The sequence below is a fragment of the Hippopotamus amphibius genome, chromosome 4 (genome assembly GCF_030028045.1).
Source record: "Hippopotamus amphibius kiboko isolate mHipAmp2 chromosome 4, mHipAmp2.hap2, whole genome shotgun sequence".
Taxonomy (NCBI): domain Eukaryota; kingdom Metazoa; phylum Chordata; class Mammalia; order Artiodactyla; family Hippopotamidae; genus Hippopotamus; species Hippopotamus amphibius.
In genome coordinates, this window is record NC_080189.1 from 28,086,577 (window position 1) to 28,230,755 (window position 144,179).

The following is a 144,179-nucleotide window of genomic DNA, read 5'->3' on the forward strand; positions in this document are numbered from 1 at the left end:
TTTAATTCTTAACACACAATAGCTATAGTTAAAAAAAATCCAAGATATAAGTAATATTTATGGATGGCCTAAACGGCCTTAACCAAATGTGCAATATTTATTATATTTTAAATGGTAACATAAGTACTGCAAGACTTTCATTAAAATGTCATTGAGACAGTGTTTATAGGAAAGCAATTTCAGCCAAATCTCTAAAATCAGACAATCAACAACCGATTATGAAGTCATCTAAGGATTTTCAGTAAACAATTAATTATGGCATTTGAATCCCTCAGCAACACCCTGGAGTAAGAATTATCACCCTTATCTTCCAAATGAAGAAATAAGCATCAGAAAAAAATTAAATGACTTGCCCACCATCCCCATATTGGAAAACCCAGCTTTAGCTAATTCTGACACTCTAGCTCTGCCCAATGCCCTCTCTTGGATGAGTCACTACTTCATAGAGATGAAAATATGAAACAAACACAGGACATTTGCTTGAGAGGGAGCCTGACTATTTTAATTATGTTGTACAGTATGTAGATGAATGACTTTCTGTTTGTATAATTAACCATCCTGCTTGGCTCTTAGAATCAACCTCACTTGAAAAAAAAGAATTAAAACTCAGTCTAAATATCTTCAAAGATAGGAATTAAAACTCAGTCTAAATGTTCATTTACCTAGACCCCAGTGTAGTCCTCTTGCCCCTAAACAATCTTCCTGTTTTTGGTTTAAATAAGTTTTACAGAATAGTGACTTCTTCTATTAATTTTTTTCACTCAACTATTTTTTTTAATAAATTTATTTATTTATTTATTGGCTGCATTAGGTCCCCCTTGCTGCACATGGGCTTTCTCTAGCTGTGGCTAGCGGGCGCTACTCTTCATTGCGGAGGCCTTTGTTGCGGAGCACGGGGCTCCAGTCACACGGGCCCCAGTAGCTGCAGCACACAGGCTCAACAGTTGTGGCTCACAGGCTCCAGGGCTCAGGCTCAATAGCTGTGGCGCTTGGGCCCAGTTGTTGCGCAGCATGTGGGATATTCCCGGAGCAGGGATCAAACCCGTGTCCCCTACGTTGGCAGGAGGATTCTTAACCACGGCGCCACCTAGGAAGTCCCTCACTCAACTACTTTTGTGTGTGTGCATTTACTCCAAATGATTAGAGGTGTTAGCATGGCAGTTCTGTTTTATGTTTTGACTTAGTTTACTAAGTCTTGATCAAGAAAATAGAAACTGTATTCAAATTTACTAACTTTGCACATCATGGGACCTAAGAAGTTAGAATAAGTCCTTTAAACTAAGAGACTCACACTTTACCTAAAGTAGAAGTAATTTCAATTAGTTGTGGAGGTCTTTCATCTCCTGGTTAATGTATGCGACCTTCTAACTTTGCCAACAGTGATTAATTGAAGTTATTTATTGAAGCCCTGTTATATGACTTTCTCAGAAAAATGCAGTGGAGAGTGGGTGAGGTCTGGGCTCATCACTACCGAGCCTACACGTCTTTGTGGTACAAAGCACGATGAGAGAACAGGACAAAGTGCACTAGCTTGAGTCTAGCCTCAGCCCCAAATCTGACAGGAGCTGAATAGTCACTAATATTTTAGCTTTGCCTCTTTTTTTCCCCTCTCTCTCCCTTCCTTCCTTCTCTCTCAGACATTCTACACATATTCACACATTTAATATTGATAACAACCCTATGAAGTAGGTACAAGTATTGTCCCTACTTTACAGGCGCCACTCAACTTCTTTGTATCTCAGGCCAAGCAAATTTCAGTTGAATCTCTTGGATTTAGATTTCAGAACCATATCTAATTCATTGTCAAGGTTCTAGAGTGCCTTCGTGCAGCAGGTCAGAAGAAGAAAATAAACCAGTTGCACTGAGGCCTGGTGGGTTCTTCAGTTCAAGAGATCAGTTTCATCAAAAGGCCGGCCTGGGTGATGTATGAAATATTTCTGGCCATCTTCAAAGATTTAGAATAAAATTTTTAAATCTGAGGAAGAAACCTCTAGAAAGTGCCCAAAGAAGTGTAGCTGGAACCAAAGTCCCAAACAAGAGGTTTGGCTGAAGCTAGACTGTGTCCGGGAGCCCTCTGTCTCCTTAGCATTGGTGTCTGCAGTCAAGTGCAGCCCTGGCAGCAGCTGGAGCACAGCACAGGGTCCTACAAGAAGGAACAGAGACTGCTCCACACCTCAACCCTGCCCCTTCCATATTCCTACCAGTGGCACAACTGGGGAGTCTCCATTATTTTTGTCATATTTTTGCCAAAATGGCTGGTACCTTAAATGCCTCCCTCTTCACTCAGAAACAGTTCTGTGGATTCTACTCTAGTGCTTGCTGGTCTCTCCAGACTCTTGCTATAACTCGCCGCTTCTTGTTGCTTGAACTGTTCTGATGTCTTCAGTTTTCCTCTCTGCCCTCGCTTTCACTTCCCTGCTTAGAGCATTCTGATGGACCCCAGAGTATCCTGACTACTTTGGTTTGGATTTTGGTGTCTCCTCTGTACTAGCATAAGACATCTCTTGTCTTACTTGGGTTGGATAATCTCTACAACCCAAGTAAGGCTCCCCACCCTACCTGCAAATCTGCCATCTACTTGTTTGCAATTAATTAAAATCTGCTCCATGATTCTGATCTTACCTGGTCCACAACTTCGGTTGAAATTTACTTGTCTCTTGCTCTGCTTCCTTAGCTAATTTACTTCTATTTAGATTTTCATGAAATAATGGTTTCATAGGCTTCCCCAGGGTCTTCATTGATTGTCTAAGTAAGGATTGCAGACATTGCAGAGAGCTATCAAGGAGTCACTGGGGCATCTCAGACCATAATGCAAGTGCCGACTACTTGATTTATTGATTCAAACTATTTCTTTTTTAACTTTTTCTTCCTCATTCAACTATTTTCAATGAAGCATTTATTACATGCCAAGCGCAGACATGGAGGATAACACACAGACCAGGCTCTATTCTTTTTTTTTTTTTTTTTTGGTTGTGCCATGTGGCATGTGGGGTAAGTAACCCCTGCTTTGGGAGCACAGAGTCTTAACCACTGGACCACCAGGGAAGTCCCCAGGCTCCGTTCTTATGAGGTTTGCATTCTAATAGAAGGAAACAGACAATAAGCAAAATAATAATAATAATTTCTGAGTGATAAATGCTGACAATCTGTTTGAGCTGCTATAAGAAAATGCCACAGATATGGTAGCTCATAAATGACACAAATCTACTTCTCACAGTTCTGCAGGCTAGGAGGCCTACGATCAAGGTGGCAGTGTGGTCAGGTGCAGGCCCTCTTCTAGGTTTCCGACTTCTCAGCGTCCTCACAGGGTGGAAGGAGGCTGGCAAGTTCTTCAGGCCGCTTTTATGAAGGCACCCATCCTTCATGATCTAAACACCTCCCAGAGGCTCCACATCCTGATATCATCACAGCAGGCATCAAGAGTTCAACATTTGAATATTGAGGGACACAAATAGCAAATGCTGTTACAGAATTTAAAGAGAATGGTAAAGAGCAGTTAGAATTGAAAAGGCAATTCTTGTCCATTCTAAAGTGTGTAATATATAATGCTGACTCCTACAGAGATTATACCAGCTAACACATCCTCCAAAAATTAGTGCTTATTTCCCCATACCCAAACTAACACTGTATTATACTTTGTATAGCCTTTGCCAATCTGAGTAATGTAAAAATGGTATCTCATTATTTAATAATAATTGATTTTATTTTGAGACATTGGGCCATGCATAATTTCTTTGCCATAATTTTGGTCCATGTCCTTTTCCCATGTTAGGCTTGGATTGTTTTGAATTGATTTGCTTAAGAACTCTTTATATATCAGGGGAAATATTATTTTGACATGTGTTCCAAATATGTTTTTCCAATTCGTGTTTTGACTTGTCTGTGATATTTTTTCCATACAAAGCCAGTTTCTTTTTGTTAACGTTTGTTTCTAAATATTTGGAGAATAAGTGGGACTTAAGTTGAGTTCTCCAGTAGCAGAATCTGAGATGAGGTTTCATGTGCAAGTGATTTACTAAGGAAGTTTTTTATCAGGAAAAATACTCTTAGAGAATGAAAGCCACAGAAGAAAGGGGATGAAGCTAAGAAAGGGTGCAGTTTCATGGAAAGCCCTTTGGAAGGCAGCATTAGCCTGATCATATCCGGGATCCAATTAAGGGCTGCAGGAAGCAAAACCACACTGAATGGAGGGAGGGAGGAGGGGAAGTACAATGACTCTAGGGGAGGGGAAACACAACAGACAATAAAAGGGCCTTGGGGAATCTGCGTGGACACTGCCAGCGTCTGCTAACGTTGTGTGGGTCAAGAGTCAATGAAAGGAAAGAATAGAGAAGTTCAAATCCAGCATTTGATTCCAATGTGGAAATTTCTTATTATTTACTTATGATTAATCATTAAACGAGGTAACAGAAGGAATCCACTCAGTCAGGACAATTTAGTCCACCCTGACCTAGTCACTAACGATTATTCATGTATAATTTGTTTTCTCCTCTCCTTCACTTCTTCCTGGATTTCCACATTTAGGCCTGATGGTGACAAAGGTATTAAGAAAGTTAGTTCTCAGAAAGTTGAAGGCCAAGTAAGTAACTTTATTTTTTTTATAGATACATACACATATATATTCATTTATTTATTTATTTTGCTCTTTTAATTTCCTTTTTTTTTAAAGTGGGGGTATAGTTGTTTTACAATATTGTGTTAGTTTCTACTGCACAGTGAAGTGGAGTTCTCTGTGCTATACAGCAGGTTCTTATTAGTTATCTATTTTATACATATTAGTGTATTTATGTCAATCCCAATCTCCCAACTCATCTTACCTCCCCAAAGGCAAGAGTTTGTGATATTTGTTTTGTTTTGGCCATGAGGTATTTGGAATCTTAGTCAGATTCCCTGACCTGGGATTGAACCTATGCCCCCTGCAGTGGAGTCAACCACTGGACTGACAGGGAGGTCCCAAGTAAGTAACTTTAGATGTAGATCTTGGGAGTTAATGAAAAGAGGTAATGGACTGAAAAGGGGATGTCTTGATTAAGGAACACAGAATTTAGTCTTGCACCATCACTCATAAATGACATCCTTGCTATATTTCTGGAGTAACTAGAAAATAGCCCCTGGTATGGATTTTCATTAGTATCACACATTATTTTATTTCTGGAGGATGCATAGGCTCCACTAAGGAAATGTCTTTCTTAATCCTCTTGTGGAGTAAAATTTAATATTGTGAGGTAAGTTTCAAGCTGAGAGCACTTGAAAGACTCTTACGACACTTTTAATGACAGACACTTGTCTAGCACAAAGCATTACCCAATTTTGGGCTGTCCTCTCCCAACTGTCACTTCCAGGTATGTCTATGTGTGTTTAGGCAGTTTAGTGGTTCCCTAGCGGTGGGGATGGGGGATTGGGGAAAATGGGCAGTGACTGCTAATGGGTTTGGAGTTTTTGGTGGTGTGATGAAAATTCTAAAATGTGATGGGGTGATGGATGCATAGCTCTGTGAATATACTAAAAATCATTAAATTGTACACTTTAAATTGATGAATTTTATAATATGAGAATTATATCTCCATTAAGCTCTTATAATTTAAAAAATCCTTTCTGGAGGGAAGCAACCCAAATTTTGACATTTAGAATTCCCACAGTCATAATCTAAATGGGAAAAGAATCTGAAAAAGAATAGATATATGCTATGTATAGCTGAATCATTTTGCTGTACACCTGAAACTAACACAACATTATAAATCAACTATACTCCAATGTGAAATAAAAATTAAAAAGAAAAATGAAAACAAAAAAAAGAATTCCCACAGACTGAGATCAACAAAATATGAACTCATTATCAAAGGTTGCCAGATACACAAATAAATAAACTACTATGACTGAGGTCAATAAGAATAAAAAAAAACAGATATAGAATCTCCTAGTAGATGCAAATATCAAATACAAAATATTAAATATGTATAAAATATTAAACATTTAAAAGATGAAATCATTAAAATGAATAAGCAAAAGACTACCAAATGGTAAACAGGATAAGCAGAAAAAAATGTCCACTTAGACCAAAACTATAGAACTCCAAAACCAGGCATGACATGTTAAAATGGGCCAGAGAGAAAAGACAGATTACTTACAAAGGGAAGCAATCAGATAAAAAGCAGTATTATCACCAAGACAACAGAAAACTATGATAAAAGATCTACAAAATGCTAAGGAAAAATAACTGTCAACCTATTATACCCATCAAAATTATCTTTCTATATTAAGAGTAAAATTAAGAAATTATTAGATTAAAAAATTGAGAGTTCTCCCCAAGCAGATTTTCACTAATGGAACTCTAAAAGATGATCTTCAGTAAGAAAGAAAATGGTCCTAGACAGAAGTTTAATACATAAAAATGCACAATGAGGGAACAAAGATAAATATGTAGGTAAATCTAAACAAACTAAAAATATATCTAGATACAATGAAAACAATAGTGATGTTTAATTTGGGAAATTAAAAAGACAAGAACTACAAGGCTAGGCAGAAATGAATTTAAATGGAAAGAAGGAGGGGGAAAAGAAAGGGAGGAAGAAAAGAAAGAAAGATGGAGAAGGAGGGAGGGAGGAAGAAAGGAGAGACAGGTATCCCCATGTTTTGGTTCTCACAGCTTCTAAGAACATTCTAGTTGTTTCTGTTGTTACTGCTTAAGATATGAAGCAGAACTCCAATTAGTGTTCTTTAAAAGATCACATTATTTTTTTCTTTTTTGTATTATTTATTTTATTTTTTTTTCACTAAGAATATACATCATAACCGATTGGGGAGCTTTTTCAAAATATACATGTTAGCTTCAGACTTCTGACTCCACAGTAGGTGGTAGCAGGAATATTTGTTTCGAGATGGCTCCCCAAATGATTTTAATATGCATCTCTGGCTAGGAATAACTGAATTATTATTTTTTTAACAAATATTTTTCAAGTGCCTCATGTGTGCCTACTCTGAGCTTGACCTAGGAATACAGTGGTGAACGAGATAGTCCCTACTATTTAGGAAGTTTGAGTGAGTAGAGGGAGAAAAATGAAATAAAAAGTGTCTATTGTGCAGGATACAGTAATGGTAGAGACTGCTTATTATTCTCTACTCTCCTGTTCTCTTTTCTATTAGTAATAAATTTTAACCTAGTCAAATCATTGCCAGAAATAAAGATCACATTTACCAGCCCCCCTTGCAACCAGCTGGGATCAAATGACCAAATTCTGCCAAAAGATGTAAGCTAATGCATCATGTGACAGTTTCTGGGAAATTCCTTAACATTCTTCAAAGGTGGTCAATGAAGGTGTTTCTTTAGTATCATTTTGATCTCATGGATTTAAATATATTTGATGCATTTTAATCCATTGTAGCTATTTCTTTAGGGAGTCTCACATTTTCCCATCTTTGGCAGTGACTGCTTTTGTTGGCTAGTGAGTACTTTTGATACAATCCTAGTGACCCCTGACAGCACCTTTACTTTATAGTATAACAAGATTTCAGACACATCTTGTACATTTCCTGTCTTAGACTTGGAATCAGAGAGTTTCCTAAGAGATCCTAGGTTCTTTTATGGGTAAATGATATTTGGATATTTAGAGTATGAGAGCTAAGGGTACATTTCTTGTAGATGGGTTAATTTAACAGTTTTTCCCATGGGGTCAAAAAAAGCACTGACTGTATGATACAAGAATCTATATACTTGTAGGTTATATTTCTCTACAAATTAGTAAAAAGAAATTTGGTGCAATGAACTATCAAAAACAAAAACTAAAAATGACAAAAAATTCTGTTTAAAATCACGTCAAAAAGAATAAAATACCTAGGAATAAACTTAACCAAGGAGATGAAAGACCTGTACTCTGAAAACTATAAAACATAGAAAATTATAAAACATGAAGGAAATTGAAGATGACACAAAGAAATGGAAAGGTATCCTATGCTCTTGGATTGGAAGATTAATATTGTTAAAATGGCCATACTACCCAAAGCAATCTATATATTTAATGTGATCCCCATCAAAATACCCATGACATTTTCACAAATAATCCTAAAATTCATGTGGAACAACAACTAACCCTGAATTACCAAAGCAATCTTGAGAAAAAAGCACTAAGCTGGAGGTATCATACTTCCAGACTTCAGACTATACTACAAAGCTGCAGTGACAAAAATGGCATGATACTGGTACAAAAATAGAATAGAGAACCCAGAAATAAGTACACGCACTTATGGTCAATTAGACTACGACACAGGAGGTAAGAATATAAAATGAAAAAAAGTCTCGTCAACAAATGGTGCTGGGAAAACTGGACATCCATATGTAAAACAATGAGATTAGAACATTTTCTCATACCACATACAAAAATATACTTATAATGGATTAAAGACCTAAATGTAAGACCTAAAACCATTGAACTCCTAGAAAAGAATATAGGCAGAATACATTCTGACATAAACTGTAGCAATATTATTCTGGATCTGTTTCCTCAGGCAAAAGAAATAAAAGCAAAAATTAACAAACTGGACCTAATTAAACTTAAAAGATCTTGTACAACAAATAAACCATTGACAAAATGAAAACACAACCTACAGCATGAGAGAAAATATTTGCGAAAGATATGACTAACAAGGGGTTAATATCCAAAATATATAAAAAGCTCACACAACTCAATATCAAGAAAACAAATAACTTGATCAAAAAATGGACAGAAGACCCGAATAGACATTTTTCCAAAGAAGATATACAGATGGCTAACAGGCACATGAAAAGATGCTCAGCATTGCTAATTATTAGGGGAATCCAAATCAAAACACCGAGATATCACCTCACACCTGTCAGAATAGCTATCATCAAAAAGTCTACAAATAACAAATGCTGGGTGAGGATGTGCAGAAAAGGGAACCCTTGTACACTGTTGGTGGGAATATAAATTGGTACAACCACTATGGAAAACAGTATTGAAGTTCCTCAAAATACTAAAAATAGAACTACCATGTGCTCTAGAAATCCCACTCCTGGGCATATGTCTGGAAAAACTGAAAACACTAATTTGAAAAGATACATGCACCCCAGTGTTCACAGCAGCACTATTTACCCTAGGCAAGGTATGGAAGCAAACCAAGTGCCCACCAACAAACAAATGGATAAAGAAGAAGTCATATATATATATATATATATATATATATATATATATATATATATATAACTCAGCCATAAAGAGGAATGAAATTCTGCCATTTGCAGGAATATGGATGGATTTAGAGAATATTATGCTTAATGAAATTTTACACAGAGAAAGACAAATACTGTATGATAGCATTTTTATGTGGAATCTAAAAAATAATATGAAGGAATATATATGCAAAACAGAAACAGACTCATGGATATAGAAAACAAACTAGTGGTTACCAAAGAGGAGAAGCAAGACAGGGGGGACAAATTAGGGGTATAGGATTAACAGATACAAACTACTATCTATAAAATGGATAAGCAACAAAGACATATTGTATCACACCGGGAATTATAGCCATTATCATGTAATAACTTTTAATGGAGCACAATTTGTAAAAATATTGAATCACTACACTGTACACCTAAAGCTAAAATAATATAATATTATAAATCAACTACACTTCAATTTTAAAAAAAGTAAGAAAGTCAAAGCCACAATGAGGTATCACCTCACACCGATCAGAATGGCCACCATCACAAAATCTGGAAACCACAAATGTTGGAGAGGGTGTGGAGAAAAGGGAACTCTCCTGCACTGTTGGTGGGACTGTAAGTTGGTACAGCCACTATGGAAAACAATTTGGAGGTTCCTTAAAAAACTACAAATAGAACTACCATATGATCCAGTAATCCCACTCCTGGGCATATACCCAAAGAAAACCATAATCCCTAAAGAAACTTGTACCATCATGTTTATTGCAGCACTATTTACAATAGCCAGGACATGGAAGCAACCTAACTGCCCATCAACAAACGAATGGATAAAGAAGATGTGGCATATATACACAATGGAATATTACTCAGCTATAAAAAGGAATGAGATGGAGCTATATGTAATGAGGTGGATAGAACTACAATCTGTCATACAGAGTGAAGTAAGTCAGAAAGAGAAGGACAAATATTGTATGCTAACTCACGTATACAGAATCTAAAAATGGTACTGATGAACTCAGTGACAAGAACAAGGACGCAGATACAGAGAATGGACTGGAGAACTCGAGGTATGGGAGGGGGAGGGGGGTGAAGGGGAAACTGAGACGAAGCGAGAGAGTAGCACAGACATATATATACTACCAACTGTAAAATAGTCAGTGGGAAGTTGTTGTATAACAAAGGGAGTCCAACTCGAGGATGGAAGATGCCTTAGAGGACTGGGGCGGGGAGGGTGGGGGGGGACTCGAGGGGGGGCGTCAAGGAAGGGAGGGAATACGGGGATATGTGTATGAAAACAGATGATTGAACTTGGTGTACCCCCCCAAAAAAAAATTAAAAAAAAAAAAAGTAAGAAATTTGGTGTAAATAAGTCTTCTGAATTCTGCTGAGATCTAATGAAAAGATAACTAGTTTAAACTTCAAAAGAAAAGGGTGCAGGGCCTGGATATTTCTTTATGTTATTAAGTCATTTCACTACTCTAAGTCATATATACTTTCATCTACTTCAAAATAGAGGTAATATCACCTATCAGTTATTATGGGGACCAATATGGAAAGTGCTTGATGATAATAAGTAACATTTGGTAGGGGATTTTTATGTGCCAAGTTTTATGCTAAGGATTTTATCTACTTGATATTATCAAATCTGTATAAAAGGAAAAAAGATACCAAAGTGATCTCCCTTTTGTAAAAGAGGACACTGAAGACTAAAGAGCCTGAACACCTTACTGTTCCTATAAAGGGAAGTTAGGACAATCTAAGAAGCTGTGGTCATTAAGCAGCTTAGGAAGTAGATTTCCTGTCCAGGAGCAGTGAGCCAAGTTAAACAGAGAATCTGTAGCTGGAACATCTGAAGACTGACTGAACAGAATCAGTAGTCATAGCCCAAATTAATAAAAAATGTGGGGTGGAAGGTGATCTCCATGTCCAACTCCATTATTTACAATAGCCAGAATATGGAAGCAACCTGTCCATCAACAGATGAATGGATAAAGAAGATGTGGCACATATATACAATGGATGATTACTCAGCAATAAAAAGGAATGAAATTGAGTTATTTGTAGTGAGGTGGATGGACCTAGAGTGTCACACAGAGTGAAGTAAGTCAGAAAGAGAAGACAAATACCGTATGCTAACACATATATATGGAATCTAAACAAATGGTATTGATGAACTCAGTGGTAGAGGAAGAATAAAGACGCAGAGGCAGAGAACAGATTTGAGGACATGAGGAGGTGGGGAAGGAGAAGCTGGAACAAAGTGAAAGAGTAGAATTGACATTTATATACTACCAGATGTAAAATAGATAGCTAGTGGGAAGCAACTGCCTAACACAGGGAGATCAACTTGAGGATTGCTGATGACCTAGTGGGGTGGGATAGGGAGGGTGGGAGGGAGGCTCAGGAGGGAGGCTCAAGAGGGAGGAAATATGGGGATATATGTATAAATACAGCTGATTCGCTTTGTTGCACAGCGGAAACTGGCACAACAGTGTAAAGCTATTATACTCCAATAAAGATCAAAAAATTAAATTAAGTTTAATTTTTAAAAAATGTGTTAAATCATGGTCAAAAGCTAAATGATTACATTGAATTTCACTGCAACAGCAGTTATGGTGAAGAGAAAACTTGGCAACTCAGATTCCAGACTGGGCTCTTCTGCAAACTGGCTTTTTGACTTTGCCAAGTGATTTATCCTCCTCAGGAATCAGCTCTTCACAGAGGAGTTAAACTATGTGATTTCAGAAGCTCATGTGCTAGGATAAGAATAGAACAATAACACTGGAGAATGACTTTGCAATAACTCACTCATTAATGTACAGAGTTAAAAAGAAAAACTGTAACAAACTTACAGCTTCCACTGATTCAGCTTTCTGAATCACTCATTTATTCATTCAAAATACTTATTGGGCACCTACTATGTGCCAGGCACTGTACCAAGTAGTGTCCTGGAAGTGAACAAAATGAAATCCTCATTTTCCTAGTTTACACTCTAGTACGAGAAGACAGAAAATAAGCAAATACATGGCCTGTACTATGTCAGATGGTGATAAATGCTGCAGACCAGAGAATAAACAAGGAAAGCTGATGGTGAGGGGAAGTATCCAGCCCTAGTGCCCTCCGTGCTCTTCCTTGAATACACCAGGCCCACTACCAAATGTGCACCTGCTGATTCATTTGCCTGAAATACCCTTCCCCAAATATCCCCATAGCGAACTCTCTATCATTCAAACATCTGCTCAAAGTTGCCCAACACATGGAAAATCCCACTCTCCCCTACTCTGGTCTCCCTATTTTTCCCCAGAATTGTAACATCTGTTGCAAATTGCTTATTTGTATGTTGGATGTCTGTGTCCCCCAGCAAGAACATGAGTTCTTAGAAGGCAAGGCTCTTTTTTGTTCAAGGATATATTTCAAAGCCTAGAACTGTGCCTGATAAGAAGTAATGCTTAATAAATTGATTAATGTACAAATTGATTAATAGGTGAATGAATGAATTAGGAAGATGACATGGAAAGTCTTCTCTGAAGAGGTGACTAGAAAAAGCTTGATATTTAAAACTCAAAATGTAAGAAAAATTGTTAATTAAATTTTGCTACATGCAGTTGATAGACTATTATATGGCCTTAGACTATTGGTGATTTCCTTTATTTTTTTCTATTTATAAATTTTCTGTAATGTGTTTATATCATAATTGCTTAGTAATCTGTCCTTAAGCAAACTACTAGCTGGAAAACCAGTCTTTGAAATCAATAAGTTAATATTTATGTGTATACCTGTATGTATCTACATTCATATGAAGACTAAAATATTTTAGTTCTAGGTTAAATACAACTTAAATATTCCAGTTAGGAAGAAGAGTGCATTGATTTTACTCCTGGATCTGGTTTCTTAGCCAAATTGGACCAAAGAAACCAATATCTTTCCTGTTTATGTTAAATGACACACATCTACTTATAATACTTCTCAGTGGATTTCATATGAGAAAAATATTGTCATAAGTTTCATCTCTTCCCTAAGTGACGACTCTGGAGGCCACACAATTCCCTTTAAACTCAGTTATCTCACAACTGAATGCTCTGATAACCTGCGGAGACCAGCAGACACAGTGTGATTAGTGAGCCAGAAAAGGAGGAAACCCCAGAGCAGCCATCAGCCGTCTTCATTTCTCTGCAATCAGCCCCTTCGAATCCCTGATAACAGTGACAGGAGAATCTCTCCGCCAGCACTGCTAGGTCTGTATCAGATGCTTTGCCTTTCACAGTAAATTCTCCATCCTCGGAGGCCTCTATGTGGTAACTTGCAGGGTTCAAGTGAAGGTAATCGGGCGTTTCCCACACCTTCCTTACACATCTCCCATTATTCCTGCAGAGGTGAAGGCTGCACACCTCAGCGGCTCTGGTCACGTTGATTATGTAGCTCCCTAAATCAGAGCTCACAAACTGCTTCACCTTTGAACAGTTGCCCTAGAAATGTAGAAACAAATGGGATTTAGTGTTTTTCCTGGTACTAGAGCATCTAGACCCACAAGGCAGCTCTTTGGACTTGATTGAAACATAATGGCTTGGTTCCAGCCCATGAACTCTTCGGCTGAGCTGCTGTAACGCACGGGACCCAGACCAGAAAAGATGAGAGGTGGTCGTGACAGGAGATGGAGAATATGTCACTGTAGGCTAACTGAACTTGCAAATGGGCCCCAGCCTCAGCACGTGCAACCTTGCCTTCTTCCAGTTTACATGCTTTTTTTCTTCCTTCTAGATCCCAAGTTGATGGGTGTGAAAAGAGAGGAACAGACTCCAATTTAGAAATCATGTCAGAGTTGCTGTCCTCTGGCCACCTTTCAGGTGTGTGTGCCTTTCAAGGTTGTGTTAGAATCTGAATCATCATATTCTACTAAACTATTTTTGACTATCAACCTGAGGCTTCTGGATTTCTTGCTAATTATGCTCAAATATCGACTGCCCAGGGATCTAGCCTGCACTATACAGTTCAAACAAAGGAAAGCCTGGAAGGCTGACCGAGTCATCTGTGTGTGCGTGTGTGTGTGTGTGTGTGTGTGTGTGTGTGTGTTCCTATTGTGTGTTCTAAACAGAGGGCACGTGTCTGTGCACCCAGCTTCCTGATGACACTCTTCTCCAGAGCCACATGGGCTGGAGGGGAAATATCACACCTGGAGAGTCAGTACTGATCCTCTCAGTGTCCACCTAATTCTCATATGTGGACAGAGGAAACTTCCAACTTTATATTGTCACAAATAGTTTCATGAACGATATCTTGGTAGCAACAAATTGATTCTGTGAAATTCGAAAAAAAAATCAAATCTCCATGAACCTGCAAAAAATTCAATTTAACAAAAAGTACTGAGGATACAAGTATTATAATTCAAGGTAAAATGCATTATACTATAGAGATATAAACAAACGACATCTGGAAATACAGAAGAGATTGTGTTTAATGTGGATTGGGGAAAATTAGGAAGACACCTGGAGTAGATAGTATTTGCGCTGGAAGTAATTTGAAGAGACATAAATCTTATTTTAAATGCTATTAATTTTCAGCTACTTTCTCCATAGAAGAAAAATAAGTTCAATGTGGATATTAAAAATTACCATCTGATTCCACTTCTCAAAATATGACACACCTTTTATATAATGGCTAAATGCAAGGGCTCAGAGTCATACCATCTGTGGTTAGTGCCAGCTCCACCACGAGTCAGACTATCTAGCTGTCACCCAAGTTAGATTTCCTCTCTTGTTTCCTCAGCTGTAAATGAGAATGCCTACCTCAAAAGGGTTATTATGATCAGGAAGTGAGCAAATCCAAAACAAAAAAGCACTTAGCATAATCCTAGCATGTAGTAAATATCCAACAATTGTCAGTATTACGATTAATATCTTAACAAAAGTGAATTTTTATTGAACTCCTGCTATGTATCAGGTGCTGATTTGGGAGAACTGGGAGCTCTGATTAGAGTGAGTTCTATAGGAAAATAGAGCAAATAATTTAAATAATAGTCACTACACCGCCAAGGTACCGTCTTACCTCAGATGAAGTCAGATTCATGCCTCCCCAAATAACAATGCCCGCAGCTTCCAAGGCAGCACTTTCTCCAATAGTATTGATTAGATCTTGCTAGAATAGAGTTCATTACACTGTATTCATTTGAATATAAAACAACACGCCAGGGATTAGGATTGGAGGCTAAATTCAATATAACAAATGAAACTATTCTCCAATTTCTTAGAGTAATGCAAATGTTAAATGAACTGTAGCTCAGAAATTACACTATAATCATATGAAAAAAAGCATATTTTAAAATATAAATATATATTTTTTAACATATCTTGCCAAACAGGATATTATTTTTAAGACAATTAGCCTGTAAATAGCCACAGAAAGTTGCTTAATTGAAGTCGACTAGGAGTATATACACACAAACCAGCTATAAGTATGAGCCAGAAACAGAATCCGAAAGTTTTCCTTCTCTAATGTAAGGAACACTTTGCATTCATCTTAGTCAAGTTCCCTTTCCAGTTTGCAACACTCTCCTGAAAACTTTGTCTCTGCAGTGACTTGGAAGGTTTCTTTTTTTGTTTGTTTTAATTTTTATTTTATATCAGAGGGGTTTGTGTCATTTGGATTCCAAGGTTAGGCAAAAGAACACAGAGTTAAGGACCCCGCAGGATCTGATTTGATCCAGCCCTTATATCATGTCCCTGAAATTATTTGTATTTCATTTTAAAGTACCTGACTTAATGCGCTTTATTTATAATTCATCCAGTCAGGGTAAGGCCGCCGGGATTTTTCTCAATATGGTTAACACAGACGAAAACAAAATTTCAGCAGGGAGAATTTTGGTTTTGTAATCCCAGAGGATTATTATTTGAGTGTTTAAAGTTTAACATGAATCTAGGTCATTTCAGAGGGAAATTAAAAGTTGAATGTGTGCAGTTGGTTTCCTAAATTAAGTTGCTGCAGTTGATTTTCTAAATAAGTTTATTAAATTATAATATATTCCCCCATTCTTTAGAATACTAAGCATGCACCTTTTACTCCAAGGATTAATTTCCATCAGTTACATACTGGAAAGTGTAATTGGGTGATCTGGTGGAAATTAAAAGCGGAACTTTAAACTGTATTTTGCCTTGGGCATTTTACATTAATATGAACATTTGAGAGAGAAATCTCCTTACCTGACACTATTTTTCTTTCTTTTATCTTTTGTTCATGCCATGTGACATGTGGGATCCTAGTTTCCTGACCAGGGAATGAACCTGCGCCCTCTGCAATGGAAGTGTGGCGTCTTAACCACTGGACCACCAGGGAAGTCCCATACCTGACACTTTTATAGTCCACTAAAATGAAAGGTTTTACAAACTCAGTTTTTAAAGGTTTTTTCCACCCGGGGAATTTTCTCATAATTTTGGTTCAAACCAATTTCTTTTCAGGCTCACATCTATTTCCATTTCCCAGGACCATGGTGCCTGCTGAGCAGGTCTGAGCTGACATGACAGGAGGGGAGAAGGGTTTGTGAGGCTCCAGTGAGATAGTGTACGTGAAGTGGTTTTGAGAATGATCCATGGTGTGAGGAATACCGGGAAGAGGAGGAGCCAGCCATGCAGAGCCCAGAACGATGCTGCTGGGTCCCGGTCCATTGCCTCTTCCGACAAAGCAGAAGGGAGCAGAGCCCCTCCCTCCACTCACCTTGAGACTTTCCTTAATAGAGTGATGTGACAGTCGCATCATGTGATCAGGGGGCAAAATCCCCTAATGGTCTTTCCTGAATTCCTGTTATGTGTATGTTACACCTTTCTTAGCTGTCTCACAGTTCTTGGATATTCTGTTCTGGGTTGTTTTGTTTGTTTGTTTGTTCGTTTTTCAGTCTTTGTTCTTTTTGTTTTTCAGTTTTGGAGGCTTCTATTGAGGTATCATCAAGGTCAGAGATTCTTTCATCAGCTGTGTCTAGTCTAATAATAAGGCCATCAAAGACATCCTTCATTTCTGTTACAGTGTTTTTGATCTCTAGCATTTCTTTTCGGTTCTTTCTCAGAACTTCCATCTCTCTGCTTACATTGTCCGTCTGTTCTTGCATTCATTCTACTTTATCTCTTAGAGCCCTTAGCAGATTAATCATAGTTGTTTTAAATTCCTGGTCCGATAATGCCAACATCCCAGCTATATCCGAGTCTAGTTCTGAGGTTTGTTCTGTCTCTGAAAGTTGTTTCTGCCTTTTAGTATGTCTTGTCATTTTTTCCTTGATAGCTAGGCATGCTTTAATTTTTCTCAGTAGCCAGATAGCTCACACTGGGTAAAAGGAACTGCTGTAAGTAGGTCTATAGTAATACGCTAGCAGGGTGTGGGGACAATGGACGAGTTCTACAGTCCTGTGACTAGGTCTCAGTCTCAGTGAGCATTTGCGTCTGGACTGTGAACTTCACAACTGCTTCTCAGTTGTTCCCCCACCCCCTTAGGTGGGTCAGGCTGCCTAGATGGGGCTGGAGATGGACGTTTCCCTTCTTTCAAGTGGAAAACTAGAGCCAGCTGGAGTTGAGTACTTCCTTTTCCTCAGGTCAGTGAGGATCGTGTAAAACCTCAGCAGGTTTGGCTGTGATTCAGCACCTTCTCCTGAGGGTGGACCTTGTTCAGAAGAACAGAGTGCTCTGGAATCCTCAAAATGGTTCCTTTTCTCCTCCATCTGCTAGATGCACAAGGGGCGGTTTTCTCCAATATTCACTGTGATGACCCGGTGAGCTCCTGGAGGTAAAACTCACAAAAGGGTGCTCCCCCAGCCCCCAGGACGGGGTCCCCATGGAGTTTTAATCTCTCAGACTTGTCTACGCTGAGCCACCAGCAGAGGTTTCTGACCTAGTAAGCTGTGATTCTCTATATTCACCTGTCTCTCTCTCCAGTTTCGAGGGCAGCAATTTTCCCCGTGTGTCCGCACTTCTCTTATTAATCCAAGAAGAGTTGACTTTTCAATTTGTTTAGCTTTTTACTTATTAGGACTGAGTGACAACTTCCAAGCTTCTCATATGCTCAACTGGATACTGGAAATCTCCCATGAATTCCTTTAGCTTAAGGCTTTGTCATCAGAGAGAGGAGGGAGACCCAGCATTTACACTTTGTATTTATATGTTATTGACCTATAAATATTCAGTAAGTAAGGAAACTACAGATGTTCGTGGTGAAAGCCACAGCTTCTGAGGTTGCTATCAGGAGGGCATGTTAGCTTGTTTCCAATGTGTCCTTCAGTCTCATTATCAAAGACAGTTTATTGGGACTGCTTCAAAGTGGCAAGTCTTTTAGCATGTGTTGACTGCAGGTAAGGAGTCATTAGCAGATATTTAGGCAAATTCCTCTACCAAATTAGCTCACTGTCCCCTAGTGGAGAGCAGGGTGCTGAATGAATCACAGAACAGCTATGTTTGGGGGACCAAAAAAAGCAAGGGCACTACTCAGTGAGGGAGGTCACAGGTAAGATGCCTCTAGGAGTAAACTGGGACCACCTGAGGGCATGGGCCACATGAGTGATGTCACATGAAAGGAGAAATAAAAGAATAGGATGTGATGTAATAGCAGCACAGCTTCCAGGTCCCAGCGTGGTGTACGGCTGCCTTGCCCTACCCATGATTCTCGGCTCAAATCAAGGTTTTGGAAGTTAAGAGTAGGGGCACGCAGGGGACTTGTTCTTTACACTTGGATTTCCCTCCCTGAAGCTTTACCACAGTGCGTGTAAGGAAGGAGCCCAGTGCGGGGAGCTGGGGCATCACTAATGAGCTCCCTTTGTGTGTTACCAAAGGGAATATTAATTAATTACGGGGAAAACATCTTTAAATCTACAGTCAAGAAAACCCCTTCATTATTTTTTTAAAGCACAGCATCAAGCAATATGTACATTGCATTTAAATATGTGGTGTAAGCAATCTACTGTGTGAAATGAGGCTTAACAGCCCCCATATAATTCCCCCAAGCTATGGCTACTGACTGCAATTTCATTCTTATGTATTCCTCTGTCAAGTTTAAGGCTCTGATTATTCTTAAAAAGTGATAGCTATACCACATATATTTCTGTCATGCTTTAAATTTTCCTTTTTGGGACTTCCTAGGTGGCGCAGTGGGTAAGAATCCCCTGCAATGCAGGGGACACAGGTTTGAGCCCTGCCCCAGGAAGATACCACACGCCGTGGAGCAATTAAGCCCGTGTGCCACAACTATTGAGCCCATGTGCTGCAACTACTGAAGCCCACGCGCCTAGAGCCCGTGCTGTGCAACAAGAAAGGCCACCGCAATGAGAAGTCTTCACACCACAACAAAGAGTAGCCCCCGCTCACCACAACTAGAGAAAGCCTGTGTGCAGCAATGAAGACCCAACACAGCCAATTAAATAAATAAATAAATAAATTTATAAAAAAAAAAGAATGTGACATACTGTTTTAAAAAAAAATTTTCCTTTTCATCTTCTCATTTGACTTTCATAATATTTCTGCTAAGTGGGTAAGGCAGGTAATACTGTGCTATTTTGTAGATTAAGACAATGAGCACTGAGGTCTGGAGAGGTTAAGAGAGTTGCTACTTATTGGTAAATTGCTTTTCTAATCCTAATTATATGTGTGTACATAAACACACGCACACACACACATCCTAAAATGCAGATATCTTTGGGAAGGCAGAAATGGAAGCCATTACTAGTATTTACAGTTTTGCGTAAGTGAATATCAGGTTTTTAAAAATTTGCAGGCAGGTTTTTATGGAGGATGGAGTAAAATGGTGGTATGATGGTTTAAAACATGTGGAAATGCCTTGCCATTCAGCAAGTTTACAGAATGACAGCATGGGACTAACAAGGGAAATTGTTTCCAGGTGAGACCCTAACTGTTGTTCCTTCTTCCCGTAGAGGGAACAGAAGTATTTCTGAGGCTGTAACTGTTCAAGAAGGCACTCACCCTTGGCTTGCAGAATATGCAGAATGTACCAGTAGTTTAAACTAATCTTTCGAAATAAACACTTTGTTCCTTAAAGTTTATTGTTTCTTCCAAAAGTAAATTTGTTATCACTAAAGAAAGGAACTTGTTTGAGCCAAATACAGGAAAGCAAAAGAAGCTTCATAGAAGAGGTGGTATTTAAATTTGAATTATAAAATCAAGTCTATTTTGTAAAAATGTAGACAACCTTTTTAAGTCTTCCAGATAGTGTTTCTTTCCCATCATTCTCAATCAGTTGTTGCTGATTTGTCTGGGTAGTATGAATATAGTTCACAAGAGAGAATCTTTTTCCTTCCCCATCTCATCAATGGTGTCAGAGGCACAGCATTTACCAAATCCTGATGTATTTGTGCCATTTCTCCCTCTGAGAAGCAAACTCTACTCTCTATCTGCTTCACAGATACCTCCTGGTCATGGTAGAGCCCTCACTGGGGTGTTTCCTGAGTCTTCTTCTTTGGATGCTTAAGACTCAGAACATCTTTATATTTTAATACGTGCTGGTGAGTTGAAACTTGTAATGGTGGAGAGAAAAGAAAGGTGATCAACCCCTAAGTGTACAGCAATATCTTAAAACATCACTGCATTACAAATGTGAATGTCTGAACAAGGCTGTAGTCTTCTCATCATAGAACGTTTATGCATAATTATCCAAGTCCAAAGATTAGAAGTAGCATCTTCTTTGAAATTTTTATCTCTAGAAGTTCCCATTGAAGTGACTAGCATAGCAAAGGAAAAATAAGGGAGAGAAAATTAGCTGAAAATGCATCTATCTTAAAAGTTACACTCACAGTTTGCATAAGGTCTGCGGCTGCATATTTGACAACTAAAACAAACAGAATAAAACTTCTATTTGTAAGTTTTAACCTAGGGTTACAATACCATCTACTGAATTGATTATTGAATTTAGAAATTCACACCACTCTTACCAATCTTCCATTAGTTGTGGTCACAGAGTCAAGAATAAACTAGATGGCTAAATCTATAGGGGTCACCTGCTTTTAGCAGATTTGTAACTCACTTATACCTTAAAATTTTTTTTTAAATTTTTAATTGTGGAGAAAAAAACATAAGATTTACTATCTTAATTATTTCTAAGTATACAATTCAGTAGTGTTAAGTATATTTATGTTGTTATGCCTCCCTTATACCTTTTATCAAAGCTGCTATTATGCATTAGAAAAAAAAACACTTTTATTCTTCTCTTGAGAGTTTTGATGGCAAGGCCAGAATCAGAAATACCTACAATTCCACTTTTACACATGTGAGCAAACTATCCTATTTCAAAAACTCCTCTCTGATTTTCTAACTTGTGCACCCCCAACCGTTTCAATAACCTTTGCACAAGGCCAGTTGTTAGGGTGCACAAAGTTGGGGAGCAGGAAGCTGTTGCTGACTTTGTAGTTTAACCCCTTCCCTCCTTACTTTGTTCCTTGAAAGAATAATAATAAATAAAATAATAAAAATTCAGTCTGTATAAATGAAGAGTCTAGGTGGATGACTACTCAAAGGAAGAATTATGCTCCTATCTAATGGACCACCAATTGGGAATTCTTCAGAGAACACAATTAGCAAAGAAATGTCTCTTAGAAATAAAAACAAATCTCCTTATCTTTGGCAAGGGTGCCTCACCTTAGAAAGAAAAACTAAAGGTTCATCTCTGTAGCCGAGCCTTGTGCAGACAAACACAGGCAGAGCATAATCACGGGAGGTCATGGTGGAGATCCTCATGGACTCACACACCCGAAATTGCGAGAAACGCAAAATGTTTCCGCTGTCTCCAAGAGATTTCCTGACGCCGATAGAAGGATATAAAGCAGCACTGCTGTTCCAGAGCCAGGAGAGCTCATTGTTCCTCAAAACTTCTCTTTCTGGGCATGACCCAGTATAGTTTGGGGCATAAACATTATAATTGTGGCAATCCGGATATAAATAGTAACCCCAAAGGCCCTTGGGTCTGCTCTTAATTCCCAGTTCGATGGTTTCCTTCATGAAAGCTTTTGCACTTTCTTCAAAAGTTGCTTTGGCTAGTCAATATCGGCAGCTGATATGTTCTCTTGCGTCTCAGAAATCAGCTTTCTTGACTTCTGTCTGTAGACATCTTTTGTGTTCCAGTTCCTGGCCCACTGGGGTCGCCAGTATTCCCAGTCTATAACAGCAAGTCCACTGAAGTCTTCAGAGGGGATGTAATAATTAATATCTTGGCCAGCTTTTTCCAGATGTACCTGCAAACTTATGTTCTGGGGGAGACCCCCGTTAATGGGAACTCCGTGGGGTGTATACCATGGGTAGTATCCCAATCTGTTGACATAAAATAGAGTGACATTTTGCCCCCTGGCCCTGGTCAGTGGACTTCCAATCACCTGAAACATTTTCAAATTTAGTCTTATATTATATTTTATCAAGCACTGATCCGTTGGAGCATTCCAGGCAGCTGTGAAAGGTTTCCTTTGATAGATTGGAAGTCGGGCAGGTTTTAGGGAAGGGATAGACTTCAGAATGAAAAGTATGAGCAGCCATGATGTGAGAGGTATTGGTTGAACAGCACAAACCCTTAGTTGTCCTTCAGATAAGGGTTTCATGATAAGATAGAAATCTTATCTTCTGCTTTAATGCACTCTGGAAGACCTGTGGAGAGATTTAATTTTCTGTTAGTGATAATTTTGAGGAAAAAGACTCAAATGGCTGGATATTATTATGATTGTTATATATTTATATCTTTAAGTTCATTTTATTTAAAGGCCTTAAAGAACCCTATAAATAAATTGAGACATAGGAGTGAGTGCAATGACCTAGCTTCTATTCAGGGGCAAGCAATGCAATTCAACAAACATTCATGCAGCATCAGGTGCTGTGTCCAGAATACACAATGAATAAGATGTGGTCCTTGCTCTCAAAAGATCTGATGATCAAATAAAGATGTAAAATAGTATTCACTACCAATTTGGAAAACTCATCAAATCCCAGGCCCTGAGCTTACCTCCTGAATAAATATTGCTCTCATTTAATCTTATGATACCTTTTTTAAAATTAATTTTTACTGGAGTATAGTTGCTTTACAATGTTGTGTTAGCTTCCACTGCATAGCAAAATGAATCAACCATAGATATACATATAGTCCCTCCCTTTTGGATTTCCCTCTGATTTAGGTCACTGCAGCGCATTAAGTAGAGTTCCCTGTGCTATACAGCTGCCCACCAGTTGTCTATTTTATACGTAGTATCAAGAGTGTATATGTGTCAATCCCAATCTCACAATTCCTCCCACCCCACACCTTTTGTAATACATTTTTATTATTTCATTCAATAAGCCAAATGTCTGGTTGCTTTCCTTGCACCTAGGGTGCTGGTATGTGACCATGGCCAGGACAATCAGATGCATCCTGATCTAGACTTTGAATTGAGATCTTGGGAATCAAAGTGGCTGTGTTACCAAGGGGAGCTAAATCGAAATCCATGTTGGATCTGTTTCTTTGACTTTAACCTTTGCTTTTCGTTGCTTTAATCATACAGGATGGCCTGCCTCAGGGAATCCTACCCACCTGTAAAATTAACACATCCCTTCCCCTGAGGCTAGTCATTCCAGGACAGGTTTTGCAAGACTTACAACCCTTTTTACTTTACTTCCCCGCTTCTCCCTCTCTGGAAAAAAAAAAAAAAAGACAGTGGCATCCAAACCCCGGTAAGATGGTTTTTTGGGAAACACTAGTCTGCCATCTTCAAGGTTTGCCAGCTTTCCGAATAAAGTCGTATTCCATGCCTCAACACCTCGTCTTCAATTTATCGGCCTGTCATGCGGCGAGCAGAACAAGCTTGGACTTGTTAACAGCCAAAAGGTGGTGGTGCCAGTGGCAACAGAAATTCCAGTGTCCAGGAGCAGCGATGCCTGTCCAGGCATCCACAGTCTGATATCCATGGTCTTAATGGGAAGCAGCAGCTCGTCCTCACAGGACTGCACTTTTCTGCTCAGGTCAGAGAGATTTTGTTTTGGTTGCTTACAGCCAGGAACTCTGATAGAGATGCTTTCCGTGGAATCTGCGGCTTGTGACGATTTCCTCCAGCAAAGCTGACCACTGTGGGCTGCGTGTTGTAGGTAACTATCACTGTAACCAAGAGGTGTCACCAGCCAGACCTTATAGCATTTCTCAGGCCTAGGACACTGAGGTAAACAAAAATTGTAAGTTATTCATATAACTTTATTCAAAGACATTAAGAAGTCCTAAGTTATACACAAAATATCAGTTTTGGATACATACAAAATATCAGAAAAGGCTATGGCGGTATGTATTTTTGTCATCCATTCACTAAATAAATATCTGTATTCTTCCACGATACAAAGATGAGGAAGATTAATCTATTTAGTAACATGAAATATACGGAAGGTATAAATAATGGTTTGAAGAGAACAGTATTTTCAAGGGAGTGTAATTTTATGAGTACAATAAGAATTGTGGTCCTCAAAACTACCCCTCACTTTTGAATTTTTTTATTGTATTCTGCCTCAGGGTAAGAAAAATGGATGTGCATAATGTGTTCATTAATAGGAAAAAATTATTTTCTTTGAATTTAAAATTCAGTTTATGGACTTCTTAGGTGGTGCAGTGGTTAAGAATCCACCTGCCAGTGCAGGGGACACAGGTTCAATCCCTGCTGCAGGAAGATCCCACATGCCACAGAGCAACTAAGCCCAAGCGCCACAACTATTGAGCCTATGTGCCGCAACTACTGAAGCCCACGTGCCTAGAGCCCGTGCTTTGCAACAAGAGAAGCCACGGCAATGAGGAGCCTGCGCACCACAACGAAGAGTAGCCCCCACTCGCCGCAGCTGGAGAAAGCCTGTGTGCAGCAATGAAGACCCAACACAACCAATAAATAGATAAATAAACTTATTTTAAAAATTCAATTTATGTTAGTGAAGGCTACATATATATAGAAAAAGTCTATTCTCCCAGAACACTTCTTGCTTTGGGTTTTATTCAAAACATAGCTTTCCACTGATTGTTGTTTCCCCTTCGGTCAGCCTCCTCAGCACGTCCGCCCTCATTTACTACAAAGTTCCAGGTGGTTCCTGTCTCCTATCCTGGAACACTGTTATTCTCTGTGTTCCAGTTAATGGAAGGTGCATGTTCCACCACAGGTGGCAGGCAGAGCTCCTGATAAGATGTGCGGGTGTGCAATGAATACGGGCAGAATAAATAAGGAAAATCCGGTTCCTGCATCTTCGGTGTGCTGTACGTCTTGGCTTTCTGCTTCCCATGCAGGCGGGTCATGGCACTGGTGCCCCCTCTATTCCTCTCCTAATTAAACATGGTTTTCTGGGAGGACAGTCCCTTACTCAGCACCTCCCAGTCAATTTTTTCTGTCCTCCACCTGATGGTGAAGAATGGTGAGAAAGGCGAGAGGCCCCCTTGGGGGAGGAGGCCCATCATGTACACATACAAGAGTCTGCAGAGAGGTCTCTATGCCCTACTTATTCCTATGACCCCTCTCACTCCTTCCTCACAAACGTTTACTTGCTTGTGATACATTAAAAAAAAAACAAACAAAAGCACCCCCCAGGATTTCAGAAGCTGATGGTACTTACAGCCAAGGCCATGTTGTTCTCCAATGAGACATAAACAATCTCACAGAATGCTAACCTCAAACAAGTTTACTCGCAGACCATAAGAAGATAAGGTAAACCAAGACCACTTCTTCATTGTGTCTAAGCAGAAATAAAACCAAGATCACTGTGCTACCCACAGAACACTAAATAATCCCTCTCTTGCTGAATGAATGACTTCCGTTCTTTACCCAACATAGAAATGCCCCTGACTGAATTCTGACCACATCCAACCTGGAGAAAATCCCTGTTTTCTCAGACACTCTGCCAAATCACCCAACTAAACCTAAATTCTGTAATAGGTTCTTTCCAACATCCTCTTACAGAGACACCTCACAGCTCCCCGTGGTGTGCGTCTCCCTTTGCTGCAACATGTCATTACCCAACTCATGGAACTGCAGGTGCAGATGTGTTTCCAGTGGTCTTTGAGGCATTGGCACCTGGGTAAGAGCAAAGGTATGGAGCACCTTCTACACATCAGGCTCCCATTCTAAGCACTAGGAATACAGTAGTGAGCAAAACAGACATAACCCCCTGCCCTCACAGAGCTTAAATCCTTGCAGGGGTGATAGACAATAAACAAGATGAGTAAATAAATATATAGTACATTGGAAAGTGGTAATAGCAAAGACAAGAATTAAGCAAGAATTCATTTGAGATGGGAAGACCTCAGCAATCTGAAAAGAAGTGATCTGAAAAGAAGATAAAGAGTTAAGGCTGGAGGATGTCTGGGGAAGCATGGGGGAAAGCAGGTGTAAAGGCCCTGAGGTAGGCACATGCTTGCCATGTTTAAGGAACTTTGAAGAGGCCAGTGACTAAATAAAAGGGACAAAGAGGTAAGAGAGAGGGTCTTGTGGGACCTTGCTGGGGCTCTGGCTTTCACTCTAAGTGAGATGGGAAGGAATTAGAGAGTTTGGAGAGAAGAATGACAGAGTCTGGCATCCTCAGGCTGCTGTGTTGAGGCAAGCCTGAAAGGGTAAGGGCACAAGAAAGAAGAAGCAGGAAGCCTGTAAGGAGCCTCTTGTCATCATCCAGGTCAGAGATGAGAAGGGCACGATCCAGTTATTTAGAAGAACTTTACAATATTTTTAACAATCACCAACACAGGAAAATAATGATTATAAATCTATAAATTAATCCTGCTAGTTTTGTTTTAATTTTGATGGCAACTCTAAACTTCTGTTATACACTCAGCATAGTTTTTTCTTTCATACAGTATGGTGATTCACACTAATCTTTACGATTAGAGGGAATACTCTGGAAAGGCTTATAAAAACATACACACTCATCTCTTAATATTAATGTATTAGTGGAAGCAATTAATTTTCCAAATCTACAACTCTTCTGTTTCTTTCTTTCATGATATTGATATTTGTTTTCAAAACCTTTAAGACTGCAAGTGTCTGCCCCTAAATCCATAAGGCTTTAGAAAGGCATCCTGAAGGCCATGATCCCCATTTTTATTGGAAATTTTAAAATGCAATGTTTTATTTTTAAACCTTTAAGGAAAGTACTGACCAAAGTGATATTTTGTTGCCAATAATAAATATACATGCATAAATATTTAGCAGAATGGAGGGTAGAGCAGAGCCACTGACTTCAACTCATGTCTGTAGAAATAATTGTCAACCTGCTTTCTCATAAAAGATAATTAGAGAAAAAGCCGATAATATGCTTCCATTTTTTTTCTCTGAAGGATGTTATTGCCTTAGTCTGCTAATCAATGTCTTATCGTGATGGTTCTTAAGTTCTTCTCTCATGAAATATTAATATTGTGAAAGCTGGCCCTAAGTGTTCCAGCAGAAGAAAAAATATATTTTAATGGATAGAGGTTTCTCAATTAAGTTTTCCCATACATTTTTCTTAAAAACTTGATGCCTACTGGTTTACAATATAATCTACTATATGATAATATCTCTTTAAGTTCCACAATTCATCATTAGGTACTGCATTTTATTATAACTCTTTCACGTCATAATCAAAGAACACGGGATGTCCCTCCATCTGAAAAAATTTTAGAATTACTGGACTATCTTGATTGTATAAAACTGCTTTCCTTCCAGTCTTGTTAAAAATGAGCTTAAGTTTTTTAAGTATATAAAAATGCCTATTTCACTTGTGCTAATGGGAAATTCATTCTTCAATGTGAAAGGCCACTTTTTTTATGAAGCATTTTACAACATGTAAGAGAATATAATTGTCTTTATATAAGTGTATACACTTAGTCTTTGTCAAAAAGTATTACTTTTCCCTTAGGACTTGAAATTTCTTACAGCCAAATCAACAGTTTTCTTGGGAAAGCACACAAAGTCTTAGGACCACATTTTGAATAAAATGTTCCCTCTGTCAAACTGTTTTTAGCTAAGCTCCTTAAAATAACATTAGGTTGATTTAAATCTTCAGCTTTCTACTTAAAGTTTTTGAACTGTAAAGCAATTTAGTGGCCTGTGAAATGTGACTTTCTTTTTCAATATCCATAGCCAAGATTATAACTTAAAACAACCCATTCCCCCACTGACCAGAAGAACTGGGATACCAGGCAGAGTAGGCAACAGAAACTAGGAATGGGAGGTTGAGGTTGAACTTCAGGCCTAAGGACTGCAATGATATTTAAATAGGAGAGTTCTCCAGATACCAGATCTGAATGTCAGGGTACAGACTGGAGTGGCAGGGCAGGCACTTGAGAGGACAAATTTTGTGGCCAGGTCGCCTTGTTTTGTTTTAGGTAAGCATGGCTTAATTTCAACGTCTGCCTCTGTCCTGACAGGAATGGCTTGGAATCTAGGGTTCCTGGCTCTGTTAACAGCCCCATTTCTCTGCACGAGCATACATAGTTTAGCAAGTAGGAAATCTGAGCAACGTGAATGTGTGAGCACTGGCTCCAAACTGTGTGTAATGGAGAAAGAATAAAGAATGATGGTGCATTCCCGGTGGAAACAGAGACTGGAAATTTCTATCTGAATTACAAATGCACAAAACATTTCACCTAGAAATTCTGCTTCTCTGTTACTCATTGCAGCATTACCTATCATTTCCAAGTTGGACACAAAAGTCCATCATTAGGAAACTGGTTAAATAAAGCATGGCTCTCCACACAATGGAATACTATGCAGCTGTAACCAAGAATGAGCTTGCCTCTCCACATCAGTTTGGATACTCACCAGATATCACAATTATTCTTTAAGGTATACATTTATGTGTATGTCTGTACATATACTGAAAAACTTTTAAAGTATATGCTGCCATTATTTTTCAAGCAAAGGATATATATATGTATATGTACATATGTGTGTATATGTAATGTGTGTGTCTAAATATGTGATTTGTACTAAGGAGTATCTCTGGAAGAATACTCGGGAATCGATTGCACTGCTTGCCTCCAGGAATAAGAACATGTAGTGGAATGACAGAAGTGGGCAGGGGTGGATGAGATTTTGGGGGGAGGCAACTTTTGAGATTTTATGCTATGTTGATGTAACAGCTCTTTAAAACCATTACTCAAATTAAAAAAAAAAAAAGCTAATAAAGTTCTTTGGAAAAAGAAAGAAGATACACATTGATTCTGACTATAAGGAATCAGGCATGTCTTCTTAAAAACTCTGAGTTGGTTTTATTACAAAGATATTTTTAATAGTTATTTGAGAAAATGGTATGCTTTTCTGCAATCTGGCAAGAAAAAGCTCCTTTGAGGAAATAAGACTTTGTTGTTGTTGTTGCTTTGCCGTCGAAGTAAACACCATCCGCCAGAGCTAAGTTATCACTCTATTCTGACACGTGGGTATTAAGAGCTAACTATAGGTTGTTTAATTATCTAACAGGTAAAGGAAATTAACAGTGGTTAACAGTTTAGGAGATGTTCAGTAGGAACACAGAAAATAGGCCTGAAGAAATTGATTAGTGTTATCACAAAAGGCAGTGCATGGTACCACTACATTATTTATTGCAAGTGGAAAAATATGCTGCAGACTGATAAGCCTTCTCTGATTGTAAACAATGCAAAGCTCTAGTTATAACAATAAAAGCATTTGGAGGGATTGGCTATGAAAAAGATGCTTTGGTTCTTTTTATTTCCTTGCCTATGCATTAATTTTGGTGATTTATCCAACTAATTTTAAATAGCTCAGGATGTTGGATTTTACCTATTCAACTTCAGATCATTTTTCTTATTTTTTTAAGCACTTCAATTCCATTGTATTTTATCCAATTGTACCTTTTTGACGAAAATTAACTTCTGACCTTCTTTTTAAAAAAATTCTTCAATTTTTATGGCATTATTTTTACTTTTTAAATCTTTCTCCCACCTCCCTGTCATAAATTCTTTCTCAGATCATATTTCTTTCTTTGAATTCTGCCCAACTACCCTGGTATGTTTATAACAAAAAATAAGGAAATCTCAGTGCAATGTAACAGAAGCCTGTATGGAGCAGAGGTTTACAATCTTGGACTCCAGGGCCAGTTACCATCATCAGCACACTGGAAAAAGTTTCATTGTCTCACCTATTCAATTTTTATTTGTATTGTTTTAATTTGCCTTTATAGCATATCACAATAATGTCTTTGGGGAAGGGTGGCAATAAGGGTATGATGATAAATAAGGATAGCATTTTATATATCCAAATATATCAATAGTACTAGCACCTATTTCCTGCCATGAGCTGAAGTCTCAGCTTTTGAAAATTATACCTGTGAACTAAATTCTAATTTTTAAATTTATGAATATAGGATGCAATCTTCCCTATCACCCTTCCTCCACACCCCTCTGCAACTTTATAGCCCTCTGGCTGACGTTTTCACACAGGACAGATTTTCTAACCAAGATGGCAATCCCTTGGAACTGGATTGCTCTCTGGACATCTCACCACTCCACTATTGCCTGGCTTCTTGGTACTCAGGTGGTTCATGCCTGAGTTTGCAGTGCCCTTTGGCATTGAAACTAATGTTTCCCACCTGAAATATTACTGTCAACCTTCAGTAAACTTGGCTATAAATTGTCAAACCCATTACAATTAAGCAATCTGAAAAGACTGTGGCACATAAAAAAGTAAGAACTGGCAAAATTATGTTTGCATGTATTTTTCTTCACTTTTCAGGTTTGGATCTTGTATGCTTAGCTACCTAGATATCTCATATCTCCTAAGGCACTAGGCTTCCACTTCAGGTACAACTGCTGGATGAATGATAAAGGTTTTTTTTTTTTTTTTATTTTTTAAAATTTATTTTATTGGAATATAATTGCTTTACACTCTTGTACCAGTTTTTGAGGTACACCAAGGTCAATCAGCTGTATTTATACACTTATCCCCATATTCCCTCCCTCCAGCGACTCCCCCCCACCCTCCCCGTCCCGGCCCTCTAAGGTATCGTCCATCATCGAGTTCATCTCCCTTTGTTATACAGCAACTTCCCACTGGCTATATATTTTACAGTTGGTAGTATATATATGTCTATGCTACTCTCTCACTTCGTCCCAGCTTCCCCTTCACCCCCCGCCCCCTCCCAAACCTCGAGTCCTCCAGTCCATTCTCTGCATCTGCACCCTTATTCTTGTCTTGTCACTGAGTTCATCAGTACCATTTTTTTTTTTTTTTTAGATTCCATATATATGAGTTAGCATACAATATTTGTCTTTCTCTTTCTGGCTTACTTCACTCTGTATGACAGACTCTAGGTTTATCCACCTCATTACATATAGCTCCAACTCATTCTTTTTTATAGCTGAGTAATATTCCATTGCGTATATATGCCACATCTTCTTTACCCATTCATTTGTTGATGGGCATTTAGGTTGCTTCCATGTCCTGGCTATTGTAAATAGTGCTGCAATAAATATTATGGTACGTGTTTCTTTTGGGATTATGGTTTTCTCTGGGTGTATGCCCAGTAGTGGGATTACTGGATCATATGGTAGTTCTATTTGTAGTTTTTTAAGGAACCTCCAAACTGTTTTCCATAGTGGCTGTACCAACTTACATTCTCACCAACAGTGCAGGAGAGTTCCCTTTTCTCCACACCCTCTCCAACATTTGTTTTTTCTAGATTTTGTGATGATGGCCATTCTGACAGGTGTGAGGTGATACCTCATTGTGGCTTTGACTTGCATTTCTCTGATGATTAGTGATGTTGAGCATCTTTTCATGTGTTTGTTGGCCATCTGTATGTCTTCTTTGCAGAAATGTCTATTTAGGTCTTCTGCCCATTTGGGGATTGGGTTATTTGCTTTTTTGGTGTTAAGCTGCATGAGCTGCTTGTATATTTTGGAGGTTAATCCTTTGTCTGTTGTTTCATTGGCAACTATTTTTTCCCATTCTGAGGGTTGCCTTCTTGTCTTGTTCATGGTTTCTTTCTCTGTGCAAGAGCTTTTAAGTTTCATTAGGTCCCATTTGTCTATTCTTGATTTTATTTCCATTATTCTAGGAGGTGGGTCAAAAAGGATCTTGCTTTGATGTACGTCATAGAGTGTTCTGCCTATATTTTCCTCTAGGAGTTTTATAGTGCCTGGCCTTACATTTAGGTCTTTAATCCATTTGGAGTTTATTTTTTTGTATGGTGTTAGGAAGTGTTCTCACTTCATCCTTTTACAATGATAAAGTTTTTGATGTTGCAACTGAATGTGCTGGTCAGTCTGATCTCCACAAGTTTTTAGGAACAAATAGTATATATTATCGTGTAACCAAGGAATTATGCTTTGTTTCTAGAAAAATTATAATAAACTGTTGAAACATCAAGTTAGCTGGTCATTAATGTGTATAAATTTTAAAAAGATCATTATAGAACTTGTTTTCTACTTTGGTTGGCCATTCACATGATATGCGTTTGGATATTAGCAAAGAAAGTTAAATTTCTGCTTACTTATAGTAACATACACTAACCATAAATGTGAAGTAAATGCTTTTTTATACATAAATTTTTAGTTTCTTAAGTATAAATTTATTTATTCAAGACCATTAATTGCATGCAGTCTAATTACACAAACCATATAATGAAAATATTTTGAAATAGATTTTAGTTTCCAAATATAACCTTGAGAGAATCTCCTAATATAATAAGGAAATTCGGAAATGTTCCAGTCATGGGTTCTGGGTTGGAATAAGGATACAAGGTTGTTCTGGAATGCCTATGACAAGGCAGCACAATTCCAGCCTAGGATAATAGCCAATTCTTGAGCCACCCGATATAGTATGTCTAAGAAATAGTGTTCCCTGACTAGTGGAATCTGTTTTTTTTTTTTCAAATATACTTGATAAGAGGGAATATGGGATGCATTCATTTGGATCTATTATGAACAATGCTTAGGTGAAAAGCTTCATTTTGTGAAAAATACAACGGGAGATTGTTACTGTTAGAAATTCACAGCATCTGCAATTCTATTATATGTGGAAAAACTCAAGGATGTGTTAAACTAAGGAGACTAGATTTCAACAAACAAGTAATTATAAAAAAAATATGATGATGTAAAAATAACTATAACTACTGAATTTGCTAAAGTTTTTCCCAAGAAAGAATCAGATTCCCATAGAAGTTTATTGCTAAGAAAATATGGAATATATTATGATTCTCAAAAACATTATAAAAGACATGAACCCTGAATCTCTGCACATGAATTTTTTATAACTTGTTATTTTTAAAAACTTTCTTAACTTCTCCATTTAACATCTTTTCAACTCTTTGCTCCCGACTCTACTTAAACATTAAGAATCTATGAATAGGGGCTTCCCTGGGAGCACAGTGGATAAGAATCCACCTGCCAATGCAGGGGATACGGGTTTGAGCCCTGGTCTGGGAAGATCCCACATCCTGAGGAGCAACTAAGCCTGTGCACCACAACTACTGAGCCTGTGCTCTAGAGCGTGCATGCCACAACTGCTGAGCCCATGTGCCACAACTACTGAAGCCCACACACTTAGAGCTCGTGCTCCACAACAAGAGAAGCCACCGCAGTGAGAAACCCAAGCACCACAACAAAGAGCAGCTCACCATAACTAGAGAAAGCCCACATGCAACAATGAAGACCCAATGCAGCCAAAAATTAAAGTAAATAATAAAAGAAATCTTGAAAAAAAAAAGAATCTATGAATAAATACCTCAACAAGAGACCTTCTTTCTGTCATCAAATTGAATTCTGATTTATAGACAAAGCTGAAATAAATCATGTGACTAAACTCTCAAGTATTTCTGCAATATCAGTATTGATTAGTAATGCAATTATCTCAATTAATAATGGTTCTAGATTAAAGTTAGTTGTTTTAACTGGCAATGAAGCAGTTAAAGATATCAAGGTTCATCGCCTAAGATATCTTACAAGCTGTCACACATAATTTTTCAAAATTTTCACATTATCTTTGATGTGGGTAGCCACTGAAGTAGATATTTCTTTTCTCCATTATTAGGAAATTTCTTCACTTTAAGATTTACTCTCATGGCCATCAACAGAGGAATGGATAAAGAAGATGTGGTAGATATATACAATGGAATATTACTCAGCCATTAAAAGGAATGAAATCGGGTCATTTGTAGAGACGTGGATGGACCTAGAGACTGTCATACAGAGTGAAGTAAGTCAGACAGAGAAAAACAAATATCGTATACAAATGCACATATGTGGAATCTGAAAAATAGTATAGATGATCTTATTTGCAAAGCAGAAATAGAGACACAGGCATAGAAAACAAATGTATGGATAGCAAGGGTCAAGGGGAGGTAGCATTAATTGGGAGATGGGGATTGACATATATACACTATTGATACATGTATAAAACAGATAGCTAATGAGAACCTACTATATATAGCACAGTGAACTCTACTCAGTGCTCTGCAGTGACCTACACAGGAAGGAAATCTAAAAAAGAGGGGATATGTGTATACATATAGCTGATTCACTTTGCTGTACAATAGAAACTAAAATAACATTGTGGAGCAACTATACTGCAATTAAAAAAAATTTACTCTCTCCAGTGGATTAAATGATTTAAGATTTATCTTTCTCATATTGTTTTGGTACTTGTTCTTTCTTTCATAGAAAATCTAAATTTATCTTTATGTATATGTATGTATGTATATATATATATTTATATCCTCTTCCAAATTACTGATTTTCTTATTTGAAGTGCCTGTTGATTTTCATCCTTAAATATTCACTCCCTTTATTAGCATTTGGAAAGAAAATTTAAAACCTATTTTTATGACCAAAAAAACCCCATTTCTGAACGAGTTTAAATTCCACATTTCCTAAAAACTGCAATGCTTATTCCAAATAATAGTCTTATAATACTATCCAATATACTAGTTGTGATAACTATGGACCATATCTTTTAAAATACACGTCACTAATTATTGTGCAAAAATAAAATCTTTATCAAATAAAGAAATGCATTTATATGCTACAGAAAACCATTTAGGTATATGAAGTTAGCTTGAGGGATTCTTCACAGCCATTGATTATAAAACAATGTTAAAATTGTGGCTCTTTCATAAAGCCATATGTTCTATGGCTTATCTACAGTTAGTTTACTAACCTGCTTCAAGGGATACATTCTGATACTACTGTAAGTTAAGTATTAGGTTATGATAACCCAACATACTGCAAAAAGCTGCTTTTCCCAGAAATTGTGCATGTAGAAGAGAAATGAAACAAGTCTTGAATAGTTATTAATGTGAGAATCATTCTCAAATACAAATTTATAATAAATAAAAAATGAACTGGAATTTAAGTTATATCTATCAACAACAAATGTATTTTTTACAATGTTAGGTTCATAAAAACAAGTTCATGTTTTGAAAGGTACTGAATTTGGCAAGCAAATAAAATTAGTTAGCCCAGAAAAGAAACTGGGGTATCCCAAGAAGTGAAATAAAACTAGTTTTCTTCTTACTCCCCTGAGAAAGCATGTTTCTAAAATTAGTCCTTAAAAATTTTCAAACAAAACAAAAAGTATATTTTACCTTTGCTTTTGTATCCTGTTGGTCCTTTAGTCACCGGACACACAGCAGAGGTTCAGTGGTAAAAGGATGCACTGTGGCTGTCAGAGAAACGTCATTACAGAGGTGACTCAATCCTCCAAGTTAAACTGGAGGCTGGCATTACATCTCTTTATAACCAAAGTCAGACTCTCTTAAAAGCACATTGATATAAGTGACCATTGCTTTCTGAAAATACCTGATTTAAATTCACTGACTTAAGAAGGAAAAAAGAGATCTTTGATTGAGACTTTAGTTGGAAAATGGAGAAGTAAAAATAACTGTACATTGGAAAGATTTCCTAGGATGTGCTATCCTTGATGATAATGGAATAGTTAACTCTTAGTGGGGTTGTAGCTATCATCCTGAGTAAATACGTTAGTTTACTAGAACCAGTGGTTCAAGATGATGAACTGAGAACATGTATTTACTGTGTCATCTGCAGTACATGTCCTTAGAAAAGGTACAATATAAAGCTGAAAATGAGAAGGGGTGACATGCCTCGAAGATCAAAAACAGAATTGAATCGGAAATTTTTTAACAGTAGAAATTTACTTTAGAGGTATGAACTGTCCCTTCCACTGGAGAGAGAAAACTTAGGTGCAGAGACAACAGATCCAAAAAACACAAGTGCATGGAGGACCAACTATCTGAGCAGCCAATTAAAATATTGCTTCCAGTATAGCAGAACCAGTCAGACCATTCAACCTCTCAGAGTATGGAGAACAAGTAAGAGAGCCATGTGACCCCAGGACATTTAAATATAGAGAAAGACCTTCCCAAGTAGGGTTCAGAGTTTGACTGTGGGACCAAATACAAGAGCAGAAGTAAACTGGACATAGTTGGATTTCCCCAGAGGGCATAAAGGGGATAAAAAAGGAAAGGCTGCTTAGTCCTTGAGGGAATCATACTCCTCTTCCAAGATAATTTTCTCCTTACTTTGATAATTGTGAGGGTTCCTACCAACTTGCCTGTTATCTGCTCACATGCTCCAGATGGAATCTTACTTGTCAACATGTCTCAGCCCCTTTCATAGTCTACAGCCCATTCTCCCGTTCAACATAAGGGTCCTGTTGAGTAAATATACCCAAACAAATGCAGGTGGTCAGCAGGGGTTGGGGGATTCCTATGACAGTTTGCAATCACTCTGTTCCTTCATAAATATAAATGGGTAGCCAAGGAACACATACACACAAAAGAAAAGAATTCTTTGGAATTAAAAATATTCTAGAAGAAAAAGTGGCTAAAGCCATGGTACAAAGCAAAAAAAAAAAAAAAAAAAAAGACAAAGGCTTAGACTACATGAAAGAAAAGCAACACTGAGTATAGATCTAGAAGAGTTAAGATTCATCTAATAGTAATTAATTAATTTCTTCATTTGGTTGTGCTGGGTCTTAGTTGAGGCAGGTGGGCTCCTTAGTTGCAGCATGCATGTAGGATCTAATTCCCTGATGAGGGGTAGAACCGGGCCCCCTGCATTTGGAGCACATAGTCTTAACCACTGCACCACCAGGGAAGTCCTAGTAATTTATTAAATGAAAAGACAATGAAAGAAAGAGAATCATTTGAAAAATAATGAAAGAACATCATCCCGAGCTGAAGACGAGAGTTTAAATTAGAAGAGAAAGCTAGAAGGCTTTGTAAAGGCTGTCTCTAATATATAAATAAACACAATGACATGAATCAACTAAGGACCAGAAGGTATGATTATGACATACTGCTACTGAGATGAAGCTATACATTCTTTCTGATTTAAAAATGAACGATGTGGAACAGTTACAAGACTGGAAAAAAAGCAGGTATCTCATCAAAAAGTTAGTGTCCAATAGAGGGTACTGTGATTTCTTTTTAACAATTAATGGGAGGTAAGAAACAACACTGCTCTAAATAACAGGCAAAGTACCAGTGTTCAGGTAATTCGGGAGTGAGATGGGCATTCCTAGGGTTTCTAACAGGTATTACCTATTATCTTAGAAAATATGTTTCATTTACTAGAGTGGTTTGGAGTATTTATAAGATATTTTGCTTACAGTTGTATCCTTTATTAATGTCTCTTGGAGAATTATCATAAACATAAGAATGGAGTTTAAATTTAGATATTTTATTTAAGAAAAGTAGAGATGTGTATGTCTGTCTTTGGATTAGACATAGTTGATGACTCTTTATGAGACAGTTAACTAAGCATTACGATCTGGAAACCCAAAGTTATGCAAGTCAAAATAAATAATAAAAATTCAATATTTTCCATAATTTGTTTTCAACTTGAAGATTTTTTTGAAAAAATTGGAGTCTGTTTTAGAAATGTGGCATCCTTTGGTTTTAGTTTCTTTTGCTTGCTGTTAAATTTAAGTGAAATAAAATTTAACTTTTTTTTTTTGGCCATGCCATGCAGTTTACAGGATTGTATTTCCCCAACCAGGGACTGGACCCAGGCTCTTGGCAGTGAAAGTGCCGAGTCCACTGGACCACTGGACCACCAGGGAATACCCAAAATTTAATATTTTTTTCTTTAGAAAAGTTAAATGATTATTTGTGAGTAATAGGATTGGGGAATTTCTTATTTTCTTCTATGTATTTTCCATATGTTTGCCCTTTTTCTTTCACCTACCTTAATTCTTCTTCTTAAGCCTTGACTATTTTGGAAGTTTAGTCTAAACAGTGGGGAGCAGTGATATGTATGCTATCTTTACGTATTCACTGATTAATGCGTAAAACTGGCTATATCTGTCACTCTCTTCATATCTTATTTTTTTATCTTCAAAATGGTGATAATATGTATCAATATTTGCCTCTGCCTGCCTTACTGGAATTCATTGCATATCAAAACTCATATAATAATCATTGAAAAACTTAGTGTAAGGGCAGAAGGAGCTATTTTTTTCACTTATCATGGCTTAGCACCAACTTTTTAGCAGTTGTTAAGACGTTTCTTGTTTGGGCACAGGAATCTAATTACTGTAATTGCAGCCTTGGTACAGCAGGATACCAACAAAATAGGGGAACTTACAAATAGCCCCCAATTTAGCTTATTATATTTCACTGCCTCTTTAACTTTTACTTCTTCTGAAAATGCATAAATGAAGAGACAAACAAATAAAGTTTGAATCTGAGTGTGATCTACCTATCAACGTTCTATATGCCTGGATAAAGTACAGATAAAAGTGCAATATTTGGAAAGTATCAGGCAGGCAAACATCTTTCCTAAACTATGGAGGGAAACAGTATTTGAGATAATAATTTCGTTTGAGTCTTTATGAAAGAAAATTATCTGGATTGTAACTAGGTCAGATCAAGTGGCCAAATGAATTGTTCAAAAGACTTGCCATGCATTAAGAACTAAAAGGAAATTAATTGCTTAGATACAGTAAGCATTCATAAACCAACAAGTATTACATCAAAGAATTGCCTATATAGATTCCATCTTATGGGACTTTAATAGGGCTTACCTTCTGACATTGGTGATTGCCAAATGAATTTCCAAGAGCCCTAGTGATACTTTGGATAAAATTGAATCCAATAGCATTCAGTATAGATTCTTCCTCACCCCATGACTTGGTAACCTGGGATCACTTATATCATTTAGAAATTTCCAGTCCCTGGAGGGGAAACAGGTATAACACATTTGTTGCCTTCTTTAGCTCCCATGTTATTGTCTATCCTGTCTCTCATATGAGCTTACTACAATTTTCCAAGTTTGCTATTAACAGCTGGATTCGCAAGACCATTGTAGCCACATCTAATAATAGATGCTCTATCCAATTTGAGTGTATATTTATTTTCTAAATAATGTAGTTACATCTTACTTTTTCCTTAAGAAATTTCTCAAATTATTTTTTCTTAAGTTACCTTCACTCAGGCTCTTAGTTCAAATAGAGTTAATTAATGACCTGGCTCCCCACTTCCCTCACTCCCGCTCCTGCGTCAGCCACACTGGCCTTCTTGAGGTCCTGGAACCCGCCAAACCTGCTCTTGCTCTTCCCTAATCCAAGTCTGTGCTTCTCAGACGTATCTGTGATCTGCTCCTCCTGTCTTCAGGTCCTCATTAGGGAGCCACATTTGACGACTCGAGATACAGTTTCCAGGGCTCTCCCACATTCCCTAACCCTGCTGTGTTATTCTCCACAGCACTTAGCACCAGGTGGTATAAATGTATTTGTTTATTTAGTATTGTTTATTCTCCCACAATAATTTAAGCTCTCCAAGGACAGAGGCTTCAGCACATCCGCATCCACATCCTTAGTGCCTCACATGAGGTAAGCACCCAATAAATAATCCTCTATCTAATGGCTCTATGGAACCAATGATTACTGTTTTTTGTTTGTTTGTTTGTTTGTTTTTTACTTTAAAGCCAACAAATATTTTAGAAGTAGACTAAAGTTAAAGAAAAAAATCAGCATTTTCTACCCTTTAGTATTTCAAGGAAAAACTGACGTTGTCATAGGGGGTAAACAGAATCAACAGAATCACAGATAAGGTCATGCTGAGAAAAACTGCTAATTTAAAGATAGCCATAGGAGCCTTATTCTTCCCTCTCAAGACATCTGAAGAACGTTGCTGGCAAGACTCTCCCCGCCAGCCATGATAGCAGTGACACGCAAACCCATCCTTCTTGTCCTTTACTGTCTTCAGTTTATTGGCTGGAGAAATGGTGACTCTCAGGCTCTTACTTAGCACATGCTTCTTACTTCTACTTTCAGGCACGTGCAGATAGGAAGATGATTCAGGTGTTTTTCGAACACATCTTCCATTATTGTTACATAGACTTCGACTGCAGAGTTTGGCTGCAGTTGTCACATTAACAGCATAATGGCCCAATGGCCCTTGAATAAATTTTTGCACAGACAGCCAGGTCTCCTGCAGGAAAAACAGATCTATTTAGATCACGTTCAAAATGTGATTCCCTTATCCAGGTGGTATTTATTAATACCTGACCTCTGTATTTGGTAAGGCTGAGGAGAAAGAGTGTTTCAGTGGATTAATCATTTAAATGATAGGCTAAGCATTTATAAAGTCCCATAAGTGAGGAACCATGCCTCTGGTTAGGAATACTCTAACAAACCAATTTCATACCATTTTCAGAGGAAGATGATTCCACATTTCCCCACTAGAAACTATCCTTAAAGAGATATTTGTAGTAATACCTTACAAAGAAAATCATTAACATTGGTTTTTTTTAAAAATTTTACTTTAATTGTAAAATAATTTCAACACTGATACTCCATATATGTTAAACCAGGTCAGATTTTTCTAAGACTGCCAAGTTATCCCATTCTTCTCCTTACCTCTGCAGAGATAACAGTTCTCCTGGAGTTGGTGGGGGAGGGGGCATATTTCTTTCATCCGTGTTTTTATAACTTTATTACATATAAATGTAATTTATGAACAATATATAGTGTTATTTTGTGTTTTTGAATTTTTATATAAATTTATATCATTTGGGATATTTTGTTTTCTACAACTTGCTTTTTAAACATTTTCAGGATTCTTTCCCGATGTTCATACATGTAGCTCTTTTTAAGAAAAAATTAGCTGTGGTTCAGTTTCATAGTATAAATACATCATAATTTATTTATCCATCAGTCGGGTTGTAGGAGGGAGTCCATAAAAGATCATTATTTACAACCAAATGCCTGAGTCACTTGTATAGCATATAGAAAGTAAGGTTGTCTTCCCACAAGTCTGCCATTAGGTATCATTGATGTGTCCACAACTTTGGGCTTTAACACCAGGACACATTTCCACCTGTCGATGATCACACTGTGTGGCTAGGATGGGCTAGCCTAATTGAAATGACATCACCAGCTAACCCAGAAGAATCTGGCTAGAATCTTGATCAATGCCTACATTAAGCAATTAAGGAAGGACCATGGGAAAATCCTAGTAGATTTATTAATAACATAAAGTGTGTTTTCTATTAACTTCACTTATGTTGATCAGTATTAATACTAATGCATAATTGAACCCAAATTAATTTAAAACAGTGGGATAGTTTCTCTGGGAGAAGAGGCCAGAATTGTGAACCCATCTAGTAAGGATTTAGGAGTTCAAATGGAAAGTCATAAGGCAGAATAAAGCTCCTAATGGCTGGCAATTGAAAAATAACAATATCACTTTGGGCAATAAGAAGTTCTGAAAATCCAGTGTGTAATATTTTTTTTCCAGGTACATTCAGTCTAGGCCAGCCTCATACTATGTTTAGGAATATATGCTGTTTTTACTCAGGGCAAAACTCTTTACCTGAGGTAACTGAGGAAGTTTCTAGGACAGATGGAAAAAAAGTTACAACAAGGAAATCATTGAAGAAAAAAAGAATGGAGGAAAAAGAAAAAGAAAGAAAGAAAGAAAGAAAGAAAGAAAGAAAGAAAGGAAGGAAGGAAGGAAGGAAGGAAGGAAGGAAGGAAGGAAGGAAGGAAGGAAGGAAGGAAGGAAGAAAGGAAGAAAGAAAGAAAGGAAGGAAGAAAAAGAGAGGAAGAGAGAAAGATTGGTTGGGGGAAGACCGTAATCAAAGAGAGAACACAGGTAAACTCAATCACATTCAACTTGGGCACCCCCTGTTCTGTCCCAGCCCTCTTCCTTAAAATTCCTTCTTCACTCATCTCCCAGGATGTCACACTCTCCTGGTTTTTTCCTGAATGCTCCTTCTTAATCTCCTTTACCAGTTCCTGCTCATCTTCCCTATCTCTTAATCCTGGAGTGCCCTAGGCTTAATTCTTGGACCCTTTCTCTTCTCCTGTTATCCTCTCTCTGGATAAACTCATCCCATCTCACTGCCTTAAATAGAACTCCCAAATGTGTATTTCCCAGACTTTATCCCTGACTCACTGTACACCCACCTGCCTATTTGACCTCTCCGCCTGGATGGCTCACAAACATTTCAACCTTAACCTACTCCAATCTCATCTCCTGATCCTCTTCCCAACCTGCAGCTGTGACCGTCTGCCCCATCTCAGCAAATGCCAGCTCCCTCTTTTCAATGCCTCAGGAGCAAAACCTTGGAGGTGCAAGTTTTATGGGCATTGGAGTGTCTCTAATCATATCTCAAGGGCCCCTCATGCAAGAAAGAGCCAGACCCTGCATGACAGCCACGTTGGAAGACCTTCAAGAGACAACAGTAATTATAAATGCCACCAAATAAATAAAAATTACCTTGGCCAGTTGCCTCCTCTCCACCCCAGTCTCCAACACTCACTCTTGAAGCGAATAAGCAAAGAAATTGATGGTACTCCTCTTCCTCATAACTGAGACCCAAGCTTGGGGTGTGGCAAGGAGAAGCAAGAAGTTTCTCCCTGGAGAATAACTACCACCACTTACATGGCACCTACCGTGTTCCGGGTACTCTTTTAGCTGCTTTACATGTAGGAATATTGTAATTCTCATAACAACCCGATGAGATAGATAATATTATCCTCCCCATTTTACAGATAAAGATATTATAGAGATTTGCTCAAGGTCAAATGGCTAATAGGTAACAAAAAGTGGACATTGGAACCCAAGCATTTTGACCCCAGGCCTCCAGCTCTTACCAGCCCCACCATGCTGACTTGTGCAATGCCAGATGACAAAGACATGACTGTTTTTATATTTTATGAGGCTGGATGTTTTATGACCTGAAAATTGAACTATTTGTTAATACCTAGAAGTGAGGAAAAGCTGTGGTTTCAGAATTTTCACTTAGGTAATGAGACAGGCCACCAAGGGAACATGTTTGAAGTCGGTTGTGGAAAAATAATAGAGTTATTCCATGTGAGCATTTGTATCAAGAGTAGAATGTTAATAAAAGTTTATATAAATATATTTTTCCTACCATGAGCATTTCTATCATAGATAATCAGAAGACAAAGAATCACTTTTGGAGAATCCATCCTCCGTGTGGTTGAAAAAATATTTACTTTTAAAATTTAGTATTCTTTTTCTTTGTCATATACCTGTTATAGCATTTAATCTACCAAAATTCTTGCAAAGCAGCTTTTATTTCAGTACTTTTTTTTTAGATGGAGAAACAGAGACTCAGATAGGTTAATTAAATGCCCAAGATCACACGCCTAGAATGTGCAATTTAATTCTCACTTAGGGTTGTCTGGAAAACTTGTTCTCCTTCCACACTACTAATCACCACAGTGGCTGGTACAGACTAAGTGCTGAATGTGAGTCCCTGTCCTCTTTGAGCTTTATTAAAGTCAAGTAAGCAGATAATTAGCAACTGTTTGTCCCTGGTGTGAAAAATTAAAACAAAAATCAATATCTAGAATATCTCCAAGATGCTGATGGAGACATCACTGCTTACCTTTGAATCAGAATATTCATATCCTCCCCACAATATTATTCCTGCCGCTCCCAACGCTGCGCTCTCACCAATTGTATGTACTAAGTCCTCCTGGAAAAGAAAAGCATCACAAGTAGTTTCTGCCAACCATATTTAGTCACTGACAATTCAATGATAAGGCTCAGTCCATCAACTGTGGTAAAGAACACAGTGATAATGTTATCCTTGTTTCTAAAACAAAGGACTATAGAGCAGAATTGGAAAGGGTAATTCTGACGGGGATACTTACCTGATAAATATTTATGATGTTCCAGGCAATATTCTAGACACCGGGAATATAAAAAGGAAATAGATTTCAGTTCCTGTTCTTGAGGGAGTGCTTTAGTGGGATGATGGAGACAGACATATATAATTACAGTGTAACAAATGAAATTGCATATTAGCACCCACAAGGCATATTTAGATTAGAGGAACTGCTTAATGCAGCATGGAAGAGTCTGGGAAGACTTCTTTCAAGAGGTGAAATTTTGGAGGGGTCTTTGGAAATAAGTTTAAATTGCTAAAATAGACTAGAGACAACAGAGTTTTATATTCAGTAGGAAGAAAAAATTACAGAGGTTCATACAGAGGAAAAAGCATGGTCCATCCAGAGAAGTGCCAGCAGCTCTTATGGTAAAAAGAACACGGGACGTGGGGAGAAGTAAAGGTATCTGAATCCTTGTATATAAGTAGAATCCAAATACAAGTGTCTTTTATGCTCTTTTATTTTATTACACTATTTTAAAGTATTAGGACTTAACTACAAGAATGTTTTAGGACTAGAAGGCCACACAATTACAACTCTGATAGGTATTTTTGGCTGTCACATAAAAATCATATTGGAGGGGAAAGTCAAGATGGCAGGCAAATACCCCAATTAGGAGATGATGGAAACTGTTCAGTGAGAAGTGACGAGGGCTCAACAAAGGCAAGGTCGGTCCTTGTAAAGCAGAGGGGACAGACTGAACAGTTATTTGGAAATTAAGATGGACAAGTTTAGTTACCTGCTGGATAATGGAAAGAGAAGGGAGGCATCCAAGTGGTTCTCAAGCTGGATTATCATTCACCAAGATAAGAAACAGGAGGTTACGTTCATGGTTATAGACCAAGAGCAAAGAAGCAGGAAATAGGGAGAGATGAAATACAGAGGGAATGATTGATGGGCAATCTGCATTCTTTCCTTCTCTGCAAGGTGTGGCGAATCAGACATCCAGTACAAAGGCAAAGTGATCAAAAGCCAGAATGAGAAAGTGGCCATGCTACAGCAAAGCTCCTCTGCGTTATATGAAGCCTCCAGTAACACTAGCTCTTGTGTTTCACAATTTGTCTAAGTAACGAAACAAGAAAGAAAACCATTCTTCCATTATACTAACTAGTATTGTGTTCCTTAAATGAAAATCAAGTCTCTCATTTAAATTGAGACACTGGGAAGAAAATATCCAGCAGAGCTGGTTTTAAGTGATATCATAATTATAACATGAAGAACATAATAAATGATGTTATGATAACATAATAAATGTCATTTACACAATATTTGAGAAAGATTCATGCTGTTTGTTGATATGTGAGACATGGAAGGCAATAGGATAGTATTGAAACACTTCAGTATACTATTACTCAGGTAATTCTATAGTTTTGGTTTTCTGAAGTAGAGTTCAGAGGCAATATTTAGCCCATAATTTACTTTGAAAATGAAATAATACCAAAAAATGGGAAAGACTTTCATTAAAATGTGGCTCATCTCATTCTCTCATTTTCTATCAAGACAAACTATCTGACTGCATGGACTTTCTACTCATTATTAATAATAACATTGTATCTGACACATTGTAGGCACTCAATAATTTTTGAAAGAATAAATATAACCTAGTTTTTTTCCAAAAAGGATTTGAAAAACTGACATAATTTGAGAGATATATTATTTGAGGAATAATTTACTGAGAAGACTTTGGTAGGTCTGACTGACATCATCAAATACCTGGAGACCTGACTTTTGAAATAAGGATTCGATTTACTCTATGTTGCACCAGAAGTTAGGATTAGAACTAGTAGTGGTATGAAGTTATCCAGAGGCCGAGTAGACTCAACATACTCTTTCCATGGATAATACTTTCCCCAAATGGCAGTTTTCCTTCTGGAATAGGGAGAGCCCCATCAAAAAGTGCTAAAGCAGCTAAGAAAATATCTTATGTTTGAGTGAGAGGCAGATTAGATACCTCTGAGATCCTCCAGCTTTTTATGATGGTGCTATGTTTCTTTTCCTTCTGAACATACTGAATGGACATTCCATTTTGAATTATACTGAGTAAGCTTGCAAGGATGGAAATGTCAATTCTGATCAATAATGTCTGTGTAAATTATCTTATTCTAAAATATTTGAGGAAGAATTGATACTGCATTTAAATGTCCTTATCTCAAACATAAGTGGTTTAAGAAGGTGAGCTGTGTGTTTTCTTTCCAACGGCCCTGCTTCTGTGTTGAGTACTAGACTTATCAGAATTGTGATCTCAAAGGTATGGATGGAGATTTAAGGGTTTCCTCATCTAGCCACTCATCCTTTGATTGAGTCGCTACAGTAATGTCCTATCTAAGTGACAATCTAGCTAAAGCTTGAACACTTCCAAGTGTTTACAAACTCATTATCTTCCAAACCAGTTCATTCCCACATCTTTGTGCTCCCTTCATTGTGTTAAGTCTAAGGACAATATTTATCTTTTATATAAACCACTTTTAGTGCCTTGACACTCACCACTAGGTCACACTGTAGAGTCTTAAAGATAAAATCAATAGATCTGTGCTATTTTTCAAGTAACCTAATCAATCAAAACATAAAAATGCAATATATTGAAAGCATAGTTAGTTAATAGTTTACCCAAGCTCTACTTTGTATATTTTTGATTTGGAAAATTGCTGCTACTCTTTCATATTAGAAGCTTCTTTAATATGAAACTTCTCCCTGTTTAAAATTAATCTATCTGTTACATGATTTAACTTAAGCTTAACAACTGTTCTGCAGGAAACACTTGTAAATGCTCAGCTGGTAGGAATCATCATCTAAAAACTCTAAACATCTAATTGTCAGTGACACTGTTTCAGAATTGGCTCAAGATTCGAAGGAGCACATAGCTTTAATAATAGAATAGTATTCTACTATTAAGGGGAAATAAGCATCCTAAAACACTTTCTTCCTAAACTTTATAGAGTCATTCTACTAAGTTTCCATATTTTAGGTGGGACTGTATTTTTTCCTTACCTGTGACAAAGCTTCAATACTACGCAAATAAAATGGTCTGGAAAAAATAAAAACTGATAAAACATAGTCATGTCTCGCCATTTCAGCAATTCTCATGCCTTCTCTAACTCTATAATGAACAAATTTCAAAGCATTTAAACTTGACCTCAATATTTTATCCAAATATATTGAAGTATAAAGTGCTCTGCTTTTTTCCCATAGCCACTGGAGCTGGTCATTGCGGAATATTTCACCACTCGGGCATTTACCTGTGTAGCTCTGTGGATTTCTCCTATAATCATAATTGTAGCAGTCTGGATAGAGATAAAAGCCCCATAAACATTTTGGTCTCATTTCTAAAGCCAGTGTGAGAGTAGCATTCATAATACTCCTCCCAGCAGTTTCAAATTCCTCTTGGGCAACTGTTCTCACTTTCATTTCTGACCAATCAGGATGGTGGTTTCTGGGAAAGGCTAAGGCGTAGTTTTTATATATTACTCTATTGCCCCATTTTCTGTCCCACTGTGGCTTCTAGCTTTCCCAGTCAATGACAACAAGACCTTCTAATCTCCACCAAGGGACCACTTTTGCAATGTCATCAGTGGTCTTCCTAAGGTGTTTGGAAAGGCTCATATTCTGTGGTATCCCTCTGTTAAAGGATTTTCCCTCTGGAGAGAAATAAGGATAATACCCTACTTCGTTTGGATAAAGTATGGCAATTGTTGATCCACTCTGAGTCTCTAAAGGATTTGATATAATATGAAATAATTGAAGATTCAGATCCATATTGAAGAAATGCTTACACTGCATTGTTGGGGCAGCCCAGAAAATGTTGAAAGGTCGTTTCTTGATCACGGGAGGCATTGCTGGCTTGAGGGCTGGATGGGTGAACACGACCAAGAGCAGCAGCACGCCTAACCATGCCACCCCTGGGTTACACATGGCTGGTAGGTTTCACATCACAGCAGTCTCCTTAAAATGAGAAGAGGAAAAAAATCAGACATGATGGAGTCAAATGTTCCTTTAGTTTTATATTACACAATGAATAGCAAATCAAGTAAAATCATGGTAGTGTTTACACTGCTCTTTGAGCGGTAGACAGAATTTTTTTAAGATTTGTGAGATTTATTGATATCTAGGTCTAATTTATACTTTTATCTTAACAGGGAAGAAAAATGAGATTTTTGTTTTTTTTTTTAAACTGGAAAAGTAAAAAAAAAAAATCCACTGAATAGAAACTAAAGTAAAAATTTTCACACAAATCTTTAGCTATGCAAACTCTATCTGCTAGCTGTTCTGGTTTTAATTTCCTATAATTCTGATCACATTAATCATTTGTCATTTTACCAAAAATTAAACAGAACAAAAAGAAATATAAAATGGTACTAACAGCAAGTAATACCTTGCTTGCTATTTGAAATGCACTGGCCTCAAAAGTGTATTTGTTCATTTGTTGGTTTGATTTTGAAAGACAGCAGTTATCCTTGGAATTAGTACAGGCTAAAATAGAAAACAGGGAGAAATGGCATTTACCTGCTGTTGATTATGGATTTTGGTGTTATCTTCTCTCAGGTACATAAATAAACCTAAAAACCAACTAATTGTTTAACTCCATGGTTTTCCCATGAATAAATTGGACTGTATTTTCACCAATCAATTCCTAAGTGAAACTTGGCTAAGTCCCTTCAAAATAGACAGTTGAGCCAAAAACTGCCAAAGAATCTTCCCAGACAAGGACTGTCTAATAATTATGCATTCCAGCGAATGAGATCTCACCATGAAAGCAGTATCGCTGAATTATGTATCAAAATTTTCTTATCATGCACATATTTTTTTAAATAAAGGAATCAAAAACTTATCTCTGATGTAATTAAACTCAGTGTCTTTTTAATTTTTATTTTTATAAATTTATTTATTTATTTAATTGTTATTTTATTGGCTGCGTTGGATCTTCGTTGCTGCATGCAGGCTTTCTCTAGTTGCGGCGAGTGGGGGCTGCTCATCATTGCAGTGCACAGGCTTCTCATTGCAGTGGCTTCTCTTGCTGCAGAGCACGGGCTCTAGGCTCGCGGGCTTCAGTAATTGCAGCGCAAAGGCTCAATAGTTGTGGCTTGTGGGTCTAGAGCGCAGGCTCAGTAGCTGTGGGATCTTCCCAGACCAGGGCTCGAACCTGTGTCCTCTGTATTGGCAGACAGATTCTTAACCACTGCACCACCAGGAAAGCCCCAAAACTCACTGTCTTTTTGAGTCAAACAGTTTTTCTGTAGCTCTTGCTGAATTTATCTAATATGTTAAATGCAGGAAAAGATACTGACCAAAGTCATATTTTAACTCTTGCAACATAGCACCCCAAGTTTGTAAAGAAGCTTGAGTGAGTCATAGGCTCTTTGTACATTGAATTTTTTAGTCATAGCTGTGAATGATAATTTATCTTTTTAAATAAAGTGGATATCACTGAAAAAATTGACTTTTTGAGGAATTTGTATCATGCCACTAGATGAATCTTTCAGTCACCAGAGAGACTCTACTCCCTTCACTCCTTTCCAACCATGAGATCTTAGGTTGACTCCCCTCTCAAAAAAATAACAGTAAACCTTCTTCTTACCTTTGTCATTCAGGAAAAATGAAAGCACATCCACTGTCCATAAATATTACTCTTTATCACCCTCTTCTCATCACTGCATGTGTGGTATGTATGGCATATATGGTTAGTTAAATGTCTTATTACATTAAATTTTTTAGAGACAAAAGTGCAAAAAACCCAAAATATTGTGCTTTAGTAAAATCCAGTTACAAGTTTCCTTTTCTAAAGTATTTTAATCATGTTTTCCATTTACATAAAAGTTACACCCTCTCTCTTTGTTACTAGCCTATGGAAAACTTATATAGCATTAGCTTGGTCACCAGTACACATTTTATAACACACTTCTTCTACAGTAATAAAAACTGCATTATGAATTGTATGAATTTGTAAATATAATTATTTTCCATGCTGTTTACTGAGATTTTATTCTATTTTCTAGTCATTTTTATTATTCAGAATACAAAACTAGATTTAAATTTTCTGACTCATAATATATATACATACATATCTACACACATATACGTACACTTGTTTTTTTACGCAACAAATCTTTATTGAGAGAGCCAGGTCTAGGGATGCAGCGGTAAAACCAATGTAATTCTACACATTGCAAAAAGTTATAGATACCCAAATGTAAGATGCAAAACTAGAAAACTCCCAGAAGATAACATAGGAGAAAATCCAAATGATCTTGAGCATGACAATGACTTTTTAGACACAACCCATGAAAGATAGATTTGATAAGCTGGACTTCAGGAAAATTAAAAACATCTGCTCTGTGAAAGACAGTATCAAGAAAATGAGAAGACAAGCCAAAGACTGGGACACAATATTTGCAACAGACATATGATAAAGGATTGTTATCTAAAATCTACCAAAAAAAAAAAAAAAAACCTCTTGAAACTCAACAATAAGAAAACAAACATCCCAATTAAAAAATGGGCAAAAGATCTGAACAGACACCTCCCCAAAGAAGATATACAGATGACAAGTAAGCATATAAAAAGATGCTCCACATTATATGTCATCAGGGAAATGCAAATGAAAACAACAGTGCGATACTATTCCACACAAGTCAGAATGGCCAAAATCTGGGACACTTATAACACCAAATGCTGGTGAGGCTGTAGAACAACAGGAATTCTCATTCACTGCTGATAGGAATGCAAAATGCAACAGCTACTTTGGGAGGTAGTTTAGCAGTTTCTTACAAAGCTAAATAAACTTTTACAACACAACGAAGAAATTGTGCTTCTTGGTATTTACCCAAGTTACTTAAAAACTTATGTCCACACAAAACCCCACAGAAGGATGTTTATAGCAGCTTTATTCATAATTGTGAAAAGCTGGACACCACCAAGCAGCCTTTCAATAGGTGAATGGATAATAAACTATGGTACATTCAGACAAAGACAGAGTATTCAGCCTTGAAAAGAAATGAGCTATCAAGCCATGAAAAGACATGGAGGAAACTTAAGTGCATATTACCAAGTGAAAGAAATCAGTATGAAAAGTATTCCAAGTATATGACATTCTGGAAAAGGCACCGGAGACGGTAAAAAGACAGCAGTTTCCGGGAGTCAGGGGGGAAGAAGGGATACGCAGACATAATGTAGAGGAATTTTAGGGCAGTGAAACTCTTTCATATGATACGATAGTCGTGGATTAGTGTCATTATGTATTTTTCAAAACCTGTAGAACATACAACATCAAGAGTTAGCTGTAATGTAAACTGTAGACGTTGGCTGATAAGGACATGTCACTCAGTTCATTGATTGTAGTGTACAATTCTGATGTGGGATATTGATAGTGGGGAAGGCTGTGCATGTGTGGAGATGGGGGTGTACGAAAACTCTGTACTTCCGGCTCAATTTTGCTGTGAACTTAAAACTTCTTTAAAAAATAAAATCTATTTAAACAGGAAAATGTTATTGACAAAAAACTGTGTTCGTGGGAGCTATATTTGCAATAGAGAAAAGCTGGAAACAACATACTTATGTGATCAATAAGGAGTTTGCTAAATATATTATGAAATACATCATGTAGTTCCATTAAATAGTATGAAACATTTTTCCCAGTTTCACATTGTCTTTTAACTTTTTCTCTTGTTTTGCCATGAAAGTCTTCGTAAGACAAAAGTAGGTTCTAAAGACTCAATTATAGATTGATACCTGTCAAGTAAACAATTCTTGCTTCTCCCTGAAGCAACTCCATCCCCTCCTCCAGCCTGAAGGAGCCAGCAGCAGCCTAGTATTTGGGAGAAAGACAATGGAGAGGAAGCAAAACACACCTCCCTTCTCTCATGGCAGATATGTTCCCAACAGATTTAAGCCACAGAAAAAAGAAAAATATTGACTTTTTAGTAAACTTTGCATTTAGCTCTATAATGAGTGACCAAAGTGCTAAAATATGGTCATTGTAGCTTGGGATCTGTGGATGATGCAATTCTGAGAGGTTTGGCCTGATGCTCAGTTTAATCTGATGCCGTGTGCTTCAGTAAACTAGGGTTGTCTAATAAGTAGCGAAAGGAAGGGCAATGGTCCAAACAGCAATGAGGAGGCATCTGCTCCTTCCCTGCCCAATGGGAGGTGACAGGTGAGACAGAAAATAACCATCAATCAAGAGGGCTGCAGGGTAAAAAGTCCAGGAGGCGGACAGTGGAGAGATGATCGCACAACAGTGTGAATGTACTCGAGGTCACTGAACTGTACATTTGAAAAATCATTAAAATGGTAGGTTGACTGTATGTTTACTTTACCATAATTAAAAAATAAACTTACAAAGAATGCTGCAGGAGAAGCAGAAAACATTCAGTTTTCTGTTATATCAAGAAAGTTAGGGCTTCCCTGGTGGTACAGTGGTTAAGAATCCGCCTGCCAATGCAGGGGACACGGGTTCAATCCCTGCTCCAGGAAGATGCCACATGCTGTGGTGCAACTAAGCCCATGAGACAACTATTGAGCCCGTGTGCCACAACTACTGGAGCCCACGTGCCTAGAGTTCACAACAAGAGAAGCCACGGCAATGAGGAGCCCCGGCTCCTGGAAACTAGAGAAGGCCCATGTGCAGCAACGAAGAGTCAATATAGCCAATAAATAATAAATAAATTTATTAAAAAGAGAGTTAAGCAACCATTCAGAAAAAGAGATGTAGGATCTACTTCAGGGGTCCCCAACCCCTGGGCCATGGACAGGTACTGGTCTGCAGCCTGTTTGGAACCAGGCCACACAGCAGGAGGTGAGCGGTGGGCAAGCAAGTGAAGCTTCATCTGCCACTCCCCATCACTCCCCAACAAAACCAGTCCCTGGTGCCAAAAAGGTTGGGGACCGCTGATCTAGGGGATTTTCTTGACCGCAGATTTTAAATTACAGAGGATACAACGGATAGGTTTGTCAGGTCAAGGAGGGATGTGAATTTGGCGCCATGAGAGGGTATAGAGAGGAAAATACAAGTGATAAACATAAGCTGGGAGCTTGGGCTTTATGTGTTAAAGGTGCGATGGAATGCGTTCTGATGGAGGCTTAAAAGGAGGTGAATCATCAGTTCCAATGACAGCTTCCTCCTTGTCATTGGTATCTTCAACTGAAATGTCATTGGTGTTCTTCAACTGAAATGTGAACCAATTAACATGATTCTAAACACGTGTGTGTGTCTGTGTGTGTAAAAATATATATATATACCTCCAAATTCATATGTAATTGGGGATTTTACTCTTTCCACTCAAAAAGTAAATCTTGTGACATCTCCCAGATAGATACATTGTTTACATATGATGAAATCAACAACCGCTAAGTTCATTATAATAATACATTATTAACTTAGGATCCAGTAAAAAAGATCACATTGGGGTTTGCAACAACTTTAAACCCACAAAGGTTTATAATCACATCATAGAGCCTCTTACAGTGTGCTGTGGGGCACTCCAGGTATAGGTGACGTTTTCTCTCAAGGCAGGTCTTGGTTGAATGAAAGTTGAAGGCCTTTAGAAGGCATGCAGCATCAATAGATTTTGTTTTTTACCTGCAGGATACTTATGGTTTTGATTTTCTCAGAGAGAGAGTAATAGTACCTTTCTAAAAAGACAAAGAAAAGAAATAATGATTAAAGCATAGCTGACTCCATAGAGCATTTGTTAAAACTCACCCATATTTCCAATTTCTAAAAAAATGATGTCAGGTCAAATTCAGATTATTTAAATTCCCCTACAAAAAATAATAATAGAGAAGTAAAAAATTCTCTATAAAGCTTCTGAAGGAAAAAACTGAGACTCTGGTCTGCTTCCTTACATAGATTGCCACAGCATTAGAGCCACCTCAGTCTAATGGCTTCAGGGACACTGGGACAAGAGTCCAGACATGTTTTCTAATCTTCGTGGAGTCTAGGATTTGTGGGAGAAAACATGAATCTTCCCTGCAGATAGGTTTCCACGATCTGTCACATGAACTCAGCCTCCCTGAAAGAGACTGGGCTGGAGGAGGGTACGAGAAGAGTGCAGTATTTTTGAAGGGTGGGTAGACTGAGGTCCAGCACCCAAAGATTGCAGGGAACAGGTACAAGTACAATGTGAGACTGGGCTTGACCATCTTCTGATCCCTCCTTGGCTCCCCCATTCAAGAGCTTGCCTGCTCTGGATAAAAGAGAACAATGATATAGAAGGAAGCACTATGATTCCTACTGCCACAGGGACCTATAAATTCCCCATGGAATTGAAATAGCAAGCTTCTCAGCTCCCTGGGGAAAGAGAAGAGGATTGGCATTTAGAGGAGTGGAGTAGATTGGTAGCCACACAGAAGGGCTGGGACAAACCCCTTGACTAAACTGTGACAGTGGGTCATAAAGTCGAAGCAAAGGACATTTGAGCAGAAGGAATGCAATGTGCTGATTAAATCAGAATCTTTGTTCTTCTTTCCTCTAGGACCTCTCAAGAAACAAATTGGAGGGGGCAGAGTAAAATATTGTATATCCACATGAGGGGTCTCAGAGCACTGGAGTTTGTGTATCGTTACACAGGTGAACCATTTACCCTTGATGGTGGGTAAAGTCAGGAAAATATGTTAATAACCCCACTCATCACATGTTTCTTTAGGAAAAAAGTGTCATGTCATATATGCTATTTGCTACTGTGCTTTATTCACATCAGGTGGGTAGTGGCTTGTGAGGATAATCAGCCTGGTTACAGAGGGGGAAAAGCTGCATTTTCTTAACACGTATACAGTATAGTAGGAGTAAGTTGTGAACTACTGTATAAGGATATATAAATAACCTACAAATTATATGAAGTTGAATCTTTTCTATAAGTTAGGCATACCCAGAGTACCACCTGAGTTCAAAACATGAAGATATCAAATGTGGTTAAAAAAAAATCTGGATAAGCCCTGAGCTGGAAGTGGTACTGGAGGCTTGAAGTTAAGCAGAATTTGAACAGGCTGAAACTGCAGAGGGGCTCCAGATGGAGGGAATAGCAAGAAAAAAGCTACAAAGGAAGAGAGATAAAGGGCCTGCACAAGTGGTAACAGACGTTGCTTTGTGAGGTGTAGGTATCTCGAGATGGAGAAGTCTAGCAGGCAGTTGGGAATTTTTCTCGAACTGTAGAACTGGGAATCTTCTGTGTTGAGGAGGCAGTTGGCACAAAGGAGGAAAATATCTACAGAGAAAAGATGAGATCAAAAGATTTTGAAGATCACCTTAAAGTTAAAGAAGGAGAGAAAATATCCAATAACAGAAAGAAAAAACAAAAGCCATGAGAGAATGGGGGGATAGGGCAGTGTACACAAAGGTAAGGGGCCTCAAGCACTGAAGGAAGGCGATGAGCTGTGCAAGATGAGAACCAAGAAAAGACAACTTGCTGAGGCAATTAGGTGCTGACTAATGACGGTCAGTATAGCAGCTTGAAGGTACTGAAGGGTTTTAATAGTAAAGCAGTTTAGTGAAGGCAGCATTCTTCCTCAGACTCAAGTGCAGTCTCTCTGTCCTTTTGATGTCCGTCCCTAGGGATCCTTCAGCGAGAGTGAAGGGAGGATTCCGTCTCAAGAAAAATGCCTGGATGGTTCAGGCCTCTCGACTTCGATATACTCAACTGAATTTACTCCTGACGAACCAAAAGAACCAACTGACACTAGATTTAGAGCCGTAGTAAATAATCAGGTGTGTGGAACTTGATGCCTTTTAGTCCTGAAATATTAGCAAGTGTGGGGCTTGATGTCTTTTAGTCCTGAAATACTAGCAGAGTTAAGATATAAGGGTAACGCTAGCTAATACAGTAGTATATGGCAGTACATATTTCATAATCGAAAGATAGATTATATTTACAATAGTACTGCATCTTCTTTTTTATTTACTAAGCCATCTTAATTTTTCAAGCAGTTGAAAACAGGCATTTCTTAATGTTTAGCTTTGCCTTTAGTAACTTTCATTTCTGTCTTTAAAATTAAAGTTTCAGTATCATGGAAAGGTCTATAGGCTTCTCAAAAGTGACATACACTCAAGCTGCAGTCTTTTGTAGGGAAGTCTTTAAAAGATGAAAAGACAAAACAAAAAATTCCCTACTGGAGCTCCACAATTTGGGTTAGATTTTAAATTTTAGATTAATAATAAATGTAGCTCAAGAATACACAAAATAAAGTAGGTTGAACTTGACTTGCACCCTTAATGGGTGCAAAAAAGGCAAAAGCTAAATTTAAATTTTATTAAACAGAGGATTCTCAGAAACAGAGAAGCCATTTTTGATGATACATAAAAATGAAAAGAAAGAAAGCTTTCCTTAAAAAACAACTTTCTACCTGAAGATTTTGAAAAGATTTACAGTAGAGGGAGCTGTAGTGAAGCGAGAGAGATTTTTAAATCTAATTTTTCAAGTCTCCATATGGATATTTAAAATTAGAATTATAAAGCAAAAAATTACCATTTATAAAATATCAAAAACTTCTGCCAGAAGCATCTGGGGAAATCTTTATTTTTGGAAGTATCAAGCATTACATCAGTTGCTTTGGCAGTGGGTATACTTGGAGATTACATGCTCAGTTTTCTCCCAAAGTCATCAATCTCCTCCTCTTCTGGGGAGGCATAAGAGAAGAGGCAGAGAAAAGATAAAAGTATTTCTACCACACTATTCTGGAAATTCCTTTCCCTTCAGGGCACAAAAACCATGGGAAGAAATGTGCTTCCCTAATACATGTCTATAGGGTGACTAGACATTTTGGTTCTGCTGGGGACAGTCACAATTACACCCATTGTCTAGGTGATTGTTAGTAGTGCACCTTTTAATTCTCAATTTTGCTCCAATTTAGACAATAAATTACATGTACACCCCACATATGTAGCAATTGCCCTATACAGACTCAGGAAAAGTATAACACAGATCTTTCTCAACTTATGATGGGATTAAGCCTCAATAAGCCCATTATAAGTTGAACATATAAAGTTGAAACCGCATTTAATAGACCTAACCTACTGAACATCATAGCTTAGTGCAGCCTACCTTAAATGTACTCAGAACACGTGCATTAACCTACTGTTGGGCAAAATCATGTAGCCCAAAGCCTATTTTATAATAAAATGTTGAATATTGCAAGTAATTTATTAAATACTATAAGGAAAAGAAAAAAAACCAGAATGGTTGTATGGGGACAGAATGGTTGTAAGTGTACGAGTTGTTTATCCTCATGATTGTGTGTCTGACTGGGACCTGTGGCACTGCCTCTGCTCAGCATCACAAGAGAGTATCTTAGGGCACATCACTAGCCCAGGAAAAGATCAAACTTCAAAATCTGAAGTACGGTTTTCCACTGGATGAATATTGCTTTTGCATCATTGTAAAGCTGAAAAATCATGGAACCACCATAAGTCAGGAACTGTCTGCATCAAAAATAGAAATTTCAAAGACTATGTTTTCAGGGATCATTTCTATAGTTCATTAAGAGAGAAGTTTCTCTGAATGTGTAGAGCACCTGAAACCCCGAGGAAGAAACTTAGTGTTCTCTCCTGAGTGTGAAGCTGGTTCTTGGCGTTGGTTCTGCAACTGCCATTTGCCATTGATGATCATTCTTCTCTTCCTCTGGGAGAGCAAGAGGGAGAGGCCACTGCCTGAGCAAAACAAACAACAAAAAATAAGTTTCAAAGTGCTTTTTAATTAGCCTACAAGCTGGAGGAATATGAAATTGCAAAAAAAAATTACAAAATTTAAACATGTAATAAAATTGGTGCCATCAGTAAATATGATTTTATTTATTAACTTTATCATGAGTTTGTTTAACAGCTTAGAAATAAGAGTAGTTTTTTTTATATTTTAAAATTTAACTAGAGAATTGTTAGTCATCTTCAATAAACCAATTTGTACTTTTTACTGTTTCTCCTCTTGAGAGGGAAGGCTTCATATAGTCTTTGGTTCAAGTTAATTAGCACACTGAAATATTTCATCCATTTTTAAGAGAATGTTAAGGTCAATTTATACAGAATATACCAGAATTCCTTTTCTGGTTTAATAACCACCAATGCTACCCCCAACCCCACTCAATTCCACTTAAATTTAGTTTTAGACACACAGATTGATGGAACAGAATAGAAAGCACAGAAATAAACCTATATATATATATATATATATATATAGTCAATTAATTTTATGAGAAAGGAACCAAGAATATACAATGGGGAAAGGATACTCTCCTCAATAAATGGTGTTGGGAAAACTGAACAGCCACATACAGAAGAATGAAATTGGACCACTATCTAACACCATACACAAAAATTAACTCAAAATGGATTCAAGACTTGAATGTAAGATCTGAAATGATAAAACTCCTAGAAGAAAATATAAGTAGTAAGTTCCTTGATATCCAACTTGGCAATGATTGTTTTTGGATTTGATACTGAAAGTAAAGGCAACAAAAGTGAAAATAAACAAGCGGGACTACATCAAACTAAAGTTTCTGCACAGCAAAGGAAACCACCAACAAAATTAAAAGCAAACTACTGAATGGAAAAAAATATTTTCAAATCATATACTGGATCAAGGATTAATATCCAAAATATATAAAGAACTCACACTACTTAAAGATTTTAAAAAATCTGATTTTAAATGCGCAGAAGATCTGAATAGACATTTTTCCAAAGAAGACATAGAGAAGGCCAACAGGTACATGAAAACCTTCTCAACATCACAAATCATTAGGAAATGCAAATCAAAATCACAATGAAATATCACCTGACACCTGTTAGAATGACTACTATTAAAAACAAGAAATAACAAGTGCTGGCGAGGGAGGAGATGGAGGAAAGGGAACCCTCGTACGCTAATGGTGGGAATGTATATAAATTGGTGTAACCACTATGGCAAACAGTATGGTGTTTCTCAAAAATTAAAAATAGCACTATCACATGATACAGCAATTCCATTTCAGATATTTATCCACAGGAAAAAAAAAACCTAACTCAAAAAGATTTTTGCACTCCTATGTTCACTGAGGCATTATTTACAATAGCCAACACATGGAAACAACCTAAATGTCCATTAATGGATAAATGGATAAAGAAAATGTGATGCACACACATATGTATATATAATGAAATATTATTTAGCCATAAAAAAGTGAAATCTTGCATTTGCAACAACATGGATGGATGTTGTAGGGATTATGCTAAGGAAAATAAATCAGACAGAGAAACACAAATACAATAGGAACTCACTTATACGAGGGATCTAAAAAAAAAAAACCCAAGCTCACAGGTACTGAGAAGCGATAGCTGGAAGTGGGAGAAATGAGTTAAGAGAGTCAGAAAGTACAAACTTCCGGTTATAAAATAAATAACCCATGGGGATGTAAAGTACAACATAGCAACCATTGTTAATAATACTGTATTTTGGGGCTTCCCTGGTGGCACAGTGGTTAAGAATCTGCCTGCCAATGCTGGGGACAAGGGTTCGATTCCTGGACGGGGAAGATTCCACACACTGCAGAGCAACTAAGCCCGTGTGCCACAACTACTAAGCCCACATGCCACAACTACTGAAGCCCATGTGCCTAGAGCCTGTACTCCACAACATGAGGAGCCACTGCAATGAGAAGCCTGCTCACCACAACAAAGAGTAGACCCCACTCGCCACAACTAGAGAAAGCCTGCATGCAGCAACAAAGACCTAATGCAGCCAGTAAATAAATAAATAAATAGATAAATATTTTAAAAGATACTAATAATACTGTATTTTGTATTTGAAAGTTGCTAAGAGAGTAAATCTTAAAAGTTCTTGTCACAAGAAAAAAATTTCATAACTATATATGGTAACAGATAGTTAACTAGACTTATGGTGGACCCCATCTGGCAATATATTCAAATATCAAGTCGTTATGTTGTACACCTGTAACTAATATAATGTGATATGTAAATTATACCTCAATTTTTAAAAAAAGTTTTTAAATGTTTTTAGTAGGTTTAATAAGATTTTTTTCAACTGCCTCAGTAAGGAAACCAGAAGTGAATGAGAAATAACATAAATAAACGCCCAAACTGATCACATCCTCATGAGTCAGGGACAGGAAGTGAGTGGTAGGTAAAGGGAGATTAGTGAAGCTTATTCTTCAAGAGGATGAAATAGACATAGAAAACAATGTTGCTTAATAAATTAGTTCTCAAAAACACTGAGATTTTAAAACAGATGAGTATTACACTAGAAAGAGTTTTTAAAATTCAGAGAAACAGAATGACTGCATCCTAATTAAATCATAACAGATGATAGATTTATTTGACTAAGTACCAAAAGAAAAGAAACTTCTATTTTTACTTTATAATGAATTCACGTACCAAAAAAATGTATTCAGAAAAATATTCCTATTGGAATTGAAGTCAAAGAAAGAGCTAGTTTAAAATGCAAGACATTCATTGTAGAAAATATATCTGATAGAAAAAAATGAACAAACAACATGGAGCCAAAATGAATAAATAGAAAGTGATTAACAAAAATGTTAACAAAAGAATATGTAATTGCCTTTTCAAGTACCATATGCTTCATTTCCATAGGAAAATGAACCTGCTGATGAAAGAGTAAGGAGTTGAAAATACTAGCTAAAAAGAAGCTATGAAAATAAGTGATTTTTTCTCGGTACTGCCTTTTAACAAGAAAATTACAGGAAATATACAATTAAGAAATAACAACATCTTTACATAAGCCCGTGAGGGAAGGAACAGAAGAGAATACATTGAATGTGAATCGGTCAGAGAGAAGTGGCATCACTTTAACAATATGGAAGGAGTTTGTAATGAGCCTACTGATCTATTTAGAGTTAATTGATAAATACGGATGCCTCCCCTCAGTGACTGTAATAGCCTCTAAAAAGTCTCCCAACTTACACTCCTGCTTCCTTCAGTCTAGTTGCAACATGGCAGCCACAGTGTCCTCTTAAAACCTAAGTCAGATCATACCCCCTCCTGTACTCAAAGCTCTTCAATGATGCCCCATGTCCCTTAGAGTAAAACTGAAGGTTTTACGTGATCCTGGAAGGCCCTGCATGGTTTGGACACAGTTACCTCTCTGACTTCCTCTCCTGACTCTTCCCTGGATCACTCTCTAGTCACAGAGGCATCCATGGAGTTCCTACAACAGACCAGTCATGCACCTCCCTCAGAACATTTGCTCCAGCTCAGTATTTCTCAAAGGATGCCCCAGGGCATCTGTAAGTCCCCAGGACTCTTTCATGAGATCTAAAATGTCAACTCTAAAATAAAAGCTCAATAAATTTGAAAAGTGTAAAAGAGACCCAAGAGCAAAACACTGAGAATCACTGCTCTAGCTAATCCACTCTGGCTTGGAGGGCTCTTCCCTCACACATCTGCTCAGCTCAGTCCCACACCTCCCTCAAGACTTTGCCTCTGTTTCACTCTCCCAGTGAGCCCTACTCTGACCACCTCCTCTAAACCCCAGGCTTCTGAGACTCCCTTACACTTTCTCTTTTCCATGGCATTTATTACCTTAAAACACACTACATAATTTACCTAAATATTATACTTATTGTTTATCTCTACAACTGTACAACGCAAGCTTTGAAAGGGTGAACATCACGGTCTGTTTTGTTCACTGATTTATCCCAAGAGTATAGAAGAGTGCCTGACACACAGCGGATGTTTGTTGAGTGAATAAATGAAGGATGAAGAGCTGATAAAAATAGATTTCCAAGACATGTTGAAGTAATCTCTCTACAAAATAAAGCAAATGTTACATACATTCATCAAAATTTAATAAATGGGGAAATTGCTTAAGTGTCTATAAACATCTAAAAACACATAATAATAAAAAGCAACATGAAGGCTACAACTTTATCTGGTGAACCTGTTGGCACAGGGAAAGAAATCTTCGAAAGAGCTTGTGTCGGTAATTATATGCTCCAGTCTGGAATGACACACACCACTTCCATCACAACTCATTAGCTACAGCTAGTCACGTGGCCCCACCCAACCAAAACAGAAACAGAAAGCATATTCCTACCATTTACCTGAAGGCAGGAAGCTGGAACTATCTGATAACTAGCACTTCTACATGATGAATTGTGTTTCAAGTTTGGTAAAACAATTTAACAACCAAGATGAAGAAAATTTCCTGTGAATTAGTTCAGAATATGCCACAATTGTAAAATGCAAATAATGCTAATTTGACTATAAATAAGTGGTTTATTAAGACTTACAGCAGAAAATAGGTTAAAATATGTTACATTCATCATAATGAACTTTATTAATGATTTGGATTTGGGAGCATTCGTTACTCACATCTTTCCTTTTTTTCCTCCCTTCTTCCTTTTCTCCTCCCCTCTCCCTTCCCTCAGCAAATATTTATTGAACTCTTCTATGTACAGCTCATGGTACTACATGATGAAGATACAACAGCGAACAGACAAGATTTCTGCCCTCACAGAGCTTATAGTTTACCGACAACAAACAGGTAAGCAGAATTTAAAACTGAAAACTGTTAAGGATTGTGATAAGTGTTATAATGGAGATAAACATTTGATAAAGAATGAGCAGGATAGTCAGGAACGTCTAAAATGATACTGGAGATGAGATCTGTGGACTGTGAGGGAGCTAGTCTTACAAAGAGCCAGAGGAAGAGAATTCCAGGCACAAGGAACATGACTGAGAAATATCAGAGTCCTGTATGGTCTGTGCTGTGGGAGGAAGGAGGAGAGTGATGAGGGATGAAGTGAGAGAGGCAGGCAGAGACCGGCCCACGCAGGGCTTTATTGATGAAGGTAATGGGTTTTTTTATTTTATTCCAAGAGCAATGGAAAGTCATCAAAGGGTTTTTAAGCAAGAGATTGACATGATTTCTTTTATGTTTTTAAAAGATTACATTGGCTTCTGGGAGAACTATAGAATGGATGGGGAACTATTAGGAAGTTAAATGCAGAAATCCAGTTGGTTTTGATTAAATTCAGATAATGAAGATGGAGAGAAAGGAAAAGATTCAACCCATAGTTAATAAGAAAGCCAACCAGATTTCCCGCTGGATTAGATGTAGAGATAAAAGAAAAGGGAAAACTCAAAAGACTGTGGAAACTGGCAGAATGATGAGGCCATTTATTGAAATGCAAAATGCAGAGAAAAAAGTCAGAATTGTGGGCAGTCAAGAATCCTTTCTTTAACATACTAAATTTTATATGCTTCTTAAATATCCAAGAAGAGATACCATACATTCTGGAAATTTTACCATTAACTTAACATTTATTAAGCACTTATGAGCACTGAATTCATTATTTAATATACATAGCAGGGTCATAATTTTAAGTCATACTATGTAATATACACATTTTACATATATGTATATATGTTTATTTGTGAATGTACTTTTTATCTTAAATAAATTACATTAAATGTAATTGCTTTTTTAAAAAATGTATTTATTTACTTATTGGCTGCATTGCGTCTTCGTTGCTGCATGCAGGGTTTCTCTAGTTGCAGCAAGCCGGGGCTGCTTTTCGTGTGGGTGCGTGGGCTTCTCATTGCGATGATTTCTCTTGTTGCGGAGAACGGGCTCTAGGCATGTGGGCTTCAGTAGTTATGGCACATGGGTTCAATAGTTGTGGCAGGCTCTAGAGCACAGGCTCACTAGTTGTGGTGCACGGGCTTAGTTGCTCCGCGGCATGTGGGATCCTCCAGGACCAGGGCTCGATCCTGTGTCCCCTGCATTGGAAGGCGGATTCTTACTCACTGTGCCACCAGGGAAGTCCCTGTAATTGCTTTATTTTCTCTACAACTACTTTGGTTTTCAGTCTGAATTGCCTACATCTGAATAGGAAAAAAATTGACTGTCCAATTCCATTTAAATTTAATCCAGCATCTTTAAAACTATAGTGTTTCTTTCTATAGAATAAAAGTCTCATATGGTCTTCTCCATTCTTCTGCCTCTCTCCCTAAGGATGGCATCCTCTCATGCAGGGGGACGTAGGGGCAGCTTATACAACCTCGTGGCAGCAGCGAAGGATCAGGTCTTGAGTGTAACGTCCTTTGCCGCTTCTGGTTTCTAGTGCAGTATTCTTTATCCACCAGGATGTTGCTTAAAGCTCTCCAGCCTGATGTTCAATTTCTTGGAGTCAGTCTATCCCACATAGGATCAAAGGCAATGCAGGAAACCTAAATCTCCAGGCCTTCCTCCACTTCAACACAGTTCGTTTTTACGTGCCTGTGCTGCAAACTGAGCTATGGCAGCCCCCAAGTTTGCTTCCTCCCAGAGTCTCAGAGGGTGACAGAGGGTGAAAGTTTACCTCTCCACTATCTGTGTTCCTCTCATTTAAAGAATGCCCAAAACCCAGAGAAGGAAAAATGCAGAGAGACATCCACCCTTTTCACTCCCTTACCGTTCTCCTCTTTCCATAATTACCCTTAGTTTGAAAGGAGTGTGTTTTACCCCCAAGGGGGCCTGGCTGGCCGTCATAAGTAGAAGGGGTAACATCTTTCCATCACCTGTTGACTGCTAAGCTGAGTCCTCCAAGCTTACAAGACTATTGTCTTACTGCACAATCCCAGTGTGTATGTCAGAAGCAGAATTTTAATTTATTTCATTTGCATTCATCATATAACAAATTTTAGATTCATCCTGCACAGATGGAAGCTTTCTTAACACCAAGGTAAGAGTCGTGAGTTAAGAAAAGCAAAAAAAAAATTATATTATTTTAAAAATTACTAAAATATATTTATTATATAATTTAACCAATCCTCACATCAAACTTCTAAGTTGGTTCTCTTATTAATACTATTTTACAAAAGAGATAACTGATATAAAGGTTATGTAACAGAAATTATAAAACAACATTATTGGAATTTCAACCAATTCTATCTACCAAGCTCATGCTAAAATGCCTTCTTCTGAAATTTTTTTGGTTAATCCTTGCAAAGAGAAAAAAATGAAAGTCGAGGATTCTAAGGTGAGTAGGAAATGTAGGAGAGCAAGTGGAATGCTTGATCTGCCTCTGCCCCTTGAACATAATTCACATATCCAGCCACCTGCCTCCTCCTAACTTCAGCTCTTTTATTTCCAAGGTTGCCTTTAAATTCAGGATAAATAGTATAATCCCTGTTTTAGAGACTGCTTTATACATTGTAGTTGAGGAAGAATATTGCAAGATCTTTACAAAGCTTTATTAAAACCTAAGTTACAGTCCTAAGATCATTGTAGGTAATGCTTTGTGTGTGTGCTTTAATGAAGTAGTGTTTATGGCACGAGAACACACCTACTCTTATACCTGCCAGGAATAAGGCACCACACGAGTAGAAGGGTGGAGTCTGCTGATTGCATGGTTTCTGCCACCACAGCTTGCCCATAACCTTGGCCTTACTTCTGGTGTAAATACACAAGAGTGACTTCAAAGTTAAACATCTGAATGTGTTGCAACCAGCTTTTCAACTACAGCTGACTGTTTTCCATATACAAAATTCCTTATTACATTATGAGTCTCGAATAACAGAAGTTTGTGAATTTGAATGTTAACACAGGGTACTTAAACCTGCTATAAAAAGTTACTTCAGAAGTTGAGGTCTTCAGGAAATGTGAGGAAGTAGCACCACCTGGTGGGTAAGAATGACAGGAGAATTTGGAGACTTGCTTATTAAGAAAACATAGTTGTGGGTGCTTTTAAAAATTATTACAATTGCTGTAGATATAAACAGGTTTCCAAACAAAAGCCTTTTGAGAGTTTTGGAATTGAGACCTGAGGAATGAAATCCTCTTCTTAGAAAACAGAGACAGAGGGTGTATGACTTTTCACCTTATCATTTCTGACTGATAGCTGCTCACCAAGATGTGGGGAAACCCAGGTCATTGAAAGTGACCTGTGGTAGTGATGAGAGGGTGGTTTACAACCAAGCTGAGATTGTTAGTTATCATCAAAGGGCCAAGTGTCTTGGTAATTTTAGAAAGTTTATACATGTTAGGCTAACGCACTGAGCATAGGCCTCCAACTCACTTAGGATGTATTAGTAAAGGGTCAGCAGGGGGCCCTTCCTCACATCTGTTTATTGGTCAGTATTAGAAAATAATGGTGAGATTTTTTTTGACAAAAGCAAGAACAAAAGTTTTCAGTTTTCCAGCTTTCAAATATCTGTGCCCATTTATTTAGCCGACATTTTCTTACAGCTTGAAGATTACTTTGTTAACGTGAAACAAATATTTCTGCCAGATATTTCTCCAGCAAAGACAGGTTTGTTTGGGATCAGTAAAGAATTGCAATTCAGGGTCTGCAACCATGTCAAGCCATGTGCAAGTCCCCACAAGACAAGGGAAGGAGAACGCTTTTAGAGGGAGGAAGAGGAAGTCGGGAGGACTCTAGGAAACAGAGTCCATGGCTTTTCACTGGCTGAGTCCTTGCCGGGAAAGAAGGGGAGTCTTTCTTTCTGCCCAATGGGCTCTGTTATCTCTGCAGGGAATCAGAGTTCCTCTTTCTGGTCTCCCAACTCTATTTAAATGTTTCTGTTTATTAATTTTTCACAGCTTCCTTGAGAAATTAAATTTGGGGTTCTACTTGGCCATTTTTGAAAGCTGAACTTAGAGCAACAATGTCATGAATCTGTCCTGGAATACCCTACTGTAACACTTTTATCCCACCTTTTTCTGTGATGTTCAGTATAGCAACGGGACAATGGTAGACCTGATCTATAGTAAGGGGACGTACAAGAATAGTCACAGCAAACAGACGTTGAAACCTCTTACAACATGTTACCCATCCATTTATCATTAAGACTCATTAAGCCAGGCTCCTTTAAAGGACTGTTTTCACCTGACTTTTCCCCTCTGTGCAGATCCAAACCAAATGCATTTTATAGTATTCAAGTGTACAGAGTGAGAAGTTCTAGTCAGCAGGCTTCTGTGGTCAACAAAGAGGGCTTAGCCCAGGAGCTGAAAGCCCAGATGTTGAACCAGATTTTTTCTCTTATGAGATCTTGTTACCCATTAGCTTTACCCTCCCCACCCCACCTCCATCTCACATTCCTGTCACCCTGCGCAACCATTAATCTTTCTATCTGCACAGATTTGCCTATTTTGGACATTTCATATGAATGGAATCATATCATCTGCAGCCTTTGTGACTGGCTTCCTTCACGTAGCATAATGTTTTCAAGGTTCATCCATGTTGTACTATGTATCAGTACTCCATTCCTTTTTGTAGCTGGATAATATTCCATTGTATGTGTACACCACATTTTGTTTATCCATTCGTCCTTCAGTGGGCGTTTGGATTTTTCCTCCGGTTGGCTATTATGAATAATACTGCTTTGAATATTAGTGTATACATTTTTATGTGAATATATGCTTTCATTTCTCTTGGAATAAAAGTACTAGGTCCTAGAAATGGAATTGTTAGGTTATGTAATAACTATTCTTAATGAAGACTACCTGATTTTTAATCCTGACTCTCTTGTTTCTTGCTCTGTGTTTTTAGGCAAGTTATGCCTCAGTTACTTTATCTACAAAAGGGAGCCAACAGTATTTCATATGCTTGTTTTAAAGATAAAGCAAGTTACTATGCAAAAGGCTCATAGTATATCTATAAACATCATATAAGTGTTTTTATAATCAATTTCCAGCTCCTCTTCCCTAAAGATTCTGTGAGAATCCTTAATCCTTTTGTGACAAAAGGAATAGTCTCAGGCTTGGTCAGATTTGGACAATTCTTCCTACACAGTCCCAACTCTACCAACCATTTTCTGTTTTCTCACAATGTCTAACCCCACATTGTTCTGTGTTTAAATTGTGGCTTCTTTTCTTTAGTGCCTTGTAGGGGTTAATAAATAGTGCTTATTCTTTACATTGCCAAAAGAGCAAAGTTCACCTAAGTATAGGTTTTATAGAGGCTTCATTTCTCGGCAATATTGCTTGCAAACAGTTGGCTTCCTGCTTTACTTGTAAGCTGTGGGGAAGATTTTAAATTATACTCTTAACCCTAGCGTCTTACCCTACATGTCTCTGTCACATGGCACTCAAGGAGCCAGTTTTCTTCTGCACCATTTTTGCTAAGAATTCCTTGCTTGCTGGAGTCCAAGCTGAAATGGCTCCCATCATGGTGCAGTACCATGACTCTCCCTGGTAATTATTATCCATTCCACTAATCGTAGTTCTGATTAAGCTTACATGCTTACAACCATGTAGGCTACAGTGATAGGAAACTCTCAAGTCCTGAGATGCTCTGTTTAACAGTATGACCCAGAGGATTTTGGGTCTCAGATTTTATCACTGTAAAAACAGTTCGCTTGGTGTAAAGATAAAATATGCTTTATAGTCAACTGTCTAGCAAACACATCCAATTGTGCTTAAGCAAAGAAGACAGAAGGGGACTTTTATTTACTGAGAGCTTACTGTTGTGGCAGATACTAGCTGCTTTAAGGAATATTTTGGACCAGGTCAAGGTTGGAGCATGACATGAGGTCCTCTATTTGTGCCTGATAGCACAGCTTCTTGTTACAAAATGTCCCAGGGGCTTTCTGACTATCACAGAATGCGCCCAAGGACTCACACAGATGCCCAGACACACATCTTGCTTTGCTTGGGCCCAGCATATCTGTAGGTGAGAACTTACCTGGTCCACATATTATGTTCAGGCATCCACAAACCAGTGTAGGGGACTGGGATTCCTTGAAGGAGGCTGGCCTGGAGGAAGAGACCTTGGAAGCTATGAGAAGATGTGGAAGAGCAGGTCTAAGCAGGTTGCTTGCCTGAACGTCAAAGGGAGCCATGGATGTGAAAGCAGGAGGCTGCACATGACCTCCCCTGACTTTGCTCCTAACAAAGCGTAAGTGTGCTATGGCTGGGGCCTACCTGCAGACCTGGTTCTAGGGGACTAACCTGTAGTATCTCTGATCGTGAAGCTCAAAAGGAGTTTTTCTACTGTCCAGAGACAGAGAGAAACATGAGAACAGCAGCCTGGAGCTGAGAGCAGAGGACATGAGAACAAAGTGACTGTGGGCAAACCCCTCAGAGAGAATTACATGAATGGAAGAGCTGCCACCAAAAAACGGAATTTTCTACTAATCGAGCAGTTGTGGACTCAGAGCCTTGAGATTCAGGATATTATTATAAATGAGAATTATTTATATGTCCTGTCAGGTGAAGCCTAGGCTATAGGTTATGTGCATTTAACCTACATTTAACAGTTGATTTTACAGAAGAAAAACTGAGGCTGGGTGAGGTAAGTCACCTAAGTGCACAGAGATAACAAGCAGCAGAGCCAGGAAGCAGCCCCTGAGCTGTGTGACTCTAAAAGCCAGACTCGTGCCCTATACCCTTCTCTTCTCGACATACAGAATGTTCAGTGGAGCATGATCAATATGCACTTACAGTCTTCCAAACAACAGGGATAAAAAGCAGCATATGTTGAGCAGTTATGCTATGCTAAGTGACTTGCCTGTGCATCACTGTGATTTACTGAGAAATTAATATTTTGATTTTTTTCTGTTGTGTTTTCACCAAAGAATAATGCCACGGCTCTAAGCCTTTGAAATCTAGATTTCCTTTATCCTCAGAGTGAAAGTAATAGGACTCATTTCAAAGCCCTCAGCCAATATAGGGATTCAACTGGACTATCCCAAAGGAGAGGAAAAGGAGGCTTTGGGAGAATGGCCCAACACTGGAGGTTGTTTCCCGATTGAGACATGGGGAGGATTGTAGGTTTCTTCAAGTGCCTGGACTCAGCATTCTGGAGATAACAAGTCCTCGTATGAGAATGGATGTTTGAATACCTGTGAGAATTGCCCTTAAGTGCTGCATCTTGAGCACCTCGAGTAAGATGTTTGTGGCTAAGGAGTCACCAGAGAGACACACTGCAAGCATATCCTGGTCAGTCCACCCAAGGAGGCCATCTCCAGTGTATGGCACAGAAGCAGTGCCCAACTGTTGTGGAGCATTTAGAAGACTGAGCTGCCATCCATGTCTGTGAAGGTTGTGTCCCAGTATAGCAACCACATGGAGCCAAGGGGGAAAGTAGTCACCCCTATTGACCAAGAGCCAGGCCTTCCCCATTTCCCTAGGAATTTTGTAAGCTCCAATGAGGATAACCTCAGTTAATCACTTATATTGGATTTGATAAGTTGACCTTGATAAGTTGTTATTTGGAGAAGGCTTTATTTAGAAAATAAAAGAACCATGACATCTCTTGTACCTTGAGTGTCATGGAGCTATTCATACCAGTTACACAAATAGTAACCCACTTTCTATTCACACAATACATTCTTAAGGTTCTAGTATCATCCTCCTTTTTATAGATAAAGAAATTAGAGCTTAAAGAACTTGAGCAACTTGCCCATGTTCACACAACTCATAAGGCTTTCTTAAAACAGAGAATTTAGGCCTTTCAGACTTACCAGTCTTAAAAAAAGGACTGTAACAAAGACTCAGCCACATGCCATGAAAACTTATTCAAGGAGTCTGTCACCACAAGCTATATAAACAAATTGTTATAGAGCATAAATAGGATTTGTAGCAGAATTCACTCAAAAAATACTCATTGATATGAAATTATATATAGGACCTAGGGTTGTCTGTAATAAGGCATGTCTTAGAATTTAGTTATTTTTATATCAATAAAGGTATGTTTAACTAAGTGTCAAGAGAGTGTTATAGATAATAAATGCTATAGGAATTTGGATTGGGTCACTGGTAGATGGTGCAATGGAATGATCATTAGGTGCGTCAGAAGATATCAGTTCCATTCTGACACCTACTGTGCCACTTTTAGCTCCTTAACCTTCAAGATTGTGAATTTCTCTGGGCCTCAGATTTGTTATTTAGAAATTGTTGCTAGCAATATGCTCCCTTCTTTTCTCACAGGGTTTTTACCATTATATGTGCAAAAATGTTTACAAAACTATGATGAACTACATAAACAAATAAAAGATACTGTCTCCCTCTTTTCATTAATGCCATGTTTTCATGATTCACGGTAACTATGATGATTACTTTCACGTGTCAACTTGACTAGGCTATAGTACCCAGGTGTTTCATCAAATATCAGCCTAGATGTTGCTGTGAAAATACTTTTTTACATAATTTTTGCATTATCATTTAAATCAGTAGATTTTGAGTAAAGCAGATTCCCTTTCATAATGTGGGTAGTCTTCATTCAATCAGTTGAAGACCTTAAGAGAAAAAACCCAAGTTCCCTGGAAAAAAGGGGATTCTGCCTCCAGGCTGACTTCAGATTCAAGGCTATAATACCAACTATTGCCAAAATATCCAGCCAATCATCCAGCCCTCCAAATATCAGACTTGCCAGCATCTACAATCATACGAGCCAGTTCTTTAAAATAACTCTCTCTTCTCAACCAATACGAAAATTATATGCATGTATGTATGTATGTATGTTTGTGAGTATACATACATAAACAGTCATCCCTTGGTATCTATGGAGAATTGGTTCCAGAAGCCCTCACTGCTACCCAAATCCATGGATATTCAAGTCCCGTATCTACAATGACATAGTACACAGTTGACCCTCCTTATCTGCAGATTCAGAGACCTGATTGTATGTGTATATACACATACATGTATAGATACACACACACATTCACACACGCACACACACACATCCTATTGGTTCTGCTTCTCTGGAGAATACTGACTAATACAAGAGCTGTTCTGAATGAAGAACTTAACTTTGACAAGAAAAATGGGAAAAGCAATCAAAGAAAACTCAGGAAGTACTATTTTATTTTTAACATACTTTCTGTTGGTCAATTTTTGAATACATATGAAATAGTAAATATAGAGTATGTTTCATGATAATATCTTCCATTATTCCAATAAAATACACACACTTAATATGCGCAAGTAGGAAATATGATGAAATAAGAATGTTTGCTTTTCTTCTGGGGAGCTGATTTGCAAGTGTGTCTTTGCTCAAGGCACTCCTTGCGTTTGGAATAGCTTCCCTCCTAGTGATCCTTCGTCCAAATGCCACGTAGCCCATTTTCTAAGGCACAGTTCAATGACTCTTCTAAGGGGAAGTGCTCAATTCCTCTGGCGGAAAGTTGTCACTACCTCTTTTGAACTCTGTTCCTCTTACAGTATTCATCACTTTATGTCCTGAATTACAGTTCTTTGTGTGTTTGTGTTGTTTCCACCTCTGGAAATGGCAATCCTCTTGAGGACAGCAGTTACTGATAAATCATAGTTTTCATCGGAGCCTGCTGTAGCTCCTTGCCTAAGATATCTCGATAAATACATACTGAATAAATAAACCTTTGTGGGTCATTTTGGTCTCTTGAGTTTAAGCTCTTTTCTCTAATTTGTGCTGTAACAAGTCCTATAAGCCGTTGCTACCAGAGTGACTGTAATCATTCCTAGGTGGTAATGGTCTGCTGGTATATATTTATTAGGTAGTGAAGGACTGAAAAGCAGCAGCATGGGGCTTTAGCTTGTGAGGTTGAAAATCGGCTTAAAATGACATTTTCAATGAGGGAATTTTATGAACAGAGGTAGCGAAATCACACAGGCTTCGACGTGTGCTCTGGTGACTGCAGAGTAAGCAAGGTACTTCCTTGTTCTCCCACGAAATCTTCTTGATATTTGTCAGTGATATAAACTCACTGCTAAATATGTAACAGAAGCAAAGTACAAATATCTGTGTACAAGTCAAATATTACACTTTCAAAGGTATTTCTCTGCCCTCAATGAACAGTGTGTACTTTCCATTTATATTCAGAACACTTTACAAGCTTCGCATTATGTGAATAGACACAGTGGCACAAAGAAATAGAATGACTTCTCAAGGGTAAAAAGCAGAGCTGAAATCTATTTTAGATTTCAGAATTTTAAAATTCCAATTTACATGTTTGACAGCCAATATGACGTTATCTGTGAAAGAAAATTCATTGAAATGGTACGGTTGGAGAGCACAGATTTTTTTTTTTGAGTTCTATTCAACTAGTTTTACACTTTGATGCACCTGAAAGTTCTAAAACCGGCATTATTCTAGAAGATAAGAATAATAATCTACAATAGACTCAATCCATGGATCTAATACTTATTGACTGATAACATACAATAGCACTATATTGAGTGCTGAGGATCCACCCATGAAGGAAACATAGCTCCCACCCTCAAGAAAACCACTGACTGCGGGGAAGCAGTGGACATACACACGCAGCCATCTGGTAAATCCTGATTGCTGTTTAAATTTTGTTTTCCCTGCCGTCAATCCACTGTGGTAAAATAAATGACCTCCTTTTCTATCTTGCAGCTGAGAAGGTGAGATCTCTTCCCCCCTTAAATTACAATTGCCCCTCTCCGCTCAGCAAATACAAACAGAACTCTTCAGTAAGAAAGTTAAACTCTCCTGAAGTCAGCCCTGTGGGGGAAGATTATGCGGGATTCTCGCAGAAGGGGAGTGGACATAAGTTATTATTTGGAATTGAAGAAGGGGGGTGACCGAGACTCGTGGGTGATTTCCTGAGGTGAGTAGGGACTTGGATCTTATTCCCACTCAGAATCTCAGTAGGTGGAAGGACCTCGGTAGGGAATGGATATAGGAGGCTGGTGGCTCAATCTCCATTGCTGTGGTATTTTGAGCCTTGGAGAAGGCTTCTGGGGCTGAGGTGAGCACGGAGGAAGGCAACTACACAAGCAAAGGGTAGCCTACCTTAAAATAGGTCACATGGGCTTGAGCAACAGGCCTGACAACTAGGCAACTAGAATGAACTCAAGTCAAGAATCCTTTCCTCCATGATGACATAGGATAAACTATATAATGTCCCCTGGGAATCATGAACAACCTCAAGGAGAAGCTCTCTAGTAATTAATGTTAAACATAGACAAGAGTTCAGAGCAAGATTTATGTTGATTGTTCAAAATAAGGTAATATGATCTATTGTTTCACCCGAGTTTCATGGGGCAAATTCATATTCCTTACAGTCAGACAGATGGATAGAGAAGTACTAAAATAGAGAATGTACCATGTGCTAGAAATGTTCCTAGGAGAAAGCAACTACCCTGCTTCCCAGATTTTAAAAGCTGTTTGATCACTTCAGTGCTTCTCTACTTGAACATGTCTTAAAACTGATTCATATCTTTAACATTCTATTTGTTTTGCTTCAATTTTCAAAAAAAAATAAAAGCTGCTATTTTAGAATGAAGAAAATATTATAATTCCCTGCAGGGAACACTAAGGGGGACAGGAAGTTATCATAAAGGAACTGATTTTTTTTTTAATGGACTCAAAAGTAGTGAACAAAGTGGAATAAAGACAATATAACTATAGATGGAAATACAGTAAAACCTTGGATTGCGAGTAACTTGTCCTGCGAGTTTTCCACAAGATGAGCAAATATTTCTAATAAACTTTAACTTGATAAACAAATGATGTCTTGCAATATGAGTAGTACGTGATGCTGAACGTCACATGATCACAACTCAGCCAATGGAGCTAACCACTGATGAACTGATGGATCTGCATCACGAACAACAGCAAAAGGTTATGGAGGAGATCTCCTCTGCAGAGGAGGAGGAGGAAAAGGTGGAGGTATCCTTCACTTCAAATGAGATTAGGCAGATGTGTACAATGTAGGAAACAGTGCAAAATTCTGTAGGAAAGCACAACCCAAATAAGGCAGTAGCAGTGGGAGCGATGAAGCTGTATAACGACAACGCAATGTCACATTTCCACGAAATCCTCAAAAGGAGGCAAAAGCAAGTGGCATTGGATAGGTTCCTTGTTAAAGCTGCACAAGAAGAAAAAGATTCCACTGAACCAAGAGACAGCAGTGATTCCGTTAATGATAGTGAAAGTCGTCCTACACAATGACCCTTCTCTCTCTTGTCTCCCTCACACCAGCCATGAAGCTTTTAAAAGGTAAGTTCAGGTTAATTTGTTTATTTTTCTTTATATTTTGTATTTTCTTTATTATTTTGTATTGTTACTGTATTGTAATCATTTTTATATGAATATTTTGGGGTTGTGGAACGAATCATCTGAGTTTCCATTATTTCTTACAATGGAAATTCGCTTTGATATAAAAGTGCTTTGGGGCTTCCGAGGTGGAGCAGTGGTTGAGAATCCGCCTGCCAATGCAGGGGACACGGGTTCGATCCCCGCTCCAGGAAGATCCCACATGCCACGGAGCAACAAAGCCCATGTGCCACAACTATTGAGCCTGCACTTTAGAACCCGTGAGCCACAACTATTGAGCCCATGTGCTGCAACTACTGAAGCCCACGTGCCTAGAGCCTGTGCTCCACAACAAGAGAAGCCACGGCAATGAGGAGCCTGTGCACAATGAAGAGTAGCCCCCACTCACCACAACTAAAAGAAAGCCCGTGCACAGCAAAAAAGACCCAACACAGCCAATAAAATAAATAAATTTATTAAAAAAATAAAAAACTGCTTTGGATTACAAGCATGTTTCCGGAATGAACTGTTCTCACAAACCAAGGTTTTACTGTATATGGAAAAAGCATCATGAACGGAAGAAAATCTGAGCGTCACTGGCAGGCAAATGGCTTGGCACTTCTCTTAACCATGTACTAAAACAACTTGCTACGGATTTACATAGGGAGTATGGAAAAGTATAACAAAAAAAATTTTGCATAGAAACAAATTCCTTTACTGATTGACTTCTACTGGTCAAAGTACAGTCAATGTTCTGAAAAAATGTGACCACTTAGTGGGATGATTATTCATAGATTTAAATGAATAAAAATTTAAATAAAAAGATGAATCACATCCCCATTAAGCAGTACTGTGACCTGCACCCTGGACCTTGGCATTTTTACTGTTTGTTACTGCTTGTTTACAAGAAAGCTCAGTATAGATAGCTAGTTCTAGCAAGAAGAGTTTTGCTTTGTATTTTTATTTCTGCTCAAGGGCTTGCCTCTCTTGGCAGAAGTGGGACCAAAAATTTACTTTTGCCAAGGATGGCAGGTCAAAGCCTGCATTATCTGGCAGCATATTCTCAATGTAACTCAGGACTGTGCAGCACTTTTGTAAGTTGGCACCCAGCTGGGCTTGTCCATGTGGCTCACACCTTAATCTAGCCTTGAGTTCAAGGAACTTTGAGAAGCAAAAATGTGTTTATGGGAGGGATGGCAAATCAGGCAGTATAGTAAATCACGGTTTTAATGAAGTACTTTGGCAACACACCATCTCTCTTGATCCCTACATCATTATGCTATAAGTATTATTTCCCTTTTAAAGATGATGAAACTGAAACTGAGGCGATTACCTGCCTTAGATGAGACTAATCAAACAATAAATAACTAGAAAACGGAGTGTAGGTTCTCCAAATCTCAACTCATGTACTGCCCACTAGTCCCCTTAACAGGCAATGTGATTCTCTAATCCAAGTGAGATACTCTTTTGTTTGTTCAAAGAAATCAACATACTTAATTTTTCAATAATTGTTAATGCCACAAGTATTAAAGCACGTGAGAGAATGAAAGTAAATTATCCAACTGGTTTAGATTAGGAAAACACCATGTCTCCCTCTTTGACACTCAGTGTAAGCGGGCCCTACACAATTATCAGGCTCCTAGTTGTGAATGGTGGAAGCTGCAGCTCATTATTTGATTTCTCCTGAAATGTGAACCATAACAAAAGGGACAACCACATAATTGGACCCTGTGCCTGCCAGGGCCCCTCCCACATCCTGGAAGGCTCCTGGTTTTCAATGGAGTTGATAGCTGTTGTAAAAACTGGCAAATTCAAATCCAAGCAGTTGTGGTTTGTAAAGCTCTTCATAGGGTCAAGGTAAGCAAATTTATCTGTAGCAAAATACACGCAATGAAAGTCTTTGGGATAAACATTCCTAAATAAGTTGCTGAAACACTGAGGAGTTTTAACCACAAAGTAATTCCCTAGTAATCAGTTTTGAATGCTGACAGGCTTGTTTTCTTCCTGGTTTCTTATTTCTGACCTTTTCAATTCCTTTCTTTAGCAACAGTAAGAATATTCCAACATAATTCTTTCCAAGGACTCTCTGTCAGCAGCTGTGAAACCTCTAAACTTCTGGTTTTATTTGGCTCGTCATTAAGTGAGGCCAGCGTGGGGCTTATGTCACACTTCCTAGTGGAATTAAGCAGCTTCTCAACCGGTGAAAAATGAAGATTCTTGATTACAAACATCCCAATAGATTCTAAAACCTACCATGATATTGCTATTATGGAGTATAGTAAAAGTCTGTGCTAATTTTTTTAACATGTATTTTTCTCCCTTCCTTCCTCCCTTCCTTCCTTCCTTCCTCCCTGTCACTCTCTTTCTTCTGGCTGCATTGGGTCTTTGTTGCTGCTCACTTGCTTTCTCTATTTGTGGTGAGTGGGGCTATGCCGGAGCCTGCCGGCAAAATCGATCAGGTCCTTAGGCAAACACGACGCGGCTAAGAAAGACAGACAGACAGACACATAAAAGATGGGGTCGAGAGGGCCAGAAGCTCATAGGCAACTGACAAACTTCTTTATTTTACAGTGGCTTTTTATACAGATTAAATCAGAGGAGTCATTGACAACAAGGCTAACAGAAAAATGATTCTTACTATAGAGAACAATGTGTTTTTCCCATAACCATCTACCGTAGCGAGCATAAGACCTCCTGTTGATTGTTTCTAGATGTACTAGCGAGATCACAGACCTATGGGCGCACATAGTGCAGCCCAGGGGATCACATGCTGTTTGTTTAAGCACTTACTCAAAGGTCAGGGGTGGCGGGACAGAGAGCTATGCTTGCCTAGGCAAGCCCTTACAGTAAGGCAGCTCCCAGGGCTATGTCCTGGAGACCAAGGCCCTTGTTGGGGGCAACCACAGAAACCAGGACCCCTGTTCAGGGCAGCTCCCCGCAGGGCTACTCTTCATGGCAGTGCACAGGCTTCTCATTGAGGTGGCTTCTCTTGTTGCAGAGCACTGGCTCGAGGTGCGTTGAGTTTAGTAGCTGTGGCTCACGGGCTCAGTAGTTATGGCTCACGGGCTTAGTTGCTCTGGCGCATGTGGGATCTTCCTGTACCAGGGATTGGACCCGTGTCCCCTGCATTGGCAGGCAAATTCTTAACCATGAGCCACTAGGGAAGTCCCTGTGCTAAATTTCTAACATGTTAAACTCATTCATCTGACAACTTATTTTTTTATTGTGTATGCGTGTTTTTAGTTTTTCCTTGCCATCTTATTTTAGTAAATAGACTGAATTAAAGAGTTTGACAGAATCGAACCTAGAGATACTTTCATATACTGGGATAATTATTTATTAGACAGATGGGAAACTAAAGTAAATAACATTCAAACCACAGAATTAAGCCCCCTTTTACAAATATACTCTGCTGCTAGTGTACGCGCGCGCGCGCGCACACACACACACACACACACACACACACACACAAACCCCAACAGCAGCAGCAGCAGCCGCCAGGTACCTTCTGGAGGAAGTTCTTGCTAAAATAATAAGATGAGCTTATAAACACAGTTTATGACTGTTACTGACTAAAAGGGAGTGACTAAATGCTATTGTGCACAATGGTGATTCAGCATATTGTATTTTTTTGGTAGAGTTTCACACGCCTATGAAAGCTCCTCTTCAGGATCTTAGAGTTGTCTGAATACAAACATGTACTCACTCAGGTCATAAAGTCATAGCAGTGAGAAGCATAGGTACTTCTCAAGATTTCGTCAAGATCCTTAAATAGTATTTAAAGAGCCTTCATATTTGGTTCACAATTATCTTTTCAAACTTGTATTTGTCCTTTGTCACCCTAACCTACCCCCAGCAGCATGAAACAAACTTTTCTGGCATTGCTTCTTTGTACAAACAATTCTCTTTGCCTGGAAATACTTCTACTCCTTCTGTGTCTGTTAATATTTGAATGTTCTCTACTCACATAGCACCTCCTCAGTTAAGTATTTTTCCATGACCTTGGGGAGGATTGAGTAGTTACCCTCTCTGTGTTTTAATAACACTTTGTTTTTACCTGTGTTATAGCACTTAATGTGTGCTCTACCACTAAAATCCACTACATTTACAGAATTTGGGGAGTTTGAGAAGAACTAGAAATACAATTAAAGGGACTTTCCTGGTGATGCAGCGGTTAAGAATCCGCTTGCCAATGCAGGGGACATGGTTTCAATCCCTGATCTGGGAAGATCCCTTATGCTGTGGAACAATTAAGCCCGTATGCCACAACTACTGAGCCTGTGCTCTAGAGCCCACGAGCCACAACTATTGAGCCTACATGCTGCAACTACTGAAGCCCTTGTGCCTAGAGCCCATGCTCTGCAACAAGAGAAGCCACCGCAAGAAGTGTATCTATAACTGATTCACTTTGCTGAACAGCAGAAACTAAATAACACTGTAAATCAACTATACTCCAAAATGTTTTTTAAATAAAAACTAAAAAAACACAACAAAGAAAATAAAAAAACAGTTGTCCTTGATTCTGATATTATGTTCAACCTAACTTTTAGTTTAAAATACCCTCCAAAGCAAAGAATTATCCATTCCAAAATATCAATAGTGCCAAGGCACAACAACCCTAATATATAGCTGTTGAAATACTACTCATGGAGGTTTCACCCTCATGACCAAATTACCTCACAAAGGCACCACCTCCTGATACCATCACGTTGAGGGTAGGATTTCAACATATGAATTTGGGGGAGAGGAGACACAAATATTGAGTCCATTACAGCTGGTAAGAATACCCCTCTTACTTCAGAAGCTATCTACCCTAGTATTCTTACATATGGTGTGGACAAAACTGACCCATCTTCTTCTCCAGGTGCACGATGCAAACTTACTAGCCAGAACACTGCAAAACTCCATGCTACAGTGATTAATTAAGTAAAATGATGCTCAGCAGAGTAATGAGAACCAGACCTAAGACTTTTGCTCTAGTTGTGGGAAAAGAGGAATTTGCTTGTGTGTTTTCCCCTGGAATTACTGCTAAACTGGTAGGTGATAAGTCCTGGAGCTGCAGGGAGCCAGCACACTGAGAGAGTCTACCCAAGAATCACAGCTACACAGAACAAAGCTGAAAGGTAGAGAATAAAGGGCTGAGACCTACTGACATCAATGAATGACAGATCCAGCTAAGCCTTAAGAGGTCTATCTTGAACTTGTCAGTTAATAGACCCAGTTCTCCCTCTCTCTCTCCCTTCTCCTTCTCCTCCTTCTCCTTCTTCTTTTCTTTACATAAGCTAGTTGCACTTAGGTTCTGACACCTGCAGTCAAGAGTCTCTTTTAGCAAAAATATTTTGAGGCAACAAAAGGCATACACAATACAATTATTTAAGAGAAAATCAGAACCAGATATAGGAGGGCCAAATAAGCCAATCCTAAGTTAACACAGTTCAACGTTTTCCAATGTATGATATATGTACTACTGGTAGTGTATGATGATTTTAAGCACTACAGAAATAATTTATTTTGTCAGTTTAATAATATGTTTCTGTGGATTAAAATATTAATAGCTGGCATAACAAATCCAAGTGTTCTTTTAATATACATTTGTTTAATAAAAACTAGTTTGATTAAAATTAGAATATAAATTCTTCTGGAAGTATGAGGATATGGCAAACATCATGAAGTGCAAGTGTCTGAAATTTTGAAAGTGTTGAAATAGTTGACACAATAGCATCAAATTTTGCTCTGAGTATCTGAGCAGCCTGAGGTGGGGCAGGTGGGGTTGGGGAGGTGTGGAAAGAAATACATTATTTTACAACTATCATTAGAAAAGAGAAATTGTACCAATGCTTCTGGAGAGCTTATTCTCTGTAACTAAATTCCAAAAGAAAATTTCTTATAGAGAGACTATTAACTTACATTACTTAAGAAAAATACCCTGAACAATATTTTTATCATCAGTATAAAAGTGAATTCATAATACTTTTTCTTACAACAATCTTCTATTAAAGTCAAGAGTTTTTACGCTATAACGTAGTGCATTTGATTCTATAAAAGGCCTAACTTAATGTAGTACAAACATGCAGCCTCCCAGGGATCTAACTTAATGCAAAAATAAAAGTTAGGTTATCTAGGGGTTCGATGGAGAGCATTTTCATTGAAAACTTTTCAAAATCTCACTTCTCACTGGGTTTTGAGAGTAGTTAACAAAAAATTACGGTTTATGCTGTCTGAGGTGGTTTTCTACATTTGTATAACACAGAAGGACTGATGTCCTACATTGCTAATTGAGGACAGACTCAGATGCTTTCAAAATCAAGAGAACAAAAGGCAACTATTATTGATGACAAAAAGAAAAGGCTTTTGTAATTCAAAGAGTTCTGTAGGACTACAATTAGGAACCCTCTTATAATAGGTAAGATACCAACATAATGTCCCTCAGAACAGAATGTAAGGTATTAGAAAAGCAAATTTAGGAGGCCTTTTCAATTAGGAACTATAGGAATAGAAGCTGAGAGTGGGAAACCTAAAAATCTATTTGTTGAAGAAAGAATAAGTATTATAACAGAACAGCAGCAACAGGCAAATGAGAGAAGCGTCAGGAATTGGCTTGGAAACATATCTTCATAGGAAATTAAAACAGCTTCAGGAAGAGTAAAGCGATAAAAAATGAAACCTGACCTAACAGAAGAGAGTGATGGAACACATCCAGAGAATGAAGCTCCTTGGGACAATGTTTTGCTTTACTAAGGAAGCAGGATGACTATATTGTTTTCTCTTTTCAGGTATGAAATAGTTTTAATCATAGCCTTGGTTTAAATAAATATGAAGACTAAAGATAAAGACATGAACTGTTTTTGTAGTGAATTAGTTGAGGAAATGCTGACGCTAGAAAGATGGACTACAAAAGCAGTTATTCCTTTAAGCCTTCCTTTCTGATAATTTAAACATTTATTTTTTCTTTTACTTGTGTAAATCTTTGCAAGAAAAACTATTTCAGTATCATACATTACTTCTTAGAAATTTATGGAAACTAAGAAGGGAATTAAAGGCAAAATATTAGAGTAAGAGACAGTAAGTCCCTTTCTTACCATATTTCCCATAGAATTAACAGATACCCAATATTGTCTTCAGAGCAGCCATGTCTCCACCTAATGATTACATTTTAAACCCTGACTTGCAAAACTCCCTAACGTGTTGTATCCCCAACAATTCTATACGGTCACTGTCGCTGTGACAATTCATTTTCTTTATTTATCACTTGTAGCTTTCTTAACTGAAAAGAAATAAAAGGCAAGAGCTCCCAGAAAAACGAATGTCCAGTTTGCCATGAGAAATTGACAAGTTATTTTCGTTAACACATACTTTGAATGGTGAATAAAATGTCCACAATGATTAGCTTCTAAGTCTTTAATGATGCATTTTTGCAGTAGAAATATATTCAGACAGATTATTGTTTAAATATAATACATAATTCCTGGCCAATCCAGTACTAGTATAGAATGTATTTCTATCATTCAGAGTCATTGCCACCTTCAAAATAAATTCTTGTTTTCTTTGCCTAAGAGAGTGTTACGTATCAGGAGTGTCAAAGAAAAGCAAGTAAGATTAGAGACGAAGTTGATATCTGGCAAGAGACCTCCCAATGAAAATAGGAGAATTTTAAAGGAACTTACCTGGCTGCAGAGGGTGGCTTCAGCATTTACATCCTGATGAGTGAGAACAGAAATCTCACCTGTGATTCAAAAATTTTGCATTGGGAAGGCCAGGATTATTTAGAAGAAAAGGAGATTGAGAACTACAAGGATCTGAAGTAGTTTCTTAGAACTCTGAACAGTCCTCCTTTAGTTTTTCCTCCCTTCCTTTCTTTCCTCTTTTCCCTTTCATGTTTCTCCCACTTTTCAGTCAACCAATACTTATTGAGAATCTGTGCTAGGCAGTGGGGGACCATGTAACTAAAAAATACACATATATGGGGTCTTATGTGTATAAAAATACAGGTTCCATCACCTTAGAGTCAAGTGAGGAAACAAATACATACAAATAAGTTTAATTCATTTCAAGCTGTAGCTGAATTGCATGCAGGTTTCAGTGTGGGCACAGAAGGGAAAGGGACACCTTACCCAGGAAATTCAGAAAAGGCTTCACAAAAGTGGTAAATACTTGACCTGATTGTTGAAGGAGAACTTGACACACAGACACCCTTAGGGAAACAGGAGAGAGGACATTCCAAGGGGAGGGAATCAGGTGTGAGAAATGTGGCCTGTTGAAGCAACTCCAAGCCCTGAAGGAGTGTAAAGCGTGAGGGGTTGGATGCAGGGGGAGGAGTTACCAAAGCATGAGGCTGAATAAGTTGGGAGGGACAGATACTGAAGGGCCTTATCTATCTGAGTTAGGGGCTTACATCTTACCCTGTTAGGTAATGAAGAACCTCTGAAGAATTTTTTAGGGAGGGTTAACATGATTGGCTTCTCACTTGCTGGCAGAAATGTATAGGATGAACTGGGGGCACAGCAGTGAACTTAAAACAAGGAGACTAGGAAGACAGTCAATGATGGTCTGATTTGGGACATGGGCAGAAGAGATGAAAAAGAGGTGATGATAGAGAGTGAATAGGAGGTAAAATTGATACGCTATAGAGACCAGAGATGAGAGGACAGGGACAGTGTGAGGGACAGGAGGACAGGATGGTTTTGAAGTTTCCAACTGGAAAAAAGTACACAGCAGTGTTATTCACTAAGACAAGAAAACACTGGAAGGAGAAAGATTTGCAACAAAGATCATGAGTTTGAATTCATGCATGCTGGCTTTAAGGAGCTTATCAATTGGAGCTATAGATCTAGACTAAATCCAGTGGTGCTTGGAGAGCCTGAGGAAGATAAGACTGCAATTTGTAGGAACCTGCATGAAAGCAGGAATCTGTGACAGGGAGACACATTCTTCCTACTTGTGTCAGAACATTATAATCTGGGTGCACATAGAGACACCATCATTCTGTAGATGAGTCATCATACCAAGTCAGTTTTGATGCTTATTAGAGCTTCCCTGTTTCTTTGCTTCAGCATCCTAGACTAATTGAACATAATGTAAACATACAAGGTTTCAGTACAAAGAGTATCCAGGTGAAAAAGAAGTACCAGTATTCCACTGTCTTTATCTTCCTAACCATCTTAAAGGAGGAAAAATGGAAATGTGAGAAAGAAAATATGTAACTTAATTTTAAAACAACTTGCTCAAATTAGTTTAAAATGTTATCTTAGTCAAGGATCTTTTAGTTGCAGGTAATAGACAGGAGGCAGGAGGGAAGGGGGCAGGCCACAACCATTAAAAGAATGACACAGCCCTTGAGGATAGGACAAACTGGTTGAAACCAACTAATCCCAACATGGTGGGAGATTTGACTTCCAGTAGACCTTGAGCCTCATTACACACTCACTGTAACACATTAACATGCTAAACGACACACCTACAGGTGCTATGACCATTCTGAGGCCAATCATCAAAGGCCAAAAAATGGGCGGTGGCCCAATTCCTACAAATCCCCACCCCTCCTCCAAAAGAATTGGAATAATCCTCCCACTCCTTAGCCTATGGAATTACCCAGCCCATAAAAACTGCCCCTGCAGCCTAGGGCGTTTCTCACCTTCTGAGAAGGTCCACATTCTATCTGTGGAGTGTGTATCTCCCAGGGCCGTCTCACTTTCTGAGAGGGACACCATTCTGCATATGGAATGAATATCTCTCCAAATAAACCTGCTTTCACTTTACTACGCCTCGTTCTTGAATTCTTTCCTGCACGAAGCCAAGGACCCTCATTTGGAGGGCTGTCCCAGGGACTCACCCGAGACCTGGGATATAACCATCCCCTAGTGCTCCATTTTCCTGCAACATCTTTTCAAGAAGATGGTCTTCTCCCCCTCCCCACTTTTCCTTTGATTATAAAAATGCAGCCCATTTAGTTCTCGGGGCAGAGCCCTCTTGCCAGCCCGCCTGAATCCTTTACAAGCATCCTATTTTAATAAATCGACTTCTTACCTATCACTTTCCCTCTTGCTGAATTCCTTCTGTGCCAAGACATGAAGAAACTGAGCTTCATTAAGTCCTGAGATGAGTTATGGTTTTCAGTTGGAAGATTGTGGGTTTGCGTGCCATCTGAGTTGCACTTTCAGAAAACTCTGGAATAAACCAAAGAAAAGGAATTGATATAGGACAATGGAGAATCCAGGAAGAAGAACTGATACTGGGCCTCAACTAGGAACTGGAAAGCTAGCAGGGATGCAGGCTTCTCTTCCTTTTATCTGCCTCTCTAGAGATCACGTGATCTCCCATCTTTGTTTCTTTCTTTAAGTCTGCTTCATTCTGATTTCTCTCTGCAAATTGCCTTCTCTTCTTTCATGAACACAGCAGAGTATGGCCACCCTGCATTCCTCGCATTTATATGTCCTTAGTTTATGCAGTTAGCATGTACTAACATCTAGAATGTATGACCCCCAGATCTCTGGAAACAAATTTGTTGGCCAGATGAGATTAGATATTTAGCCCTGCTGTTATATATATTATTTCAATTTTACTCCCTGCAACAATCTCATGAGATAGGTATGATCTCCATTTTACAGATGAGAAAACTGAGATACAGTGAAATAATATGACCACTGTAGAGTTGGCCTTCACCTAGGTCTGTCCGACTATAATGACTGCATTATTTTGATTATATTATGCTGCCTATCAATGACATTTTCAGACACATTTAATCAATAGCAGTTGCTAAATAACAAACCAAATATATCCACATATTCTCTTACACTTTTTTGCCTTTTCCATTTTTAGGCACTGGTGAATGAGGAGTTTGAACTAATAATTGCTAAGGTCCCTTGATTCCCAACAAAGAATAAGGAACTTATTCTAACATGACCACTGACTTTGGCTAAGTTATTTGAGTGTTCAATGTTTTTCCTCAACTACTTAAAACAAACAAACAAACAAAAAACCTAATATTAACTTCTGAGCCATGAGGAATTGAGAGGCATGACTGATTTAACAATTATTTAGTATTACACAATCTTGTTTTGAATATAAATGATACATATTAGAGAGAGAATTCCATGAAACCATGGTTACAAACTACCCATTCCTTTCTACTGAGGTAATTAAAAGTAGGATATTTATGCTCATGGGATTGTAATTCTTATCACCCTCTCTTAGATGCAGGCTTATAATTAGGCTTACAGCTTCATTTTTATACCACCAAAAGGTTGTTTGTAATAATGAAAAAAAAATATTGTTTATCTTCTCTTTTGCACTGCCTTTTTACTCATTACTTTTTAAAAAGCTGGATGTCTCTTCCCATGAGACTGACTATTCAATTTTAAGTTGAAAAGGACCTTAGGAATCATTAATTCATTCCCTTCATTTCACAAAGCAGTAAGAAGCATACAGAAGTTGAGCAACTTTACTAAGATTACATGGCTAGTTAATATCAGAACTCAGATTAGAACAGCTAATCTCTCTGCCCTAGCAGCTGTTTTGCCAGATGTGAATAATGAAGATATTGTGTCTACAGAGTCTACACTGTCTAGGCCTCAAACTGACAGGAATATATCCCAGTGGTTTTTATAATTCTCTCCCAAAAAAGGAATGGAATTCAGATACAGTCTGACATATAATGCTATGTGTCATATGCTGGGGAGGGGAGGAAGGTGGTTGTCAGTGCAGGTACATTTAATCCTCTGGACGTCCTCATGAAGGTCCGTCCATCAAAATTGCCAGGAAGGCTCTTTGAATCATAGACTGATGAGGCCCATCCCCAGCATTTCTGATTCAGTTTCTGGTTCAACGTGGTGCCTGAGATCTTGCATTTCTGACGAGTTCCCAAGTGATGCTACTGGTCGGGGGAAGCACATTTTGAGAACTACTGGTCTATCTCCCCAGGACCTTAGGGATGGCCAGTCTACTGCATTTTGTTCTGCTTCTTGTTTTCACTCCAGTATTTTCTTTCAGAGTTGCTTTCCCAGACCAAGTCAATCTTGATTTACTGTTCTGGCAACTGTATTAAGCTAATAACCATTACTCCCGCAAATCCGTAACAATATACCCTATATTTCTCCTCTCAGACTGGGACGCTGGATACCTACCTCTGCTTAGGAAAAAAAAAAATCATTTCCTGCTCTGGACTTGCATTAGTTTGCTGGTCATCTAAGGTGGAGGCTATTCCTGCCCACTGCTGTTAGCCACAGCCCCTCTAACTGCTCCCAGTTGGTTGTTGTTGATTTCTGCAGACTGTATTTTCTCTTTCTGTATTTTCTCTCCAAAGGCTCTCAGAATATCACATACTTAGTACTGTGTGGCAGAGTTTGTGAGGACTCTAAGTTTTCTTGATTTGATTTCAGAGCATGTATGGCTATCTTTGTACCTCATGAAAAATATTCATATATGTGCCTTGGATCAGAAGTGTAGACCCTGTTAAACTATCAGCCATTTGTGAGATTAGAATAAGACATCTGATGTACAAGATCTCAAAAGTTTTACTTGCTATCTATATTTTTCTAGGGGGGAAGTCACTAAGGACTGTATACTACCCAAGCAAGAGAAAAACCAAGATAGTTAACACAGGATCCAAGAATCAGAGGGCCCAACACAGAAGAGGTGAAAGGAAATCCCAGACAACAGGCATGTAGTCAAGAGAGCAACAGTCTGCATTAACACAGGATGCTGAAGGGCCCTGGGAGACAGGCCTCTGATTAAAACAAACAAACAAAAACAACATAAGTATATCTAGTAGATTCCTGATGCATTTGATTACATGGAAAACAGTGTGAGGAGATAATTTTATATTTGTTAAAGAATATGGAAGAAATGAAACAATTAAAAAAAAGAAATTTTGAGGAAATCATTGAGGGGAAAATAAACCCCACAACGTTAAAGCCATACAAGACTCCAAATATCGTAATGTAAATACCAAAAGAAGCAGTTCAGAGTGGATGACTCTGGTAGGAGCAAATGGGGGAAGAGAAGGAAGCATGGACCTTCTGGGTTTTGCTGTTGTTAGAAGCTTTGTAGTATCATTTTATTTTTGAAATTATGTCAATGTATCACCTTTAATAAAGCTAAAGATTGATTTTTGAAAGTTATATGTATTTGCAACATGTACAAATACTGAATGTTATACACCTGAAACTAATGTTATACGTTAATTATATCTCAATTTAAAAAAATAAAGAAAATAAATAAGCCTAGATTTCAACTCTGAAATGGAAAATGAACTACTAATAAACCTGAAGTAGAAAAGAATAAAAAAAGTGAACATAAAATTATCAAATAGAAATAACAAACTTGATTAAAATAACAACCAAAAAATTATATGGTACAAGAGTCCATATCCTTCACCTCAATACTTTCAGTGAGGTGACAAATGGGGATTCATGGCATCTTCAAATCATCACAAGTAGCCAAACTGCCTACTTATCCATAGGGTACACCAACCTTGAGCACATTATCATAAAGAAGCCAATGCTGTCCCCCTCTCATCTGGAATAATCCAACTGAGAACTATTGAGTATTCATTAAAGTTAAAGAGCAGGGGCAAAAAGCCAACCAACCAACTAACCAACCAAACAAACAAAAAACAAAAAAAACAGTAAGCAGTTTCATGGGAACTGTAACACACATAGGTCTTCAAATCATTTCTTGAATAAAGGTATGTATTAGGTATGTGGAGACTAGTGGTAGTGGCCATATAGTGTTAGTAACTATCATACTTAAAATTTTGAGGAAATGTTAAATCTTTTAGCTTGAGACAAAAGCCTATGGTCATGATAATTTTTCATCCTCATGTCTAAAGAGTCAGAGGGCAGAGAGTCAGAAAATTGCATTTAGAAGTAGATAAGATGTCAAAAATTTCCTGAAAGAAAAAAAAATCAATTAAAACGTAAAGAGTCTAGGCTAACAAGAGGTTGTGAAAGGACTGGAACCCAGTAGTCCCCAGCATGGGATGGATTCTTCAACTCACAGCTACTGTCCATTCATCTATGCTCCTATAGCTTCTTTTTTCACAGTCCTTCTCCACATCTCTCTCTCCCATCTTCAAAACAGTTTGGTAGTCTACAAGGTTTAAAGGCTGGCATTCTGGCATAAAAATTGCTATCTTTCAGTTTTTATTAATTAGAAACTAATATGATTCTGTCTCTACATTTATAGTTCTAAAAAGTTTTATAATTTCAGCATACTGGGACACATGTAACCTATGTGGCATAATATACAGCCTAACTAGAAATTCTGATAGCAAAGAAATTATGCCTCAAATTCACTACCACACATTTGAAGAGTTCCATAGAGACCCAAATATGAAGGACAGTTTTTGAAGTACCATGCTTAGATACAACAAAAATAAAAATACACATTTCAACTCAACGCTTGTTCCATTAGCTAAGGGAAGGCAGAGCAGACTACAGACAACCATGGTCAATGACAGGACAAATCGTATTTGAGTGAACACTCCTATCAGGTACTTTACACATGCTATCTTGGTAATTTTTATAACTTTGAAGTAGGTTTAATTATCTCTGTGTATCCTACACCTTTATTAAATAGAAATTACAGTAAAACTTTGGATTGCGAGTAACTTGTTCTGTGAGTTTTCCGCAAGATGAGCAAACATTTCTAATAAATTTAAATTTGATAAACACATGACGTCTTGCAATAACGAGTAGTACATGATGCCAAATGTCACATGATCACAACTTAGCCAATGGAGCTGACCACCGATGAACTGACAGATCTGCATCACGAGCAAGAGCGAGAGGTTATGGAGGAGATCTCCCCTGCAGAGGAGGAGGAGAAAAAGGTGGAGGAATCCCTCACTTCAAATGAGATTAGGGAGATGTGTAACATGTGGGAAACAGTGCAGAATTCTGTAGGAAAGCACCACGTGAATAAGGCTGTAGCAGTGTGAGCGATGAATATGTTTAATGACAATGCAATGTCACATTTCCACAAAAACCTCAAAAGGAGGCAAAAGCAAGTGGCATTGGATAGATTCCTTGATAAAGTTGCATGAAAAGAAAGATTCCATTGAGCCAATAGATAGCAGTGATTCCATTAGTGATAGTGAAAGTCCTCCTACACAATAACCCTCCTCTCTCTTGCCTCCCTCACACCAGCCATGAAGCTTTTAAAAGGTAAGTTCAGGTTAATTTGTTTATTTTTCTTTATATTTTGTATTTTCTTTATTATTTTGTATTATGTTACTGTATTGTAATCATTTTTATATGAATATTCTGGGGTTGTGGAATGAATCATCTGAGTTTCCATTATTTCTTATGTGGAAATTCACTTCGATACGCAAGTGCTTTGGATTACAAACATGTTTCCAGAATGAATTATGCTCGCAAACCATGGTTTTAGTGTATTTTCATTTTATAGATCAGGAAACAAACTCAGAATAGCAACTTGGCCAAAGTCCATAAGATTACAATGACAGAACAAGAACTCCAACTTAGGCCTATCTGAAGCCTATACTTCTGTTACTATCCTGATTCACAGCTCTGAAAATATTGCAGCTCCATCCTCAAGTCTTTGTATTGCTTTCCACTGTCACTGTGGCCTTAATTTATAGGAACCTCACTTTTGATACGAGTCAAACTGATTCAGAGTTTGACTAAGTTAAATTCTAGGTTTATCTTCTTAGCGCTAAAATTCAGGGGCAACTCCTGGTTTATATTTCTACTATTGCCTTTCTAAACCTAATTATTTCACAAAAAGGCTGCCTTTTTTTTTTTTTTTTTTTTCTTTTATGGTACTTTTACCTTGATTCTTTTTTTTTGCCTGTTTTTTAAAATCACTTTTTTCCCTAACATTATGAATCAAGATTAACTTTTATATATCCATCTTTTAAGTGAGGACTCCTAAGACTATATGATCTGTTTTTCCTTTTAGATTTATTACTATGTAGCTAATTTCATTAATGGCAGCTTTCATTTTAATTTTTTATAATATTTTTAAAGGGTATTGATAATGGTTTAGCAATCTGTTTAATATATCCAAGATTTGTACTGGGAGCTTTCAAAAATGTTAAAAACAAACAGTTTTACCAAATTTTACTTGGCACAAGATAAATGTCCTAAGTTTAATATAGGTGACTTTTTAATTTTAACTGAATTAATAAGCAAGCATATGGCAAAGTTTATGCGATAAATGCTAATTTGTTTAAAGTGGAGATGCTTATTCTATAATTCACAGCAGTGGTGGGTATTATTTATCATTTACATATTCCAAAACTTGGTGTTAAGACAGCTGTCTAGTATTTAATTTACTGAACAAAGGGGGTTATCCTACGTAGCTTTCAATATTCTGAGGCACACCAAAAAAAAAAAAAAATTCCTGAGATTTACTACTCCTAAGGATAAAATCAGATGATGTATTTTCCTAGGTGACATCCCTAAATAGGCACATTCATTTTGCATAAAAAGAAAAGAAGGTCTTTGGGGCTCGAGAGAAAGAAAAAGACGAGAAGGGGGAAAAATATTCTTCAATTCACAAAACGGGGGGGGGGGGGTAAATGTGTAGTGGACTCTTAGGAAAATGTTACAAATACATTTATCCTACACAACACACGAGCGGGCGGCAGAAATCTTTTCTAAGTGCGTTTGCTCTTTTGGAACATCCACCTGCAAGATCTCTCTCTCACAGTCTGGACAAACTCTGAGAAACCGTAGGCACCTGCGGCTCTGACGACACCGGCGAGGAGCACCGAGGAGCGCGTCCCTTCTCCCATTTTCAGTCTCCAAATTCCGACCTTTCTGACAAGCGGTATTGAACGTCAGGCTGTCGCGCCCCAGAAATAAGCTTTCCGGGGAGAGTGATCTGGGTCTGCACGGACGCTCCGCAAAGGTGTGCGTCCACAGAAGAGGGACGGACAGCTCGGCCGCGGAGACCAGCCGCCTCCTCTCTCCAGGCCTCTGCGGCCGCCCGGCGACACCCGAGGAACAAGCCTAGACGCCCGAGCCCGCGTCGCACCCGCAGCCCAGCATCCAACGGCGCTGCCGGCGCCTCGGCCGGAAGGGGGCGTGGCGTCGGGCTGGAGCGGCGAAGGCCGCCGCGGCGTGGGGGGTGGGGGTTCCTCCGGGGGCCGCCCCGCAGCCGCGCGTTTCCGGCGCGCTCCCCCGCGTCTTGCGTCCTGTGGTCGCGCCCGTCCCCGCTGCCATGTTGGATTGTGCGGCCGCCGCCGCCGCCGCCGCCGCAGGAGGGTTGGAGGAGGAGTTGGGAGTTTAGCGCAGTGGCCGGAGGGCGAGGACAACGACCGTCCGGCCGGAGCCTGCCCCGGCGGGAGCTGGGAGCCTCCCCTGGGCAGCGCGGCCCACCGTCGGCTCCTCCTTCCGAGGCCTCCTCCCCGCGCCGGAGGAGCGGCGAGATGCTGCGCCTCTAGCTCCCTTCCTCCCGCCCCTGTCCCCGCGAAGGAGAACGAGCGCTCGTCCACTCGCCGGAGGAGACGGCCCTGGCCTCCCTGCCCCGCGGGCGAAGCCATGAGCTCCGGCCAGCAGCAGCCGCCGCCGCCGCGGAGGGTCACCAACGTGGGGTCCCTGCTGCTCACCCCGCAGGAGAACGAGTCCCTCTTCACCTTCCTCGGCAAGAAATGTGTGGTCAGTGGCCGAGACCCGCGCCGCCACCCGCGACCTTACCTGCCGAGCCCGGGCAGGGGGGCCGGGACGTGGGAGTGGGGAAGGAGGCGGGAGCGGCGCGTGGAGGGGCGGGCTGCCGGCCGGGCCTCCCGCCGGCCCTGGCCCCGCGTCGGCCCCCGGGCCCGGCTTCCCGGGTGCGGGCTGCGCGGGGCGCAGGGACTTGTCAGCTCCGCAGGCCTGCCTTGGAGCCCGGCTCGGCCGGCCCCGGGCCCGTGCCCCTTGCTGCTGGTGCAGACTCTGCTGTCAGGTCTCTGGGGGGAGTTCTTCTTGCGCGAGCTGCTTGATCGCAGTAGCTGGGCCCTGGGCTGGCCTTTGCGTCTCCGCCTACGGCCCTGATGTGGGGGCACCTTCCTTCACAGTGCCAGAGGTCTCAGGAGTGGGTAGGTCGGGGGCCGAAGGCTAGATGTGAGTGAAGCGGACTGTAAGGTGGTTTTTTAATCTCCGTGGAGGGTCTCAGGAGGGAATGAAGTCGAGTGCATGGGTTCAGAGCGAGGGCAGGAAAGGCTACTGCTCCCCATTGCAGAGAAACGAGGTGTATTTCTCGGCAGTGTCTCCCGGGCCTGGTTTTTTCTCTTTTCTCCACTGTTTTTTGGTGTTCTGGGTTTGGTGTTTTGGGGTTTTGTGTGTGTGTTTGGTTGTTTTGTTTTGCATTGGTGGGAGATGCTGCTCCCCCACAAGCAAGCGCAGGGGAACCGCAGTCTCCGGCAGTTCGTGGCCTTTTGGGGTCTGAGAATGGCTCTGAGGTTGCTGCTGTGCGGCCTGTTCCCACCCCAGATGGCCGGTTGGGAGCAAGCAGTTCTGCTGTGGGAAGGGGAATGTGTGTTGTTGACGGAAGCATTCATTACGTCGGCTGCTGGCCCTTCTGGGGGTGGGGAGGTTCTGGTCTGTGGGGTAGGCCTTGTCAGGCTGCATCTTCCTGAGGTGGCTGGGCTGAACTGAGGGTGAGATTGTTGAAACGCTGTTTGGGTCCCTTTCTCCGGGCTTTCCTGCTTAACACTTGCAGAGTAGGTGCCACTGGAACCCCGGGAAATGTCAACAGAGCTTGTACCTTTTACAGTTTTTCTTGGTAGTGTTAAATGTGTTTTACCAGACTACACCTGCGTGTTTTCGAAGTTAGGATTAGACAGGTTCTGGGAAGTTACCAGATTAATTGTTAACTTTCTAGGGTTTACCCTTTGTATCCTGTGCCGTCCAGTAGAAGATTGAATCATTACATTCAGTTCAGATGTGTTTCATGTTTCAGAACTTAGACCTGATTAGAAGAATAAAATGAGGGGGTGGCTTAAAATGAGAATTTTGGGAGCAACTGTAAAGATAGTCAAGCCTCTACTACCCCCACCACTTTTTAAGCCAATGAGACAACTGAGCCGGTGAGCCCTAAGTCACACAGCCATTTAGTAAGGTAACCAGAACTAGAGAGCCAGGGCTGCTGATGCCCACTCTGTTGTGCTTTCCACTACATCATGTTGCGTTAGAAGAGTTTTTTTCTTCCTTGCTTTGGTTTATTTAAAAGTGGTGTTAAAGAAATAACTTCTTTTTTTCACCAGAAACTGATATAATTAAAGTATAACACTCTAAAAGCAGCACTAGTTTTTGCATACTTTCAACTTAGGAAAATGTCCAGCACTTTGAAAGTGACATTATCTGCAAATGAAAAAATTTTTTAAAAATTTTTTGGGTTTACTGCTTTTGCTGTGTAATGTGTATCAGAAAGGAAGTAGTTGTACTCTCTGTTACATACCAGACCCATTAACTCTAGGCAGGAAGGACATTACATTTATACGCAAGTATACTGACTAATTGCTCTGTGTTTACCTGTAATGTTGACTGGTTTCAAAAAAAATGACAGATGTGGGAGAATACAGCGATAGTAGAAAATGAATTTCTGTGGTTTAGAACCACACTGTTATTGTTACCTGCTCTTGTGGTATGAAATGGTTGCAAAGATTAACTTTAATATTTGAAGTCTCCAATTATTGGAGAGTGAAAAAAATGTTAATTTTCTGAAACTATCTTTTTTTTTACCTTTTTCTGACTATGCATTTTTTATACAGTACTAAAATACATTGTCTCATTAAAAGAAAAAGCAATGAGATTTATAGTTTAGAGCAAATTTTTTAAGCAAGACGTGTTCAGAGCTCTATCTAAGAATTCGTGAAATGATGCAGAAGTAGTTATAGTCCCAGTTCTCAAGGAGTTTCATTTCTTCTTTCACTCAACAAATATGTATTGAGTAACTAAGTGTTGAGGTCAAAATCAGGGTTGATGCCTGCCCTCAGGGAGCTTACTGTATCTAAAAAGAGAAACAAATGTGTGAACTGCAGAGTACTAGTACTTCAGAGTGATGGGTAAGAGGCTGCATGTCACAATGGAAAATATCCCGGCTTTGTAATCAGCAAATAGGGGTTTAAACTCACATGGTCACTTTGGACAAGTTCCTTAAGTCCCCTGTCATAGAATTGGTTTTCTCATCTCTAAAACAGGAATACTGTCTTGTGGGGTGGTTGTGTGGATTAAAAGGACGATACATATGCTATTATTTTTATAAAGGTTTGGGAGATCAAAAGAAGGGTGAGTAAAAGCTTGGCCACCACCTGAATATTTAAGATTAGTAGGTATAGTCATCATCGGCTGTGCAAGTCCCTTGCAGTCAGCCCTGCATAGCCAGAGATTTGGGGGGCTGACTGTACCCCCCAGCTTGATGAGAGGTCAGGGGCCCTACTAATAGTATGTTATGGAGCAGGAAGGTTTCTGCTTGGGTGCTCACGTTTAGATATGCTTTGGAATCATTGGGGAGATTATTACAAATGCATATGGCTAGGCCAGATTCCTAGATAATATTCAAATTCAGTGGATCTGAGGTGGCACGTGGGCATTTCTGTTTTTAGCAAGCTTAATGCAAGGCTCTAACTTATATTACAGTTTAAGAACGACTACTGAAATCCACTGTTTTCTAATAGGGTAATCCTGAAGCACATTGTAAATGTTAATAGGTTTTCCCTCAATCTTTGGTCCATATTCTGTGAGTTAAGGTTAAATTAAGTTAACCTCTTTCAGGACAGCATTTCTCTAATCCCTTAAGGTAACAGTGTGTATTTCATAAATACTGATGTAAGAGAAAGATGCAGTTAAGGAAGTATTACGCTAGTTAGTAGGGAACCACGAGATCAGATTTGACTTTTAGAAAGTTTGAGAAGAAAGGTGGAGGCACTCTGTTATAGAAGGTGGATTGAGGGTTGTGAGATTAGAGGCAGAGGAGATCAATTATGTGTTTACAGCCATCTCCGTGAAATAAAGCAGTGCTAGTGGGATCTAGGACAAGAAGATGCCAGTAGGATTTCATCCCTTTAGATAGAGGGCATGAAGGAAGGGAACTGGGAAAGAGGCAGGTATAAAACCATCAGCAAAAAAAGTGTGCAGAAACATGCATGGGTCACTAGATGTAAATATGCCCAGATGTTAATGAAACTCTAGGTTGGTGGTTGTTTTCATGGAGGAGGTGAATCTTCAATAAATCTATAGTTTTACCACAGTATTTAAAAATAGATTTAGAGAAAGTTGAGGTTTCATTTAAAGTTATATTTAAGTTTTATGTGAGCCTTCATTAAAAATATGAAGACCCCCAAGAAAACAGACCTGTGTATTTTAATGCTAAGTTGGATGAGGAGTGGGCAGTGGCAGAGAAATATGATAGGTTAAGGAATATGAGGTAATTGTAGGAAACGGGGGGAAACAGCAAGTCCTGTTGGCTAGGGTCTTCTTGGCATCCCTTTGTCTTCAGAGAAAAAGCTGCTGCTTTCCTCTGGGTCCACAGAGGACACCTTTCACATGAGGCTTTTATGGTTTGTTTTGGGTGAGAAGGGTGGGGTGGGCAGGTGAGGGAGTTAAAGTGAGCTTCCTGCTGCTGCTGTTTTCTCAAAACTCCTTCAGCTTGAAATATTCAATTACCGAGGTGCCATGTTGGGGTAGTGTGTCCTGAACCCCATAGGGACTATAGAGATGCTCTCTAGTTGCCTGGTACCTGGCCCTGGGATGATTAAGGCAGAGGAATATTGCCTCCTGGGGTGTACAGGCCAGGTAGAGGAAGTAGGACTCGGGTTGGTTAGTTTTCATATCAAATAGCATGCCTTTTGCTATCTCTAAAAAGTGCCTAGCCCTGGGAGGGGTAATCCCTTACCTGCCAGAAAGGTGTTTTAAGATGGCAAAACATCCAAATATGCGGAAAATAAAAAAATATAATTATTACTGTTATTATTAAACAGGAATTTAAGAGTTGGATTATTTTCAACATGTATCCAAAGAAACAGAGAAGAGTCTCGGGGAGCATTTCCAAAGTCAAAAATAATTTTAAATGAAGTGTTTCAAAATAGATATCTTTCTGACAAAGAAAAAAGATGCATTCATTACATGGTAGCTAACGAACTGAATTAGAAACACATGAAATTCACTTTAAGTCACTATAAGTTAATTATATTCAGTAGTCATTGCTATGGCTTTTCAGCTTTGTATTGAGCAGCTATTCTGTGCCAGGAATTGTGCTATTGTCATAGGATCCCAGCACATGGTTGTGCCTTCACTAAGCTCATCTGGGAGTGGGATAGGAAGACTACAGGCCAGAAATCACTCTTAACATTGCAGTGTGAAGTTACATGGCAAGTAAATGTCTTCACAGTCCTCAAATATCTAGTCACACAATAGTAGTATGTGCCTGACTGTGTTCTTCTTAGTAGTCAGTTAGACACCTTCTGAAGATCAGTTAATTTTCCAGCAGCCAATTTATTAAGAAATTTGAGAAATTAACTTCTTTTATTGCTACTACACCACCAAATAAAGGTCAGCATTTTGGAAATATTTCTTGCTTCGTGGCCTCCTGCTCTTCCTTTTGTCCTGTATACTCCTGTGTGTTGTCATTTTCCTGTTAGTTATTTTTGTGTTAGCATAGTGTTTGTATAGATTAAGAATTCAACAATTAATTTTCCTAAGTGGATATATTTATCCAAAGTTCATTTCCAAGAACTTTTTTTTTAACACCACTTCTCATGTCTTCATTACTATTTAATAAATACCCTTAAATCATTTTTCATCATCTCTTAATGAGTGTCTGTTTTTCCCACAGTATTGAATATATCTACACAATAAATCCAGTGGTCTACTGTATATCTATTCTCCTTTCAAATTCACTTTCAAACATATATGCTCTCTAAAAACTTTGGAACTGAGTCCTCTGCTCTATCAGGGAGACAGGTTTTGTATGATACTTGAGAGTTTGTAGATGCCATCTGCATGTAACAAACTAATTTCATATCTTTTGAAACTAAATTACTCAGTTCCTTTTGTACTCTGTGTTAATTAGATGAACATGTGTTCTTACAGCGCTTCAATTTTTATACTTTATGTATGTGCCACATTCTGTGGACAATTTCTCTTCACATGCTTAGCAGCCCCATCAGTGTGCAAGTTCATGAAGAGCAGGGATACTGTACTATTCTCTTTGTACCTCAGATACAAGCATGATCCCTGCAAAAATACTTGATCTAAATGCAAACACAACTTTACCCCTACAAACCTAAGCATATACAAAGTTGTGTATTCCATAAAATATTCCTGCCAAGTTTCTTTTTCTATGTAGTGGCCTCTTTTCTTACAGGGTTCGTGGCCAAGTCTGCCATGATGTTAGTCTACTGTTTGATGTTCCACCCACCAACAGCAATACAAGCATCTTCCATACCCAATAAAAACATATCCACCCCTTTTCCACAGACATTTACTGTGTTATTTCTAAGGCCAAATGCTTTCCATGTATTGTTTTATTCAATACTCTCAAGAACCCTAAAAAGTATATATTATTGCCTTTTTATTAGGATAGAAGCTGAGCCAAGTTAACTTTCTCAGGTTCATGTAGCTAGTCAATGTTGGAAGCTGGGATCTGCCTTTATAACTGCCCAACTCCAAAATCCATGCCTTTTCCAATTCGCCGTGCTGTCTCCATCCTACCACATGACAGCTATTGATGTATCCTAAGGAAACTAGTCCATAGGTAGTGTCCTTTCCAGATCGTTATCAAATTGTCTCTTTTTGTGGCCTACTTATGAAAGCATGGCTTTGACAGTAGAATCGTAATTGGAGCAAAGACTGAAGGACAGAACTAAGGAAAAGGGCAGCAGCATCAGTTCAAGAGGATCCAAGTGGTGACAACTCCCACACTTAAAATTCTTTAGTGGCTCCCCATTGGCTTTTATTGTCCAACAAATATTTAGTGGGCATCTACTAAGTCTCAGATGCTATTCATTACACTGTGGATACAGCAGTAGGAAAAACAGACCAACACCTGTCCATATGATGCTTACCTTATGGGAATGTATTGGGAAGTAAAAATAGAGAAATATATCATGCTGTGATATATATGTATGGGGGGAAAAAATGAGGCAGGTCCACAAGTTTGGGAGCATCTTCCTTGTAAAGTCCACACTTCTTAGTGTGCTTTACAAAAGCCTTAAGTAGTATCAGTGGATTTAGTAATAACACTGCCCTGTGATTTTGAAAATTAAATGTGCTAGTCACAATTCTTTGTTTCTCAATCAGTAATAATTTCAATTTGATCATGAAAAAGCAGTCTTTGCTCAAAATATTAAAATACTGTCTTGGCCATGACTTGATTCACATTTCAAATATGAAACTTTAAATATATAGGTAATAGCACTTGCTTAAAAATAAATCTAAGCTAGCGAAACTTTTAAATATAAAAATGTAAAAAATATAAAAATACAAAGCATGTAGACAGGAAATCTAATAAGCACTGAATTTATACTTTAATAGGTTTCATTTTTCTTATTTTGAATATGTAACTGATTGGAAGTGTTTTTCCAGTTAATCCTGTAGCAGCCCCTTTGGGTGTTGTTGGAGAGGTCTTCCACTGAACACCTGATTTTGAGGCACCCAAGGGGATCTTTCCCAGGAACTCATGGAGACACTGTGGCAGTTGGTGTGGAGGATGAGATGCTGCTGGAAGTGGCAGTAGACATTTCTTTCCAGCTAGAAGAATGGTCACTGGGTTGTAAGTTTAGAAAGCCATCGGCACAAACATCTTCAGCAATACATACATTAATAGTATGAATGTTTTTTATATCAAATCTCTTCTTACAGCGGACATTGGCATAACAACTGCAATAAAAGTTTTTGGAAAATTGTTGCAAGTCTTCAAATGTGGGTTTCCCAGGTACTGTGTATTTCCCACCTTTCCCAGTTTGAATAGAAAAATGCATTGGGTTCAGGTGAAGATAGTCGCTTGAATTCCAGTATTTCCTTATACACACCCCTCGCTCCTGGCAGAGCACTTGGCTACACATTTTGGCTGCTAGTGTGACATTGATTAAGTAAGGATTCAGTGTAGTCTTCATGTAATTGCCTAGGTTCATGCAAGATTGCTGTAAAATTATAAGATCAGATTATTGAGATCGAAGTTAGTTCATATGTGAATTAATTCACTACATTAAGCACGTTGTAAAGAAGCACACACAAAAGAGTAAGAGGTAGGAGATATTTTATCTTTTTTGCTTTAACAAGCAAGACTATTCCAACTTTTTTTTTTGGTGACATTTGTAAGTAAGTTTCACATACCATTTCGTGTCACAAAGTAATTGACCAGTTGAGGTTTAATATACCCTAACCTTGTTCTTCCTCAATAATTCATAAACTAATGGATGTGGAAGGGGCAGAATGGTACTGTGGGGGCGGGGAGATTAGAGGTTGGGCTCTGGAGTCCATCTGCCCAGATTGGAGTCTCAGTTCCATTACTGGCTAGCTGTGTGATCTTGGGAATCTCTTACACTTTCTAAGTCTTAATTTCTTATTGGGGCAACCTTGGAGAAAAATCCTGGCTATGCTTCAGCTTCATCATCATAAAATAAGGATAATTATAGCACATACTTCATAGGGTTGTTGTGAAGATGAAAAGATACAATGTGTGTAAATGTGCTAAGCACAGGGCCCAGCATGTCATTGGTTAGTCCTCAATGTATAAATAATATGAAGTGTAAATAAATGTAATAGGTATCATATTTGTCAGACAAGTTTAGGCATTGATAAAAGTGGTTTCTAAATTGTTAGCTCAGAACAAACAGGTTCAACCAAGTATACTTTATATTAAATGTTATGTATAATTCAAGTATGGGTGAATTATGACAGCTCTTTTACAAATACGCTCATTTGGCAGAGTATGAGTGATGAGTAACTAAAATGATTTATCTTGAAAGTGATACTTTCTAAAACTTTATGCTTAAAAAAAAACAATAAAACTTTATGCTTTTCAAAACATAGAAGGTAGTTGCTTTCTTTCACCATCAACAGTTCCATTGAGTGAGTTGGCCATGCTCGTCCTTCATTAAGATTAAAGGAAGTGGTGGTGGTAGGTCAGCAGGCAAGTTGAGGAACCTCAGCAGCTTCCACTTGAATCTATTTCTTGTTACCTTCCTTGAGATGATGCTATTGATGGTAGGCAGAATAAGGGCCCTGCAAGGATGCCCATGGAACCTGTGACTGTGTTACTATCCTTGGCAAAAGGGACTCTCCAGATGTGATTAAGGGCATGGATCTTGAGATGGGGAGGTTATCCTGGATGGGCTCAATCTAATCACAAGTCTTTAAGAATGTAGAAACTTTTTCAGCTTGGATTTTAGAAATGAGTTGGATGAAGGAAGACAAATTCAAAGGTAAGGGAGACTCAACCTGGCGTTGCTGGCTTTGAAGATAGAGAAGGCCAAAACGCAAAGAATGTGGTGACCTCTACAAGCTGGAAATCGCCTTAGCCACAGCCAGCCAGAAAATAGAGATCTTGATGCTACAAACACAAGAAAATGAATTCTGCCGACAAGCCAAATAGGCAAATGAGGGTCTTTCTGCTGACTTCTTGATTTTAGTGTATTAAGGTCCATGTTGGACTTCTGAACTGCTGAACTGTAAGATTACTGAACTGATAATTTTCTACTGTTTAAACCACTATTTGCTATAATTTTGATGGTAGCAATATGATAGAAAACCTCTTCTTAATGCTCAATAGCTTTACATGGTGTTTAGAATACAATTCGACTTCTCTCAACTTGTATACAGCCTGATGGGGTGTAACCTCTCCTTCCCCTTGTACAGCTCTCCCTCATCCACTCAGCCTCAGATGTACTAGTTGTTTCGCAAGGGTGGCAGGTTCCTTTCAAACTGTCCTTTCTGTTCCCTCTGCCCGGAATGCTCTTTCCTCTCATTTTTAACATGGTTGACTCCATCTTGTTATTCAGATTGCAGCTTTAATTAGACAAACCCTATCTACTTTCTCACATCTCTCTATTTTAATTATCTGCATAGAACTTATCACATCAAGTATTTTTGTTGTTTTGTATTGTTTCTATCCCTCCAACTTTAACATAAGTTTCATGAAGGCAGGGGCTTTGTCAGTATTCTTCAACACAGTATCACCAGTGTCAGGGATGTATGGAGAATTTATACCAAGATCAGATGACACCGGAGTTGTCTACAGAGACAAGAACTAGGTAGGAAGAGGAGTAAAAGGATGAGAATGTTTTGACAATCATCAGCCTACACAGGCTGCGGTCTTTGAAAGGATCTAAAACTGGCTCTCTGAGAGATAAAGTCTGGTTTATTGCATTTGTCAATACCCATGGTGTAAATACTCCTACCACGGCCAATTTTAAGGTACCAGCCTAACATCACTGAGTGCAGAACTGGGCATCAAGTACCCTACCATTATGGTAGTATGGTATGAAGTAGCACAGCATTACATAATATGATTTCCACTTATAGAGATACAATAGATGTAAATAACCTCAAAAGTATAGATAATAGGAAAATAAAGTAAATAATTGATATATTTTGAGTATTTATTACTTTTATTTTTAACATACTTAATTTTATTCTGAGCTTTTATAATTTAAATTTTAATAATGGCTTTGTTTAACAAACTGTTCACAAGATCTCTGAATATTTAACAATCAGGTCTCATGAGCTGGAGCCAGTAGAAGCTGGCTGTGTCAAACCATTGTGTCTAATAAGACGGAATGGAAGGAAATGGTTTGCCTACATTTGATAACAATTGTTTTAAATTAATTCAGTCATTGCAAGTAAACCTGCAATTACCATTTTCTCAAGTTGTCAGTGAACCAGAGGAAACACAACAAGTGATCCATGATTCTGTTGATTTCAAATGACATAGAAAAAAGGGGAAGTAATGATAGAATTAACAGGCAAAAAGACATAAATTGGGGAAGGTAGCAGAAATAGAACAGAGTCAACGGGGAACAATTTCAAGGCAGTGTCATTAAGTAGGATAACATCATATTAAAGTTGAAGGACTGTCCCTGTATGAATAATACTGAAATTGATTTGAGAGTCACGGTAGAGAAGAATGTGAATCTAACATTAAAGTGCAATTTAAAAAAAAGTGTGACAAATAGTGTATCATGTCATCCGACTAATTGGGGAATGCCTGATTCATTCCTCAACAGAGTAAACGTGGAGCTCTCAGTTCTGAAAATTTTAAAGAAAGGAAATAGTATGGGGAACCTATAAATGGTTCCATTGTAGACTTAACAGGATCCTTGAGAAAGGATTTTATAGATTTGAGAATACAACTAATAAAAATTAGGAATATTCTTAGGAGAAATGTAATTCTTAAATAATTTTCAGATGTATAAAAGATTCTGCAAAAGAGGCATATACCTTCTTCTGAACTTATAGTTTATATTATTTCCCTTTACTGGTGATCAAACCAGAGATAATAGAATCTACCAAATAGGTAGGAGGGCTCAGATTACGTTAAAAAAATTTCACAAAGTTAAGTGCCTTTATAAATTAAGGGCAAATATGGCTAGTCTATCTGAAGGACAAGATATCAAAAGATCTCTTCTGGTCTTAGCGTATAAGGTCTGTTCTCTGTAGATTCTAGGATAAGACCTCTGGGCCAAGAGCTTCATTAGACATTCTCCATGGCACCTGCGTCATTAGTATTTCCACATCCATCAGAGAAGGAAAAGGTCAGCTCCAACTCAGCAGTGCCCATGTGACAGCTTTTACTCATACTTTGAGTTGAGAAGATTGAGGTGAAGGATAAAGACCTGATATAGAGAATTAAAAAAGGATGAAAATAAAGGAAGGATTAGGATTAGGTCCTGATAGTTAAAGGCTTTTTGAAGTAAAGAAAATGCTTTAGGAGAAAGTGAATACAATTTATACAGAACAAAATAAACATTTTTTTCCTGATAAAACAAGTTTAACTTAAAATTTTACTTAAAATGGACACTATTAAGTATAACCTTTGGAAAATAAAAAATGGTTCGTTTTCCTCTCCCTTAAGGAAACTTTGAACAATTAATAATATTTAAGTGCTTAATACACATTAATTGGGTGAATGAAAGAATGAGTGAATGCATATTGACTAGCTGAGCTCTTTTGAGAAGTGACACAGCACACTATAGTAGAAAAAACACCAAACACCACACAATTCCTTATTATGGACTATACTCAAGATTGTACTCCTTTTTTTGCTACGTTTTAGCCACGTTAGCCTAGAGAGTTTCAGATAATCTCACCAAATTTCTGTTTCCTCACTAGAAAATAGCCATAAAAACACAACCACAGAAATGAAAGATTGTTTTAGTCACTATCAATTGAGCACCTACTACTTTGTGCCAAACATAGTGCTTATTTTATTACTCAATCCCACAGCAATCCTCAAAAACATTAAAAGTAGAAATGTTTTCATTTATTTCCTATCAATTCAACTTACCCTGGTTAGGCTTAAATTGAGACTTCCCCACATTATAATTCCAGAGGCACCTAGAGCAACGGTCTCACCAATTGTATTCACAAGGTCACCCTGGCAAAGGTGATAGAAAGAGTTAACAAGGAGGAGTAAAAGGGAAGTGTTATTTATAGGACAGTAACACCAAAGCCAAGAATCCTGACCCAACAATAATTAAGTATTTCACCACTGTTTATTTCTATCGTTTATGCCACCACTGCCCTACTATAACAAAAATACAGATTTTCTGCTATTATTTTAATTACTTCTATTGGCAAGAGAGCTGGCCTGTTAAAGAAAAAAATTAAAGGAACTGTGATAATACATTGTCTTACTACCCAATTCTCCATGCCTGCTAAGATATTAATTATATGATTACATTAAAAATGAATGTTATTTTACATTTATATAATGATGCAGAACTACCTGAATGCATATTCCTAAGTTATTAAAAACTAAATTTCACTGCCTTCAAAAATGATGTTCAGTTCCACTAAACACCATTTGTGGACAATATTCCATACATAGCCTTCTTACCTTGATTTTCTTACCTGAGAAAGGAATTGCAGAGACACATCAGTGAAAACCGGACGGGCATATACAAAAATTGGAAGTGGACTTTTATCACTGGCTACTTTAGACATCCGAATGGCTTCCTGGACACGATTACGAACAAAGAGGGCAGCTTGTGGAGAAGATTTTAACTTGCTATTCAAATAAATGGATGGGAAAAGGGCAGTGCTTTCCTTCCACAACCAGTCGAGTGCATCATTTCTTCTTTTCTCTATATCCAAGCAACTTCCATTGTAACTACGTTGTTTATAGTTATGATTGTAACAATCAGGAAAAAGATAATAACCCCATAAGTGATTTGGTCGAAGTGATTTTCCCAGTTTTAAAGTCTCTTGCATGAAACTCTTTGCTGCCTTTTCAAAATCCACTTTCGCTATCTTGGCAGCCTCTGTGAAGGTAAGTTGTATATTTTGTTGCAGAACCGACTCAACAGACTGATCCCTGTAAATGTCTTTTGGTTTCCAGTTTCTCGCCCAGATAGGCCTCCAGTTTTCCCAGTCAATGACAGCCAAGCCCACGTTGTCAATTGGCATGTAACGGGAAATGTCTTTTTTAGCTTTGTCCAAATGCTCTTTTAAGGATCCCATCTGGGGGATTCCTCCATGCACACTTTTGCCTGTTCTTTCATCTATGTGAGGGTAGTAACCAAGTCTATCAGCATAAAATAATGTAATAAATTGTCCTGTGACATCTTTTTGGGGGGTTGCTACTGCAGAGAAGAGGCTTAGATCTGGAGGCATGTCAAACTTTTTAGCACAACGGTCAGTTGGGGCATTCCAGGCCCAGAAGAAAGAAGTATTTGCAATAAGAGGGGGTGCTTTGAAATCCAGGGTCAAACAACATGGAACCAGAAGGAAGGTGAATACTGCCTGTGGTCCTCCATTGGACCGAACCAAGCTCCTAAAGGAGATATACTGGCGCCTTAGCACTCCCATTGCAAAGAGCAATGACTGTGAAAAGCACTTGTTTCTCCTACACCCTTTGCTTTATCTAATATTTGATGCAAGATATGAACAGAAGAGAGCGTGAAATGAAGCCACTTTGATGGATAAAGTGGTATAATGATGATTTACATTTAAATACTATTCTTCTTGCTTCATGTTTTAGGAATGTTTTGCAAGTTGCTTCATCTGTAACCGAAAAAGAAAAAAAGAAAGAAATGTAGAATGTATTGTTACACTACATTTCCGTATCAGAGATTGTAAGCTTTACCAAGTTCTCAACTTCAAGTGCAGGGGGTTTAATTAAATGTTTGAAGATGGAGGACTTCTGTGTTTGGATCAATAAAATTATTTTCTCTTATGTATGTATCCTAGGATAGCTAACATTTGTCACATTTTTCCAAATCACTGTTGAACCTGCAGAAGTGAATGCAGCTATTTTTCCTTGTGCCTTCCTAATTGTACAGAATGCTGTACCAAGCAATTCCTTAGCAAAAGGCTGTTAAATAAAAATAAATTTCAAGTTGAACCTCTCAAGTTTGTTATATCTTGAAAAACCACTTTATAGTGGCCTGCCAAAAAGTGAAAAAACCTCTCATAGAATTATGAAGTTCTATCTTTTTTTTTTCTTTTTTAAGGGAGGCAGAGGAGAAGGCAAACGTCACTCCTGCCAGAGGTGATGAGTTAAAAGTTTGCTTGAAACTATTGAATCGGACAAAATCTCCTATTGAAGGGTAAGTTGAAGTGCTATTTAGAACGGTGCTCCATACTGTCTCAAAGTAATGTACACTCATGTGTAAAGCCGATAAAATGTTTTATGACTTTATATCTTCCACTAAAAGGATTGGTTCTGGCCTAGCCTGAGAAAAGCAATATATGCACTCTGTGCGTTAATAATAGTGTTTGATAATTGAGATTGTATTGTCATTCTCATTGTCACAATGTGAAGTGTTATGGCACATTTTGTGGCACAATAAAATAGTCTGAGCCAAGGATAAGAAATTAAGCTATGCATTTTTTTTAATCTGGACCATTTTTAAAGTTTTCATTGAATTTGCTTCAGTATTGCTTCTGTTCTGTGTTTTGGTTTTTCGGCCGAGAGGCACGTGGAATTCTAGCTCCCCGACCAGGATCCAACCCCTATCCCCTGCTTTGGAAGGTGAAGTCATAACCATTGGCCCACCAGGGAGGTCCCAAGCTATGTATTATTTAACATTTGGTATTTGTAAACTTTACCTACAAGAAAACATATTTAAAAGTCCTGTGGAGGAAACGAGAGCATTTATTTTAATTAGATTCGTAGCATACTGCTGTGTAAGGGTACAGTGAGAATTGTACCATTTTTCTCATGAACATGTGGCCTTACCATAGCAAATTATCCATTTATTCCCATCAGTGGAAAAGCAGTTACTCTAAAGAGAACACCATAAACAGAATAAAAGAAAATCCTAAGAGCCATTACGGTCTCATGCTTTGAAGATAATGGATTTTCCCCCTAATGTTTAGAACATGTAAAGGAGCTAAAGATTTTCACACTTTAAGCCCTTATAAACCTCTTTACTTAGGACCTAGAAAATCTTCACCTAAAGTAACATTGGAGGAAAAACTAATTCCTTTCAACCGACAACTACCAATACAAATGCTTGCATGGCGGGTGGTAGGACAAGTACGTGGAATAAAGAAGGGATTCGATGTCCCTGTATCTCAGGGAAGGCATAGGTTAAGCTTATTGAAATAATTAACATTCAGACCTAATTTCCACACAGTCATTAGGTTATCTGCCTAAGAAAAACTTGTGGCAGAATGAGCCTATTGGGAAGATCTCTACTCACAAAATTCTTCAAAAAACGAATGAACACTCCTATCCTTAAAAATTGTGAATTTAAAATCTAAAAAGTAATAAAGCTGTTGACGTTTACAGGATAGTTGTTCTAATGGGTTGAACGGTGTCCCGTCCCACCCCCACCCCCCCGCAATGCATTTCCACCCCAAGCCTCAGAATATGACCTTATTTGGAAATAGAGTCTTTGCAAATACAAATAGTTAAAGATATTAAAATGATATCATCTTGGATTTAGGGTGAGCCCTATATCCAGTGACTGGTACCCAAGTAAGAAGCGAGGACACAAAGATACAGAGATACAGGGAGGAAGGCCACGTGACTATGGAGGCAGAGACCGAAGTAAAGCAGCTACAGACTAAGGAATGCCAGGCATAGCCAGGATCCAACAGAAGCTAGGAAAAGGCAAGGAAGGATTCCTCTCTGGAGTCTTGAGAGGAAGCACAGCCCTGCTGACACCTTGATTTAGAACTTTTAGCCTTCAGAACTGTGAGATAATACATTTCTGTTGCCTTAAGCCACCAAGTTAATGGTAATTTGTTACAGCAGCCCTAGGAAACTCATTCTGATCAACAAAGGTAAAAGAAAGGATTGTAGTTTCCCCAAGTCTCTGCTTTTCTCAAACCAGTTTCATCTTCAAGAGAAAGATTGGTGTATTTGTATGTATCCTAATGTAACTCTTTTACCCAAACCAACCTGAAAACAACAAACCAGTGACACAGCCAGAGCCAGAACCTGCATATTTCCGACTCATTCTGTGGAATAAAACCTTGAAGTCTTCAGAGAAAAGGAGAAAAGAAAACTCCTCCAACCTTTGGGCCATCTGATGCTTGTCAACATAACTTCCTCAGATACCACTGTTTTATACAAAGCAAGACAGTTGGTATCTGTGTGAGTCAAGGCAGTGAGGCAGAGTTAAAAGCATGTGAGGACAGGAAGACTCACTTGAACTTGAAATTGACTGCAGGTTTGAGTCCCAGTAGTAAGAGCTCTAGAGGAATTTAATTTCTCCAGGCAAATAGACATTTAGGAGACTGTGTTAATATATTGATATAAGTGAGAGAAAAGAAAGACAAGAAAGGAGGCAGAGAGAAACATGTTTAAGTCTAAAGTACAGAGGCAGGATCCAGAAATCACAGGTCAGAGGTTTCTGACTATAGTCAAAGAATTAGGTGAATTCCATTTAGACAGCAGAAACTTAGGGGATCTCAGCATTCACTTCTGAGACCCAGTTAGAAGAACCCACATGAGCCCAGGGCTTTGTGAGTAGCAAACGGCATATTTGGACTGGTTGTGATCTTAATTGTTCTAAGCAATGCTTATTAATAAGAATAACCTGTGATATTTTATGAGTAACATGGCCAGTAGACATACAATGATAAACTTGATTCAACAGGAGAAGTTAATACTATTTTTGTTGGCTTTCCATTAACTCCTCTTCCTTCCCTTTTCCCTTTATTGTTCTCCTCCTCCTCCTCTTCCTCCTCCTCCTCTTCCTCCTCCTCCTCCTCATTAGTAATCCTTATTATTGGTCTCTTCTCCTGCTTTGTCTCAACTTTGTCAGTATTTCCCCCAGATAAATTTTGCACAGCCTGGAGACCCACGAGGCTAAAGAAATTGCTAATCCTTATCTGTGTATCCCCTTCCAAGCACAGTTAAATGCCAAGCAACCTCCCAAAGCCAAAGAGTTAGCCTTAAAAACATGGCACATTACAGAGCTTCGAATTTTTTTCACCAAAAGCCATATTTCATTTTCCCTATCAGGTTATGCAGTACAAAATTTAAAAGACAACTTACTTTTGAAGCAAATTTAAAAGTTTTCTCCTAAGAAGTCCGTAGGTCAGAAACTGGTCCAGACAATCTAATAGCTCTTGAGTATTTAACCTGTTGGGTGAGAAAAGGCAGCTCTTTGCCCATTCAATTAAACAAAAACAATCTTTTGAGATGTTATTGTGTGATGGGGGAAAAGGGGACTCTGTGTGTGTGTGTGTGTGTGTGTGTGTGTGTGTGTGCGCGCGCGAATCCGAGCAAATTCAAGTGCCTCCTAACAGAAAGGTTAAGCAAGGATGGTAATTAACATAAGAATGCTATAAATTTTTTATTAGCATTTGAGATGTTTAAGAACCCAATGATAAACTCATTGCAGTTTTGATGCATTTTTTAAAATAATGACAGTTTTCTATAGTGTAATATAGATGAAGAATGGATTTTAAGGCACCAGTTTCAAGGAAGTACAGCATTCACTGTAATCTTTCTTTACCAAATTAATGAAATGAATTAGAATTAATATTCTCAAAATGATAAAGAAAGCCATGTTTGATATTTGTTAGCTATAGGAAGATATTAATTTTCTGAAATCTGCTCCTTTCCTTAAGGTGGGTAGGGAGAGAGGAGAGGAGAAAAAGAAGAGCCAAATAACAAAGTTCCTCAAGAGAAGTTCTGAAAATCTAATTTTATTTCATTGCTTTAGTGGAACAGAGAGATATAATCTGTACGTTTATTTTATGCAATGAAAGTTTGTCCTGTTGTGCCGTGACATAATCAGGAAGTAATACAGCTAAGAAGCTAGAAAATCACAGTATAAACATGAACTCTAAATACTGAAACTTTAAACAAGTTACATTGATATGTTGTAAAAGATATAAATATTTCAGCTTTTGAAAATGCATGACAGGTCAATCCCAAGAGTGTTTAATTGAAAATTAGAAAGGAATTTGTCTTATTCTTGGCCAAAAATTCCTTTGGAAAAAATATGAATGTGCCTGAAGGACTTTTTGTGTCTGAAGTATCTTTGTAGACCCCAAAGGCCTTATAAAAGATGTACAAAATATACTTTTAATTGTAGGATTAGGCTGTTGTCCACTTTCTAAGCCACTTAATTGGTACTCAGTAGATACACAGGGGAGTTAATTAGTTATTACATGAATGAACTGTGCAGACTTTGAATTTCAGTAAACTCAAAATCATGGCTTATGGTGACACTTTAAAACGAAGATATTCAGATAAGAACCAAACATATCATCCAGAAGCCACAGAGCTATCAGAGAAAAGTCAGAGCCAGATAGTAGTTCAAGCAGTAAAAACAAATTTTATGAAGAAAAACTACTGCAAAAAGGGAAAAGAGACCCCAGTATAGAACTGGGCTCAATTTCAAATACAGCAAGGAAAAGTAGAATTTATAGCCGAGGAGCAGAGGGTGGAGGGTGGTCAGTGGGTAGAAAATTAGTGAGAGGAAACCTCAGGGGTGAGGGGAGAGTCTGGCTGAACTCACCGGACAGGATCCTTGCTGAATGCAGGCCAGGTGTTCAGACATCACTTGGGGGATGGTGGCAGGTGAGGAGCCTGCTTTCACATCCAGGGGGGATCATATAGGGAGGACGGGGAATTCATAAGTAAACTGACTTTGCAGGATTCTTGCTAGAATTGGACTCTACAAGGAAGGCTACAGAAGCCCAGTGCTTGCGGCCTAGGCAAAAAGAGAACCCAATGAACCCGGCTGGAAGGGTCCAGTGGAGAATCTTTGTCAGTCCCCTAGTTGTGGATGTGCAATGAGTTAACCAGTTAATGAAATAAATGACCTTGACATACTTGGAATTTCAGTAAGCTCAAAATCATGGCTTGTGGTGACACTTTAAAATGAAGATGTTCAAACAAAAAAAGAAGTGTAGCATCCCGAAGCCAGAGTTCAAACATTACTCAGAAGACAGGTATGTCTTCTGTAGCCAAGCATGAGACCCTGACACACCCAGATATGACTGAAGCGAAGTAATTGCATAATTGAATAAAGTCTTGAAGAGTTTCTAAATTCTAGAGGCTAATTACACACACAATAGCTTCCCTAGGGATGCTCCCTGCAAGGCCACCTGTCAGACCCAAGCTGAGCTCCATGGTGCCTGACCTGCAGTCAACCTAACATTCCACACCATAAATCTGGGACCAGTCCTGGTTCTTCTGTGGTTACAGTGGCTCAGCTGCCTGGTACAAATAGGCAAAAGGGCTTAGTATTGTTGGAGGTCAGGGCAAGCAGTCTGCTCCAAAATATGCCAAAGTGGCATATTGATTATTTCTAATTAAAGTTACTTGAAAACTAGCCCATACGTGGACACTTTGACCTTTCTTTGTCTCCCCGAATACAGGAAATAAAACTCCCCCGTGAAGGGTACCCTCCCTGCAACAGGAGGCTAATAGAGACATCCTTATCACAAGAGATGTCATTCAGGGCTGAGAAACCCGTATAAACAAACGTTCCTTCTTAATAAGAGGGTGAGTCAAAAATTATCTGCAATCTGCCTGTAGAATTTATTTTAATATTCTTTCAGAAAAGACAGATACATCATTTTTTCAGCATAATCTCCTTTTTTTCAATACACTTCGTCCATCTGTCAAGAAGCTTTTGTAGTCCCTCATTAAACAATGTTTTAGGCTGAGCTGTGAGCCACGAATGAGCCAAGAATGCACTGCTGTCTTCACTTCTTCATCAGAAGTGAATCTTCATCATAGGGTTGCTTTCAGGTGACCAAACAGGTGAAAGTCCAATGGAGCAAGATCAGATTATAGGGAGGATGATCTAACACCTCAAAACGAAGTAATCCATGACAGACTTAGGTTTCGAAAAGTTTGTGTAAGATGGGTACCAGAACAACTCACGGAAGAGCATAAACAGAAGCATTTGTCTATCTGCAAGCAAAATCTGGACTGATACTCTAAAGGTGAAATTTTCTTAAAGAGAATCATCACTGGTGATGAGACATGGATTCATCACTCCGAGCCTGAGAATAAACGGCAGAGTGTGGAGTGGAAACATGCTCAGTGGCCAACCAAGGAAAAGTTCAAAAGTCAACCATCAGCTGGAAAATTGATGCTTACAGTTTTCTGGGGTTCTCAAGGGCCAGTATTAGACTGTTGCCAGGAAAAAGGTTTAACAATAAACAGTGCTCGTTACAGTGAGATACTTGTTGAAGAGCTGAAGCCTAAACTTCAGATTAAACGCAGAGGACTGCTATCCCAGCACGTTGTGATCTTGCATGACAGTGCATGTCTGCACACTTCTGCCCACACTGTCAACACTGAAAAACTTCGTTTTGAGGTGTTAAAGCATCCTCCCTATAGTCCTGATCTTGCTCCATTGGACTTTCACCTGTTTGATCCCCTGAAAGCAGCGCTGTGAGGATGAAGATTCACTTCTGATGGAGGAGTGAAGACAGCGGTGCATTCATGGCTCACAGCTCAGCCTAAAACATTGTTTAATGAGGGAATGTGAAAGCTTCTTAACAGATGGACAAAGTGTATTGAAAAGCAAGGAGATTATGCCAAAAAATGTTGTATTTGTCTTTTCAGAGAGAAAATTTAAAAATTCTACAGCCAGAGTGCAGATAATTTTTGACTAATCCTCGTAATTTACTGCCCAAGCCTAAACTTTGTTTAATTTCCTTATTAAGGCTTCAAACCTTAGCCTCTTTGTCCTGTCATATGCTCACAAATTAATATTTTCTTTACATAAAAAGATATAAAAACTGCCTGCTTTTGATCACTTTCTGAGCATCATTTTATGATCTCTCATGCACATGAAATTAATTTTTTTCCTGTTAATCTGTCTTGTGTCAATTTTATTATCCGTCCAGCCAAAAGAACTCAAGAGGGGTTGGAGAGGGATATTTCCCCTCCTGGACAATACCAATCAAGTCAAAGTATAAGAAGAGTAACCAACACCTCCATTATTACCAGTGCCTTGCACAATGAAATTCACAAAAGTAAAGTAGCTGTAACGGGGGCTATGAGTTTGCAATTGGTCTCCTGTTAACAACAACCATTGTTTCTCCTCCCTTGACCAGTCAGATGACTTTTGGTTTTTATTTCTCTGAATTGTCAAGGTCATAGCTACTAAATCTTCTCCATATGGGATTATAGCAAAGGTCCAAATGGTCGCTAACATAAACCGAAAACACCTGTCTATTCATAAATTTCCTTTGTCCAAAGATAACAGGGACCCAGGGGCATTAAATGTACCAGAGCACATTTTCTAAGGCTGAAGATAAATGCCATTAAAGAAAAAGATGAGCTCAGCTTCAAAAGACAATGCAACAGATATTTTCCTGTTATCTATTTCAGATATCTGGAGCCCATAATAGAGATACCAGGCTTCTAAATGGAGCACTTAGGATGCAGGCTGAATTTTTTTCTTAGGATGGAAGACTGGTTTAAAAATCTTCTCAGAGTTTTAAGTGATTTAATATTTATCACCCTAAAAAGCCATATTCTGCAGTCTACCTTAAGAATGAATATGTGTGAAAGCAGAACTATGGTTGAAGTCTCAGGCCACCAAATGTCTTGCCAGCAGGAATGTGTGGCAATTCAGTCTAGGCCAGCTCTTCAGCCAGGATGTAAAGAAAAATAAAACTCAAATTTTTCATTATCCATGGAAGTTCCTGTTCCTTTGAAGGAGAAGGGTTTGGGGGTTACAGGTTCTCAAGGATGAATTCCACATGGGAATTCTATATGTCTTATTCCAGTATGATCCTGCCTTGCACCTCTCATGTTAATCTCTTTGCCTTAGATTTTTAAAATCTCTGTTCTGAGCCTAGAGATACATCTCTCCATGACTGTTCCCTCTGTGCAGTCTTTCCAAATAGATTTGACTGTTGAAGTGTTAATCTCTGATTGCCACCAAGGCTATTTTAAATATATCAAGGCTGTCAGAAAATTATACTTATTTCTTAGCACCAGTCACAGTGTGTGTTCAAATCTGAAATAAGTCGGTCTTTCTCACTAGACTGTAAACTCACTGTTGTGTCCCAATTTCAAGTACTGAGCCTGGTGTATGGTAGGAGGTCCATAAGCACATAACTGAGTGGGTGAGTGAGTGAATCTGTCTGCCTATAATCAATCTATCTATCTGTCTTTTGTCAAATTATTTTTTTCCTTTCCCCAGTTTCACTAAGGTACTTTTAATCTCCTACCATTCTCCGAAAACGCAAGTTATCTATTGGATAAAATTCAATTTATCATATCTTAAACATTAACAAGATAAAGAGTTGAGGATGTGACAATTATCCTTCTTAAGTAACAATAGCTAGGTTTTACCTTACCTTGTTATATGGAAAGTAAAATGTATCTTAGAGGTTACAGTTAGCAAGGACTTTAATCTTATTCTCTCAGAAGTGCCCCCAGTTGCCACCATTCTCTCTAGCTAATGATGTGATATAGTCCAAGATTAGAATACAGTGTACAGAGCAACAGTGGAAACATTTATTGGTGCTTTTCTTTACAAAGACTTTTTTTCTCTCCTCTTTTTACATTTAACTTTCTGGTTTTTTTTTGTTTTTTTTTTTTTTTTTCTTTTTTTACTCAGTAGCCCGGTTAACTTTCTTTTTTTCTTTTTTCTTTCTGTCTTAACTGATTCTTTCATCTGCCAATGGGACCTGAAGGCTGGTGACTTTGGGGATTAAGGAGTCTAGATTAAGAATATCATTAAGGATTTATTTCCATTTTTAGCATTATTATCCAATGACTGAATGATTCAAATTATTCAATCTTTAGACGTCACTCAACTCTTTAAAAAAATATTGATAATACCTAGATCAGTCTAAATCCCAAGGATGCTGGGATGAAGTGTGAAATGATAACCCATGAAGTATTCTTCAAAAGAAGCTCTTGTAGAGACTTCCCTGAGGCACAGTGGTTAAGAATTCACCTGCCAATGCAGGGGACATGGGTTCGAGCCCTGGTCCGGGAAGATCCCACCTGCTGCTGAGCAACTAAGCCCCAGCGCCACAACTACTGAGCCTGTGCTCTAGAGCCTGAGAGCCACAACTATTGAGCCCAGGTGCCTAGAGCCTGTTATCTGCAACAAGAAGCCAGCGCAATGAGAAGCCCATGCACGGCAACAAAGAGTAGCCCCCACTCACTGCAACTAAAGAAAACCTGCGCAGAGCAACAAAGACCCAACGCAGCCAAAAACTAAAATAAAATTAATTTAAAAAAAGAAGCTCTGTATATCTGAAGTGTGATGTTATTTCCCCTGGACTACTGGTGTTATTAAATCTTGCTTATTATGGTTCATTTGCATTTACACCAAACTATAAGAAAGATAGGAGTAATAAGGTGTAGAGAGAATTGTTTTTGACTTAAAGGAGCCCGTAGAAGCCAGTATGTATACTTAGATTAGGGATATCTCTAGAAAAATTTAGGAATCGTGGATTTCTAGTCCAGGAACACCAAAGGAATGTTTACCATGGCTACTGACATTCTTAGACAATACCGAGAAGTTGGGTGGTAATAGCAGTAACCTAAGTCTCCTTCAAAGACTGTGGTCAGTGAAAAAGGAAGAGTCATACCTAGCAAAATTCACTTCAAATTGTAGAAATTCAGTTGAAGTTGCATTTATGATTAAATTGCCCTTTTCTCTCCACGGATAGATTGCGAGATTTCTGATGTTTTGCCTGAATGAAGATCACAGGCTGCCAGTGGAAGGAAATAGGGGGGCTCAGTCAACGCCTCCACAAGAGAGCACAGCCAGTCTCTCTGCACTGAGACAGTCTCTGGTCAAAATCTAATCGCAAAGGGCATTTCAGGGCAAAACCGAACTCAGCAAATTCGTCCTGTGCACTTTAGGCACAAGTGGAGGGTAACTGTGAACATGATTATGCAAGAAAGTGATGGTGAGTCGGCCTATTCCTAGAATTTTTTCTCCCAAATATTAGGTCACAAACTATTAGTGGGCTACAAAATTGACTTAATTGGTTGGAATGACATTTTAAGGAAAATAAGGGAACTAGACAATAATAGAGTGGACTAGGATAAGATAGAATAGAATAGGATAGGATAGACTAGGAAACACAGAAGGTCACCCCAGGTAGTAACGGTGAGGACGAATTTACACACCTTTTCTATCAGTTATATGTTTATATATGTGTGCACCGAGTCACAATGTAAACTGTATTTTTTGCAGTGAAATTGGTCAAACCACTTTGATACTCAAAAGCTTTGAGTCTGACACACCTGGGTACTGCATCCTCAGAGCAGCTACTTTCTAATCTAAGTGGCCTTGGGTAAATTCTTAAATCTCTTCAGTTTAATCTCTTCAGCAACCACAACAGAATTCTGCACTTTCTCGGGGCTCCTTAATGTCTGTAAATGACGAAACTACTGGACTAAGCAACTTAGTTTTCTACATGAGGACCAGCAACCCCGGAATCTGGCTTCTCAGAAGGAATGTGGCCTTGCCCAAACTATCTAATTTCACTGCACTTTAGTTTTCTTTTCCTTTTTTTCAATTAAAAAATGTGTATAGCAATGATCTCACAGGTCTGTTGTGAAATTTTAATGAAGTTAGGCACACAAACCACTCCGCAAAATCCCTGTGGAGGGGAGATTCAGTACATGCCACACCCAAATGTGCCACTTTAGCGTATAGTTTTGATTATTTTGAGCTAAAGGTGATTGAACAACAGCAAATGCAGATGGGCTTTTTGACCTCCCCCATTCTGCCTGAAGATTTCCCATGTGAAAGGTGTACTGTCTGTACCAGGAAGAGGGGAACATCTTATCACCAGAGACGGGTGGTCGGCACCAAAATGGATCTGCACAAACAACCTACTGAAATGACCCTTATCTCCCAGTAGTTTCCCTCAGATATTTCCTAGTCACAGTTTACTGCCCCACGAGGCTTGAACCCCTTTCCCTTTGTCTTGCCACTCCTTCACAATTTATCATTCTTTGTTAAAAAGATACATAAGCTCTTGATCTTAACTGCTTCTTTGGGTCTCCCTTTTTCCTATGAAGGCTTCTGTGTACATGTAAAAATATTCAATAAAGTTTCTATGTTTTTCTCCTGTTAATCTGTCAGTTGAATTCACAGGCCCCAGTTACAGAACTTAAGAGGATAAAGGAAAATTCTTTTTCTGCCATTACACCAGACACATAGTAAATAACAAATACATGTAAGTTGTTCCTGTTATTTTTATTCTTAAAATTATCCCTTGCCGACACCCTCTTCTGTATGAAAGAAGAACACAAAAGAAGGTCTGGATGGACAGACCATATAATGATTCACAGACCTGCTGGCATTAAAGCTTCCCTAGGAAACACCCCCCCCCCCCCCCAAAGATTTTTTTCAAGCTAAATATATGAACCATTAAGGAATTGTCCTGGTGGAAATGAAATTCTCAGCACAGTCATACTGCAGTGAGGCCAGATCTGATGGTGGCGCTGTGCCCTAATGATGGCATTTATCACCACACCATCTGTCCTGAGAGGGAGCCTGCACGAGGTCTCCATGGATTGTGACTCTATCAGCAGATCGGACTGACTCAAGCCTTAATGTGTGTTGCATGTTGCATCAATTTGGCTGCCTCTTTGCATCCAGAGGAAAAGTCTACTAAGAAGACAACATAGTCAAGCTCAGACTTCAAACTGTCTTCTCACAGCCCAACTGAAACTTTTTTCTGACTTGTCAAATGTGACTTTTCAGTCTTCTAAATTGGATCAGTGGAATAAGCAAGGGGCATATAAGTGACATTTAAAAGGAATACTAGCAAAACAAATTATTAATATAGATTCCAGATCTTTTTACATTATTAGGTTATTATATACTAGTTTGGCCAAACAGGCTTCTATTTCATAAAAAAGGAAGAGGAGCAGCTACCAAAAATCAAAGAAGCAGTAGTTAACAAGAGTGTCAGCATCAAACTTATTTTGGCTATTAGCACATTTATTACATCTACAAGATGAGTAATCATTAATAACCATTATTATTGCTGTTATCAAATAAGTAATACATCTAGCACATCACACATATATCAAAACATGACAGTTGCTATCCAAAAAGAAAAATTAACTACAACATCAACCTTCTAATGCCACTATGAAGATTCACGAATAGTCCTAGTTATCTCTGCCCCTCCACACTACTCCATAAAAACCCGAGCACATTTACCCTTGTGGATGAGCAGAGCAGGCGGCAGCTGTGGATATCTCCTCACCAAGAACAGAGGTGAGCAGGAGGGCCCTATGATTCTCACCTGAGACCAGAGAATTAGGAATTCAGAGCTATTGTGACAGGTGACTAAGAATCTGGCCAGTTTATGACAGGGTGGGAGTGTCCTTGAGATTCACCAACTGGGAGAAGGCACAGGAAAGAAGGAACTCTGAGAGGATGGGAAAAAGAGTTGTGGAAATATCCAGGAATATTCATTAGCATTGTAGGCTGTTCTGCACCTAGTATGAGACTGGGGGATGGACCAAGGATGAGTTTGAGGGATGGGGACAAAATCTTTATAAGAGCTCCATTTTTTTTTTTTTTTTTGCTAAAAAAAAAAAAGAACAGATAAGATAACTTCAAAGAGTTAAAAAATTTCAAAGGCACGTGCTCACCTGTGAACATAATTATAAGGCACGGAGCCTACCAAGGTTGCATCTAATTAGTACTTTATCTACTTAATGATTGTTTATCGTCTGGACGAGGAAATATTGTTTTTGTTCAATTGTGTGTGGTTTATTTGCATTTAATGCTTAACATGTAACAGTTATAGTTTTAAAAATCCAAGATATAAATAATATTTATGGATGGCCTACACTGCCTTAACCAAACATGCAGTATTTATTATATTTTAAACGTTAACATGAGTACAGCAGGAGTATCATTAAAATGTTATTAAGAGACAGTATTCACAGGAAAGCAATTTCAACCAAATCTCTAAAATCAGACAACTGATTTTGAAATCATCTAAGGACTTTCAGTAAACAATTATGGCATTTAAATGTTTCAGTAATACCCTGGGGTGAGAATTATCCTCATTTTCCAAATGAAGAAATAAGCATTAGAAAAATATTAAATGACTTGCCCACCATCCCAAAGCTAGAAAACTCAGTTCTAGGTCGTTCTTAGGCTCTAGCTCTTCATTGTCCTCTGTTGGACGAGCCACCATCATAGAGATGAAAATATGAAACAAACACAGGATATTTTCTTGAGAGAGAGCCTGAATACTTCAATTATCTAGTACAGTATGTAGATGATGGACATTTTTCTGTTTGTATAATTAACCATCCTACTTGTCTATTAGAATCAACCTCACTTGAGAGGTAGATGGACCTGGAGTGTCATTCAGAGTGAAGTAAGCCAGAAAGAGAAAAACAAATTCTGTATGCTAACGCATATATATGGAATCTAAAAAAGTGATACTGATGAACCCAGTACCAGGGCAAGAATAAAGATTCAGAGGTAGAGAACGGACTTGAGGACACAGGGCAGGAGTGGGGGGGACGGGCAAAGGGGAGGCTGGGACAAAGTGAGAGAGTAGCATTGACATCTATACACTACCAAATGTAAAATAGCTAGTAGAAAGCTGCTGCGTAACACAGGGAGATCAACTCGATGGTGAGTGATGACTTAGAGGGGTGGGATAGGGAGGGTGGGAGGGAGTCACAGGAGGGAGGGGATATGGGGATATACATATAAATACAGCTGATTCACTTTGTTGTACAGCAGAAACTGGCAAAACAGTGTAAAGCAATTATACTCCAATAAAGAGCTTAAAAAAAAAAAATCAACCTCCCTTGAAAGAAAGGAATTAAAACAGGCTAAATATCTTTAAAGGTATGCATTTAGCTAGACCCCAGTGTAGTCCTCTTGCCCCTAAAGCATCTGCTTGTTTTTGGTTTAGATAACTTTTATACAATGGTTACCCCTTTTATTAATTTTTTTAACTCAACTATTTTGTGTGTGTGCATTTACTCCAAATGGTTAGAGGTGTTAGTGTGGCAGTTATATCTTATGTTTTAACATAGTTTACTCAGTTTTGATCAGGAAAATGGGAATGCAGTATTCATAATTACTAACTTTCCACATCGTGGGACCTAAGAAGTTAGAATAAGAAGTCCTTTAAACTAAGAGACTAACACTTTACCTAAAGTAGATGTAATTTCTTGTGGAGGTCTTTCATCTCCTGGTTAATGTACACGACCTTCTAACTTTGCCAACAGTGATTAATTGAAGTTATTTAATGAAGCCTTGTTATATAACTTTCTGAGAAAAATGCAGTGGAGAATGGGTGTATTGCAGAAATCAGTCCGTTGAGAAACCAAGCACCGCACTTGGAGGGTTGGAGAACTCAGGTTTGTTAAGCCGGCGGTCCCAGACAAGCTAACGCTCCAAAGTTCTGGGCCCCGAGCTCAGGGTGAGCACTACTTTTTTTTTTAGATAGTCTTAATCTTTTATTTATTTTCTTTTTGAATGCTTTTAACTTTATTATACATGTACTATATATATACTCCTTGGCAACTTTTCCCTCAGTGTTGCTTTTCTTTTTTATTTTTTTCTTTTTCTTTTTTTTTTTTTTTTTTTACAATAAACTGCATATATTTAGAGTGTACAATTTGGTATCCCAATCTCCCAATTCATTCCCCCCCAACCCTCCCCGCTTTCCCCACTTGGTGTCCATATGTTTGTTCTCTGCATCTGTGTCTCTATTTCTGCCTTGCAAACCGGTTGATTTGTACCATTTTTCTATAGTCCACATATATGTGTTAATATATGATATTTGTTTTTCACTTTCTGACTCTCTTCACTCTGTATGACAGTCTCTAGGTCCATCCATGTCTCTAAAAATGTCCCAGTTTCATTGCTTTTTACAGCTGAGTAATAGTCCATTGTATATATGTACCACATCTTCTTTATCCATTCATCTGTTGATGCACATTTAGGTTGCTTCCATATCCTGGCTATTGTAAATAGTGCTGCAATGAACATTGGAGTGCATGGGTCTTTTTGAATGATGGTGTTCTCTGGGTATATGCCCAGTAGCGGGATTGCTGGCTCATACGGTAGTTCTATTTTTAGTTTTGCAAGGAACCTCCATACTGTTCTCCATAGTGGCTGTATCAATTTACATTCCCACCAGCAGTGCAAGAGCGTTCCCTTTTCTCCACACCCTCTCCAGCATTTACTGTTTGTAGATTTTCTGATGATGCCCATTCTGACCAGTGTGAAGTGATACGCCATTGTAGTTTTGATTAGAATTTCTCTAATAATGAGTGATGTTGAGCAGCTTTTCATGTGCCTCTTGGCCATCCATATGTCTTCTTTGGAGAAATGCCTATTTAGGTCTTCTGCCCATTTTTTGAGTGGGTTGGTTTTTTTTTTTGATATTGAGCTGGATGAACTGTTTATATATTTTGGAGATTAATCCTTTGTCTGTTGATTTGTTTGCAAATATTTTCTCCCATTCTGAGGGTTGTCTTTTCGTCTTGCTTATAGTGTCCTTTGCTGTGCAGAAGCCTTGAAGTTTCATTAGGTCCCACTTATTTATTTTTGTTTTTATTTCCATTATTCTAGGGGGTGGATCAAAAGAGATCTTGCTGTTATTTACGTTGAAGAGTGTTCTTCCTATGTTTTCCTTAAGGAGCTTTATAGTGTCTGGCCTTTCATTTAGGTCTTTAATCCATTTTGAGTTTATTTTTGTGTATGGTGTTAGGAAGTGTTCTAATTTCATTCTTTTACTTGTAGCTGTCCAGTGTTCCCAGCACCACTTATTGAAGAGGCTGCCTTTTCTCCATTGTATATCCTTGCCTCCTTTGTCATAGATTAGTTGACCGTAGTTTATCTCTGGGCTTTCTATCCTGTTCCATTGATCTATATTTCTGTTTTTGTGCCAGTACCATACTGTCTTGATCACTGTAGCCTTGTAGTATAGCCTGAAGTCCGGAAGCCTAATTCCACCAACTCCGTCTTTCTTTCTCAAGATTGCTTTGGCTATTCGGGGTCTTTTGCATTTCCATACAAATCGTAAAATTTCTTGTTCTAGTTCTGTGAAAAATGCCATTGGTAATTTGATAGGGATTGCATTGAATCTGGAGATTGCTTTTGGTAATATAGTCATTTTCACAATGTTGATTCTTCCAATCCAGGAACATGGTACTTCCCTCCATCTGTTTGTCGTCTTTGATTTCTTTCATTAGTGTCTTATAGTTTTCTGAGTACAGGTCTTTTACCTCCTTGGTTAGGTTTATTCCTAGGTATTTTATTCTTTTTTTTACAATTGTGAATTGGATTCTTTCCTTAATTTCTGTTTCTGATCTTTCATTGTTAGTGTATAGAAATGCAAGAGATTTCTGTGTGTTAACTTTGTATCCTGCAACTTTACCAAATTCATTGATGAGCTCAAGAAGTTTTCTGGGGGCATCTTTGGGATTTTCTATGTATAGTATCATGTCATCTGCAAACAGTGACAGTTTGACTTCTTTTCCAATTTGGATTCTTTTCTTTTTCCTCTCTGATTGCTGTGGCAAGGACTTCCAAAACTATGTTGAATAGTAGTGGCGAGAGTGGACATCCTTGTCTTGTTCCTGATCTTAGAGGGAATGCTTCCAGTTTTTCACCATTGAGAATGATGTTTGCTGTGGGTTTGTCGTATATGGCCTTTATTATGTTGAGGTAGCTTCCCTCTGTGCCCACCTTCTGGAGAGTTTTTATCATAAATGGGTGTTGAATTTGTCAAAAGCTTTTTCTGCATCTATTCAGATGATCATGTGGTTTTTATCCTTCAAGTTGTTAATATGGTGTATCACACTGATTGATTTGCGTATATTGAAGAATCCTTGCATTCCAGGGATAAACCCCACTTGATCATGGTGTATGATCCTTTGAATGTGTTGTTGGATTCTGTTGGCTAGTATTTTGTTGAGGATTTTTGCATCTAAATTCATCAGTGATATTGGTCTGTAATTTTCTTTTTTTGTAGTATCTTTGTCTGGTTTTGGTATCAAGGTGATGGTGGCTTCCTAAAATGAGTTTGAGAGTGTTCCTTCCTCTGCAATGTTTTGGAAGAGTTTGAGAAGGATGGGTGTTAGCTCTTCTCTAAATGTTTGATAAAATTCACCTGTGAAGTCATCTGGTCCTGGACTTTTGTTTGTTGGGAGATTTTTAATCACAGTTTCAATTTCATTACTTGTGATTGGTCTGTTCATATTTTCTCTTTCTTCCTGATTCAGTCTTGGAAGGTTATACCTTTCTAAGAATCTGTCCATTTCATCCAACTTGTCCATTTTACTGGCATATAGTTGCTTGTAGTAGTCTCTTATGGTGCTTTTTATTTCTGCAGTGTCTGTTGTAACTTCTCCTGTTGCATTTCTAATTTTATTGATTTGAGTCCTCTCCCTCTTTTTCTTGATGAGTCTTGCTAGAGGTTTATCAGTTTTATTTATCTTCTCAAAGAACCAGCTTTTAGATTTAGTGATTTTTGCTGTTGTTTTCTTTGTTTCTATTTCATTTACTTCTGCTCTGATTTTTATGATTTCTCTCTGTTTGGGTATTGTTTGCTCTTCTTTCTCTAGTTTCTTTAGGTGTAAGTTAGATGGTTTATTTGGGATTTTTCTTGTTTCTTGAGGTAGGATTGTATTGCTAGAAACTTCCCTCTTAGAACTGCCTTTGCTGCATCCCATAGGTTTTGGATCATTGTGTTTTCATTGTCATTCGTCTCTAGGTATTTTTTGATTTCCTTTTTGATTACTTCAGTCATCTCTTGGTTATTTAGTAGCATATTGTTTAGCCTCCATGTGTTTGTGTTTTTTACAGTTTTTTTCCTGTAATTGATTTCTAATCTCATAGCGTTGTGGTCAGAAAAGATGCTTGATACAATTTCACTTTTCTTGAATTTACCAAGGCTTGATTTATGACCCAAAATGTGATCTGTCCTGGAGAATGTTCCATGTGCACTTGAGAAGAATGTGTAATCTTCTGTTTTTGGATGTAATGTCCTCTAGATATCTATTAAATCCAGCTGATTTATTGTGTCATTTAAAGCTTGTGTTTCCTTATTAATGTTCTGTCTGGATGATCTGTCCATTGGTGTGAGTGGGGTGTTAAAGTCCCCCACTATGATTGTGTTACTGTCAATTTCCTTTTTCATAATTGTTAGCATTCACCTTATGTATTGAGGTGCTCCTATATTGGGTGCATATATATTTATAACTGTTATCTCCTCTTCTTGGATTGATCCCTCAGTCTTTATGTAGTGTCCTTTCTTGTCTCTTCTAACATTTTTTATTTTAAAGTCTATTTTATCTAAGTATCGCTACTCCAGCTTTCTTTTGATTTCCATTTTGATGGAATATCTTTTTCCATCCCCTCACTTTCAGTCTGTGTGTGTCCCTAGGTCTGAAGTGAGTCTCTTGTAGACAGCATATATATGGGTCTTGTTGTTGTATCCATTCCGCCAGTCTGTGTCTTTTGGTTGGTGCATTTAGTCCATTTACATTCAAGGAAATTATTGATATGTATGATCCCATTACCATTTTCTGAATTGTTTTGTTTTTGTTTCTGTAGGTCCTTTTCTTCTCTTGTGTTTCCTGCTTAGAGAAGTTCCTTTAGCATTTGTTGTAAGGTGGTTTGGTGGTGCTGAATTCTCTTAGCTGTTGCTTGTCTGTAAAGCTTTTGATTTCTCCCTCAAGTCAGAATGAGATCCTTGCTGGGTAGAGTATTCTTGGTTGTAGGTTCTTCCCTTTCATCACTTTAAATGTATCATGCCACTCCCTTCTGACTTGCAGAGTTTATGCTGAGAAATCAGCTGTTAACCTGATGGGAATTCCCTTGTATGTTATTTGTTCCTTTTCCCTTGTTGCTTTAAATAACTTTTCTCTGTCTTTAATTTTTGTCCATTTGACTACTCTATGTCTTGGCATGTTTCTCCTTGGGTTTATCCTGCCTGGGACTCTCTGTGCTTCCTGAACTTGGGTAGTTATTTCCTTTCCCATGTTAGGGAAGTTTTCAACTATAATCTCTTCCAATATTTTCTTGGGTCCTTTCTCTCTCTCTTCTCCTTCTGGGACCCCTATAATGTGAATATTGGTGTGTTTAACATTGTCCCGGAGGTCTCTAAGGCTGTCTTCATTTCTTTTCATTCTTTTTTCTTTATTCTTTTCTGCATCATTGATCATCACCATTCTGTCTTCCAGGTCACTTATTCACCCTCCTGCCTCAGTTAATCTGCTATGGGTTCCTTCTAGTGTCTTTTTCATTTCAGTTATTGTGTTGCATATCTCTGTTTATTTGCTCTTTAATTCTTCTAGGTCTTTGGTAAACTTTTCTTGCAACTTTTCGATCTTAGAATCCAGTCTTTTTTCAAAGTCCTGGATCATCTTCACCATCATTATTCTGAATTCTTTTTCCAGAAGAGTGCCTATCTCCTCTTCATTTAGTTGTTTTTCTGGTGTTTTATCTTGTCCCTTCATCTGGTACAAAGTCTTTTGCCTTTTCATTTTCTCTGTCTTTCTGTGGCTGTGATTTTCAGTTCCACAAGATGAAATAGTGCTGATACTGCTTGATTCTGCTGTCTGCCCTCTTGTGGGGGAAGCTGTCTAGGAGGCTCGTGGGTGCTTCCTGATGGGAGGGACTGATGGTGGGTTGGGCTGGGTGGGCGGAGCTCAGTAAAACTTTAATCCGATTTGGTGGGTGGAGCTCAGTGACACTTTAATCTACTTGTCTGCCAGTGGGTGGGGCTGTGTTCCCACCCTGGTGATGGTTTGGCCTGAGGTGATCCAGCCCTGGAGCTTGCAGGCTCTTTGGTGGAGCTAATGGTGGACTCTGTGAGGGCTCATGCCAATGAGCACTTCCCAGAACCCCTGCCACCAGTGCCCCTGTCTCCTTGGTGAGCCACAGCTGCCCCCCACCTCTGCAGGCAACCCTCCAACACCAGCAGGTAGGTCTGGTTCAGTCTCCTATGGGGTCACTGCTCCTTCCCCGTGGGTCCTGGTGAGCACACTTTTCTGTGTGCCCTCCAAGAGTGGAGTCTCCATTTCCCCCAGTCCTGTGGAGGTCCTGCAATCAAATCCCACTGGCTTTCAAAGTCTGATTCTCTGGGAATTCCTCCTCCCATTGCTGGACCCCCAGGTTAGGAAGCCTGACATGGGGCTCAGAACCCTCACTTTAGTGGGTGGACTTCTGCGGTATAACTGTTTTCCAATTTGTGAGTCATCCACCCAGCCTTTATGGGATTTGATTTTAACACTATTGCACCCCTCCTGCCGTCTCATTGCAGCTTATCCTTTGTCTCTGGATGTGGGGTGTTTTTTTTTGTCTTTCTGTCGATGACTGTTCAGCAGTTAGTTGTAATTCTGGTGCTCTTGCAAGAGGGAGTGAGCACACGTCCTACTCCGCCATCTTGATTCTTCTCCTTGAGCTTTACTTTTGTAGTGCACATGTTTCCAGAGCATGGAAGTTTCCAATCAGAAACTTAGAAGAGCAGGTGGAGAGCATTCCATTTTTTAGCAAAACATCTGAAAGTTACATTGAATTGTTAGGTCATCCTATTTTTCTGTTTTTCTCAGTGCAGCAAGCATATTTCACAAAAGCAAAACAAGCATAGAGTTGTTTTTAGCTGAGTGTAAGTTTCTAACTTTCCTCTTCAGGTGAAGTCTGGACTCATCAGTACCGAGCCTACACGTCTTTGTGGTACAAAGCACAATGAGAGAACAGGACAAAGTGCACTAGCTTGAGTCTAGCCTCAGCCCCAAATCTGACCGGAGCTGAATAGTCACTAATATTTTAACTTTTTTTCTTTTTCTTCCCTCTCTCTCCCTTCCTGCCCTCTCTCTCAGATGCTCTACACATATTCACACATTTAATACCTATGAAGGAGGTACAAGTATTGTCCCCATTTTACAGATACCACTCAACTTTTTTGTATCTCAGATCAAGCAAATTTCAGTTGAATCCCTTGGATTCAGATTTCAGAACGATATCTAGTCTATTGGCAAAGTTCTGGAGCTCCTTAGTGCAGCAGGTCAGGAGAAGAAAATAAACCAGTTGCACTGAAGTCTGGTGGGTTCTTCAGCTCAAGAGATCCATTTCATCAAAAGGCTGGCTTAGGTGATATCTGAGATGTTTCTGTCTATCTTCAAAGACATAGAATAAAATTATTATTGTTGTTGTTGTTGTTATTTTGACAGTACCATACGGCTAGCAAGATCTCAGTTTCCTGACCAGGGATTGAACCTCGGCTGCAGCAATGAAAGCAGTGAATCCTAACCACTAGACCACCAGGAAACTCCCCTAGAATAAAAGTTTTAAATCCAAGGAAGACAACTCTAGAAAGTGCTCAAAGAGGTGTAGCTGGAACCAAAGTCCCAAACAAGACATTTTACTGAAACTAGACTGTGTCCAGGAGCCCTCTGTCTCCTTAGCATTGGTGTCTGCAGTCAAGTGTGGCCTTGGCAGCAGCTGGACCACAACATAGGGTCCTACAAGAAGGGACAGAGACTGCTCCACGCCTCAACCCTGCCCCTTCCATATTCCTACTAGTGGCAAAATTGGGGAGTTTCCATTATTTTTGTCAAATTTCTGCCTAAAATCGCTGACACCTCAAATACCTCCCTTTACATCCAGAAACAATGCTGTGGATTCTACTCTAGCACTTGCTGGTCTCTCTAGACTCTTACTATAACCCGCTGCTTCTTGCTGCTTGAATTGTTCTGATGCCTTCAGTTTTCCTCTGTGCCCTCGTTTTCACTTCCCTGCTTAGAGCATTCTGATGGACCCCAGAGTATACTGCCTACTTTGGTTTGGATTTTGGTGTCTCCTCTGTACTAGCATAAGACGTCTCTTGTCTTACTTGGGTTGGATAATCTCTACAACCCAAGTAAGGCTCCCCACACTACCTGCAAAGTCTGCCATCTACTTGTTTGCAATTAATTAAAATCTGCTCCATGATTCTGATCTTACCTGGTCCACAACTTCAGTTAAAATTTACTTTTCTCTTGCTCTGCTTCCTTAGCTAATTTACTTCTATTTAGATTTTCATGAAATAATGGTTTCATAGGCTTCCCCAGGGTCTTCATAGGCTTCCCCAGGGTCTTCATTGATTGTCTAAGTAAGGACTGCAGACATTGCAGAGGGCTATCGAGGAGATGGTCTGGAGTCACTGGGGCATCTCAAACTGCGCTGTAAGTGCGACTACTTGATTTATTGGTTCAGCTGTTTAAAACAGAGCGTTTATTCCATGCCAGGTACAGGCACGGAGGATACCACATAGACCAGGCTCTATTCTTATGTAGCTTGCATTCTTGTAGGAGGAAACAGAGAATAAGAAAATCAATAAACAAGTAATTTCAGACTGATAAATGATGACATAGTCCATTTGGGCTGCTATAACAGAGTACCACAGACTGAGTAGCTTATATACAACAGAAATCTACTTCTCACAGTTCTGCAGGCTGAGAGCTCTAAGGTCAAGGTGCCAGCATGGTCGGGTGAGGGCCATCTTCCAGGTCGTCAACTTCTTACTGTGTCCTCACATGGTGGAAGGAGGCTTGCAAGCTCTTTGAGCCTCTTTTATAAAGGCACCCATCCCTCATGATCTAAACACCTCTCAGAGGCCCCACATCCTAATATCATCACAACAGGCATTAGGATTTCAACATATTAATATTGAGGGGCACAAACATTCAGACTGCAGCAAATGCTATTACAGAATTTAAAGAGAAGAATGGGAAAGAGCAGTCAGAGTTGAAAAGGCAATTCTTGTTCATTTCAAAGTGTATTATATATAATCCTGGCTCTTAAAGAGATTGTGCCGGTTAATACTTCCTCCAAAAGTTAGTGCTTATTTCCCCATACCCAAACTAACATTGTATTATTATCTTTGTAGAGCCTTTGCCAATCTGAGTAATATAAAAATATCTCATTGTCATTTTAATAATTTATTTTATTTTGAGAAATTGGCCAATCATCTTTTTTTTGCTGTTATTTTTCATCCATGTCCTTTTCCCATGTTAAGTTTGGGTTGTTTTGAATTGGTTTGCTTAAGAGCTCTTTATATATCAGGGGAATTAGTGTTTTGTCACATGTCCCAAATGTGTTTTTCTAATTTGTGTTTCGACTTTTTCATGATATTGTTTCCATGTAAAAGGCATGCTCCTTTTTTCATGTTTTTTTCTAAATTTTGGAGAGTAAATGGAACTTAGGTTGAATTCCCCAGTAGCAGACTCTAAGATGAAGTTTCATGTGCAGGTGATTTACTAAGGAAGTTTTTTCAGGAAAAAACAGAGAATGAAAGCAGCATAAGGAAGGGGATGAAGCTAAGAAAGGGGGCAGTTTCATGGAAAGCCCTTTGGAAGGCAGCATTAGCCTGGTCATATCCAGGATCCAATTAAGGGCTGCAGGAAGCAAAACCACACTGAATGGGAAGGAGGGAGGAGGGGAAGTACAATGACTCTCGGGGAGGGGATACACAACAAACAATAAAAGGGCCTTGGGGAATCTGTGGACACTGCCAGCATCTGTTAACATTGTGTGGGTCAAGAGTCAATGAAAGGAAAGAATAGAGAAGTTCAAATCCAGTGTTTGATTTCAATGTGGAAATTTCTTATTGTTCACTTGTGATTATTTATTAAACTAGGTTTAACAGAAGGAATCCACCCAGTCAGGACAATTTGTTCCACCATGACATAGTCACTAGTGATTACTTCTTCTCCTTCACCTCTTCCTGGATTTCCACAGTCAGGCCTGCTGGTGCCAAAGAAATTGGGAGAGTTAGTTTTCAATAAGTTGAAGGCCAAGTAAGTAACTTTAAGTGTAGATTGTTGGAGTTTATGAATAAAAAGGTAATGGACTGAAAAGGGGATGTTTGGTCTTGGTTAAGGAGCACAGAATTTAGTCTTGCACCATCACACATAAAGGACATCCTTGCTGTATTTCTGGAGTAACTAGAAAGTGGCCCCTGATAGTGACTTTCATTAGTATCACAAATTATTTTCTTTTTGGAGGATGTGTAGGCTCCACTAAAGAAATGTCTTAATCATCTTGTGGAGAAAAACTTGATCTTATGAGGTAGGTATTAAGTAGAGAGCGTTTGAAAGACTATTAACCCTTTTAATGACAAACAGTTGTATAGCACAAAGCATTATCCAATTTAGGGCTGTCCTCTCCCAAATGCCACTCCCAGGTATGCCCATGTGTGTTTATGTAGATTAGTGGTTCCCCAATAAGGCTAGGGATTGGGGAAAAATAATGACTGCTAATGGGTTTGGAGTTTTTTGATGGGTTGGTAAAAATGTTCTAAAATGTGATGACATGATGGTTCCATAACTCTATGAATATACTAAAAACCATTAAATTGTCGACTTTAAATGAATTGTATAATATGTGAATTATATCGTCATTAAGATGTTATAATTTAAAAAATTCTTTCTGGAGGAAAGCAACACAAATTTTGACACTTAGAATTCCCACAGACTAAGATCAACAAAATATAAGCTCATAATCAAAGGTTGCCAAACACACAAATAAATAAACTACCATGACTGAAGTCAGCAAGAATAAAAAAAAATAAAATAAACAGGTATAGACTCTCCTAATGTTTAAGTAATTATAAATATCAAACACAAAATACTAAATATGTATAAATCTTAAAAATTTTAAAGATGAAATCATAAAAATGATTAAGCAAAATATTTTCAAATGATAAGCAAGATAAGCAGAAAAAAATCACCCACTTAGACACTAGACCAAAACTATAGAACTTCAAAACCAGGTATAACATTTTAAAGTGGGCCAGAGAGGAAGACAGTACTTAGAAAGGAAGGCATTCAGATAAAAAGTAGTATTATCACAAAAAATAACAGAAAACTATGCTAAAGGATCTACAAAATGCTAAGGGAAAAATAACTGTCAACCTATACTTTTATACCCATCAAAACTATCTTTCTATCTTAAGAGTAAAATTAAGACATTATCAGACTAAAAAATAGTTGTGCTCCAGTAGACTTTCACGAAGGGAAAAATTTTGTTTTGTTTTGTTTTGTTTTGTTTTGTTGCCGCACTGTGCAGCTTGTGGGATCTAATTTCCCTGACCAGGGATTGAGCCCAGGCCCTTGGCAGTGAAAGCTCTGAGTCCTAACCACTGGACTGTCAGGGAACTCCCAAGGGAAACATATTTTGAAGTGAGAAGGTTGGAGGAAGGAAGGAAAGAGAGACAAGCATCCCTATGTATGGTTCTCACAACTCCTAAGAACAGTTTAGTTGTTTCTGTTGCTACTGCTTAGGATATGAAGCAGAAAACTCCAATTGATATTCTTTAAAAGATAACATAATTTTCTTGTTAATTTTTTTTTTCACTCATAGTTGATTAGGGAGCTTTTTCAAAATAGACGTATTAGTTCAGACTTCTGACTCCACAGTAAGTGGTATGCCCAGGAGTATTTGTTTTGGAATGGCTCCCCAGATGATTTTAGTATGAATCTCTGGATAGGAATAACTGAATTACTATTCTTTGTTTTAACTATTCTTTGTTTAACAAACATTTTTCAAGTGCCTCCTGTGTGCCTGGTCTAAGCTTGATCTAGGAATACAGTGGTGAACAAGATAGTCCATACTGTTTAGGAAGTTTGAGTGAGTAGAGGGAGAAAAAATGAAATGAAAAGTGTCCATTGTGCAGGACATAGTAATGGCAGAGACTGCTTATTATTCCCCACTCTCCTGTTCCCTTTTCTAGTAGCAATAGATTTTTAACCTAGTCAAATGGCTACCAGAAATAAAGAGCACTTTTACCATCCTCCTTACAGCCAGCTGGGATCAAGTGACCAAATTCTGCCAAAAGATGTAAGCTGATGCATCATGTGACAGTTTCCGGGAAATTTTCTAAAAAGAGATTGATTTTATTCATTTGTTTTATTTCTTCTCGATACTGTTCTCCGTTTTGCTGCCTAGAATTTAGATGTGATAACTACAGTCATTCACCATCTTGAGATGATCATGTAGTGAGTCTGACAATTCTTGTCCCTGTCTTCTTTGTAGAGCAGAATATTGAACTATCTGCCTACAGAGAGAAAAATAAACTAATATTCTTTTTTTTTTGAGGGGGGGGAGGTACACCAAGTTCAATCATCTTAAACTAATATTCTTAAAAAGAGAATAAGGGCAGATTTCTTAAATCCAGAGGGAAATATGAATTGCTAGAATACACGTGAATTAAAATCAGTTAGATGCTCCTAGATGAAAAAGTGTAGCACCCTATTACATTTATGGGTACAAACACAGTACAATCATTAGTAGATTAGAAATACAACATTTATTATATATTTTGCCTTGACAAAAAGAATTGTAAGTTATTTGGGGGTAGCAATAAATTTGATTGCATAAAATTACTTCTTTCAGTATCTGAATAGAACAAAAATGCAGTAAGTGGTCTCAATAATGACCTAAAACTTATACTTTCCAGACACAGAGTACCCTTTTCTAAGTTTGCATAATAAAAGTGGTACTTGAAGTGAAAAATTTATGGTTCCTGGGCTCGCAGAGAGGAACAAAGTGTCAAGTTCATGAATGAATGTTCAGTAACATTAAACATTTTCCAGATTCTTAAGATTAATAATAAAGACAAAGGAAGAAGTAAGTTTTTTTATTTAGTCCTCTGATAGAAACAAAAAGCATAATACTCACATTGACTTTGACACAATATTTATTTTTCCTATTATTAAATTTTATTCTATAATTTTAAATTATAACATAACAGAGCTGCTGCTCAAGATTAAGAATAAACAAATAGCTTAAAATTGGTAGCACTATATATCACTTTATATTTGATATACATAGCTTAGTAATGGCTTCTGGTTCCCTTCTTTGATGAGATTATCGCTTCCTTGAAGTTAGTTGGCCAGTCACTTGTGGCTTTTATATTTATACACTTTATTTTTTTAATTTTTTAAAAATTTATTTATTTATTTATTTATTTGGCTGCATTGGGTCTTCATCGCTATGCATGGGCTTTCTTTAGTTGTGGTGAGCAGGGGCTACTCTTCGTTGTGGTGCACAGGTTTCTCACTGAAGTGTCTTCTCTTGTGGAGCACAGGCTCTAGACACATGGGTTTCAGTATTTGTGGCACGCAGGCTCAGTAGTTGTGGCTTGTAGGCTCTAGAGCACAGGCTCAGCACTTGTGGCGCACAAGCTTATTTACTCTGTGGCATTTGGGATCTTCCCGGACCAGGGATCGAACCTGTGTTCCCTGCACTGGTTGGCAGATTCTTCACCACTGCGCCAACAGGGAAGTCCCTATATTTATATACTTTAGAGTTCCATACCCAGTAGATGCTTAAGAAACTTTAGATTAGTTTAGTTATCTCCAGGAAGTCTTTCTAAAATGTAATTGGAAATGTTTCTAATGTATAAGATTATGTCTCCCTCAATGTAATTAGAGAGAAGTCAAAATAAAGCCTAAGCAAGACACTCGTATGTTAGACTTCTTTTGACATCAGCATATAGAGAACTTCCTCATTCCTTTTTAAGCTGAATGCTATCCCACTGTACTATTGAAAGTGCTTGATGATAATAAGTAACATTTGGTAGGGGATTTTTATGTGCCAGGTTTTATGCTAAGTATTTTATCTACTTGATATTATCAAATCTGTATAAAAGGAAAAAAAGATACCTTTACAAAAGTAAAAGAGGACACTGAAGACTAGAGAGCCTGAATACATTGCTGTTTCCATAAAGGGAAGTTAGGACAATCCCAAGAACCTGCCGTCATTAAGCAGCTTTTAGAGGTGGATTTCCTAGCCAGCAACAGTGAGCCAAGTTAAGCAGAGAATCTGCAGCTGGAACATCTGGAGACTGACTGAACCTAACCAGTAGTCGTAGCCCAAATTAATAAAAAACGCATTAAACTCATGGTCAGAAGCTGAATGAATATATTTGGATTCCATTGCAACAAGAGTTATGGTGAAGAGAAAACTCGGCAACTCAGATTCCAGACTGGGCTCTTCTGCAAACTGGCTTTTTGACTTTGCCAAGTGATTTATCCTCCTCAGGAATCAGCTCTTCACAGAGGAGCTAAACCATGTGATTTCAGAGGCTCATGTGCTAGGATAAGAATAGAACAATAACACTGGAGAATGACTTTGCAGTAACTCACTCATCAATGTACAGAGTTAAAAAGAAAAACTGTAACAAACTTACAGCTTCCACTGATTCAGCTTTCTGAATCACTCATTTATTCATTCAAAATACTTATTGGGCACCTACTATGTGCCAGGCACTGTACCAAGTAGTGTCCTGGAAGTGAACAAAATGAAGTCCTCATTTTCCTAGTTTACACTCTAGTACGAGAAGACAGAAAATAAGCAAATACATGGCCTGTACTATGTCAGATGGTGATAAATGCTGCAGACCAGAGAATAAACAAGGAAAGCTGATGGTGAAGGGAAGTATCCAGCCCTAGTGCCCTCTGTGCTCTTCCTTGAATACACCAGGCCCACTACCAAATGTGCACCTGCTGATTCATTTGCCTGAAATACCCTTCCCCAAATATCCCCATAGCGGAACTCTCTGTCATTCAAACATCTGCTCAAAGTGGCCCAACACATGGAAATTCCTACCCTCCCCTACTCTGGTCTCCCTATTTTTCCCCAGAGTTGTAACATCTGTTGCAAATTGCTTATTTGTATGTTGGATGTCTGTGTCCCCCAGCAAGAATATGAGTTCTAAGAAGGCAAGGCTCTATGTTTTGTTCAAGGATATATTTCAAAGCCTAGAACAGTGGCTGATAAGAAGTAATGCTTAATAAATTGATTAATGTACAAATTGATTAATAGGTGAATGAATGAATTAGGAAGATGACATGGAAAATCTTCTCTAGTGAGCTGACTAGTAAAAACTTGATATTTAAAACTCAAAATGTAAGGAAAATTAATTAAATTTTGCTGCATGCAGTTGATAGACTATTATGTGGCCTTAAAATTATTTAAATTATATTTATGAAGACTATGAAATAACATAAAAACTACTTATAATACCTGGTTAAGTGAAAAACACAGGATGCAAAAATATGTGTACATTATTCTTTACAACCACGTTAAAAATTTTTTTAGAAGAAAGGCTAGAAAGAAATACACCAAGAGTTACCAGTATATATTTTAGTGATTATTGGTGATTTCCATTATTTTTTCTATTTACAAATTTTCTATAAAGTGTTTATATCATCTTTCATATCATGATATAAAAATAAAATAATGAAAATTTTAAAAAGTTAATCTACCTAATGCTACGTGTCTTTTATGGTACTATAAAAAATTTTTGTTTTGTTTGTATTTTACGTTTAGAAATTAGACCTTCACAATGTCAGTAACGTCTGACAAGCAGGACCCAGAGTTGAAAAGGGCACACCTGTATTGCAAATGTTTCAGAGAGACGAAAGAGGCAGAGGAGGAGGTTGAATCAACTCTCATGCCTTCTATGATAGCATCATACCTGTCTTGAGTTTACCTTCCAAGTAGGTCGTCTCCAGGAGAAGGAAATCCTATCAATTAAAATGGTGGCTCTCAAGAGAACACATGCGTAAGTGATTATACTTAGAACATAACATCAGAAAGAGGAAATTGTCCAAGACTTTGTTTTATCCTGCGTCTCCGCTACTTTGGAGATCAAGAGAAGATAATTGAAGATTAGCAACATGTATTAATAGCTGAAGTATGCATGGGATGTGTTATCCCATTTATTCCTCAGAATAATTCACTGAGGTAGAAATTATATTAACACATTTCACACGAGAGAATGGGGAATATGAATAACTTGCAGAGTCATACAACCAGATGGATAGTGAAACAAAGATTCAAATCAGACTCAAACTGACTCTAAAACCACTACTCAAAACTCATATGGGGACCAAAATATTGAATATTTCTTGGTAGGACCCCTTCCCAATTGCATTTCTGGGTCCTATAATGTCATTTATTAAAATGTATTTTTATTAATGATTTTTGCTTGCAAAAGACACTGACCCCACTTTTATTAACATGGCTCCAGTTTCTAGATCTAGACCAATGCCGGCCTAGGCAAGCATGAATCCTATCCTGAAGCTTTTGCTGTGTTTAGATCACCAGCATCTGTGAGGGTGGGTGAGAGAGGTGCCATATTGGAATAGATGTCTTTGCAGTGAGCTGACAACAGCTGCCCTTGCCTCAGTTCCTGCACCCTTGTGTGAAGTCATGTCAGGGGCTGCTTCTGCACTGATCGGGCCCAGGCAGCGAGAAGAAACCTGAAGAAGAAGTTTGAATCTAAGGCTGCAACAGGAATTCTGCATTTGGTCCCCTTTGGTGGACCAGGTCACCAGGTCACACCCTGAGGTGACCCCATTTGTTAAATCAGATAATTGCTTAGTAATCTGTCCTTAAGCAAACTACTAGCTGGAAAACCAGTCTTTGAAATCAATAAGTTAATATTTATGTGTACACCTGTATGTATCTACATTCATATGAAGACTAAAATATATTAGTTCTAGGTTAAATACAACTTAAATATTCCAGTTAGGAAGAAGAGTGCATTGATTTTACTCCTGGATCTGGTTTCTTAGCCAAATTGGACCAAAGAAACCAATATCTTTCCTGTTTATGTTAAATGACACACGTCTACTTATAATACCTCTCAGTGGATTTCATATGAGAAAAATATTGTCATAAGTTTCATCTCTTCCCTAAGTGACGACTCTGGAGGCCACACAATTCCCTTTAAACTCAGTTATCTCACAACTGAATGCTCTGATAACCTGCGGAGACCAGCAGACACAGTGTGATTAGTGAGCCAGAAAAGGAGGAAACCCCAGAGCAGCCATCAGCCGTCTTCATTTCTCTGCAATCAGCCCCTTCGAATCCCTGATAACAGTGACAGGAGAATCTCTCCGCCAGCACTGCTAGGTCTGTATCAGATGCTTTGCCTTTCACAGTAAATTCTCCATCCTCGGAGGCCTCTATGTGGTAACTTACAGGGTTCAAGTGAAGGTAATCGGGCGTTTCCCACACCTTCCTTACACATCTCCCATTATTCCTGCAGAGGTGAAGGCTGCACACCTCAGCGGCTCTGGTCACGTTGATTATGTAGCTCCCTAAATCAGAGCTCAGAAACTGCTTCACCTTTGAACAGTTGCCCTAGAAACGTAGAAACAAATGGGATTTAGTGTTTTTCCTGGTACTGGCAGGGTTAGAGCATCTAGACCCACAAGGCAGCTCTTTGGACTTGATTGAAACATAATGGCTTGGTTCCAGCCCATGAACTCTTCGGCTGAGCTGCTGTAACGCACGGGACCCAGACCAGAAAAGATGAGAGGTGGTCGTGACAGGAGATGGAGAATATGTCACTGTAGGCTAACTGAACTTGCAAATGGGCCCCAGCCTCAGCACGTGCAACCTTGCCTTCTTCCAGTTTACATGCCTTTTTTTTTTTTTTTAAGTTTACATGCTTTTTTTCTTCCTTCTAGATCCCAAGTTGATGGGTGTGAAGAGAGAGGAACAGACTCCAATTTAGAAATCATGTCAGAGTTGCTGTCCTCTGGCCACCTTTCAGGTGTGTGTGCCTTTCAAGGTTGTGTTAGAACCTGAATCATCATGTTCTACTAAACTATTTTTGACTATCGACCTGAGGCTTCTGGATTTCCTGCTAATTATCCTCAAGTATCGACTGCCCAGGGATCTAGCCTCCGCTATACAGTTCAAACAAAGGAAAGCCTGGAAGGCTGACCAAGTCGTCTGTGTGTGTGTGTGTGTGCGTTCCTATTGTGTGTTCTAAACAGAGGGCACTTGTCTGTGCACCCAGCTTCCTGATGACACTCTTCTCCAGAGCCACATGGGCTGGAGGGGAAATATCACACCTGGAGAGTCAGTACTGATCCTCTCAGTGTCCACCTAATTCTCATATGTGGACAGAGGAGACTTCCAACTTTATATTGTCACAAATAGTTTCATGAACGATATCTTGGTAGCAACAAATTGATTCTGTGAAATTCGAAAAATAATATCAAATCTCCATGAACTTGCAAAAAATTCAGTTTAACCAAAAGCATTGAGGACAAAAGTATTATGATTCAAGGCAAAATGCATTACATTATACAGATACAAACAAACAACATCTGGAAATACAGAAGAGATTGTGTTTAATGTGGATTGGGGAAAACTAGGAAGACATTTGGAGTAGATAGTATTTGAGCTGGAAAAATTTGAAAAGACATAAATCTTATTTTAAATGCTATTAATTTTCAGCTCATTTCCCCATAGAATAAAAATATGTTCAATGTGGATATTAAAAACTACCATCTGATACCACTTCTCAAAATATGATACCACACGTTTTATGTAATGGCTAAATGCAAGGGCCCCAGAGTTATGGTTAGTTAGTTGTGGGATCCTTCTGTGGTTAGTGCCAGCTCCACCACTAGTCAGCCTAACTAGCTTTCATCCTAGTTAGATTTCCTCTCTTGTTTCCTCATCTATAAAAGAGGATCCTAGTTAGTCCTGCTTCATAAGGGTTATTATGATCAGGAAGTGAGCAAATCCAAAACAAAAAAGCACTTAGCACAATCCTAGCATATAGTAAATAACCAACAATTGTCAGTATTACGGTTAATATCTTAACAAAAGTTTATCTTTATTGAGCTCCTTCTGTGTATCAGGTGCTGAGTTGGACTTTAATTCTAAAGCAGGTTTACTACGGGAGATCTGAGAGCTCTGATTAGAGTGAGTTCTATAGGAAAACAGAAAAAATAATTTAAAATAGTCACTATAACACCAAGGTACAGTCTTACCTCAGATGAAGTCAGATTCATGTCTCCCCAAATAACAATGCCTGAAGCTCCCAAGGCAGCACTTTCTCCAATGGTATTGATTAGATCTTGCTAGAATAAAGAGAGTTCATTACACTGTATTCGAGTATAAAACAACGTGCCAGGGATTAAGATTGGAGGCTAAATTCAATATAATAGAATGAAATTATTCTCCAGTTTCTTAAATGCAAATGTTAAATGAACTGGGGCTCAGAAATTACACTCTATAATCATATGAAAAACATATTAAATATATATTTTTAAACTTATATTTTGCCAAACAGGACATTACTTTTTAGAAAATTAGCCTGTAAATAGCCATCAAGTTGTTCAGTCGAAGTTGACTAGGGGCATGTACACACAAACCAGCTATAAATATATGAGCTGGAAACAGAATCCAAAGTTTTCCTTCTCTAATGTGAGGAATGCCTTGCATTCATCTTAGCCAAGTTCCCTTTCCAGTTTACAACACTCTCCTGAGAACCTTGCCTCTGCAGTGACTCAGAGGGGTTTTGTGTCATTCAGCAAAAGAACACGGTGTTAAGGGCCCCGCAGGATCTGATTTGATCCAGCCCTTATATCTGGCCCCTGAAATTATTTGTATTTCATTTTAAAGTACCTGAATTAATGGGCTTTATTTATGATTCATCCGGTCATAGTAAGCCTGCAAGGATTTTTCTCAATATGTTTAAGATACATAAAAGCAAAATTTCAGCAGGGAGAATTTTGGTTTTGTAATCCTAAAGGATTATTGTTTTAGTGTTTAAAGATTAACGTGAATATAGGTCATTTTGGAGGGAAATTAAAAGTTGAATGGGTGCAGTTGATTTCCTAAATCAAGTTGGTTTTCTAAATAAGTTTGTTATATTACAATATATCCCCCCATTCTTTAGAATACTAAGCATTCACCTTTTACTCCAAGGATTAATTTCCATCCGCTATATGCTGGAAATTTACTTGGGTGATCTGATGAAAATTAAATACAGAACTTTAAACTGTATTTTGCCTTGGGCATTTTATATTGATATCAATACTTGAGAGAGAAATCTCCTTACCTGACATTTTTATGGTCCACTAAAATGAAAGATTTTACAATCTCAGTTTTTAAATTTTTTTTTTCTGGGCAATTTTCTGGTAATTTTCAAAAAAAGAAGAGATTTTGGTTTAAACCAATTTCTTTTCAGGCTCACGTCTATTTCCATTTCCCAGGACCATGGTGCCTGCTGAGCAGGTCTGAGCTGACATGACAGGAGGGGAGAAGGGTTTGTGAGGCTCCAGTGAGATAGTGTACGTGAAGTGGTTTTGAGAATGATCCATGGTGTGAGGAATACCGGGAAGAGGAGGAGCCAGCCATGCAGAGCCCAGAACGATGCTGCTGGGTCCCGGTCCATTGCCTCTTCCGACAAAGCAGAAGGGAGCAGAGCCCCTCCCTCCACTCACCTTGAGACTTTCCTTAATAGAGTGATGTGACCGTCGCATCATGTGATCAGGGGGCAAAATCCCCTAATGGTCTTTCCTGAATTCCTGTTATGTGTATGTTACACCTTTCTTAGCTGTCTCACAGTTCTTGGATATTCTGTTCTGGGTTGTTTTGTTTGTTTGTTTGTTTGTTCGTTTTTCAGTCTTTGTTCTTTTTGTTTTTCAGCTTTGGAGGCTTCTATTGAGGTATCGTCAAGGTCAGAGATTCTTTCATCAGCTGTGTCTAGTCTAATAATAAGGCCATCAAAGACATCCTTCATTTCTGTTACAGTGTTTTTGATCTCTAGCATTTCTTTTCGGTTCTTTCTTAGAACTTCCATCTCTCTGCTTACACTGTCCGTCTGTTCTTGCATTCATTCTACTTTATCTCTTAGAGCCCTTAGCAGATTAATCATAGTTGTTTTAAATTCCTGGTCCGATAATGCCAACATCCCAGCTATATCCGAGTCTAGTTCTGAGGTTTGCTCTGTCTCTGCAAGTTGGGTTTCTGCCTTTTAGTATGTCTTGTCATTTTTTCCTTGATAGCTAGGCATGCTTTAATTTTTCTCAGTAGGCAGATAGCTCACACTGGGTAAAAGGAACTGCTGTAAGTAGGTCTATAGTAATATGCTAGCAGGGTGTGGGGACAATGGACGAGTTCTACAGTCCTGTGACTAGGTCTCAGTCTCAGTGAGCATTTGCGTCTGGACTGTGAATTTCACAACTGCTTCTAGTTGTTCCCCCACCCCTTTAGGTGGGTCAGGCTGCCTAGATGGGGCCGGAGATGGACGTTTCCCTTCTTCCAAGTGGAAAACTAGAGCCAGCTGGAGTTGAGTACTTCCTTTTCCCCAGGTCAGTGAGGATCGTGTAAAACCTCAGCAGGTTTGGCTGTGATTCAGCACCGTCTCCTGAGGGTGGACCTTGTTCAGAAGAACAGAGTGCTCTGGAATCCTCAAAATGGTTCCTTTTCTCCTCCATCTGCTAGATGCACAAGGGGCGGTTTTCTCCAATATTCACTGTGATGACCCGGTGAGCTCCTGGAGGTAAAACTCACAAAAGGGTGCTCCCCCAGCCCCCAGGACGGGGTCCCCATGGAGTTTTAATCTCTCAGACTTGTCAACGCTGAGCCACCAGCAGAGGTTTCTGCTCTTGGGTTTCTGACCTAGTAAGCTGTGATTCTCTATATTCACCTGTCTCTCTCTCCAGTTTCGAGGGCAGCAATTTTCCCCGTGTGTCCGCACTTCTCTTATTAATCCAAGAAGAGTTGACTTTTCAATTTGTTTAGCTTTTTACTTATTAGGACTGAGTGATAACTTTCAAGCTTCTTATATGCTCAACTGGATACTGGAAATCTCCCATGAATTCCTTTAGCTTAAGGCTTTGTCATCAGAGAGAGGAGGGAGACCCAGCATTTACACTTTGTATTTATATGTTATTGACCTATAAATATTCAGTAAGTAAGGAAACTACAGATGTTCATGGTGAAGGCCACAGCTTCTGAGGTTGCTATCAGGAGGGCATGTTAGCTTGTTTCCAATGTGTCCTTCAGTCTCACTATCAAAGACAGTTTTTTGGGACTGATTCAGAGTGGCAAGTCTTTTAGCATGTGTTGACTGGAGGTAAGGAGTCATTAGCAGATATTTAGGCAAATTCCTCTACCAAAATAGCTCACTGTCCCCTAGTGGAGAGCAGAGTGCTGAATGAATCACAGAACAGCTATGTTTGGGGGACCAAAAAAAGCAAGGGCACTACTCAGTGAGGGAGGTCACAGGTAAGATGCCTCTAGGAGTAAACTGGGACCACCTGAGGGCATGGGCCACATGAGTGATGTCACATGAAAGGAGAAATAAAAGAATAGGACGTGATGTAATAGCAGCACAGCTTCCAGGTCCCAGCGTGGTGTACGGCTGCCTTGCCCTACCCATGATTCTCGGCTCAAATCAAGGTTTTGGAAGTTAAGAGTAGGGGCACGCAGGGGACTTGTTCTTTACACTTGGGTTTCTCTCCCTGAAGCTTTACCACAGTGCGTGTAAGGAAGGAGCCCAGTGCAGGGAGCTGGGGCATCACTAATGAGCTCCCTTTGTGTGTTACCAAAGGGAATATTAATTACGGGGAAAATATCTTTAAATCTATAGTCAAGAAAATCCCTTCATTATTTTTTTAAAACACAGCATCAAGCAATATGTACATTGCATTTATATGTAAGCAATCTACTGTGCAAAATGAGGCTTTACAGCCCCCATATAATTCCCCCAAGCTATGGCTACTGAATGAAATTTCATTCTTATGTATTCCCCTTTCAAGTCTAAAGCTCTGATACTTATTAAAAAGCGATAGCTATACCACATATATTTCTGTCGTGCTTCAAATTTTCATCTTCGCGTTTGATTTTCATAATATTTCTGCTGAGTAGGTAGGGCAGGTAATACTGTGCCATTTTAAGACAATGAGGCACTGAGGTCTGGAGAGGTTAAGAGAGTTGCTACTTATTGGTAAATTGCTTTTCTAATCCTAATTATATGTGTGTACATAAACAGATGCACACATACACATCCTAAAATGCAGATATCTTTGGGAAGGCAGAAATGGAAGCCATTACTAGTATTTACAATTTTGCATAAGTGAATATCAGATTTTTAAAAATTTGCAGGCAGGTTTTTATGGAGGATGGAGTAAAATAGTGGTAAGATAATTTAAAACAAGTGGAAGTGCCTTGCCATTCAGCAAGTTTACAGAATGACACCAGGGGACTAACAAGGGAAATTGATTCCAGGTGAGACCCTTACTGTTGTTCCTTCTTCCCGTAGAGGGAACAGAAGCATTTCTGAGGCTGTAGCTGTTCAAGAAGGAGTTTACCCAAAGCTTGCAGAATGTGTAGAATGTACCAGTAGTTTAAACTAATCTTTTGTAATGAACACTTTGTCCTTTAAAGTTTGGGTTCCTTCCAAAAGTAAATTTCTTATCACTAAAGAAAGGAATTTGTTTGAGCCAAACATAGAAAAGCAAAAGAAGTTACATAGAAGAAGGTGGTATTTAGCTTTCAATTCTACAGTCAAGACTATTTTGTAAAGATGTAGACAACTTTTTTAAGTCTTCCAGATAGTGTTGGTTTCCCATCATTCTCAATCAGTTGTTGCTGATTTGTCTGGGTAGTATGAA

The 144,179-nt window shown here is 38.6% G+C and overlaps 3 protein-coding genes, 2 long non-coding RNA genes and 1 other non-coding gene across 6 annotated transcripts in view; 2 read left to right on the forward strand and 4 right to left on the reverse strand.

The window, feature by feature from the left end:
• Positions 1-4,457: 4,457 nt before the first annotated feature.
• Positions 4,458-16,528, forward strand: LOC130852123 (uncharacterized). Its single transcript, XR_009053302.1, has 4 exons — positions 4,458-4,579; positions 13,199-13,413; positions 13,937-14,022; positions 16,432-16,528. It is a non-coding gene; the product is annotated as an uncharacterized LOC130852123 (long non-coding RNA).
• LOC130852122 (hyaluronidase-4-like) lies at positions 13,243-22,739 on the reverse strand. Its single transcript, XM_057732811.1, is given in 4 exon segments — positions 13,243-13,644; positions 15,221-15,310; positions 21,790-22,190; positions 22,193-22,739. Coding segments are annotated over 4 exon segments (1,440 nt in total).
• Positions 22,740-46,823: 24,084 nt separating this feature from the next.
• LOC130851629 (uncharacterized) lies at positions 46,824-92,167 on the reverse strand. The gene is made up of 5 exons (XR_009053235.1): positions 91,878-92,167; positions 85,200-85,339; positions 57,777-57,912; positions 53,735-53,903; positions 46,824-48,218 (listed from the first exon to the last, which is right to left on the reverse strand). It is a non-coding gene; the product is annotated as an uncharacterized LOC130851629 (long non-coding RNA).
• LOC130852834 (small nucleolar RNA U3) lies at positions 57,708-57,917 on the forward strand. The gene has a single exon (XR_009053542.1). It is a non-coding gene; the product is annotated as a small nucleolar RNA U3 (small nucleolar RNA).
• Positions 92,168-99,645: 7,478 nt separating the features above from the next.
• LOC130852454 (hyaluronidase PH-20-like) lies at positions 99,646-106,190 on the reverse strand. Its single transcript, XM_057733501.1, is given in 3 exon segments — positions 99,646-100,260; positions 104,625-104,714; positions 105,191-106,190. Coding segments are annotated over 3 exon segments (1,662 nt in total). The 5' UTR covers positions 106,148-106,190.
• Positions 106,191-137,493: 31,303 nt separating this feature from the next.
• The window catches only part of LOC130852455 (hyaluronidase-4), a 9,379-nt gene continuing 2,693 nt past the window's right edge, over positions 137,494-144,179 (reverse strand). Inside the window, exons 2-3 of the mRNA XM_057733503.1 lie at positions 139,545-139,634; positions 137,494-137,895 (exon numbers count right to left, since the gene is read on the reverse strand). Of these exons, the coding sequence (XP_057589486.1) occupies positions 137,494-137,895; positions 139,545-139,634 (492 nt within the window). The remainder of the gene's footprint in view (positions 137,896-139,544; positions 139,635-144,179) is intronic.